This window comes from Rattus rattus, chromosome 3 (genome assembly GCF_011064425.1).
Source record: "Rattus rattus isolate New Zealand chromosome 3, Rrattus_CSIRO_v1, whole genome shotgun sequence".
Classification (NCBI taxonomy): domain Eukaryota; kingdom Metazoa; phylum Chordata; class Mammalia; order Rodentia; family Muridae; genus Rattus; species Rattus rattus.
The window spans coordinates 60,178,764-60,322,942 of NC_046156.1; the positions used below are offsets into that span (position 1 = coordinate 60,178,764).

The 144,179-nt window shown below is 45.6% G+C and overlaps 1 protein-coding gene and 3 pseudogenes across 1 annotated transcript; 2 read left to right on the top strand and 2 right to left on the bottom strand.

Moving 5' to 3' along the window:
- Window positions 1-14,186: 14,186 nt before the first annotated feature.
- LOC116895398 lies at window positions 14,187-14,318 on the top strand (annotated as a pseudogene).
- Window positions 14,319-67,112: 52,794 nt separating this feature from the next.
- On the bottom strand, window positions 67,113-68,022 carry LOC116896491 (annotated as a pseudogene).
- Window positions 68,023-79,031: 11,009 nt separating this feature from the next.
- Window positions 79,032-99,193, bottom strand: Gja5 (gap junction protein alpha 5). Its single transcript, XM_032896685.1, has 2 exons — window positions 99,034-99,193; window positions 79,032-81,463 (listed from the first exon to the last, which is right to left on the bottom strand). The coding sequence occupies exon 2, from the start codon at window positions 81,428-81,430 to the stop codon at window positions 80,360-80,362; it is 1,071 nt and encodes a 356-aa protein (XP_032752576.1). The 5' UTR covers window positions 81,431-81,463; window positions 99,034-99,193; the 3' UTR covers window positions 79,032-80,359.
- A 20,595-nt stretch (window positions 99,194-119,788) lies between these two features.
- On the top strand, window positions 119,789-120,377 carry LOC116895400 (annotated as a pseudogene).
- The last annotated feature ends 23,802 nt before the right edge of the window (window positions 120,378-144,179 follow it).

Sequence of the window (144,179 nt, forward strand, 5' to 3'; positions counted from 1 at the left end):
AATTACAGTGATAATAATTGAATGTTATTACCATATGCCCAGCGTTCAGCGTGTTAATTAATTCTTATTGCAGCTCTGGTGACAGATCTGTCCTCCTGCCATTTCATAGAGAAAGAGCCTGAGCTTTGACAATAGATACATAGCTTGCCCAAGGACGCACAGATATGTGATAACAACTTAAGTAATCCAAATTTCAGCTCTGTGGAGTTCGTTCACACTACCAGCTGCATACATTTTACTAATGAACTTAGGAGGGGCTGATAGGTTATATCAAAGTTACCATGGTCAATACCTTTGTCTTTTCTGTTGCTGTGGGAAAAAGAAAAAAAAAAAAAACAAACAAACCAAACACCTGAGGTCAGATAATATATGAAGAATACAGATTTGTTTGACTCGTGGTTCTGGAGGGTGAGAAATTCAGGAGCGTGCACAGGCATCCTCTTGGCATCTGGTGAAGCCCTTCTTGCCACATTACAGCATGCCAGAAGGTATCACGGGTCAGAAGGTAAAGCGGCAATAGAGAGTTAGCAGAGAAAGATACAGAAATGTAGCTAGGGATGGCACTTTTAAAACAAAGCCACTCCTGCTGGAAATAAGCTGTTCCCGCAGAATCAGCTTAATCTACCTTTAGTGACCTCACATGGCCACACGGGGGTCAGAGTCCCAGCGCATACACTTTGGGAGGAGTTTGGATGGGAGCAATCTTTTCTTATATGTGAGATGAAACTTTATCTCTCATGACCTTACTTCAGTGAGCCTTCCTGCCTACTTCCACTTCCATCCCCCTAGACATATTCCTAACTGATTGTTGTTGCCGCTGAAAATCATTTGGGACTTTCTGATACAAGTCATCAAAAACTCAACAAGAAAAGAGAGAAGCGGTTAGCCTACATCATTGAAGCTTCAGGAGAAGTGCCCCGTGCTGAGCTGGGTACAAGCCTGGGTGAGTCTGGGTTCTGATTTCTTCGGTGACTTCTAGCTTCAGCTCTGCACTGCTCCTTTTACCCTCAAGCTGTCTAGTGACTGATGACCCCACCCCCTATGTGTCCCACAATGGCTCCTTGCTTTCTTGGCCGTCCATCTAGCTAGATAGGAGGAACATTCCCCTCCATACACCAGAAATCCTGGGCTTCAAAGTCACTTGCCAGATGAAGTCCAGATCCACTGCCAATCATCTCTAGAGGGGAAGGGGAAGTTGAATCCAGCCACATCACAAATAACAGGGTAAGGTCATTCGTTAGTGCAAACCAGAAGCACAAGAGAAAACAACAGATGCCTCAGTGTTTTTCTGCCTTCTTCCCTACCTTTTTCCCACCTCTGCATTAATCAACTTCCCACGTGCCTTGTCGGTGGCTCACGCTGAAGTTGCTGACCTTTGAACAGACTTAACAGTTTGAACAGCTTTCATAATTCCAACAGGGCACATCTATGTCTCTCTCTCTATATCTTTGCCATTTCCCTGTGTAAACACCCTCTTGACTCCCCATTACCCACAAAAGACCAAGTCACAGTGCTTCAAGTGCTTCATCTCTTGGGTATATCATGCCGTTTGAAATTACTAGAATACTGGGCTGGGAGATGGCTCAGAAAGTAAGAGAGCTTGCTCTGCAGTCATGAGGACCTGTGTTTGAATCCCCAGCACCCATGCAAATGGTCAAGCATGGCACTCATGGCTGTGCATGGCTCTGGCCCCAGCACTAGGAGCAGACACAGGTAGATCCCAATAGCTCACTGGCCATTCAGTCTATGTGCAGATGTACACACCAGCCTACTATTGTGTATGCAACACACACTCACATACATGGGGTGGGTAAGGGAAGCAAGAAATAGTTATATTTCTGTAGGTATGATTCTCTTATGGTTTTAAAAATCTAGAATTTGAACCATCTATGTAGAAGTAGAAGTTTCTGGATATATCAGGTGAAATGCTCATGTGGTGTTTCGCTGAGGAGGACCTGTGGGAGGACTCGTGATGTCTAGAGAGAGTATAAATAGGACTCAAGGGACAGTCACGGTGCTCTTGAATAGCTAGCTTTGCAAAGCTTTGTTGGTCTCCAGTCTTCATCTTACCTGATCTTCACTTCATTGAAAGAGGTGTGGCAGAGAACTCCTGGCAGCCTGACTGGTCCTGGTCACTCCTGCTAACTAGTGTTGATTTGGTGGAGGCCTGGCTGTTTCTGCTGGATCGTGCCACTGCTGCTGAGTTTTGTTTGGTATCCTGACATGACTGACGTGGACTGCTGGTATCCTGACAACAGAGATGGGAATCACCCCAAGGAGCTACTTCTAAGCAGGTCCACATCCCTTGTCCTATTTACCATCATTTCTCCCCTTCCTTTGGACAGTGGACTAGAAGGAAGGTTGAAGCATTTAAGAACTGTTATTAAAAGTAGGTTTTAAAAAATAAATCTAAGCCTACAGGGTGTAATTTATTAAAATTGGAGCTGAGGGTCTTGAAACCATTTCAGGCAACATAGTGAGATCCTGTATTTAGAAACCGAACAAAGCAAAAATGACTATAACCTTGCACTCAAATATACATGGACATGTTTAAAACCATCTTTGAGCAAAGGTGATGGCCGGGATAAAGTTCTTGCCTGTTACACTCGAGCCCTGGATCCAGTCTCTTACATCATGAAAATTAAAACACACAGCAAAAGCCATCTTCTATACTTTTATTATCCTCAAGGAAAAGAATAAAGTAATGGGTAATGAAGCAAACTCACATAAGAAAAATTCTCCTTATCAAAAACACTTTTCTAACAGACTGTGGACACACTTTTTTGTAGTTGTTGTGGATGGTGATGGTGTTTACGGTGACAGTGGGGTAGTTTTGTTGTTGTTTGAGACAGGGTCTTTCTATGTAGCTCTGGCTACCCTAGAACTTGCTAAGTAGACCAGGCTGGCCTCAAACTCAGAGATTTGTCTGCCTCTGCCTCCTGAGTGGAGTGGTAGAATTAAAGGCCTAGGCTGTTGTTAATAATATCAGTCATCGTGCTGCACCCGTGGGGAAAGAGCACACCAAACCAACACCAACAGGGTTCCACGTGGTGAGATTTTAATGGGGGAATGAGACAAATGGAAGGGGCAAGAGAAAGAAGAGGAAAGAGGGCCAGGGCAGAGGGAGTCTGCCTTTTATTTGGAATGTGATGTAAAGGTTCTCAGGTGGAGGTGCGAATTGAGCCAAAAAGGTCTTCTGGGAATGTATGGCCGTTGCCATGGCAACAGTGACCAACCATTGTCGCTGTAAAGGCAATTCGTGATACCTACGTAGGCCGCCACACTCAGGTAATGTGGTGTTTGCCTTAGATATAGAGAGCCTTTTGGGGCTACTTGCTCCTAGATACATGGCGGGAATTTGACATTACCAGGACAAAAGAAGCCCAGGGTGGGAATCGACTTTGGGCCAAAGCTCAGGAAATGGGCCTTGATTAGGAATATTTACATTTGAGTTAATGCAAAGCTCAGAGCCAGCTCAGGGGAAACACATGTGTCTGTGCTTTTGTCTTGGTCATCTTGACCAGCCCCGAGAAAGGTGTTTACAGGAGTTTGATTATCACCTTGTTTGTTCCTCAATTCAGAACTGATCTTATCTTTCTGCATGTAATTAAAGTGGGATTAAAAACAGATTGAAAAATAAAACATCTGCTTCAGCCTCAGAACTGGCTAGAGTCATGTTATAGTTTTTTGTCTGTCTTTTTTGTTCTCAGTCCCACTCCTGCCCTGGAGAACCTGTTGCCTGACTGAGCTGGCTTGGTCACTTAGACTTTTTATTCATTCAAGAGGAAAGAAAAGGAAGGCAATGAAAAATCGTTTCTTTGAGGCAGAGAAAAGTGACAGTTTGTTGCTCTCAGCTTATTTAGGTGCTATAACAAAATATGTAGAACTGATTATGTTAAAAATATTATAAACCTGTTTCTGGTAGTTGTAGATGTTGGGAAGCTCAACCTCAATCACTCACTGATGTCATACTGAGGGGCCTGTCCTTTTGATCCATGGCCAGCTCCTTTCTGTATCTGCACCTGGTAGGGGGATGAAAAAAAAAAGTCATGGGTTGTGGGGGTGGGGGGAGGAAGCCAATTCAGACTCATTCCCCCAAACCTTTCTAAGGGCACATTGTACCTGGGAGAAACTGTGTCCTACTTATCCCTTTACAGCCCCATTTTCTTAAAACTTAAGATTGTTGCTTTGTGGGTTAAAATTCAGCAGGAATTGTAGATAAGGGTGAATATTCATATCAGTTGTCAGAAAGAACGCTACTGTGTGCAGGAAGGAGCAAAGCACTGCCCCTCCCCACCATTGGAGATAATAGACATTCTAGTCTGTTCTGTGCAACAGAGTATCTGTAACTTTGTAATACATAGTGAGCAGAAATGTATTGTTGGTCCAAAAGCCTAGAAATCCAAGAAGCAGTAGCATCCAGCAAGACCTGTCCTACCACAACACTGTGTGTGCATGAGAGAGAAAGGGAGTGTGTGTGTGTGTGTGTGTGTGTGTGTGTGTGTGTGTTGGGGGGCCATGAGAGACCGAGATGAGGCCAAACTATTCATTCATAAGGAATTCACTCCCGTACTCCATCCTTTAGAAAGCTTTGCTTCCTTTTCAAGGTCCCACCACTTAACAGTGCTGAGTGGAAACTAAATATTTTTTTAAAATTTACTTAGTTGTATTTCTGTGTATTTGTGTATTTTGCCTGAATGTCTGTCCGTACCCCATACGCATGCCCGGTGCCCACATGTAATGGATTCCCTGAGACTACAGTTACAGATGGTTGTGAGCCACCACATGGCTGCTGGGAACCAAACCTGGATTCCCTATAGAATTGCCAGTGCTCTTAAACACTGAGCCATCTCTCCAGCCCTGAATTTTAGATACATAAACTTTGGGGGACACAGTCAAACCAAAGCAATGGACTAGGGAAAATACTTGGACCGCTTTCCCTTTATTTTCCTTAGCAGAGACACAGAAAGAAGCGTTCAGCAGTGCCAAGTTCATCACATCTTGAGGCTGGAACCTGGCTAATGCATGGGTTAATCTAGACCTGAAGACAGGGGCCCTGGAGTTCAACCTGGTGCCTTGGTAGGGACATAGAAAACCCAGGCATAGTCTGCCAGCCTAAGCTTGGAGACTGAGTCTGCAGAGGCTGGCCTGGCCTTGGTGGGCTCAAAGTTTGGAGCCTGTGGGGCCAGTAGAGGCAGCCTGGTGGGCTTGGAGGCTCAGGATGTGGGGACTGTGGGGACCAGACCAACCTTTACTGACATTGCATTGCTGACATTGTTGCTGTTCCCTAGTGGGATCTCTCTCCCAACTGTGCTGTCTGGGGCTGGGGAGGGAGGAAGGGTACAAACCTGTAACTCCTATCCCTCCCAGTGTTGCCTGGTCTGTGCTACACTCAGATGTGACCTCCCTTCTGCCTTCCTTGGTTCTCCCGGAGGTATTTTCCCATGCAGATAGTTTGAATTAGCATTTCTGTGAGGAAATTCGCCTTGGGAAGCTCTATTCTGTCTTCTTGCCGATGAAGACATTTAATACTATGCGGTGCTCTGAATAGGAATGGCCCCCATAGACTCATGGCATTGAATGCTGACTCATAGGGAGGTGTGGCCTTGTTGGAGGAGGTGTGTCACTGTAGAGGCAGGCTTTGAGGTCTCATACACTCAAGCCTAGTGGGACAGTCTTCTTTGGCTGCTTGTGGATCAAGATGTAGAACTTTTTGCTTGTTCTCCAGATCCATGTCTGCCTGCATGCTGTCCACCATGATGATAATGCACTAAACTTCTGAAATAATTAAATGTTTTCCTTTATAAGAGTTGCCATGGTCATGGTATCTCTTCACAGTAATACAAACCCTAATTAAGTACTACTTGAACATGAAATTATGTTGAAAGACCCTAGTTCTTATTGAAGTATAAGAGCTATTAAGAGACTTGCCCTGGGGGACTGGAGAGATGGCTCAGTGGTTAAGAGCTCCGACTGCTCTTCCAGAGGTCCTGAGTTCAATTCCCAGCAACCACATGGTGGCTCACAACCATCTGTAATGTGTACGAAGACAGCTACAGTGTACTCACATACATAAAATAAATAAAAATCTTTAAAAAGAGAGAGAGAGAGAGAGAGAGAGAGAGAGAGAGAGAGAGAGAGAGAGAGAGAGAGACTTGGCCTGGTAGAACGTAGGTAGGTTATGAAGACCCTAAGGGATTTCTCCAGCTTTACACCCACTGCCTCAGGTCAAGGCTAGGCCAAGTTCCATTCTCCACCCACAGTTGTTGGAAGAGCAGGGGCATTCTTGAAAATCTGCAGAATGTACTGATAGTCACCTGACCCTCTGGTCCCAGATAGAGCTCGAAGGCTTGCCATGTAAGTTTGAACTGTAACCTTGCTGACGTAACCCGTACCTCTGAAAGTATAAAAACTGCTTGTCACAGCCTTCTAGTCACTCGCCACCAAGGGCTGACCCTGATGTGCCAGAAAATAAACCTTTTGCATTTGTATCAAACTCTGTTCTCGTGCCTCACTTAGGGGGTCTCCCAGTAGTTTAGACTCACTTCAAGCCTTACACTGTAAACATAAAGAGATGTGTGTGTATTAATAAAAAATGAAATATAACTTAAATACTCTGTAAAGTTTAACTGAAGTTGAAAATGGAAACATTAAAATGAAAGTACCAGAGATATATGTAGTGGTAGAGCACTTGTCTGCCATGTGCTGGGTACTGGGTTCAACCTCCAGGATTGCCATAAACAAAAGAATCAGGACGGTGTTCATCTTTAAAGTATACTTGCTTCATTAGTGTACTAAACTTGGAGTGATACAGAGGAGGTCAGTATGGCTCTCGTGCAAGGATAGCGTGGGACTTCATGCATCATGCTGTGCTTTTCAATTAAGAAGAAGGTAATGGAGATGTGTGTCACTTGGTATCACAAGAGGGACTGCTAAGGAAGGAAAGGGAGGGGCAGGGAGCCTGAGGAAGGAAGTGGGGAGCAAGAACAGCAAACCCAGGTATGTATGAATGCAATGATGATGTCTATCACTTCGCATGCTACTTAAAAAAAGATGCCTAGGCTTTGGGGTTAATCTTGGTGTAGAGTACTTGCCTAGCCAGCCCAAGGCGCTGGGTTTGGTCCTTGGCTTAAAAAAAAAAAAAAAAAAAAAAAGGACAAAATTCAAAACAGAAACCTAAGAAAATAAAAAAAAAACAAAACAAAAAAAAACAAAACAAACAAACCAGGAAATAATTCATGACCATAAATATCAAAATTAATGACCAGAGAAATACATCACTATTGAGAGAACAAAATACAACACCAGCCATAAACCGCTCAACTAAACAAATAGAATTTGCCTGACAAGTATTTTAAATAATTATTTTAAATAATATAAGGAAGCTCAATGAACCTCAAGAAATTACAGAGCTCACGGAGATCTAGAAAACAATGGCCCAAACAAGATGTTTTTTTTTTTAAGATTTTATTTATTTTATTTATATGAGTACACTATAGGTATTTTCATACACACCAGAAGAAGGCATCAGATTCATTACAGATGGTTGTGAGCCACCATGTGGTTGCTGGGATTTGAACTCGGGACCTCTGGAAGAGCAGTCAGTGCTCTTAACCACTGAGCCATCTCTCCAGCCCCCAAACAAGATGTCTTAACAGATTGAAATTATTTTAAAAAAAAAAAAAAGAACTCAAATTCTAGAGCTAAAAGTCAATAAGTGAAGAAAATACAACCAAAAACATCAATGAAAGTGAGCATGTGAAAGAAAAAGGTTGTGAGTTAGAAGACAAATTGCTTAAAAGCATAGTCAGGGAAGATAAAAGGGAAAATGAACAAAAGTTCATGAGATTTGTGGGACCAACAGTATCCGAAGAGAAAATGTTTATATAATAGGAGTTTCAGAAGAAGAGATCTTGTTACATGAGAAAAGTCCCTAACAGCAGAGACATCACAGAAACTGATCCCACACAAGCAGAGTTTTTAGGGGGCACAGACAAAACCCCAATGACTTGCAGAAACTATATCTTCTCTGAAGATTCAATTCCTTGTTGAAGTTATTTCTTCCATATATGGTGTCCACTGTAGCCCTGTGGAGCTTGAGGCCCCCAAAGAGAGCCACAGTCTAATGGATTGACAGCTGCCACAAGTCTGCTTTCCACCAGTAGTGGTAAGCTCGGACTGCAACATAGAACTCAGGATTGAGCAGGACCTTGGAAAGTGTGCAAGTTCCTCAGATCCAGTAGACTGGTTGATGTTTAGGTCCACTGACGTTTGAGAACCTTTGCTTTGCGCCCAGCTTGCACTTAGCAAGGTGCCATGATTATTTCTGAAAAGAAAAGCCAGGGAGAATGTTTTCTGTCTCTTTATTATCAATTTACCTGTTAACTTATTGGGATTTTAAGGGTTTTTATAAAATGATTTTTAAAAATTATTAGCTACCTGTGTGTATATGTTAATTTATATGCATATGAGAACAGGTGCCCCAGAAGCTAAAAGATGATAGATTCCCTAGAGTTGGAGTTACTTGTGGTTGTAAGCTACCCTTTATGGGTGCTAGGAAACAAATTCAGGCCCCCCTTTCTATACTTGGACTGCCTGGTTAAGCCTAGTGGGAGAGGATGTGCCTACTCCTGCTGGGACTAGATGTCCGAGGGTGGGGTGGTACCCAAGGGAGGCTCCCCCTTCTCTGCAAAGAAGGGAAGGGGCAATGGAGGAAGGATTTATAAGAGTAAGACTGGAAGAGGGGGGAACTGGCTACGATAGGGATGTAAGACAAGGGGTTGGGGATTTAGCTCAGTGGTAGAGCGCTTGCCTAGCAAGCACAAGGCCCTGGGTTCGGTTCCCAGCTCCGGGGGGGGGGGAGGGAAGGAATGTAAGACAAATAAAGAAAATAAATTATTGAAAAAAAATAAATGAAATAGAGGGTTCTGGAGAGATGGCTCAGTGGTTAAGAGTGCTGGCTGCGCTTCCAGAGGACCAAGGTTCAAGTCCTAGCAACTACACGGTGGCTCACAACCATTTATAAATGGATCTGATACCCTCATCTGGTATGTAGGTGTACATGCAGCAGAACACTCATACATGTATAAATAAAATAGACTTAAAAATGCAAGAGTTTTTATTTTAAAAAACAGACAAATAAATGCCAAGGGAGTTTATCACCACAAGGTTTCTTTCCTACAGGAATGATAAAGGGCTGTTCTCTAAGAAGAAAGATAAAGAAAGGGATTGGTAACATACAACCATCAGAAAAAGCTGGGCAGTGGTGATGCAAACCTTTAATCCCAGCACTCATGAGGCAGAGGCAGTCAAATCTCTATGAGCTCAAGACCAACATGGACTATAAATTGAGTTCCAGGACAGCCAGGGCAACACAAAGAAAACCTGTCTCAAAAGACAAAAAAACAAAAAACAAAAAACAAACAAACAAAACAAAACAAAAACAAAACAAAAAAAACAAAAAAAGACGAGAAAGTAGGAAATTCTCTGCAAGTTAAGTAAACTGCATACATTGTTAGTATGAGGTTTAAAAATAAAACTATCAAGATACTAGCCACAATAATTTGTTAATGATATAAAAAAAAAAACCTGAAAATCTGCACACCAAAATCAAAATCAGAATGGATATTATGAGGTTAAACTGCCGGTTATCTTTTATGATTGATCTTATCATCTTAAAATAGCCTATTTTATGTAAATGCTATGATAACCATAAAGTCAAAGGCTTTAGTGAATACATAAGAGGTAGATAGCAAGGAATCAAAGCATCAAGTCATCATGGAGAACTGCAACAGAGGGAAGGTAAAAGGATTTACAAATAACCTGAAAACAATTAACAAAGACAAAAGAAGTCCTCAGCTGGCAGTAATTATCTTGAATGTAATGGATTAACTATCCAATCAGAAGAGATAGAGTGACTGAATGGATAAGAATGCAACACTCGGGATTGGGGATTTAGCTCAGTGGTACAGCACTTGCCTAGCAAGCGCAAGGCCCTGGGTTCAGTCCCCAGCTCCGAAAAAAAGAAAGAAAAAAAAAAAAAAAAAAAAAAAAAAAAGAATGCAACACTCAACAGTATGCTGCCTGCCAGAAACTCACGGACTGAAAATGAAAGGATAGAAGATACCCAAGCAAAGGGAAACCAAGAAAGAGCAGGAACAACTGTACCTACTCAGGAAAAAAAAGTCTCTGAGTCAAAAACTGGAAGGGAAGGAGGAAGTGGGGGTGGGCACATTATATAATGATATTAGAATGGATTCATTAAGAATAAAGCGCCCCCAGCTCAAAAAAAAAAAGAATTAAAAAAAAAAAAAGAATAAAGCATTATAAAAATACATGCACATCACAATGAAAGACCTAAACAAATAAGCAAATGTTGGGAGCCTGGTTGATTCAAGGCTTTCTTAGAGGTCCTGATGAAAGGACAAAAGAGAAGAACAGTTATGTGTCCTTGCCTATGGGCAGACTTGGCAAGGTCTGGACTGGGTCTGGGCTGGGTCTGGGGCCAGGGCCTGGAAGAAGTTAAGGTTTGGTTAATGGAAAGTTGAATAATCCCTTTCCTCTTAGACTGGCATTACAAGTCTCAAAGCCAATGCGCTCAGTCTGTGGTGAACTTAAGATATCATGTGTTCCCTTAATGCAACATTGCTTTATTAATTTCCTGCTGACAAATTTATTAACTTTATTAACTTCTATTTCCCCACTGCAAATCTAGCTGCACTTCTTAATAAGTTTGCTTGGTGTTAGCTATCAGTCTCTGCAAGACCTCCTGGTTCTAGCTTTCTTATTTTATTTATTTTCTTATCCTCAGTCCTTGCCTTTAGGATCTTATCACTGAACAACAACTTGCTGGTCCAGGTCAAGAAAGTACTAAGATATCTAGAAATCGAGAGGGAGAGGGAGAGGGAGAGGGAGAGGGAGAGGGAGAGGGAGAAGGAGAGGGACAGGGGGAGTTAGAGAGAGAGAGAGAGAGAGAGAGAGAGAGAGAGAGAGGCAGAGAGAGAGACAAAGAGAGACAGAGAGAGAGAGGCAGAGACAGACAAAGACAGAGAGACAGAAGCAGGCAGAGACAGAGACAGAGACAGACAGAGTACAGTAATAGTACCAGTCTTCAATACCCTTTTTCAGTAATGGATAAATAACCCAAGCATATAGTCAATAAGGAAACATTGGTCTGAACTACATTTGAGCTAATTAGAACAGTCTGTCCTACAACACAAGATGGTATTTTCTTCTTAAGTGTATGTGGAACATTCTCTCATCTGAGTCAAAGGTTAGGCCATAAAACAAGTCTTAAAATATTAAAGAGGGTTGAGATTATATAGAATATCTTTCTGACCACAGTGATGTGAAGCTAGAAATCAGTAACAGAAGCAATTTCAGAAGATCACAGATATGTGGACATGTGGACATGTGGACATGTGGTCATTAAACCACATACTCCTAACCACCAGCACATCAAAGAGGAAGTAAAACGTGAGGCTGGAAACCACTGTGGAAAAAGCCAGGAGCACAGTATAAACCACAACTACAGAACGAAATGCTCTTTCACAGTGACCAAGGCTGACCTCGAAACTGACAATGAAACAAGCTAACGTGAAACCAGAAAAAGAGAAACAAAGTCCAAAGTTAGCAGGGAGAAGAAAATAATGTAAGAAATAAAAATAGACACTAAAAATGACCAATAAAATAAAGATAAAATTATCGACTATGTTATCTAAGAAGATGCAGGGAAGGCCAGAGACTCAGAATTAGAAGTGAAAGAAGAGACATTCAAGTCATAGTTCAGAAATAAACTGCTAATATGCCTGTAGACAATTACATGCTAATGAATAGGATAATTTAGAAAAGAAGATAAATTCCGTACATTCTTAACAAGACTGAAACGTAAAACAATGGAATATATGAGCATGAGGAGACTGAATTAGTAATAAGTGGAAGGTATTTAGTCTGTAATATAACAAGAAGAAGATGGCCCTTTCAGAAGAATGGGAATGCTGATCCAAAGTTAAAAGGAGTATCTCCCCTCCCACATGTAAGGATGCAGCAAGAAAGTGCATCGTTTGAGTTAGAACTAGACACCATGAACTGATGCTTGGCTTCATCCTGATAGCTTTGAGAAATATAAGCAATAAGATTGTATTGTTCAGAAATGACTGCAGCATCCCTAATAGACTGATACAGAGGGAAAACTTTCAAATTCATTTGACAAAGCAAGCATTAGCCTGACAGTAAAGTCAATCAAAGCCACTGGAAGGAAAGTATCCCTGATGGACATAAATACGAATCTACTAGTAACCTGGATTCAACAGCCTCTAAAAGGCTCATCCATCAATCAAGTGGGCACTGTCTCTGAAACAAAAGGATTGTTCCATATACATGAGTCTATACGTCTATATGTGACTCATAGAAGGAAGTCATCTCAGTATATTCAAAGGAGGTTTTCAATAAACCCAACAGACTTTCATGATAGAATTCTCAAAGTTATCTTTAGAAGCAATATATCTCAATTCAATAAAAAAGCAGTCATAGCAAGCCCCTAGCTAACACCATTCTCAGTGGTGAGAAGTTAAGAGCTTTTCTACTGAGATCAGAGACGAAGCCTGGATGTCCACTGTTGCCATTTTGATTAAGTTCACTATTGGAATCCAGAGCAATAAGGGAAGAGAAGAGAATAAAAGGAATCTAACTTGGAGAGGAAGAAGTTGAATTGTCTGTTTACAGACAAGTGAGAAAGCCCAGAGAAAACTCTAAGACTCCAAAAACTATCTGGGCTAATAGCTGAATCCAGTAGAGTTGAAGTATTTACAAAACCAATATTCCCAAAGCAGTGTGCTTCTGTACCCAAATGATAAACTAGAAAGTGAATCAAGGAAATAGTGGCATCTACAGCAGTGAAAGAGGAATAAATTTAAAGAAGGGTATGAAATATTTACAGAGCGGACTGAGACACTGATGAAAGAAACAAAACAGAGATGAATAGGAAGGTGTTCTGTGTTCATGCATTGGGAAAGTTGGAATGTCCACAACGCTCAAAGAAACCTACAAATCCAATATCATCCCTGATGAAATTTCAATGGAAGTCTTCACAGAAATAAAAAAAGAATCCTAAAATTTACATGGAGCAACAGAAGGCCCCAGATATCAAAGAGATTTAAGGAAGAATAAAGCTAGAGACACTATGTTACTGGATTGGATATTGTAATATAGCAACAACAGAAACACCACACGGTCATGGTATAAAACAGCCATGACCACTAAATCATAACAGAGAACTTAGAAATAAATTTACCCAGAGTTGACAGGTTTTCAATAAAGATCCTGAGACCAGAAAGTGGGGCAAAGTAGCGTCTTCAATGAGCAGCAATGGGAAAACTGGTCACCCACATGCAGGAGACAGGAATTCTGACTGTCAGCAGATTGTCTAAAAGCCCTGTACAGGGACAGGGACACTTACCCCTAAGGCATATGTGTGAACATAGGGACACTCACACCTATGTGAGCGGATGATGAGACCAGAGTGAGGTGCCTCAGATCTTAGGTCACTCTCCGTCTTATTGTCTAGAGATAGGGTCTCTCAGTGAGCTGGAAGCCGTCTCTTTTGCCTTGACTGCTGGCTGTCCAGTCAGCTCTGCAGATTGTTCCGTCTCCAGCCTACAATGCTGGCGTTCTAGACATGAGCAGCCATATTCAGCTTTTTCTCTGGGTGCCAGGGATTTGAACTCAGTTCCTCAATCTTTCAGAGGCAGTGCTCTTACGTAAGAGGCATCTCTAGCTTGGATAGACATTTCTCAAAAGAAAACATCAGTAGTTAGTAAGAATAAAAATGTTCTAGGAAGCGCAAGGCCCTGGGTTCGGGTCCCCAAAAAAAAAAAAAAGAACCAAAAAAAAAAAAAAAAAAAAAAAAAAAAGAATAAAAAATGTTCAGTATTTTTAATTATCAGGGAAGCACAAGTCAAAACTGCAATGAGAGGTCATTTCCTATGTGTGAGAATGGCTGTTACCAAAAGGATGAATGGTACTAAATGCTGACCAGGAGGGAGAGAAGAGAATTCTTGCACACTGTTAGTTAGAATGAAAAGGACTCTGTACAGAAAGCAGTATAGAGGAGCTTCAGAAATCTGAAATGGAACCTTGGTAGCCACTAAAATCCTATTCACGCACCTTGGTCCACTCCTTGGACAACCATGCCTGACAAACCTGAGATGGCTGAGGTCAAGAAATATAGTAAGTCTAAATGAAAGAAGCGAGAAAGGCAAGAGAAAAATCTGTCTTCAAAAGAAATGACTGACCAGGAAAAGCAAGCAGGTGTGTCGTGAGTACCAGCACGCACTATACGGCCCACAAGCATGGCCTTCTTATTTCTTTCTTAGCTCTTTAACTTTATCAGATGCAAAGAGGTTGGGTAAGGTTTAAATGACCCTGCTGCCCTTTCACATCAAAGAATCAGAACTGCTGTTCAGGGAGGCCGGGCCTGCCACTCTGGCTGGCAGGAAAGGAAAAGAACCTGCAGGTTAATGAGGGGGAAACTGGGTGGGAGATGGTGAAATCCAGAGTAAATTTCAAAATGATTCAAGGCGTCCTGCAGGCTGTAAAATGCAGATTAGTCAGAATGGCATTGTTTTGCCCAGATGATTTTAATTATTGGAATGTACATTTTAAATATCCAAATGAAAAGCTTCAAGACTTGCAAATGCAACTATCATGTGATTTAGTCACCCCACTGTTGGGTCAGCATCCAAAGGAAGGCAGGGCAGTAAGTCAAAGACATCCACAATCCCATCGCCATGGTAGCATAGTTCATAATGATCAAGGTATGAAATGTAAGCCCATGGCTGTATTGGATATTTGAATGAAGAAAACGTGTAAATGCACAATAGAGTACTATTCAGACTTTAAAACCGAGGATACATTGTCACTAGTGACAACATGGGTGGAACTGGAGGTACTACGTTAAGTGAAACAAGCCAGACACAGAGACACGTACTTCGCAATTTCACTTTTATGTTGCGCCTTCAAAACAAGGAAAAAACAAAACAAAACAAAAACCCCAAATCATTGGACTCATGGAAAGTAAAACTGTGGTTGTGGAAACTGGGGGACGGTGAAGGAATCAGAAAGATTGATGACCAAGGACTCAGACTTCAGTTGCACAGGAGGACTAAGATCAAGAAGTCTGCAGGCAGAGTCGTTCCTATAGTTCCTAGGGTGAATACGATATATTTGAAAACTGATAGTAGACTTTTCATGTCCTTGTCATAGAAGTAAGTGTGGCTCTAGAGTGTTAAGGAGCCACTGATTCCTCGCAGCGTGTCTGATCTGTGCTTGTCTCTTACTGAGTAAGTTTTCCTTATCACTTCACAAAGATAGTGTGGTGATGCGCCTGTTAATAACTTGACCTAACAGTTTGCTATGATACACATATCAGAGCATCATGTAATACACCATATATATATGGCACATATATGAAGTACTTAATACTTCAATTACAAATATATACACATGCACATATATAACATTTTATTTGTAATTGAAGTATTGAGTACTTAGAGTTAGTGATCTCCAATATTTAAAACATACAGTATAAAAGCCAACACCAAAATATATATTAGAATTAAAAGACTTTAGTTTGGCTCTTTCCAACCTCCCTCCCACCTGTTTGTTCAGGATCCCTTCTGCTGTCTCCAGCTAGGGTAGATTCATTTATCTGTGTTGGACTTTTTCAGATAGAGCTTGGATCTGGCTTCTCTCGTAAAGTAATGGTCACATCAAACAAGCCATGACCAGGGCAAAGGAATTTTAAAGCACACTCATTTTTAACTTGTCACCCCACCTCTCCTCCAGCTTGCTTTGGTCATGAGCTTGAAGCCTGAAATTTGAAAGTAGGAAGGCAAGGGTCTTAGTGTTCCTTGTTTTTACCTCTCCTTTGCGTCCTCCCAACCCCAGAGGACGTAGCTTCAGAAGTGAACACTTGGAGTTGATTAGAGCCCTGCGGTAGATCATGATTGCACGTGATGTTCTGGGCTGATCTCTCTTCAGGGACTCCGGCTGACTCTGAGACCTTCCGGTCGCCTGCACTGTGCAGAGCAGTGCAGCATTCCTGTTAGCTGTGGAATGCACCTCAGCAGTCATCCCCTAACAATCCCAGGACTCACTTCCGTCTTGCTGCCTGTCATTGTCCTCAGGTGGTAAGTCTGCCATCCCTAAACTATTAGCTGTGGATGTCATAGCTAACTGTGCATTCTAAGCATGGAAGCGCTGTAACTATTGTGAGGAAACATTGCTCAGAGCTGGAGACGGTGCCTTTTCCACTTTTACGTCACCAAAGTCTTGCATACAGAATATTTGGAACATTTGCTGTGTTTAATATAGGTTGCTCAATATTGCCATGGTTTATGAAGGCTTGTGAAGTGAATATCCCTTCACTTGATCTATCTACTGAATATGCAGTAAATGAGTTTCATGTGTTCACTTGAGAACACCAGGATAGACAAGACATCACCCTTCCCTAGAAGATCTCATAATCACCAGAGGAGGCAGGTGCATTGTAAAATTGCATAAACCCTCAGGAAAGGGTGTTCTAAAGTTTGTACATAGAAGGAAAGGTTGATTCAAACCAAGAAGCTATGGGAGTCTTCACAAAGTTGTAGCTAACTAAATAGTTTTATTAATTCACATACTATAAAATCAACCCTTTTATGTGAATAATTCAATGATATTTTTCTATATTAGCCAAAACGTTGCTGTCTCCATTTCCCAATTCAATAACAAAGTCATTATCCCCCCCCCCCAAAAAAAAACCTCATCCATAGCCACTCCCTGTCCATTTTTCTCCCTTGAGCCCTTGGCATTATAGTAACTTACCGTCCGTGTCTGTGTATGGATCTGCCAATTCACATTTTAAATAAATGAAACCATACTATGTGACCCTTCGAATCTGGCTTCCTTCCTCTGACATCGAGTTTGTAAGAAATACCTATATATCATGAATTACCGCTGTGGTATGAATGAAAACTTCATTTGAATAGGTAAAATTTGAATCAGTCGTAAGGATATCATCTTAGCTTTCTATGACTGTTATAAAACACCAGGACCAAAAACTACTCAGGGAGGAAGGGGTTTATTTCAGCTTAGAGTTCCATGTCACTGCCCATTACGGAAGGAAGTCAGGGCAGGAACTCAAGTCAGGGAGGAACCTGGAGGCAGGAAGTAAAACAGAAGGCGTGCATGGGCAATGCTGTCTGGCTTGCTCCTCGTGGCTGGTTGGGTGTGCTTCCTCATAGTTCCCAAGACTACTGTCCCTGAGGGTAGGAGCACCTACAGTGAACTGGGCCCTCCTACATGAACCATAACCAGAAGAAGATGTCATGGGCTAGCCCACAAATCAATCTGATGGTGACATCGCAGCTGAGGGTTGCTCACTCTTCTGAAATGACTATTATATGCACTGTATTCATTTATCAGTCGATAGACACTTAGTTTGTTTCCGCACCTTGGCCACTGTGCTTAATGCTGCTATGAACAGTCAGCTACAAACTTTTGTGGGAATATATTTACATTTTCCTGAGTAATTCCATTTACATAGTGGAATTACTAGGTCTTGTACTGTATCATTTTTTTTGAAGAATTCATAGTTTGATAGGAACTAGACTAATAAAGAATATTCTAGGTCATTATTTCATCCTGACTCTCAGATATTATCCAAGTAGCTGCTCATTTCAGGAGCCCTTCTTACCTTTCGTATTGTTCTAGGACCTTGTGACTTTTAAATCCTTGAGGTTCCTTCCCCTTTGGTAGGAGTTACAGCTACATCCTAAATGAGATGCTCTCCATCAGCCTTTGCCCATTTGAGGCAAGCTACAGTGACTGTCAGAGTCCACCATTGTTCCTCATCTACACACAGCCACTGCTCTATGGACAAGCCCAGAGCAGCTTTGGCATAGTGGAATAGTGGCTTAGGAACAGCTATCTTATCATAGGTCTGTTCTTGACTTCTCTTAAGTCACTTGGAGATTAATTCACTCCCTCCTCCAGCTACTGATCTTAATTAATTAATAGTTGCTCAGATAATTACAAATATTGTATTTTGACTTGATGGTTTTTGAACCAAGAATATGCTGTTTGGCACAGAAGAAGGGTTTTCTCTATAAGGAGGAAGGCTACGGAGCAGGCAGAGTTGACAATACAAACATCACACAAGCCAAACCCCAACAGAAAGAATCATCCATCCGTACAGCGCACTTTCCCACGGACTAATTTATCTAGAGAAATTATGTAAGGGCTGCTGTCCTGAGATGAGGCGGGATACTTTATGTTGCCTTCTGTCCTGAAGAGGATGGTTCACCTCTATTCACAGGCAGTCCTCATTTAAATACACAAGTCAAATGCCATCTCCATGTAAATGACAGTGTCAAGCTTCAACCTCTTTTTTTTTTTTTTTTTTTTTTTTTTTTTTTTTTTTTTTTTTGTTTTTTTTTGGAGCTGGGGACCCGAACCCAGGGCCTTGGCGCTTCCTAGGTAAGCGCTCTACCACTGAGCTAAATCCCCAGCCCCAAGCTTCAACCTCTTAATTAGCACAGATGACAACATCTGGTTGTAGAGTTTCAGCTCCTGCACCATGTCTGACCCAGCTTCATGAAGAAGAGGACTCACCTAGGACAACTTTAAGCTTTCTCTGAGTTTATATTCTGAGCCTGTACAATGTGGGTCATACCCAGAATTTGTGCTTTTGTGTCTATCTGTATGTATAATAAGGTTGTCACACTTAACATTTTCTGGATGGGATTCAAAGATAAGACAGTACGAATTGCAGGCCTTGTGTAATTATTGCATTTACTTTCTCCCATAACACAGCAAGGCAAATGCATTCGTCAAGACTTTTTTAGATATAAGGAACAAAAGAAGATTACGCAATGTTTTAGACAACAAAAATCAAACGATGGCTCATGTTACCAAAAAAGTCATGAAGATATGACCCTCGGGTGCTGCTGTGCCCAGGAATTAGATAGAATTATCATGTGCGTTTATGCGTGTGATGTGTGTGTCTGTATGATGTGTGTGTGTGTGATGTGTGTCTGTGATGTGTGTGTGATGTGTGTGTGTGATGTGTGTGTATGATGTGTGTGTGTGTGTGTGTGTGTGATGTGTGTGTGTGTGTGTGTATGATGTGTGTGTGATGTGTGTGTATGATGTGTGTGTGATACGTGTGTGTATGATGTGTGTGTTTATGTGTGTGTGATGTGTGTTTATGTGTGTGACTTGTGTGTGTATGTGTCTGTGATGTGTATGTGTGTGTGATGTGTGGGGGTGTGTGTGATGTGTGTGTATGTGTGTGTGGTGTGTGTGTGTGAGAGAGAGAGATGTGTATGTGTATGTGTGTGTATGTGTGTGTGTGTGATGTGTGTGTGTGTGTGTGATGTATGTATGTGTGTGATGTGTGTGTGTGATGTGTGTGTGTGTGTGTGTGTGATGTGTGTGTGTATGTGTGTGTGTGTGATATGTTTGTGTATTCTGTGTGTGTGATGTGTGTGTATATGATGTGTGTGTGATGATGTGTGTGTATGTGTGTGTGTGTGTGTGTGTATGTGTGTATGTGCATGTGTGTGTGATGTGTGTGATGTGTGTGTATGATGTATGTGTGTGATGTGTGTGATGTGTGTGTGTATGATGTATGTGTGTGATGTGTGTGATGTGTGTGTGTATGATGTGTGTGTATGATGTGTGTCTGTGATGTGTGTGTGTGTGATGTGTATGTGCGTGTATGTGCATGTGTGTGTGTGATGTATGTGTGTGATGTGTGTATGTGTGATGTGTGTGTATGATGTGTATGTGCGTGTATGTGCATATGTGTGTGTAATGTGTGTGTGATGTGTGTGTGTAATGTGTGTTTATGATGTGTGTGTGATGTGTGTGTGTGTGATGTGTGTGTGATGTATGTGTGTGATGTGTGTGTGTGTGATATGTGTCTGATGTGTGCGTGATATGTGTGTGTGTATGTGCATGTGTGTGTGATGTGTGTATGATGTGTATGTGTGTGATGTGTGTGTGTGCGTGTGTGTGCGTGTGTGATGTGTGTCTGTGATGTGTGTGTGACGTGTGTGTATGATGTGTATGTGATGTATGTGCTATGTGTGTGTATGATGTGTGTGTGATGTGTGTCTGTGATGTGTGTGTGTATGATGTGTGTGTGTGATGTGTGTCTGTGATGTGTGTGTGATGTGTGTGTATGATGTATGTGTGCCTGTGTGCATGTGTGTGTGTGTGTGTGTGTGTGTGTGTGTGTGTGTGTGTGTGTGTACATGTGTGTGTATGTGTGGTGTCTATCCGTGGTCAGACATCAACTTTGACTGTCTTCCTGGTTGGTGCTCCACCTTGTTTTTGACGCAGGACCTCTCGCTGAAGCCAGAGCATATCAGTTCAGCTAGCCTGGGTGCTCACTGAGTTCCAGGGATCTACCTGCATCAGCCTCCTCCCACCTGCTCCAGTACTTGGACTACAGAAGCACATTGCCCTGCCTGCTTTTACACAGGTGCCACAGATCTGAACTCAGATCCCCATGCTGTGTGTCAGGCACACACACCAACAGAGCCATCCCCCCAGCCCCTAGATCACATTGTCTTGATGTAATTCCAGGCTCTCCATCCCTCAGACCACATCTTTCCATGTCTTCTTTATTCTCTGGTAAGCTTTCTCCTCAATCACAAATGGCTGCCAGCAACTCTCACATTCTATCCCGTTGGCAGCCCAGTCAAAAGAAGAAATTCTTTAGTTGTTCTAGTAAGAGTTTGGGGATTAATTCTCTTGAACTTCCTTGGGTCTTAATCCCATTTGCTCAGAGGAAGAAGAAAAACTGAATGCCCAAACCTGAGCCCCGTCCTCACCTCCAGGAATGGACTCAGCAAACCAAACTTTAGGGACTAAGGAAACTTGATGTCTTCCTACGTAAAAGAGAAAATACAATAGATATGTTGAACTCTGATTTAGAGATAAGGAAATTCTAGCTTAGAAAGTTAGCTTGTATTTTTCAAGTCCTTGTGAGAGAAGACTAGGCCTCACACATATCGGATCTCTTATTTTAGGGGTGTCACAGTCTTGGGCAGTCACAGCCTTAACTCTTGGCCAGCCAGAAAGGATCATTTCGTTTTACTGCACTGTAAAATAGCACTACACAGACACTAGCATCTTGACCAGCTGCAGCTCAGTGACAGTCACAATGCCACCACCATCCAGATCTAGAAAATGTCCACCGTCCCAAACTGAAATCCATAGCTGTTAAGTAACAATCCTCTATGCCTGCCTCTTCCTCCAGCAGGCTCTGGGAAGACTACGGGCTGTCTCGCCAAGTTTGACTCTTCTAGAGCCTTCATAAAAATGGGACAACAATATTCGTTCTTCCATGTCTGTCTTAAATGTCCTAAAAGTTTGTCATAGCAGGCACCAGAATGTTCCTTGCTTTAAAAGCCAAGTGATATTTTATCATATGAATTATCACAACGTGCTGGTTTGAATAAAAATGGCCCCCATAGGCCCACAGGGAGTGGCACTATTAGGAGGTGTGGCCTTGTTGGAGTGGGTGTGGCCTTGTTGGAGGAAGGACTTGTGTCACCATGAGGGCAGGTATCGAGGTTTCAGATGCTCAAGCCAGGCCCCGGGTTACTCTCTTCTTCATGCTGCCTGCTGATCTGGATGTAGTTCCAATCCAATCTACAACTCTCAGCTACCTCTCCAGTACCACGGCTGCCTGCATACCACCATGCTTCCCACCATGATAATGGACTAACTCTCTGAACTCTACGTCAGCTGCAATGAAATGTTCTCTTTGTAAGAGTTGCCATGGTCTGAGTGTCTCTTCACAGCAATGGAAACCTTAAAACAAGCAAGGTGTTGTGTCCATTCATCCATCGACTGTCATTTGGGTTACTTTCACCTCTTAATATTGTGAGCAATGTTGCCATGCACATGGATGAGCAAATACCTGCTCAGTCTTGGTGTTCAGTGCGTTGGGTTTGTGTCCATGCACAGGGTTAGTGAATGGATGGTTATTCTGTTTCACTTTCTGAAGAGCCCCTGGGGTAGTTCCCATGGTGACCACCCTGTTTTACATTCCAGCCTTGATGTGTGTGACTCCATTTATTTGACATCAGTATCTATACTTGTTTGTTTTATGGTGCCCATCCTTGTGGGCGCACTGTGACATCTCATTAGAGTCTTTCTCAGTTTCTTAATGGTTAGTGGTATTGAACCACTTTTCTCTTTTCTCATGTGCTTTTGGTGTTGGTTGTGTTTCTTCTTTGGAGAAAGATGTGTATGAGTCCTTTCACCAAAATCTTAAAATTCAATTATCTGCTGTTCATATTGTTGTGTTGTGGGTGCTCTTTATATATGTTTGATATCAATCAATTCTTTATCAAATACATGATTTTCAAAGACCGTTGCTATCATGGTCATTGCCATTTCACTACAGTGAATAGTGCCCTTTAATTTAAAGAATGTTTTTAACCTGTATAAAATCCAACACATCTACATGTTCTTTTGTTGTATGTCTCTTTGGTGTTACATCTAGAAGCTGCTTTTGAAATGCAAAGGGCACATTTGGGCAAATAGCGTCTTGTTAGTCACAGACTGCGTATGTATTGGTCATTCCCTATCTTTATCTACTCGAGGTTTTAATATAGAAAAAGAGAGAGGGAGAAGGTACCTGAAGGAGTTTGGAGGAGGAGCTACAAAGAGTGAAAGAACTTTTACTAATATTTGAACCGTGTCCATCTCATAAGAAAGTGGAGGAACAGATGATGTCCACATGTCACTGATGTCACAATTTCTGTTACCGTTGAATAGGTGGATCGGTCTCATGGGAACATGGTGATATCAGCAGTCATGGGAAGGCCGTGTGGTGCATTTTAGAAAATGAGGAGAGTAGGCAGTACTATATGCAAATGTGGTATAAACACTAGATAAAGTAGCATTATTAATATGCTTGTTGAGAATAAGAGGGAAGTGGCAGATATAGAAATGTACGCAGCTCTTCTTTGCTGAGGAGAATAATCGGCACAGAAAGCCATTTCAGCAAAGCGTGAAGCTCTCACTTCATGATCCAGAGAGATGAGGCCATTGTTCCCAGTGTGGACCATTTTGGTCTGCAGTGCACAAAGCTCCCCATAGAGGGGACTGTGTCTATTGCTGGTGCCCAACATTATTTGCCCTGCGAAAGCAGCACACGAATTCCTCTGTGCACCCGAGGGAGGAAGCCTTTTCCTCTAGGTGTTAATGATGAAGGCATTTTTTTTTCTTGGCAGCCTTCTCTGAGGACTTGAGGAATTACCTCTCTGACCTCCACTAGAGGGCACTTGCTCCTGATCTGCCTTGAGTTCTGGGAAAATCAAAGCCAACCAGAAGTGTGTTTCTTCTGGCAGCTGGGAGAGGAGGTGAGGAGTAGGAGACACCCTGTTCCCCGGGTCTCTTTACTCTCCCGAATCCCCTTCTTCGCTCTGCTATTCCCCGACGAAGCCGATCTTTCAGAAGATGAAAGCGGTACCCGCCTTCATGAGCAGGAGCTGTGGTGCACGGCGCAGCTTGAAGCTTGTGGTGGTTCGCACACTCACCCCGGAGGGCTTATGAGAAGGGCCCCTTAGAATACACAGGAGGAAAAAAAAGCAGAAAGCCAAGATGTGAAGGTTTATGAGGAGAAGGGTCCATTAAAAGAAGGAAATTAGAAACCAAACAAGTGGAATATTTAAAACACAAGAGCACGCTGAGCCCAGCAATCAAGTCTCCATGACTCTGGCTGGAGAAGTCTCTTAGTAACTTATGTTCTTGCTCTGCAAACTTGTTGTGGGTGCCTTGCAAATGTCCCTCTCTTGTTTCATTCCCTGTCTCCAGGAGGAAGGTCAGGTTGCTTAGAGGATGGCCTAGATAGAGAAGCAGGCTCCAGTGTCTGCTGTTAGCCTGAGGTAACAGGGAAGCAACCTTGAAAGCAGTGGACAGATTTCCCCTTGGGACATATGGAGAGGTCTGAGGTCCTTCAGGCACCTTAGGACCGTGCCACCGGCAGAGATCAGCAGATGAGTGGATCTTGAAAAGGAGGTGACCCCGAGATTGTGTTGGGTTCCTTTGAGAAAATGATGCTGCAGAAATCCTTCTTCACTGGGGCGTTGTCCCTCGGTGTTCGGAGGATGCCCTGTTGTGCACCACTTCCCTAACCAGGTTCATTCCTCACTGCACCCCAGTGTGCAGCTCTCTTCCCTAGCTCCACCCTCTCCCTTCTAGTCTGTGATTTCTGCTACCAGAAATGTCTTGAAACACTGATTCTACCAGAAGTAAAAAAAGCAAGTCGTTTCAGTCCTGTGTGTGTGCTTCTGTGTGGCCGTATCTGATGCTTGGGTTATTTAATTAGTGGTTTTAAGTGGCACACAATGTAATGGGTTTTACTATGGCATTTCCATACACGCCATTATACTCTGTTCTAGTCCATCTCTCCTCACTGTCTTCTCCATCGTCCTTGCCCCTTATTACTGGTTTCATTCCTTCCCCAAATAGTCCTCTTTCCTGTCCTTCCTGTCACATGTATTCCATGAGCATTCTACCTTCTGTATGCTTCCTTAACATCTCAGCACACACACACGCGCGCACACACACACACACACACACACACGCATATGCATGCACACACATGCGTGTGCATCACATTTTTTTATGGTTGAGTTCTGTTGTGTATATGTACATTTTTCTATCCATCCATACATTGATGGACAGTGAGGCTGGTCCTGTCCTATTTTTCAGTTCTTGTAAACCGCACGGTGAAGAAGACCATGCATGTGTGTTTGTGGTACGCCGAGAGTACTTTAGCTACCCAATGAGGAGTGGTATATGGCCAGGTTTTTACAGTAGTTTTAAGTTTTAGCTTTCCAATGAACGTCCACACTCACTCCTGTGGTTAGCAGCAGCATCAGTTTGCAGTCCCATCAGTACCGTTCTGGGCTTCTTCCCCTACATCCTTATTCACCATTTGTTGTTGTTTGCTTGCTTGGTGATCACCATTATGACTGGCGTGGAATTCTGAGATGTGCCACGGACCACTCGGAGGACACCGCAGGAGAAGCAGGGCTCTGGTACTCAGGAAGGCACAGGTTCGGCGCAATGACAGACACAGCACACTCAGGGTGGTTTGAATCTGCTGCAATTTTACCGAAATCTGCTTTGTGGTTATATACAATACTTGAACAGAAGCTAATTTTTTGGCCCCTTGTCAGGGTACACTCAAACAATAACCACAAAAAAGTTTAACAGTTTACATGAAGTTCAGAACAGAAAGTAAGACAGGTGAGAATCAGACAGACAGACAGACAGGTGCCAGACAGTGGTCATAAACCTCATTTACCTCAATTTCTAAATATCATCTCTCGGGTAACAATAGGACAGCCGGCTGTAAGGAATCTTTAGTCTTTTACTCTCTTTTAGCCAAAATTCATGTAATTGTCTTTTTAAAGATAGGAAAGTTCCTTTTGATAATAGGCAAGTACAGGGACGTGATCTGGCGAAGCGTTCTATAAAATTTAAAGAATAATATGATACTCTTTCCATCAATGTTAACCCAGCTATTACCTTCTTCATCATATGTCCCTGTGTAGGGCAATGGCTCTGTAGTAGTCCTGTATCTACTCATGCTGTCTTTACCTAAAGGAGGGGCCCACCACCTTCCTCTAGTTAAATAATGTTTTCTTCCATGTAATTACTTGATAGGAATTCCTAAATGTTTGGGTTTTTTATAATTGACGGGACTTCCCCCTCTAATAGTTAGCGCCTTAATTCTTTCACTATCTAGGAGGTCTGGATTTTCCACAGTTAATTCTTCCTGCTGTAAGTTATTGATCACAACAGAGTTTCATTCTATTTCTACTTAATTTTTGTTAGTGCTTTCAAAAGAGGCATGGTCCATAAAGACCAAATCAGGTCGTGATGTTCCTGTGAGTAGAAAAAGAAACAAAAGAGTCGGTATGTAACTCCCGATCATACTGATTCGAATCAGCTAGGCAGAGAGTCCAGCAGGAAGTGGCCGAGTGTCTCCAGGAGACCAAGTTCTGAGGAACACATATCTCTGGCCTGCTGACCACAATTGTTTCATGTCAGACAGGCTCCACTGGAACTGGCACAGCAGAGATGGAATTTCCCAAACAGTTTAACTTGCATTTTCCTGACTGATATGGTTGTTGTACACTTTCTCAAATACTGGCCATTAGTAGTTCTTCTTTTGAGAGTGGTCCACTCAGTTCATTATCCCATATGTGGACTGGATGTTTTCTTACAGCTTTTGTAGTCCTTTGTATATTCTACCCATTAGTCCTCTGTTTGTGTGTGACTGGCAACATTTTCTCCCTTTATGTAGGCTGTTTCTCTGCTTCCTTAACTGTGCAGAAAAGCTTTCACAATTGATGTGGTCCTGTCTGTCAGTCAGGGTTACACCTTGAGCTCTTAGAGTCCTTATTTTACAAAGTCCTTGCCTGTACCTGTATCTTTCAGTTCTCTAACCTGTGTTTGTCCCTAGAGCTTTCAAAGTTTCCAGTCTTGCATTGAGTCATCTGATACATTTTAAACTGATTTTCATACGGGGGTGAGAGATATGGATCTAGCATCTACATGTACATATTTTCTCTTCCCAATGCTGTTTGTTAAAAAAGCTGCCTTTTTTTTTCTGATGTTCTTGACATAGTTATCACACTATGGCCGTGTGGTTTTGGTTGTAGGTCTTGTGGTTTTTTCTACTGCTCTACATGTCTGATTTCTTTATCACTACCTTTTAGTTTTGCTACTCTGGCTCTGCAATGAAATTTGAGATCACTAGGTGATCCAAGCTCTGGGTGGCAGAGCCAGACCTCGGAGTCTGAGGCAAGCCTGGCCTACAGAGTGAGTTCCAGGACACCCAGGACTATAAAAAAAAAACCCTGTCTTGAAAACAAAACAATAATAAAAAAAAAAAAACCAACTAAAAAATTTAAGGTCAAGTGTTGTGATGCCTCTCCCACTGCTCCTGCCTCTCAGGAAGCTGTGGCGATTCAAGGTCTGTGATTCATATAAACTTTAGGATTGTCTTTTCTATTTCTGTGAAGAATATCATTGGGAAGCTGGTGGGAATTACGTTGAACCTGTAGATCACTTTTGGTAATACAGTATTTTTACAATATTGGTTCTGCCATTCTCTGAGTGTAGGAGGTCTCTCCAACTTATAGTTTCTTTCTCAGTTGCTTTTTCTGGATTCTTAAGGGTTTCATCTCCTTGGTTAGGGTTCTTCATGGTATTTTTCTGATGCTCTTGTGAGTGGTATTTTTTTTTTCTGATTTCTTTCTTGGCAAGTTTATTATTGCAGAATTTTTGTATATTGATTTGGTATCTTATATCAGATACGACTTACTTACTACTTTGTTGGAATGTGTATCAGGTCTAAAAGCTTTCTGGTAGAGTCTTTGGGGTCTTTTAAAGTATAGATCATGTTGCCTGTAAATATCACGTGATTCTCTTAAGTCCTTAACTCTGTCTATCTAGTGTATGACATTTATTTATTTATTTATTTATTTATTTATTTATTTATTTTTGGTTCTTTTTTTCGGTGCTGGGGACCGAACCCAGGGCCTTGCGCTTCCTAGGTAAGCGCTCTACCACTGAGCTAAGTCCCCAGCCCCGTGTATGACATTTATAGGTTTGTACTTTTTTCCAAGACAGGCTACCTACCACCCTGGCTGTTCTGAAATGTGCTCTGTAGACCAAGCTGGCCTCAAACTCAGAGACCTGCCTGTCTCTGTCACCCCAGTGCTGGGACTAAAGATCGTGCCACCATACACAGCCTGATTTACACATTTTAAACCAACCTCACATTCCTGGGATAAAACCAACTTGATCATGATGTTTGAGCCCCTTAATATATTCTTGAATACAGTTTGTCTTTGCTGAGAATTTTTACATAAGGAAAATGATCTAGTTTCTTTCTTTGCCATGGCCTCACCCAGTTTTGGTACCAGGGCAGTGCTGGCTTCATAGACTGCATTTGGTTGTTTGTTATCCCTTTACACTGCTGGGCAGTGTGAGAAATATTCACGTTAGGCCAGACTTAAGGTTTTGTAGAATTCAGCAGTAAATCTGTCCAGTCTTAGGGTTTTTCTTTTTTTTGGACAAAAGGGGTTGGGATCTTTCAATTACTGCCTCAGTCTTATTGACTGTTTAGTGTCTGCTTAAGTTATTTCTATCTTCTCAGTTTAAAATTGGTGGATCTTGAAAATTCGGTGTGTGGTGGTACCAGAAGGCAGAGACAAGCAGATCTGTGAGTTCAAGGCCAGCCTTATCTACCAGATGAGTTCCAGGGCTACAAAAAGAACCCCACCCCCAATAAAAGAAAATAAAATAGATAAAATAAAATAAAATAAAATAAAATATGGATTGTATGAACTTGGTAATTTTATTCTTTTTTTCAGCTTTTTGATATATATCTGTCAAAACTATTCCTTAGCAATCCTCTTGGTTTCATTGGAATCTGTCGTAACAGCCCCCTTTCATCTCCAATTCTGTTAATTTGGGTTTTCTCTCTCTTTCTTTTTGCTAATCTGGCTAAGGGTTTGTCAGTCGTGTTTCTCTTTCAAAGAATTAACTTTCAGTTTGATAGTCTCTACATGTTGTTTCTTGGGACTCCTTCAAGTATTTCTGTACTAGCCTTTACTTCTTAGCACCCACCTTTCCTTTCAGCTCTGCCTTGTTTTCCTAGGACCTGAGCTCTCTGTTGAGAGCTTTCTGATTGTTTCATGTGAGCCATCTCAGCTGTAAACTTCTGTCTTAGAGCTACCCAAGCTTCATCCCCAAGCTTCTCACAAGTTGTGCTTTTATTAGCATTGAATTCTGGGGCCCTTTCAGCTCAATCTGGTTTCTTTAGTGACCTACTCTTTGCTCAAGAGTTCTTGGATTTTGTGTACCTCCCATGGCTTCTTAGTTTTGATATGCTTTCTAGTTATACTGTACTATCTGCAAAGATCCAAGGGCTTATTTTTGTTTCTTTTCTATTAAGGCTTGCTTTGTGGTCTCTTCAGAGGTGGTGTCATGAGTGGCTGATGAGAACGTGTGTTCCTTAACTGTTGGATGAAATAACCTACATATGTCTGTTGAGGCCGTGATCTGTGATTCAGTTGAAGTTTCTTCACTATTTTTAGTATGGATGAGGATTGGATATTGATACCATTCACTGTTATTGTTATTGCTCAGAATCTATCTGACCTTCACACCCATGGTTATGAAATTATGTGCCCAGTAGTTTGTACATGCATTTAAAGTCTTATATCTCCTGATTAATTGTTTCATTTATTAATATGCTGTGGTCTTCTTTTTAAAGATTTATTTATTTATTCTGTGTATGTGAATACACTGTAGCTATCTTCAGACACAGCAGAAGAGAGCATCAGATCCCATTACATGGTTGTGAGCCACCATGTGGTTGCTGGGAATTGAACTCAGGTCCTCTGGGGGAGAAGGCAGTGTTCTTAACTGCTGAGCCATCTCTCCAGCCTGCTGTGGTCTTCTTTATCATGTCTGATTAATTTTTATCTAAAATCTGGCTTATCAGATATCACAGTGGCAGAGCCAGCTTGTTTTTTACATTTGTGCACTTGATAGATTGACTTCCATCCTTTAATTCTAAGCCTACGAGACATGTTTCTCAGAGATAGAAGGCAGTTGAGTTGTACTGTTCTGTTTTTGTTTTGTTTTGTTTTGTTTGTTTGTTTTTCAATGCAGTTACTCTGTTGTTGTTTTTAACGAAGTCAGTTACCCTGTATCTATAGCTATTGAGATGAAATAACTTACAGGTAAAGTTATTATTGAGAGGTGTTACTACTTCATATAGTTTCAATGGTTGCTATTTTGGCATAGATTACATACGTTCCTCCCTATGTCTCATATTAGTCCTGAGTTTTCTGGTTTACCACATTGGATATGATGGGTTACTTCCTACCTTCATTTTGCCTTTGCTTGTCTAATCTCTCCTTAAATTTATCCCTGTGCTCTCATTATTAAGAATTCTTTCCTCCTCTGGGCATCCCTCTCAGTGTCTTCTGTAGCTTTGCGTTGGTGGTTGTAAATGGCCTTAGCTTGCTTGTCTTCAGATTTCTTTATTTCTTGGTCCACATTAAAGCATAGCTTTTCTGGGTATTGTAGGGAGCAGATGAAGTCCTGAGTACTGTCGATATGAGCACAGCCATGTCAAGGACCCTTGGGCCTCAGACTCATGGGAATGACCAAGCCTTCCTCAGGTCAGGCTCGGGGAAATAGGAAAGTCTTCCACTGTCAGCACATGAACATCGACAGTGTGTGTAGCAGAACTGACTGTAGCTTCCCCAACCTGGTGTTTACAGCCTAAGACAGCTGCTCCTAGACAGACCCTCTACAGAGATCAGCTTCCTTGTCCCTGTGTAGATAATAAACCCACCTTCTCTTTCAGCTGTGTACAATTAACCCACTTCCTACCTCCTCCCTCACAGGTATATAATAAACTCACTCAGTTTCTGGGCAACGGCTTGTGTCTCCATTGGAGTGCACAGTCCACTCATGCCAGTTGTTCTGTACTTGTGCATGCAAAATACCTAATCAGCTTTTTTTTCTCATTAAAATATGTAATAAAATAAATAAAAAAGTAAATGGCTCACTTCATCATTGAGTTGGAGTTTGTTGCAATTTTTTTACAAGCAAATTCCTCCTCACACTGATTTCCTGTTGCATTAGTTACCTTCTTTGTTTCTATGATAGACAAAACATCAAAAGACAAAAACAAACAAACAAACCAAAAAAGGGCTAATTTTGGCTTACAGTTTGTGGTTCTGTCCAACAGTGGGAGCCATGGCTGCTGGTCTGTTTTCCTCACAGGCAGGAAGCTGAGAGAGGAATGCCTGAGCCCTGCTTTCCTCCTCCTCCTCCTCCTCCTCCTCCTCCTCCTCCTCCTCCTCCTCCTCCTCCTCCTCCTCCTCCTCCTCCTCCCCCTATTCAAAACCTGAGTGCCACACACATCTAGGCTGAGTTTTCCAATGCTAGTTGTCTTAGTTAGGGTTTTACTGCTGTAGACAGACACCATGACCAAGGCAACTCTTTTAAGGATAACATTTAATTGGAGCTGTCTTACAGATTCAGAGTTTCAGTCCATTATCATTAAGGTGGGAACATAGCAGGCATGGTTCAGGAGGAGCTGAGAGTTCCACATCTTCATCTGAAGGCTGCTAGGAGAAGACAGCTAGGATGAGGGTCTTAAAGCCCATTGACAGTGACACACCTGCTCCAACAGGGCCACACCTAATAGTGTCACTCCCTAGCCCAAGCATATACAAACATCACACTAGCTAATCCATTTGAAAAACTCTGTCATAGATGTGATCATGACTCATTCCTTCATTCGTTCTCTGTCTTCCTTACATGCTGAGAGTGGCTCCATTTAGCATTCTTCTCTCTTCCAGCAGTGCATTACGAGCACATCCTTCCCTTCCTCCATTGGAAAAAGAGAGATTACGTGTGGTCACTGCCACCTGTTCCTTTTAACACAGACGAACCCTCAGCCCTTCTGAAATCCAGCTCTTCGCTCTACCTTTGACCCACCCCTCCCCCTGCTTCAACACGGGCTTCAGCAGCTTCTACAACCTTCATCTCTGTTGTTCCAGAAAAGGTTCGTCAGCTTGCACACGTGTAGGTGGGTCCCCTCTAAACTGCGAATCACTTCTTGACGCTAGTTGCTCTTCCGCTGGTACATCTGGTTTCCTTTACTCACTGTGACAAAGCTGTGGAGTTGTTCTCTACTCCCTTTCTCCCATCAACCCCTGCAGGGCACCAAAATTGAAACTGCCTGATGGAGGGCAGGGGTGACTCTTTTGGGGTGCCCTAGCACATGTCTGCCTTGTAGCTATTAGCCACTGCTCTCCTGTGGTCTCCTCTCACTGCTCTCTACCCTCTCCACCCAACCACACTGCCTCTGCTGTCCATCAGACTTCTCAGCACACCCTTTCCTCAGACCTTAGCCTTAGCCATTTCCTCAGAATGGATACACTTCCCCTAGACATGTGCTTGCTTGGCTCCCACAACTCCCCCTTGCCCCATTTTTTTCTCTCTCAAGACAGGGTTTACCTGTGAATTCTGGGCTATCCTGGAGCTCACTCTGTAGACCAGCCTGGCCTCAAACTCAATGACCCACACGACTCTACCTCCCGAGTGCTGGGATTAAAGGTATGCACTACAATACCATCTCCCCAGAACTGTCACTTCTCAGTATTTCCTTTTCAAGCAAGACTTATCCCAAACTGTGTACTTAAAATGAGCCCCACCCAACTTTGTTGTCACTCCTTTGGCATTAGTTCACTGTGGCTGTGTGACAAGTTGCCCCCTAACTTACTTTGTTCCTTCAAAGTAATTGTGGCTTTAGCAGGATAGCCCTGGCTTGGGATTTCCTATCAGGTTACAGCCGAGTCAGCTGACTAGTGCTTGAGGTTCTGCTCACAAGACAGATTATTCACATGGCTGTTGGCAAGAGCCCTCCATTCCTCCCTCTGTGAGGCTCTCCCAGGAAAGCTGAGGATGCTTGGTGACATGGCATAGCTATGTTCCCTTTGAACATAGCTGTTCCCTTCTGAAACAGGCAGAAGCTGCAGGTCACATTGGTCACATGGGCAGCCTGAGTGGTGTGGCAGGGAAAAGAGATTAGCTCTTCCTGTGAACATGGTAACCCACACCTAGCATCCTGGATGATTTCTACGTTTAAGATCTGTACTTGCAGGATCCCGCACTAAACCACTCAAGGGCAGTGACCTTGATCTGCCTTCCCGAGTGTTCTATCTTTAGTATCTAGCAAGGTGTCTGGCTTATAGCAAGAACTCAAATATTTAGTTAATGAATAATTGACTAGAGCTATGCAAAGCTCTGTCTGCATGCCCTGATTATTATTCTGAAGCTCTCCCCTCTTAAATTATAAGGAGACGCAGCTCCAGCAGCCAGCAGCCCTCTACAGTTCTCTGAGCAGTTGGCAGCCTGGCTTTGTTCTGACCCAATCTATTTAGTCTGCTTTGCTGGAGAGAGTAACTTCCTGATAGATCTGATCTAAAAACAGGCTCATCCTCATTCAGAACACAAACACGCACACGCACACACACACACACACACACACACACACATGCACAAAGATACATAGACACTGATGAACAGACATATACACACAGATACACATGGACACACACACAGAGACAGGTAAATGCACATACAAAGATACAGAGACATGGACACACAGACATATATACACAGAGACACATAAACATACATACACACATACACAGATACATAGACACTGACATACTGAGACACACACAGACACATAAACACACATATATACACACAAAGATACATAGATACTGACATAAGACATATACATACAGAGATACACATGGACACACACAGACATATACACACAGAGATACACATGGACATACATACACACCCACAAAGATACATAGATAATGACACAAGACATATACATACAGAGATACACATGGACACACAGACATGTAAACACACACACAATACATAAACACTGACACACAGAGACACACAGAGACACACAAAGACACACACACACACAGATTGAGATTTTTTTAAACAACTTTATGCCCAGTATATGAAAAAGTAGTGAGCTCACTCAGTGTCCTCCAACCCAGCCAGTCCTTCAGGAAGCAGGGAACAGAAGAGCTCAGATAGAATCAGAAGAGGGGGCTCTGGAATGCGAACCAGACCAAGGGATAGCATCTGCCCCATGACTTAAGGGAGGAATATGAAACATCCGTATGGCCTTTCTACTGTCACCAGAACTCGCGAATTGCTGAGCAGAGAGGCAGCAACTGTCTCCTCTGGATCTCAGGGACAGACAGCCTGGTGCCTGAGATGAGGAGAGTTCTAACTGAGCTGTGACACAAGAGTTGGCAGCAGCTGTGAAGGGGCAGATTGACCAGGAGAGAAGAGGATCCTGGCCACTTCTCTTCCACAGTGGAACCCTAAGTGCATTCTTGGGACAACCTGACTTCCTTAGTTCACCACAGTGTCTCTCTCCCTCAGGCTATAGCAGGCTTTGCTCTCCCTCTAAAACCACTCCTCCCAGGACCACTGTTTGTTTCCTTCCCTTCCTTCCTTCCTTCCTTCCTTCCTTCCTTCCTTCCTTCCTTCCTTCCTTCCTTCCTTTCTTTCTTTTTCTTTCTTTCATTCTCATTCTCTCTCTCTCTCTCTCTCTCTCTCTCTCTCTCTAGGCCTCAGCCCTCTCTTACACACACACACACACACACACACACACACACACACACACACACACACACACACACACAATGCCTCTGCCATTTTGTTTCTTACTGGTAGCTGTAGTTTCCTTTAGCAAATATTAAATGACCCATCTGGATGCCTGTCTTTCTCTTTCATTGGTCATTCATTAACTTATTTAAGAAGCAATTTACAATGCAGAGAGGCATCATTAGAGAAGGATTTTATGGTCCAGTAGGAAGCTGGAAGTCATACGATGTAGAAGATGAGTCAGGCTAAGTGTGGAGGGAGAAAGAAGAGAATGGCTGCAAAGAGCAACAACATTTTCTGCATGGCCAACAGGAAGCAAGTCCTGAATGGGGGTGCACCCGAGAGTAGGAGACTAGAACCAAATGAGTGAGGTGAGTTTGCAGGAAAGTGGCTCGATTTTGTTGAAATTGGAAGAACACCTAAGATGAGGCCTTTGCGATATTTGTTTTCTGGCTGTCAACACCCATTCCTTACCCTGTGCAGCTCACACCCCAGGCTCAGATCACCAGAAACCATCATTGGGCATCAGAGCAGGGACCACTAGGTTAGAGGCCACCTATGGGATGATCTTGGAAGATCTCTCTGGCTTTCTCCAATAGCTAGTGCCTAAAACCATTCTTCAATGGAAGGTCATCATCAGTAATGGCCTCAGGTACTTTCTGCCATTATTATTATTATTATTGTTGTTGTTGTTGTTGTTGTTGTTATTATTATCTTACTTAGCCTCCATGATAATAGGCTCCATTGTGACTTCCTCATATGTGTGTATATACTGCTCACATGCACCCCACTGCCCTCTCTGATCTCCCTGTCCCCTCCCACAGGTTCTATTTCCTCCTTTCTGCTTTTATCTCTCCATCATTCATGCATGTGCTTGAGTGATGGGCACACGGGCACACACACACTGAACATTCACAGACTCACATGAACACACTCGTGTACACACACATACATGCTACCTGAGGGTTTCATTGTTGTAAAGAGATATCATGACCAAGGCAACTCTTATAAAAGAAAACACTTGGGGCTGGTTCAGTTTCAGAGGTTCCGTTCATTATCATCACAGCATGGCAGTGTGCAGGCAGGCGGTGTGCAGGTAGCATGGTGCTGGAGAAGCTAAGAGATCTACATCTAGATCTGTAGGCAGCAGGAAGGGACTCCCTTCTGCAGACAGCCATGAGGAGACCCCTTTTCCATACTGGGCGGAGCTTGAGAATAGAAACCTCAAAGCCACCCCCACAGCGACACACTTCCTCCAACAAGGCCGCACCTATTCTAACAAGACCATAACTCTTAATGTTCCTATTGGCGAAGGATATTTAAACTACCACACACAGAGACACACAATTTAAACCTAGATCGCCCCACCCCCACCCCAGTGACTTCTGCTTCTAAATGGCTATAAAACCCGGGACCAATCGACTTCCTCTCATATCGTTCCTTTGTAAAATGAGGATATTAAAATCCTAACTCCCCTAGCTTTCCATGAATCTGACTCCATAGAGGATTGTTAAATCGTGGCTGCAGAAACAGCTCGGCAGTCAAGGGTACTTGCTATTCCTGCTGAGAACCTGGGTTCAGTTCCAAGAACCCACCCAATGCTTCCCAAGCACCCACAACTCCAGTTCTGACTTCCTTGGGCACCAGACACGAGATGCTCATACATGCAGGCAGGCTAAACACTTATCCACATAAAATAATGAGTCTCATTTTCCCTTAAGAATTGTTGCTAACTAAGCCAGGCATGTTCACTCTTAATCTTAGCATGCGTAAGGCAGATGCAAGTATGTCTCTGTGAGTTTTAGGCCGCCTCGTGTATATAGTGAGTTCTAGGACAGCCAGAGCTGTGTAGTAAGACAGAAGGAGGGTGAATAATTGCTAAATTGTTTGAATGAGTTTGATTTTTTCCCCATTTAGTTAGTAAATCTTAGCCGAAGTCACAATGTTTTGACAGTTATAAATGTAAGCATGTGTCTACGTTCTGATTGCTGAGCTCGGGGCTTATCAAATAGGAGTCTCTGTAAGATTTCAGGAGTGGAGGAAGGGAGGAGAGAAAGCCATGATCTGAGAGGACACTGCCCATGAGAACAAGCCTGCTGGGGAGGGGGATCTGGAGCTGGGTGGGAGGGGTGGGAAGGGTGGATGGGGTGAAAACCACAAAGCCAGCAGAGATCCAGAAACCAGCAAACGGGGAGCTGAGCTAGGATTCAAGGGCTTCAAGTCAGTTCTCTCATTTTACAAATGGACAGGAAGTTCTGGACAGGAAGGTGACTAGTCCAAGGCAGAAGCAGAAATCTGAAGAACTGAGTTGGGTCATTTAAGGAGCATCTGCTGAGAATATACCATGTGCGGGACACTCAGCTAAGCAGAGTAGACAGCACAAGTCACGATCTTTAAGAATACACAGAGATGGACAGGAAAAGGGTACATTTCTGTAGAGAATGTTCATTGCCTACCATGGTGGTTAAGAGCAACCTAATGACATAGGCTAGACCAGTTGTTCTCAACCTATGGGCCAAGATCCCTTTGTGGATTGAATGACCCTTTCACAAAGGTCTTGTATCAGATATTTACATTATGATTCATAACAACACCAAATAATGTTATAAAGAAGCAATGAAAAGAATGTTATGGTTGGGGTCACCACAGCATGAGGAACTGTTTTAAAGGATCGTAGCACTAGGAAGGCTGAGAACCAGTGGGCTAGGCTGAGATCGCTTACCTTTCCCTTCCATTTCTCCATCTACAAAATGGGAAAATAATTGTACCTGCTTAGAGAGTTAGAAGGTGTGTGTGTGTGTGTGTGTGTGTTTCTGTATGTTTGTGTGTTTGTGTGTGTGATGTGTATTTGTATGTATATGTGTGTGTTTGTGTGTATATTCTGTATGTGTGCTTCTGTGTGTTTGTGTGTGTGTGATGTGTGTTTGTGGCTGTGTGTTTTTGGGTGTATGTTTATGTATATGTGTGGTGTGTTTGTGGATATATGCAGTGTGTGTATCTGTGTGTGTGTGTGTGTGTGTGTGTGTGTGTGTGTGTGTGTGTGTTTATTCTAACTGTGCTGTCCTGGATACAGGCATCCACATTACAGGAACAGGATAATCTCAAGAGCAAGTGTGACCCTTGCTACATGAGCAACCTTTCTGCATCTTTGCCCATTTCCCTCTGTTTCTCCAAGTTTCTACCGATCCGCAAGTTTTCTTGTGCTCGAAGAGGTGGGGTGATTGCCACCCTAAGCCCGAGGAGTTCTGACCCTTTTATCCTTGACCTTAGCCTCCCCTCCTTCCTCTCCTCCCAGTCCCTCCCTCTCCCCTCCCCTCCCCACCATCTTCCTGTCCTCCTTTCTCCTCAAAAATGGCTCAAAAAATGGAGGCCTCCCATGACTATCAACCCGCCCTGGCATATCAAGTTGCAGTAGGACTAGGGCATCTCCTTCTACTGTGGTTAGGCAAGGCAGCCCAGTTAAGGGACAGGGATCCAAAGGCAGGCAACAGAGGCTGCTGACCTGATGCCCCTTCACGGAGGATGGTCTGGCTGGAGGTGCTTTGCCTGGAACATGATGTGATCGCTGTTTGAGTGATGGATATCACAGACCCCCAGTTTCTCCTGTTACGGGGCAGCCTCAGGGCCCCTCCTTCTGTCTTATGTTTCTCTGGACCATCTAATGATGTTAGGAAGATCAGAAACTCAAACAGCTTTGGGGGAAACACCGAGAATACTACCGTGTAGAAGTCCATGGAGCATTGGCCTAGGAAGCAGAGGTTCTATGGTCCACCCCCTCTGCTTACCTCTACCCATGACTGCCGCAAGCCTGCCCCACGACCCAGGCATGTCCCATTGTCATGGTTTCTAATTAGCTATAAAGTGAGTCTGCAAAATTTTCAGCGCCCTGGGCACCTTTGTTCTCTTGGTAGGGCTTCTACATTTTGAAAGATTGGGTGTTGCAAAAAGTCCCTGCAGTTTGCAGTTTAGTCAGTTACTTTTCCCATCCTTCCTCTCCACTGTTTTTGGCTGGCTTGTTGATGCTGTTATTGTTACTGCTGCTGTTTGTCATCGTTGTGGTTGTTGTTGTTGGTGGTGTGCTTTATATAACTCAGGCTGGCCTAGAACCTATGATCCTACTTCAGCCTCTTGAGTGCTGGGATTAAGGGGATATATCATCATACCTAGATTTTCCAATTTTTTTAATGAAACAAAACAAAAACGCACATAACTCATTCCATAGCTACCCTCTCCCTTTTGCTGTATAATGAGAGTACCTAATGGCATAGGCCTGTCGTACCAGCTACTCAGAAAGCTCAGGTAGGGGGAAATCACAAGTTCAAGGTCAGCCTGAGATACAAAGTTCAAAGCCAGCCTGAACCACATAGTGAGCCGCTGTCTCAATCAACAGAGTAAAAAGAAGGCTGGAGTTATAGCACTTGCTTAGTGATTACCAGAACAGCAAGAAAGAAAAGCACCTACATCCTGCCCTCCAGCAACTTTTCTCTATTGTGTCTAATACACACACCTCTGGCTCTCACGATGCGCATTCACTTTACCCAGCTGTCGATCTGTCCTTTGACCCCTGTCTTTCCATTTCTTCCCTCTCCCCTGCCCTTGCCAGCTACTGCCCATCTCAGTATTTCTGTTTGACTTTTGGAACAACAAAAATCTGTATGCACAAGTAATGTTATAAAGCATTTATCATTTTCTTTACATTTAGCTCTGTGTCCAGCTTCACACATGTTGCTGCACATGGCAGTATCTCCTCACATAGTGCTAAGTAATAGTGCATGTTACATACAATACATACCAATCACACATACACACACACACACACACACACACACACACAGAGAGAGAGACAGACAGAGAGAGAGAGAGAGAAAGAGAGAGAGAGAGAGAGAGAGAGAGAGAGAGAGAGAGAGAGAGAGAGAGAGAGACCATGATGGTTTTGGTTTTGTTTCTTTTTTGTCATCAGGGGAAAAAGAACTTAGTTGAGAGATTGACTCCACAGGATTACCCTCAGGCAAGTCTGTGGGGCATTTTCCTGACTGATAATGGATGTGGGACAGCTCAGTCTCTGTAGGCTGTGCCTGGGCTAGACATGGGCTTCTGGGTAATATAAGAAGACAAGCTGAGCAAGCCATGGGAAGCAAGCCAGTAAGCAGCATTCCTCAATTGTCTCTACTGCAGTTCATGACTCCAGGTTCCTGCCCTGCTTGAGTCCCTGCCCTGACTTCCCTCAGTGGCAGACTGATCTGGACCTGAAAGCCAAACAAACTCTTCCCTCCTCTGAACTGCTTTGTCATGGTTTTTAATCACAGCAGCAGGGAAGCAAAGTAACATATCATCCATCAGTGAACTCTTAAGTTGCATCTTGGTTACTGCCAACAATGCTTTGACACGAGTATACAGAACTCTCCACTGGGTGCTTCATTTCATTTGCCTATGGGCTGTTGTTGTAAAATTATAAAAACTGTTGTCTTTTACCCCCACTAGGTCCAGCACCACAGTGCCCCAAGATATCTGATAGATATCTTAATTTCAATCAGCAAAGCCTCTCACCTACTTTGCTCCATTCCCTTTCACACTGTCGATGGCCTCTCTCTGAGCCTAGCATCAATCTCTCTACCCATCCAGTTCCCAAGGCAGGCTGACACTATGCCAGCCGACACATACTTTCTTAAACTTAATTCGCCATAAGAAAGAACACACAACACAATAACCTCTGATCCAATTGATACGATATAATTGCTCACCTGAACACACAAAGCCCTGTACACATCCATCCCTTAAGAACATTCATAACAACCTGTAAAGGTACAGAGTGGACTCTTAACATCCACCTCCGTGTTCTCTCAGGGGCTTCCTCTCCTGTGTCCTCCATTCCAATCTCCTCCTCCTCCCTCAAACTTTTCTCCTGTCCATCCTTTCTTCTCATCCAATGACAGACCTCTTTCTATCTTGTACCTGCCTTCACCTGTATGACATCCTACAACTGGCTACATCTGTCTCCCCTCCAGCCAGAGGCAGTCTTTTGACACCTTCACCCCTGTCCTACCAGGGACAAATATTCCTGCCCTTCCCCCTTATTTAATCAAGAGATTTTATACCACAATGTTGACAGAATCTTAAGTGATAACAAACTTGAAGAAGGCTTTCTTAGGAAGCCTTTGTTCTGTTATTCCTGGTGACCACATGGTTTCTCCAGATGTTTCCTACATATTGAGAATAGTTACGACTTTCTCATTACCCCTTTATGGTAAACCTGAACAGCCAAGGTATTTGAGCTGAGACAGTTGCATGGGTAAAGACCCTTCTATGCAAGCATTCTAAGCCTATGATCACATTATGTACACGAGTTGAAGTGGCCGGAGGCAGGTATCCAATTTTGAGCAGCATCAGGGTTGATTTAAGTTCTTTGTGCAGCACCATCAACTTCCCTTCCCTTTGATGCTATCATTCTAAATGAGGGCTACTTCCACCTAGGTTTGAAAGATCCCACGCAGAGAGACCCTTACTCAAGTCTTGGGAAATCGCGGACCCCAGACACAGAGAGACCATTTTGGATGTAATAAGCAAAGGCGAGGTTTATTACAGAGACCTATTACAGAGATCTCCGGGCCGACATGTATCCCACGCAGGAGACAGAGGTGTCGGCCCCGAGAGGCTGGGAGAAAGAGCATTTAAAGGCAGAGGCTGTGAGCCCAGGGGATGGGGGGGATGTCAAAGGGGGATGCACCACAAGTTACAGGATTGTTTTATGGCTCCAGGAGATAAGGGGACGCCAGAAGGTTTTATGGCCCCCTGGTTCCTGGAACAGAGCTATTAAATCAGGAGAAGGGTAGGGTCTTCAGGTCCTCATTATTTTTAAAAGTTTGTCAAAATTGATGAAGCATTTGTATTTGAAACACCTCTGGTTAGGCTTGGGCTGTCCGGTTTCCTGGAATGCTCTCTGTAGGACACAATGGCTAGAAAGCACAAGTGCTTTCAGGGGCTTATCAGGGTCTGGAGGACATCTGGTTAAAATATGACTCTGAGTAAGCTGGGGGGATGTCTTTGGATGGTTTATGGGTCAGTCCTCCATAGCCTGAGCTGGTTTTTGTATTCCTTTTCTTTATCTTTATGGCCTGCTATTCCTGGCGGCAGGGCTTAGCCCTGAGTTTGTGGCTTTTTGGAGTTTATTCTTTTAATTTTGTATCTCCAAACCTAGAATTCGTATAATTCTCCTTTCATTCCCTCTTCTTCTACTAAATAATTCTAATCTTAGAATTTTGATATCAAGTCTTGTATTTGGTCTCACCAGTTGTCCTAACTGACTGGTACTGTTGTCTCAGAACCATCAAAAAACCGCACAGCACCCACTCGATTTTTAACAAAAGTAATTAACCTGTTTGTCACGCAGGGGCCAAAAACTAAAACCAAGAAAATTATTAATAATGGCCCAGCTGTAGCAGAGAGTAGGGTAGTCATCTAGGGAGACCGAGTGAACTAAGACTCAAACCAACCTTGTTAAGTGTCTCTATCTTTTTGTGTCCTATTAAGTCTTTAGCATCAGGATTTTAATCTGGACACTATCTGAACCTATACACCAAGGTCATGACTGTCTTTCAGAACTTCTAAACTTATACAGGTTGTGATCCCAGAGGCACAGTCTCAAGAAGTGTTAGGAGTACTAACATATGTAATGTTACATCATTTGTAATAGAAATCAAGCCTATTCCCACCCCTATCTCGATGGAACCCAGGACAAACATGACTGAATTTCCCTCTAGGTCCCAGTTGTCAGCCCTAACAGCTAGTACATGGTTGGTGATCGCTGAAAATTGACGGCTGTCAGGGTGGTCAGCAGCACCAGGTATGGTCCTTTCCAGCGAGGCTCGAGTGTCTGAGCTCAATGTAGCTGCAGTCTCCTGGAACTGATGACTGATGAGATGTCTCAGGGGTCTCCGGAGCATAGGCTGCTGTCAGCTGTGAGCAGATTTCTTTCTGTATCACCTGTAGGTCTTTTAGCCTGGCACACAAATCATTATTACTATGGCACTATGACATGTTGGTTATTCCGTCTTTCCTCAGTGGTAAAGAAGACCTGTAACAGTTACTAACAAGCATCTCAAATGGGATGGTGAGAAAACAAGAGAATCTTGAGAATAGAGGTCCACTGAAGAGGGCAAATAGCATTTAGTCACACAGCTAAACCAGGAGGCTTTCTTGGGACAAAAAAACCTTGTGTCTGTGAAACAGAAAAGTGAGCAGAGGGGGCAGCCTATCTGTTACCGGCTGTCTCTCTGGACTTAGATTTTTCCCTCACGGAGTATCAGCTCCGTGGCTTTATCGCTCAAGAGACCCATCCTCTAAATGTCACTAGGCTTCTAATAAGAACTAATAACAAAAGGATGGAGAGACAGTTAGAATCTGGGTGTTAGATAATGAGCAGCTGACAAAAGAATTGTAACCAGTTCACCTGGGGTTTCTTGTCTCTTATATCTAATAAAGAGATTGTTAATATTATAGTATCAACCTTTAATAAAAAAACTATAGCTCTCTCCATGTCTCTGAATATCAGGACTGCAGTAGTAGTCCTTTCCCAAACTGTCTCAGTGGGCTAAGGGCCCATGGAAAAAAACATTAATCCTGACCTTGGCACAGCCAAAGCCTGAATTCTAAATTCTGACTGGCAAAACAAAGTTCTTCACAGTTTGTTGTAGATTCTTTGAAACTATTTTATGGGCTTCTCTGCCCCCCAACCTGGGACATTTCGACCACAGGGGCAGGAACTGGCTGCTGTGGGGATAGGATCAAAGGCATTCTCTATGTTAATGATGACCAGTGAGAAAAGTAATTTAATGCTGGAGACTGACTCCTCTCTTGGAATAGGGCCAGCAGATAAGGCAGGCTCTCTAAAGAACTTCTCTTAATGAGCACCCTCTTTCTATGAGCAAGAGTTGAAGGTCTGGCCACTAAAAGCAGAAATTCCTTTCTTGTTCTTGTTTTTCTTAGAGTCCTCTCCCACCTCACTTTTAGCCTTTTTAGATCATTCTTCATGTAGCATTTTTAACACAGCCTGTCTCTTTTTTTTTATAGCCTGTTGACAGCATTTCTGATCTTTTAGGCAGCTACGCACTAAGTGCCATACCGGCTGAAACTCCACCTTTAAGATTCCTTGCTCTCAAGCAAAATTTAAATCTTTTCTCAGCTTATCTCAGCTGTCCACCATAAGATTCCCAGAGATCGCAAACCAAGGTGTAGCAATTCACTAAGAAATCTCTCTGTAGTGTTTCTTTTTATCCTAAGCCTTTTTCTTTTAAACAGCTCCTGAAGAGCCAGAAAAATTGGGTGAGACTTGAGAAGTCCCCATGCTCACTGCAGCAGCTCCACAGCTAGTTTCACTCCCCCCTACTGTGTGCTGGGAGCACAAGCACAGATAAAACACTGTGTTTTAAAAATTAACGTTGGCTATCAACCAACACACCTCCACTAGAGCGGGGTCCATAAAATTAAGTTTTTTTACTCACTATACTTGTTTTATAGCCAAAGGCCTAATCTGGGGAACTATTTTATTTACGAGCGGTTTCTTCCTCAAGGTTTTTGTTAATGTCTGTTTACACAACTGTTAACAGCAGCTAGGTTGATCAAGGGAGTAAAGGGAGGGGCCTCTCTCCTTGGGGAGGAGGCTCAGAGAGAAAGACAAAACTCCTGGCAGAAAACAATTTCTCTCAAGCAAATTATTTTTAACTTTTAACTTAAGCACCAGGAGGACCAAGTAAAACTCTTTGACGAACAAAGCAAACAGTTTCATGATTTCAAATACAGTCGTCAGTCCAAGATTTTAAACACAGTCGTCAGTCCAAGATCAAGAGTCAGGGAAAGGGGGGTTGTCACCGTCTGTCCCATTTCGTCTACAAAGTCTGACAAACACTCAACACAGAAGACTAACACAACAAGAGGGACAAGAATACTTAATACTGGTCGCCTTCTGCGACTTTTCTACAGGAAACCGAAAGCCAGGTAACTCGGCAGAGTTCTCCGCGGCTTTACTTAATACTGGTCGCCTTTTGCGACTTTTCTACAGGAAACCGAAAGCCAGGTAACTCGGCAGAGTTCTCCTCGGCTTTACTTCTAGGAGTCTAATCTCCTCTCCGTGAACCGAAAGGAGGCACCCAGTACCTTCTGGGCCCCCTTCACCCTCGAGGCGTCCCCCGAGAGTGACAGCCTGCAGTGCCGGACACGTCTGTCCCCTGCGGTCACGGTGCCCTCACGGGCCTTCGTAACAGCTGCCTGGAAAACCGATCCAAGTCCCTCAGACCAGAAACTACCGAAATAAGAGTCGGACCAAGTCGTCCCTATCCAAAAGTGACTCTGCTGGAAACAAAAACCGGTTCGATTCGTTCCGAATCGAAAACAATCCAGCTAGACCAGAGTGAGACTCCACCGGTACCGAGACACACACATATACACACACGGCGGAACCAAAACTGAGACAGACACAGACTGACAAATGCGGCGCCGCACACACAGAAACACTCAGACAAACATCTAACTCACCTCCAAGGGGTCTTCGGAGTCTGGGGTGGTCGCGAAGATCCCGGGACATCCCGGACGAGCCCCCATTTATGAAAGATCCCACGCAGAGAGACCCTTACTCAAGTCTTGGGAAATCGCGGACCCCAGACACAGAGAGACCATTTTGGATATAATAAGCAAAGGCGAGGTTTATTACAGAGACCTATTACAGAGATCTCCGGGCCGACATGTATCCCACGCAGGAGACAGAGGTGTCGGCCCCGAGAGGCTGGGAGAAAGAGCATTTAAAGGCAGAGGCTGTGAGCCCAGGGGATGGGGGGGATGTCAAAGGGGGATGCACCACAAGTTACAGGATTGTTTTATGGCTCCAGGAGATAAGGGGACGCCAGAAGGTTTTATGGCCCCCTGGTTCCTGGAACAGAGCTATTAAATCAGGAGAAGGGTAGGGTCTTCAGGTCCTCATTATTTTAAAAGTTTGTCAAAATTGATGAAGCATTTGTATTTGAAACACCTCTGGTTAGGCTTGGGCTGTCGGTTTCCTGAATGCTCTCTGTAGGACACAATGGCTAGAAAGCACAAGTGTTTTCAGGGCTTATCAGGGTCTGGAGGACATCTGGTTAAAGTATGACTCTGAGTAAGCTGGGGGGATGTCTTTGGATGGTTTATGGGTCAGTCCTCCATAGCCTGAGCTGGTTCCTGCATTCCTTTTCTTTATCTTTATGGCCTGCTATTCCTGGCGGCAGGGCTTAGCCCCGAGTTTGTGGCTTTTTGGAGTTTATTCTTTTAATTTTGTATCTCCAAACCTAGAATTCGTATAATTCTCCTTTCATTCCCTCTTCTTCTACTAAATAATTCTAATCTTAGAATTTTGATATCAAGTCTTGTATTTGGTCTCACCAGTTGTCCTAACTGACTGGTACTGTTGTCTCAGAACCATCAAAAAACCGCACAGCACCCACTCGATTTTTAACAAAAGTAATTAACCTGTTTGTCACGCAGGGGCCAAAAACTAAAACCAAGAAAATTATTAATAATGGCCCAGCTGTAGCAGAGAGTAGGGTAGTCATCTAGGGAGACCGAGTGAACTAAGACTCAAACCAACCTTGTTAAGTGTCTCTATCTTTTTATGTCCTATTAAGTCTTTAGCATCAGGATTTTAATCTGGACACTATCTGAACCTATACACCAAGGTCATGACTGTCTTTCAGAACTTCTAAACTTATACAGGTTGTGATCCGTGAGGCACAGTCCCAAGAAGTGTTAGGAGTACTAACATATGTAATGTTATATCATTTGTAATAGAAATCAAGCCTATTTTTACACCTATCCCGATGGAACCCAGGACAAACATGACTGAATTTCCTTCTAGGTCCCAGCTCTCAGCCCCAACAGCTAGTACACGGCTGATGAGGGCTGAGAATTGACAGCTGTCAGGGTGGTCAGCAGCACCAGGTACAGTCCTTTCCAGCGAGGCTCGAGTGTCTGGGCTCAGTGTAGCTGCAGTCTCCTGGAACTGATGACTGATGAGATGTCTCAGGGGTCTCCGGAGCATAGGCTGCTGTCAGCTGTGAGCAGATTTCTTTCTGTATCACCTGTAGGTCTTTTAGCCTGGCACACAAATCATTATTACTATGGCACTATGACATGTTGGTTATTCCGTCTTTCCTCAGTGGTAAAGAAGACCTGTAACAGTTACTAACAAGCATCTCAAATGGGATGGTGAGAAAACAAGAGAATCTTGAGAATAGAGGTCCACTGAAGAGGGCAAATAGCATTTAGTCACACAGCTAAACCAGGAGGCTTTCTTGGGACAAAAAAACCTTGTGTCTGTGAAACAGAAAAGTGAGCATAGGGGGCAGCCTATCTGTTACCGGCTGTCTCTCTGGACTTAGATTTTTCCCTCACGGAGTATCAGCTCCGTGGCTTTATCGCTCAAGAGACCCATCCTCTAAATGTCACTAGGCTTCTAATAAGAACTAATAACAAAAGGATGGAGAGACAGTTAGAATCTGGGTGTTAGATAATGAGCAGCTGACAAAAGAATTGTAACCAGTTCACCTGGGGTTTCTTGTCTCTTATATCTAATAAAGAGATTGTTAATATTATAGTATCAACCTTTAATAAAAAAACTATAGCTCTCTCCATGTCTCTGAATATCAGGACTGCAGTAGTAGTCCTTTCCCAAACTGTCTCAGTGGGCTAAGGGCCCATGGAAAAGAAAACATTAATCCTGACCTTGGCCACAGCCAAAGCCTGAATTCTAAATTCTGACTGGCAAAACAAAGTTCTTCACAGTTTGTTGTAGATTCTTTGAAACTATTTTATGGGCTTCTCTGCCCCCCAACCTGGGACATTTCGACCACAGGGGCAGGAACTGGCTGCTGTGGGGATAGGATCAAAGGCATTCTCTATGTTAATGATGACCAGTGAGAAAAGTAATTTAATGCTGGAGACTGACTCCTCTCTTGGAATAGGGCCAGCAGATAAGGCAGGCTCTCTAAAGAACTTCTCTTAATGAGCACCCTCTTTCTGTGAGCAAGAGTTGAAGGTCTGGCCACTAAAAGCAGAAATTCCTTTCTTGTTCTTGTTTTTCTTAGAGTCCTCTCCCACCTCACTTTTAGCCTTTTTAGATCATTCTTCATGTAGCATTTTTAACACAGCCTGTCCCTTTTTTTTTTTATAGCCTGTTGACAGCATTTCTGATCTTTTAGGCAGCTACGCACTAAGTGCCATACCAGCTGAAACTCCGCCTTTAAGATTCCTTGCTCTCAAGCAAAATTTAAATCTTTTCTCAGCTTATCTCAGCTGTCCACCATAAGATTCCCAGAGATCGCAAACCAAGGTGTAGCAATTCACTAAGAAATCTCTCTGTAGTGTTTCTTTTTATCCTAAGCCTTTTTCTTTTAAACAGCTCCTGAAGAGCCAGAAAAATTGGGTGAGACTTGAGAAGTCCCCATGCTCACTGCAGCAGCTCCACAGCTAGTTTCACTCCCCCCTACTGTGTGCTGGGAGCACAAGCACAGATAAAACACTGTGTTTTAAAAATTAACGTTGGCTATCAACCAACACACCTCCACTAGAGCGGGGTCCATAAAATTAAGTTTTTTTACTCACTATACTTGTTTTATAGCCAAAGGCCTAATCTGGGGAACTATTTTATTTACGAGCGGTTTCTTCCTCAAGGTTTTTGTTAATGTCTGTTTACACAACTGTTAACAGCAGCTAGGTTGATCAAGGGAGCAAAGGGAGGGGCCTCTCTCCTTGGGGAGGAGGCTCAAGAGAGAAAGACAAAACTCCCTGGCAGAAAACAATTTCTCTCAAGCAAATTATTTTTAACTTTTAACTTAAGCACCAGGAGGACCAAGTAAAACTCTTTGACGAACAAAGCAAACAGTTTCATGATTTCAAATACAGTCGTCAGTCCAAGATTTTAAACACAGTCGTCAGTCCAAGATCAAGAGTCAGGGAAAGGGGGGTTGTCACCGTCTGTCCCATTTCGTCTACAAAGTCTGACAAACACTCAACACAGAAGACTAACACAACAAGAGGGCCAAGAATACTAAATACTGGTCGCCTTCTGCGACTTTTCTACAGGAAACCGAAAGCCAGGTAACTCGGCAGAGTTCTCCGTGGCTTTACTTAATACTGGTCGCCTTTTGCGACTTTTCTACAGGAAACCGAAAGCCAGGTAACTCGGCAGAGTTCTCCTCGGCTTTACTTCTAGGAGTCTAATCTCCTCTCCGTGAACCGAAAGGAGGCACCCAGTACCTTCTGGGCCCCCTTCACCCTCGAGGCGTCCCCCGAGAGTGACAGCCTGCAGTGCCGGACACGTCTGTCCCCTGCGGTCACGGTGCCCTCACAGGCCTCCGTAACAGCTGCCTGGAAAACCGATCCAAGTCCCTCGGACCAGAAACTACCGAAATAAGAGTCGGACCAAGTCGTCCCTATCCAAAAGTGGCTCTGCTGGAAACAAAAACCGGTTCGATTCGTTCCGAATCGAAAACAATCCAGCTAGACAGAGTGAGACTCCACCGGTACCGAGACACACACATACACACACGGCGGAACCAAAACTGAGACAGACACAGACTGACAAATGCGGCGCCGCACACAGAAACACTCAGACAAACATCTAACTCACCTCCAAGGGGTCTTGGAGTCTGGGGTGGTCGCGAAGATCCTGGACATCCCGGACGAGCCCCCATTTATGAAAGATCCCACAGAGAGACCCTTACTCAAGTCTTGGGAAATCGCGGACCCCAGACACAGAGAGACCATTTTGGATATAATAAGCAAAGGCGAGGTTTATTACAGAGACCTATTACAGAGATCTCCGGGCCGACATGTATCCCACGCAGGAGACAGAGGGTGTCGGCCCCTGAGAGGCTGGGAAAAGAGCATTTAAAGGCAGAGGCTGTGAGCCCAGGGGATGGGGGGATGTCAAGGGGATGCACCACAAGTTACAGGATTGTTTTATGGCTCCAGGAGATAAGGGACGCCAGAAGGTTTTATGGCCCCTGGTTCCTGGAACAGAGCTATTAAATCAGGAGAAGGGTAGGGTCTTCAGGTCCTCATTATTTTTAAAAGTTTGTCAAAATTGATGAAGCATTTGTATTTGAAACACCTCTGGTTAGGCTTGGGCTGTCCGGTTTCCTGGAATGCTCTCTGTAGGACACAATGGCTAGAAAGCACAAGTGTTTTCAGGGGCTTATCAGGGTCTGGAGGACATCTGGTTAAAGTATGACTCTGAGTAAGCTGGGGGGATGTCTTTGGATGGTTTATGGGTCAGTCCTCCATAGCCTGAGCTGGTTCCTGCATTCCTTTTCTTTATCTTTATGGCCTGCTATTCCTGGCGGCAGGGCTTAGCCCCGAGTTTGTGGCTTTTTGGAGTTTATTCTTTTAATTTTGTATCTCCAAACCTAGAATTCGTATAATTCTTCTTTCAGGTTGGCTTGCTGTCTGTCTGTATTTGCTGAGTTTACGAGTCAAGTAGCACATGCCAACACTCCAGTAGCATGGGACCTGCCAATGCTAATCATGGAGGTGGGGCATATGGCTCCCTAAAACAACAGCGAAGACGTGACCATGGGAATGGGAGCTGCAGGGAGGAGATGGTGCAGTAGGGGTAGAAAGGAAACCAGAAATGGTGAGGGCTACAATTCCAAATGTACTTTAAACAGTATGAAATAGTCGAAGAACAAATTCAATAAAAGTCACACACACACACACACACACACACGCACACACACACACACACGTATGTTAGTGGGGTCCTGTCCACTCTGCCACAGGGCTCAGGCAGCTCAGGAAGGCAGGACATGGGGAAATTGACCTCGCTTACCCTGTGCCACAGCTGGGTGGGTGTCAGGCAGGCAGTGGGAAGCCACGGGACACTGCTCCAGGGGTGGGGAAGCACAGTCTCTGGCACAGGACACAGCCAGAGCTGACTCCAGGGTCCCCGGGCCTGCAAGGAAGCTGGTGCCATTGGGTTCTCAGGCTCTTGGGCATTGTGGTGCTGCTGGGATGCCTCGGAAGAGCTGAGAATGGAATGGGGGCCCACGGGGCTGGATCTAGCCCTAGTCTGAGGGGAAAGAGGGGGAGCTCTGACTGGTCCCTTGGGGAGAGTCTTTGGCTTGATGGTCGTGGCGGGATTGGTGGTGGAGGTGGCTGGGAGTACAGGGAGGCTTTCTTCGGGAAATTAAATGGTGGCTCTGTAGGTGAAGGCTTTCTCCATGCCTCCCCATGGCAGATCCCGATGAAAAGAGGCCGTCCATGGTTTTAAGGCATTTATTGTCATGGTGGAAAGTGGATGAGTAAAACCATACCCCGCTTCTCAGGGTGGGCCTGAGATTAAATACCTTTTGCAGGGAAGTGTGTCTGGGAAGGAAAGCTTATTGGCTAAGCCTCCAGGCCTTTAGGTATCTCATTAAAATGGAGAGCTGTCTTAAGCCTACGTGACCTGTGGTCCCATCCTCTACTTGTAAAGGGGCTTGGGGCATTGTCCTTATGTGACTGATGGCCACAAATCTATGAAGGGCTGCAGGCCACTGATGGGCCTAGTTTCCTGGAAGTCAGGGGAAATGCCTACCATCTCTTTCAGGGTCTCCAGGGTTCAAGCCTCCTCAACCAGGAACCAGGGTGCCTTTCACGGTCCCCTCCCCTGTCCCCGTGTGTGTGTGTGTGTGTGTGTGTGTGTGTGTGTGTGTGTGTGTGTGTATGGGTATGGCTATGGCTATGGCTATGGCTATGGATATAGATATAGATATAGATATAGATATAGATATAGATATAGATATAGATATAGATATAGATATAGATATAGATATAGATATAGATATAGATATAGATATAGATATAGATATAGATAGAAGGCTCAGTGGATAAAGCACTTGCCATGTAAGTATGGGTTCCAGAGTGTGGATCCTAGACCCCACAATGCTGGCTGGATGTGGTGGTTCAGCAGTAATTCCAGTGCTTAGAAGGTGGACACGGGATCCCTGGATCAAGCCATCTGGCTAGGCTAGCTGCTTCATTGACCTCTGGGTTCACCTGAGAGACCCTGACTTACTGAATAAAGTGGAGAATAATTAAGAAAGACTCCCGATGTCTACCTCAGGCCTCCGCCTGTGCACTTATACATGTGTGCCGACATGCAAACATCCAACCATGATGATCACCACATGTGTACAAAATTACTTCTCTACAATAGAAATACTGTCCCAATGTCACCAGCAAATGTTAATTGTACAAGAACTCTGGATTCTCAGCTACTGAGAGGCTTCCAGAGTAGAGGCTTCTTTTTCTTCCCATGTAGCCGTAATTTTCTCTTTTTGTCCTGCTTGGAGGTGGATTATTCCTATCTCAATAAAGATAAAAGTCAAAATCCCACTCCAGTCGTGACCGTGTGTTACTTTCTCACAATCATAAAGGTTCGTTATCTGTGGTGTGTGGTGGAGGATTAGTTCTTTCCCACAGTTTGGTGGCAGGGGTGGGGGAGAAAAGGAGAGGAGAACAGAAGAGGAGGGGAGGGGAAGGAAGGGAAGCGGGGAGGAGAGGAGAGGAGGGAAAAGGAGGGGAGAGGAGGGGAGAGGAGAGGAGGGAGGAGGAGGGGACAGGAGGGGAGAGAGGAGGGGAGGAGAGGAGGGGAGAGGATGGGAGTGGAGGGGAGGGAGAGGAGGGGAGAGGAGAGGAGAGGAGAGGAGGGGGGAGGAGGAGAGGAGGGGAGAGGAGGGGAGAGGAAGGGAGAGGAGGGGAGAGGAGGGGAGAGGAGGGGAGAGGGGAGGGAGAGGGAGGGGGGGAGAGGGAGAGGAGGGGGGAGGAGAGGAGAGGAGGGGAGAGGAGAGGAGGGGAGAGGAGGGGAGGGAAGAGGGAGAGGGGGAGAGGAGAGGAGGGGGAGGAGAGGAGGGGGAGAGGAGAGGAGGGGGAGGAGGGAGGAGAGGAGAGAGGAGAGGGGAGAAGGAAGGGGGAGGAGAGGGGAGGGGAGAGGAGAATGAGGTAAGAAGAGGAGAGGAGGGGAGGGGAGAGGAGAGGAGAGGAGAGAGGAGGGGGGAGGGAGGGAGAGGAGGGAGGGGAGAAAAGGGGAAGGAAACAGGAGAAGAAAGGAGACCATCCATTCTCAGCACCCACAACCATTGGTAACTGTAGTTCCAGGGGACCTGACATCTTCTTCTGACCCTTGGGTATTAGGCACATATTGGTTCATAGACACATGGGAGCAAACACTCATACACAGAAAATAAATATATAAATACAACTATTTGAGTCAATTCAGTGCTATGTTTTCTCTCTCTGCCATACTATGGCTCCATCTAGGAACGCAGTAGCAAATAGATTATGGTCCTCATTTTCAAGTTCTGAAGCCAAAGAAGTCACACAGGGAGATACACCCGACTGCATGACAGGTGCCATCGGGGCATCAGGCGACGCATAGCACAACCTCACAGAGATGTGACATTGACGTTAGATCTTTACATTTCAATCTAGTTGCTAAAGGTATTTCAAGTATACAGAGCCTTAGAGACAGATGTATACACTCGCAGTGGTGAAGGGGCCAGAATTCAGCACAAGACACGCCCACACCAAGTTCTCAGCACAAAAGAGATTTATTTCCCTAGAGGGTCAAAGGGCAGGGAATAAGAGACAACGGTGGGAGACAGAGGGTGAGGGAGAAGGGGAAGGGAACAAGGGAGAGGGGCAGGGGCATTTGCCCAGGTGGGGCAGGGGTGCAGGTATCAAAGGACTGGCTCTGGATAGAGGAGACAGACAGGGCCCATAGGCAAATGGCGGTTTATACAGGTACAAGGGGAAACCCCATGTTAGGATGGGGTGTTTAACACGGATGAGGTATGTGAATTAGGTGAGCCGAAGGGGGCTTTTGACGGCTGGACCTTGGTAGTCAGCCTCAGGGGGAGGAGTGGCCAGTTAAGGAAACAGACTTCTGCGGCTAGCTTTAGGAAAATAATCTAACAGATTTTAGTAAGTCAGAGGGAATGGGAGAGGGCAAGGACCACTGAAGCCATGTTTGCTGTGTTCGGCCCAACTAGTGCCCCATCAGGTAGGCTTGAGAAAGGTGGGCATTTGAAGATGAGACAGGCATGAGCATGGCTTGCTGTAAGCCATCACTCAAATCAAATGCATTTCCCTCAGGACTCAGTGAGATGTGGCTCTCGGGTGACTGGCACACATCTAGTGGTCATGAGATCTAGGTTTGGGTTTTTAAAGATTTGTTTTATTCTTGATTATGCGTATGTGGGTCCACACACAAGTGGCAGCAGAGACAGGAGGACATCTCGGGGTGGGGTTCTGGGGGGATCTAACTCCAGTCCTCAAGAACAGCAAGTGCTCTGAACTGCTGAGCCAGCTCCTTGGCCCTCCCCAGCCTGTACATTTGGATGTTGATAGATAACACATATGTTGTATTTACATGTCTTTTTCACTTTGTCACTTTGAAGATAATCTTGGAATTACTATAAATCACCACGTTTTACTTATGCTTGTTTAAAAATTGAACGTACAGGAATAGATGTGACCTGACAAACTGATTTGTCAAGCAGACAAACATTTTCATCTCATAGAATCAATTTATAACTTTGAAATGTTTATTAGTGCATTAATAAGTCCACAGTCCCCCTACTTTTTAAGCATTGGGTTTATTAAGAAGAGAAGAAAGCACGATTGCATTTGTTTAAAAAATGTATCCACGAATGAAGCGTACTGATGTTTTATTGATACGGCAAATTCTGATTTATATGTTTACGATGAGGACTCTGTAGGAAGTCAGCGAGGACTAGATTAATATTGGAGAGAGAGCATGCACTTGCAGACACCCATGTGAACAGTGAGACAGGGTGAGCTGCCACGAGAGGGGAGCCTGGGAAATCAAACTCCTGGGCATCAGCTTTAAAAAGAAATATGAAGGGAAGAGCTAAAGCAAGAAAGGTAAAACACTAATGAGATAAACATGGATTGGGGGAATTTCCGGGCCCCACTTCTAGATGAAGAGCTACAGACAGTTAAGGATTGCTGAGGGGGAATTAGAACTCCCCAGGGATGAGTCTTTAAATGGTCATCCGATCCAGGTAGTCAGCCTTAAAAACATGCATACAAGTGATACTAAGTGAACTCAGCAAGTCGCATTTATGCATTAATTCATTCTCTCTCTCCCTCTCTTACACACACACACACACACACACACACACACACACACACACACACACACACCAAAGAAATCCTGAATCTGAGAGGGTGGGGAAAGGACATTGGTTAAGAAAGCTATGATCAATATTTACAGATAAGGCACACGGACGAGAGTGTGTTCACGGTGCAGTGGTATACAAAATATGCACAGTGGAAATAGTGTGCCATTAATCTTTGTTTGGCGTTTGCAACATGTCGGGCACTCCGATAGTTATTTCTTCCTTTCTCGGCTTCTTTACTTCATTTCCATTTATTGAACAGAAGAAAAATTACAGCATCTTTCTGCCATGACTCTAACCTTCTCCCATTGTATTATACATGATTGCATGAAAGTATATTTTTTAAATATATCAACACCCAGCCAGGATGTGAATGTGGATGCTTTCCTCAAAATAACTGAAAGATTTTTTTTTTTGAATGAGTGGTACTAACTTTTTGTCTCAGCCCAAAGCACTTTCTCAGAATTTAGTTCTGGAAGGCACCACTTTATTCATTTTTAAATGCTCAGGTGACCGGAGAATCCTGGTGATCGCATTCCCTCATCTGCATCTCCTAGGATTAGTCCAGTTTTTGTCAGCCTGGGTTAAGCCACGTTCTTTCAACTCACTTGCCATGATTTTATTGAATGGCACGGTCAGGGTTGAAAGCTTTAAGCTGTGACCCAGAGGAGGTCAAACTGTGGACTCACTTGCTTTTGTTCCCTTTCGATCTGGAGGATCAAAGACCAGAGATTAAGTTGTTTAAAGGAGCAAAGGTTTGGAGATAAGGTTGTTTGAGACACTCAGCCCCGTCTGTAGATGGCACCACGACCTAAGGCAGCTGCGATGGGGTGGTCAGGTAGGGGAACTGCACATAGTTTAGCCTTGATGTGGAAGCAGTCCATGTGGTGGTTGGCAACAATAGTATTTCCAGATTTCTGTTGTCACAGGGTTTTATCATGATGCCCCCAGTTAGAGAAAATGAGCGTTTGTGGTTTAATATTTAACAAGACTCAAAGCTTGGCAGAAACCCCGGAATCCATGCGATATGGACCTGTGACTTCCTGGGCTTAGCTCTCTGTCTGCAACACACTACTGAAGAACTGCCACAATGTTATCTTTCTGAGTTTGTTTCATTCTTCCCCGAATCCAGATTCCGTAATCCACAGACACAGAAATGGAACAGGATGTGCCCGAGAGAGGCACGGTCTTGAGGTTCTGACTCAATTTTCTCTTGAGTCATTTTCTGTCTGTTTCAGCTCCATCAACACACCAGGGCCCCTGGGGACAGCCACTTGACTCCTGGAACCTGGGCCGAGGGTGTGGCTGCTGTGGCAGCTGCTGCCAGCGTGTGACTAGATGGGGCGCAGCCTCAGCTGTGGTGGAGGTGACAGGCAACTGCTGTGGCTCCGCCCACTTCCCTACTCACTGAGCTTTCCAGCCAAAGTCCCCACGGCCTCCTGGAGAAGAAGCTGAGGAAGGAGGTGTGGAAGAGATGGAGGAGGGCTTGTGGTAGTGTCACTGACTGCTGGCTCGGCTTGGTATTCACAAGTAGCACACAGTGGAAGGCATCCAGGAGGGAGAAGCAGAGGTGAATGGTTCTGGCTGAAACCTCCTGTTAACTCTTCACATCTCTTCTGTTCAGAATGATCTGCTCCTGAGTAGAGGTCCAGTGGAGTCTTGGAGCAGTAGCTTGTATAGCCTACCGGGATGATGGTACAGTCATGAGAACCCAGTGACCATCTGTGGGCTGCTACATTGCAAAGTCATCCCTGGATCAAAGGAGACTCGGGGCTGACAACGATGAGTGCCCCCAGGCCTGAAACAAGAGTCAAGAGGACATTTCCATTTCAATCTCTCCAGAGCCCTTCTCACAGACTGAGCAACTACGTGTGCATTTATTTTTAAAAATCCTTTCTGGATAACTTCACATGCAGTCCCATTGTTCCAGATGAGTATTGCTAGACCCCATATCCTTTACCTGTCAACAGTGGGACCTTGGGCAAATCACTTATCCTCGCCAGTGAAGTGTAAACCATCAACCCACCCACCTCAGAAGGCTGTTGGGGGAATTGACAGAGATTATTCGGTGACATGTTCAGCCCTGGGTGTGTTAGCTGCTATTATGATCGTTGCTTAAGAGTTTGTAACAAGTAATACGCTTGTGTGATTACTGCCAGGGATGTAGTCATTGTCTACATCTTTTAAAAAAATGACCATTTTTATCATTTATGTGTATCTGTATGGGTCTGTGAGTGCAACTGCTTTAGGGTTTCATTGCTATAAAGAGACACCATGACCACAACAGCTCTTATAAAGGACAGCATTTAATAGGGCCTGGCTTACAGGTTCTGTGGTTCAATCCATTATCATCAAGGCTGGAGCTTGGCAGCATCCTGGCAGGCATGGTGCAGGAGGAGCTGAGAGTTCTACATTTTCATCTGAAGGCTGCTAGAAGACTGGCTCTTACATGGTTAGGAGGAGGGTCTCATTGCCCACCCCCATGGTGACACACTCACCAAGGCCATACCTTCTAACAGTGCCATTCCCTGGGCCAAGCATCTTCAAACCACCACAGCGAGTATCTGTGGAATTCAGATAATGGTGTTTCTGCGTCTGGAGCCATGGGTGGCTGTGATCTGTCCACTGCGGGCGCTGGGAGCAGAGCTTAGGCGCTCTGTAAGAACAGGGCCCACTCTTCGCTGCTGAGCCGTCTCTCCAGCCTCCACTGTTGACATTATTCTAAGTGGGATGGACGGTAATGTTAATCAATGGGATCCCAAAGAAAACCATCCGTCGGAACTTACCACGGTCTGTCTCCTGAGCCACTTGCATGCAGACATGGTTCATACCAGACATCAGAACCCAACAACCGCGTCAAGGTGACAGACAATGCTGAAAACAGCACCAAGTGATGGAAAAACAAATCACTCACCGATGGCCATCATATCGCTTAAACTAATGTCCCAGTGTTCTTCAAGTGGAATGTAGACAAACAGCCTAACCAGGAAGGACAAAGGCAGCCACTGGAGTGAGCGGCGTGCTGTGTGCGTACTCCCAAGGTGACCCCTTGCTCTCTCCAGCCCCCTATGAGTAATAAGAAGGAACTTCTAATTCCACTCTGACAGACACCCAAGGGTGTTTCTGGTGCTGTTCCAGGCAAGCAATTTTCTTCTTTGAAGCTCAGACCCCACCCCCCAGGAGATCGGTACCTCCTACATGAATACAGAGACGCATGTTTTCTCTGCCCGTCTTAAGAGACATGCCACAAAAGGCAGAAAATACAGAGAATCAAGTCAACAGTCTCTACACTCGATTGGCAGCCATCTTGGCTCCAGTATCCCATAATCGTACTAGTAAATTTGAAGAGAGGAATAAGAGGCGGTTGGGAGTAGAGGAAACAGAGTTCCCATTTCTGCAGCTATTGCAGTTTCTAAAGATTTTGTAAGAATATCCTCACTTGAACCTCCCAGAGTCCCTGGAAGTAGGAAAGCCATAGTCATTCCATCTGCGATGAGGAAACTGGAGTTGGGGACGTAGCTTAGAATGAGAGCATTTGTGTATTGTGTGAGAGTCCTGAGCTCATCTCCAGCCCTACCATAACCAGCTCCTTGGAGGGTCTGCTGGGCTCCCAGCCTGGCTGTGCCGTAACCCGCACAGGTCGGTGTGGAATCTTTTGGTGGTGTCGTCTCTGGTATGGTTGGATTCATAGATTGTAAATGAATCCCAGTGCTTCTAACGCCATCTAATCTCATCTAATTAGACTCCGTGATCATCCCTCTCATCGATGTCCACTCCAGCCAAGGATCCTCATTTCCGAATGAAGATCTGACCCCTCCTCTGCCAATGCACACCGGCACCCATTCCAAACCCTGGAAACTCCAGGACCCTTCCTCCCATTTATACTGGTGGAAGGAACAAGGACTTTTTTGAGTATTTCTGCTGTGGGGTGGAGGGACCTCATGCTTGGGGCTGTGGCTTGGTCTGAACTCAGAGATGGACACAGAATGCCTTTTCCTCCAAGAATTGGGTTTTTAAGGTGCCTGCGTCCTGTAAGGTTCTGCAGTTAGTGGCACTCTGTGTTGAATGGGCTTCGGTGGGACAGCCTTACCCTCTGTCTTTGGTGGAATTTCTATTGCTGCAACGAAATACCATGACCAAAAGCAAGCTGGAGGAAAGGGTTTATTCAGCTTACACTTCCACATCACTGTTCATCACCAAGGGAAGTCAAGACAGGAACTCACACAGGGCAGGACTTGGGAGGCAGGAGCTAATACAGAAGCCATGGAAGAATGCTGCTTGCTGCCTTGTTTCCCACGGCTTGGTCAGTCTGTTTTCTTATAGAACCTAGAACCACCAGTCCAGGATGGCCCCACCCAGAATGGGCCGGGTCCTCTTGCACTGATCATTAATTGAGACAATGCCTTACAGCTGGATGCCATGGCGGCTTCTCCTCAGCTGAGGCTCCTTCCTTTACGGTGACTCTAGCATGTGGTCAAATTGACTCACAAACCCAGCCAGTATACTCTCCAGTTCCTCACTTCCTCCAAAGCAGGAGTTTTAAGTTTCGTCAGATGTAGGTTAAAGAACACACCTAACTTAGCTGCAGACTGTCCCCTCTTATACCTGGTTATCATTGCTAACTACATTCATAGTCGTTAGCCCAGAGGCTGGCTGTAGCAACGCTCAGTGATTGCAGATAGCTGCTTTTTGGACTTGTTTCCATGGTTACATACATTTTTCTCCAACGTCTTCACAGGCTAAGTAGTTTCAGCCTTCAATCCCAGGGCCAGAGCAACAGTAAAGGGTGTAAAGTGTCAGTTGTGGTGGATAGAGTCCTGGTGTTTTGAAGTTGACGCCAGGCCTTTCCTCAAACTGCCAGCCTGGCTCCAGTGTTAGACACAACACTGGCCTGGGAGGAGTGTGGGAGATTTTGGCTACTCAGGGTGGCATTTCTTATCTAGTGCTGACCTCACTTATAGAGCAAGAGGGGATTGTGTGGAACTGAAAGATCAGCGTACTCTGGCCTCAGGACGGTTGCTCATGGTTTTTGAACATTTGTGGAACCATTTCAGAAAAAAGTTCCATAAACTCAGCTAACAAGTGTAGGAAATTCACTAAGTCCTTATTTTGTTAATTCCGTGTTTGCTTTCTGTGAGCACACAGCATGCAGGGAGAAGCAGGCATTTATAAATAGCTTCTATAGTAGGCAGACAGGACAGTGCCAGAGGAGGTACACCACACTCAAGCGTGCTGCCTCAAGAGACAGCTTCACTGGGAGGGCCCGAAGAGCATTTTGGAATGGGTATGAAGTTAGAACTGGGTTTTTTTTTTTAAATAAATGTAGGTTTTCCACATGGGCCAGAGAAAGGAAAGGCCTCTGAAGAGGAGACAACCAGATACAGGTACGGCTTGGGTCAGCCAGAGGTGGAGTAGTAGAAGCATCTGGCATAGTGTCTTAGGTGCTGTGGCAAAAGTGACTTGAAGGAGGGTAACTTTTGGTTTACAATCTTGAGAAGATGCAGTTAGCCATGGCAGGGAGAATGAGGCAGCTGGTCACTGTGCCTCCTTTGTGAGAAAGCAGAACACAGATGCTGGGGCTCAGCTCAGTTTCTCCTGCTCATTCCCTCTCCGACCCATAGAATGGTGTCATGGACCTTCAGGGTGGGTCTTCCATCATAGACATACCCAAAGGCTTGGCTCCTAGATGATCTTAGATCTTGTCAAATTAACGATATTAACCACTGAGTGTAATGAAGGGCAAAGCTAGGGTGAAATCTATAGGGTAATGTTGGGAAAGCAAGTTTAGGTCTGTCTTTCCTTCATTCCTCCTTCCTTTCTCTTTTAGACAGGGTCCTGAGTACCCCTAGCTGGCCTTGAACTCCTCTTGCAGTCAAGGATGACCATGAACTTCTGTTCTTCCTGGCTCCCTTCTAGAGTGCTGAGCTTACAAGAGTGCACTACAGAGCTAGGGGTCAAATTGAGGGCTTCATGCAAGCTAGGAACCACATTCTACCAACCAGCTACATCCTCAGCATACATTGTCGGAGTTTTGACTTTGTTCCATGAAGATCCAGTGAAGGAGTTGGAGGAGAAGGTGCTACAGTCTACCAGGTTTGTGTTGGACCGACTCATTTTGGATGGTGGGAGACGGGTGCAAAGGTGTATTATGCGTTCTAGGCAGAATGTGCAGGCACCAAGACATTGATGGAAGATGGGAGGAAGGGAAGCCTTCAAGAGCCAGCGTGAGTGCCTGCTAAAGGTTTTTAGAGTTCAGACACACAGCTCTTTAAGCAGATTCTACGTTAGCACAGACTCGTTGGGCTGCTCTTGCAAGACAAAGAGTTGCAGGGTTCCCTGTGGCCTACTGGATCACACCCAAGCTTCCTGGACTGTCTTTCAAGGATCCATTATCTTGCTCCTTTATGGTTCTCCCTACTGCTGTCTACAGACACTCACACCGAAAACATTTAGGTCTTTTTTAGGCCAAGCCAAACTGCTCACGGTCTCTGGCTTTGCCTTGGTTCCTGGTCCTAAAGGCCCCTCAGCTGAGGCGATCTGATAAAACCTCAGCCACTTGGTCACTCAGCCACTCACCTGCAGGTAATCACAGGCTTGAATGTTCACCTGGCCTCCCCCTCGTAAGTTCAATGTCTCATCCTTTGAGGGGTATGTGGGCCTCACGCTGTTCTGAGTGATGACAAATTGTTATAGCTCATGCTGGCTCCCAGGGGAGAGCAAGATGAAGGAGAGCGGATGAGGTTCAGCCACTCACTCCTCTCTGCCTCTAATTCAGTCACTTCTGCTTAGCTACAGGGGCTCTAGATATGAGTTTATGGGAGAATACATCTGAACAATTTCCATGCTGCAAAAGAGGGCTTTGAATGCAGTCACCCACACCAACTTCCTTTTGAGGCAAAAATAAACAAAGGAGGTAGAAGGAGTTTTCCCATCTATTTGTTTCTAGACAGGCACCTACAGGGGCACAGGGGCACAAGGGCTTAAGCAAACTGAGAGGGAATAGGAACGTTACCCTAGGGCCTCGAAATCCCACGACTGTTCCCAGGTACAGCTGTTGCTCCGTGTTTTTTATTTTGAGAACTTTGGAATCCTTGAGTCAAATGGTGGTGGCCCTAGGAATCTGTATTAGGCAGGAGGTGGTATGGGATCTCAGAAAAGCCATGATGGGGATGGGCTGTGTGCGAGGGTGAGGATTTGGCTGGGATACTTCATTGACCTACGACAGGAAAGCAACCCCTCTGGCTACCATCTGTACCCAATCTCCTCTTGAAAAGGTCCATTGTTGGTGGGTCTGCAAGCTGGTACAACCACTCAGGAAATCAGTCTGGAGGTTCCTCAGAAAACTGGGTATTGTACTACCTGAGGACCTAGCTATACCACTCCTGGGCATATACCCAAAAGATTCTCCATCATACAACAAAGACACATGCTCTGCTATGTTCTTAGCAGCCTTATTTATAATAGCCAGAAGTTGGAAAGAACTCAGATGCCCTTCAACAGAGGAATGGATTAAAAAAATGTGGTACACCTACACAATGGAGTACTATTCAGCTATTAAAAACAGTGACTTCATGAAATTCATAGGCAAATGGAATGAACTAGAAAATATCATCCTGAATGAGGTAACCCAATCACAAAAAACTACACACGATATGCACTCACTGATAAGTGGATATTAGCCCAAAAGCTCAGATTACCCAAGATACAATTCACAGACCACGTGAAGCTCAAGAAGAAGGAAGACCAAAGTGTGGATTCTTCAGTCAGTCTTAGCAGGGGAAACAAAAATATTCACAGGAGGAAATAATGGAGACAAAGTGTGGAGCAGAGACTGAAGGAATAGCCATTCAGAGCCTGCCCTACCTAGGGATTCAGCCCTATACACACAGCCACCAAACCCAGACAATATTGTGGATGTCAAGAAGTGCATGCTGACAGGAGCCTGATATAGCTGTCTCCTGAGAGGCTCTGCCAGAGCCTGACAAATACAGAGGTGGATGCTTGCAACCAACCATTGAACTGAGAACAGGGTCCCCATTGGAGGAGTTAGAGAAAGGACTGAAGGAACTGAAAGGGCTTGCAACCCCCATAGGAAGAACAACAATATCAACCACACAGAGCTCCCAGGGACTACACCACCACCCCAAGAGTACACAGGGAGGGACCTACAGCTTCAGCCACATATGTAGCAGAGAATGGCCTTGTCAGTGGAGTTGGAAGAAGGATGAAGTTAAGATGGAAATTATGTTTATCACAGACTATTAAAATTTCAGTTATGGGGCTGGAGAGGTGGCTCAGCAGTTAGACAGTTAAGAGAGCCATTGCTGCTCTTCCAGAGGGCCTGGGTTCTGTTTCCAGAGCCTACACTGGGTGGCTTATAACTCCAGCAGTGTATCTGATACCCTCTTCTGGCATCTGTTAGTATCTGATGCATGTGTACATGCTTACACACACACACACACACACACACACACACACACACACACACACACACACACACACGAAACCAAAAATAAATCTAAGAAACCAGACTTCACATGCAAGGACACAGGCTAAAAGATGAACTTGAGTTAGTGCTTTCTCATTTGAGCCTTTGGGTATTCTGGGCGTCTTTGAGTAGTACGTTGGGATAAACATATGAATAAGGAAGAAAAAAGGGAAGGGAGTCTAAGAAAAATTGTGGGCCACTGACCATGAATCAGACATTTATTAAGTCTGCATGTGATGTTCTTCACAGAAGGATCGTGGATAGAGAAGGGGAAAATCTATATCCAAATGGACATCTACTCCAATAACCTGGATTGTGTCCCCCATGATGAAGAATCAAACACTATCAGCCTCCTGGGCACGTGTTAAGAGCTGTACCTTTTAGGCTATAGTCCTATATTAAAGATTCAAGGTTCGCTCCTGCTGCAAAGACCCTGAGTTCTCAGAGGGATGTGGCCTTGTCAACCTGATTATAGGGTTGTCCATGTCACCGAACCTGTCAATCTTAATCCCAGATGCACATAATTGAAATATCAGAGTGATCAGGAAAAAGACACAACTCACAGAGCAAGGCACTTTGTTCCCAGTTAGAGGAACTCCACACTGTGGATACTTAAGAGAGCATTCTCACGGAACAAGTGGATTTGTACTTTCTGGACCCATTACAAGTATTCATAAACCATTTCCCCACAAACCCTTCAGTTAATTCTTTCAAGCTTCCCCCCTGTCCAAACCACTAGCCATTGTCAATGGATTGGCTTAGATCCGCTTCGCAGGGTATTCTCTTTCTAGATAAGATGTATTTCACAAGTCCACTCCACACTCTGACAATGGGAGGATTTCCTTTCCCATAGTTCCTCATGGCTGCCCTTTAAGCAGTTCCTTGACAGCAGTTCACCAACTGCTGCTGTCTGCGTACTGCACTGGATCTAACTCTGGCCAGGGTTTTTAAGTTGAGATAGACGGTAGGAGCTGCTGCAATTGAAATGGCCTACCTGGTTTTATAGGATGTGAGTGGGTCTAGATACTACAGCAGTGTTTAGCCACCAGAGGCAAAATGGACACAGTTACCATGAAGGGCAGCAGGGCCAGAGATAAAACCAAGTTTGACCCCTTAAGAGTCATTGAATTTGTGGTGAAGACATGGATCAGTGTGGGCATCAGGCACAAACATGGTGCAGAGACATACATGCAGACACATGCTAATACATCACAGTTTTTAAAAAAGTTAGTGAATGGTTGAACTCATGGACGCCCCTCCTCTGTCAGAATAACCTATAAGAGCAGCTTGATAAATTCCTTCCTGACATCACCTCTATTATACTCTCCTCTCCCTGCCCCCTCCCTCCCTGGCTCCTTGCTTCCTTCCCAAGTCTACTCTTATGTCTTTTTTTGTTTTTCATTTCAAATGTTATTCCATTTCCTGGTTTCCCGGACATAAATCATCTATCCCCTTCTCCCCTTCTTCTATAAGGGTGTTCCCCTCCCCATCCATTCCCCGCTTCCCACCCCCTGCCCCTGACATTCCCCTACTCTGAGGGTCCAACCTTGGCAGGACGAAGGGCTTCTCCTTCCATTGCTGCCCAACAAGGCCATCCTCTGCTACATATGAGGTTGGAGCCATGGGTCAGTCCATGTACAGACTTTGGGTGGTGGTTTAGTCCCTGGGAGCTCTGGTTGGTTGGCATTGTCGTTCTTATGGGGTTGCAAGCCCCTTCAGCTCTTTCAATCCTGTCTCTAATCCCTCCAACGGGGGGTTCTGTTCTCAGTTCAGTGGTTTGCTGCTGGCATTTGCCTCTGTATTTGACATGCTCTGGCTGTGTCTCCGAGAAGACATCTATATCCAGTTCCTGTCAGCATGCACTTCTTAGCGTCATCAATCTCATCTAGTTTTGGTGGCTGTATATATATGGGCCACATATGGGGCAGGCTCTGAATAGCCATTCCTTCAGTCTCTGCTCTAAACTTTGTCTCACTATCCCCTCCTATGGAAATTTTTGTTCCCCTTTTAAGAAGGAGTGAAACATCGCATTTTGGTCATCCTTCTTCTTGAGCTTCATGTGGTTTGTGGATTGTATCTTGCTTAACTCAAAGTTTTGGGCTAATGTCCACTATCAGTGAGTGCATACCATGTGTATTTTTCTGTGATTGGGTAACCTCACTCAGGATGATATTTTCTAGTTCAATCCATTTGCTTAAGAATTTCATAAAGTCATTGTTTTTGATAGCTGAGTACATCCATTGTGTAGATGTACCACATTTTCTGTATCCATTCCTCTGTGGAAGGGCATCTGGGTTCTTTCCAGCTTCTGGCTATTATACATAAGGCTGCTATGAACATAGTGGAGCATGTGTCTTTGTTGTATGTTGGAGCATCTTTTGGGTATATGCCCAGTAGGGGTATAGCTGGGTCCTCAGGTAGTACAATGCCCAGTTTTCCGAGGAATCTTCAGACTGATTTCCAGAATGGTTGTACCAGTCTGCAATCCCACCAACAATGGAGGAGTGTTCCTCTTTCTCTATATCCTTGCCAGTATCAGTTGTCACCTGAATTTTTGATCTTAGCCATTCTGACTGGTGTGAAGTGGAATCTCAGGGTTGTTTTGATTTGCATTTCCTTGATGACTAAGGATGTTGAGCATTTCTTTAGGTGCTTCTCAGCCATTCTGTATTCCTCAGCTGAAAATTCTTTGTTTAGCTCTGTACCCCATTTTTTACTAGGGTTATTTGGCTCTCTGGAGTCTAACTTCTTGAGTTCTTTGTATATTTTGGATATTAGCCCTCTATCAGATGTAGGATTGGTAAAGATCTTTTCCCAATCTGTTGGTTGTCATTTTGTCCTAACCACAGTGTCCTTTGCCTTATAGAAGCTTTGCAGTTTTACAAGGTCCCATTTATCGATTCTTGATCTTAGAGCATAAACCATTGGTGTTTTGTTCAGAAAAATTTCCCCAGTGCTCATGTGATCGAGACTCTTCCCTACTTTTTCTTCTATTAGTGTTTGATGTGGAGGTCCTTGATCCACTTGGACTTAAGCTTTGTACAGGGTGATAAAAATGGATTGATTTGCACTCTTCTACATGCTGACCTCCAGTTGAACCAGCACCATTTCTTGAAAATGCTTTTTTCCATTGGATGGTTTTAGCTCCTTTGTCAAATATCAAGTGACCATAGGTGTGTGGGTTCATTTCTGGGTCTTCAATTCTATTCAACTGTTTGTCTCTGTACCATATAGTTTTTATGACTATTGCTCTGCAATACTGCTTGATGTCAGAGATGGTGATTTCCCCAGAAGTTCTTTTATTGTTGAGGATAGTTTTCGATATCCTAGGTTTTTTGTTATTCCAAATGAATTTGCAAATTGCTCTTTCTAACTCTATGAAGAATTGAGATGGAAATTTGATGGGGATTGCATTGAATCTGTAGATTACTTTTGGCAAAATGACCATTTTTACTATATTAATCCTGCCAATCCATGAGCATGAGAGGTCTTCCTTCTTCTGAGATCTTCTTCAATTTCTTTCTTCAGAGACTTGAAGTTCTTGCCATACAAATCTTTCACTTGCTTGGTTAAAGTCACACCAAGGTATTTTAAATTGTTTGGGACTATTGTGAATGGTGTTATTTCCCTAATTTCTTTCTCAGCCTGTTTATCCTCTGAGTATAGGAAGGCTACTGATTTTTTTGAGTTAATTTTATACCCAGTCACTTTGCTGAAGTTGTTTATCAGGCTTAGTAGTTCTCTGGTTAAACTTTGGGGTCACTTATGTATACTATCATATCATCTGCAAATAGTGATATTTTGACTTCTTCCTTTCCAATTTGTATCCCTTTGACCTCTTTTTGTTGTCTGTTCTGGCTAGGACTTTGAGTACTATATTGAATAATAGGGAGAGAGTAGGCAGCCTTGTCTAGTCCCTGATTTTAGTGGGATTGCTTCAAGTTTCTCTCCTTTTAGTTTAGTATTAGCTACTGGTTTGCTGTATATGGCTTTTGCTATGTTTAGGTATGGGCCTTGAATTCCTGTTCTTTCCAGGACTTTTCTCATGAAGGTGTGTTGAATTTTATCAAATGCTTTCTCAGCATCGAATGAAATGATCACCATCTGGTTGGCTGGCTCAAAGCAGGCATTGGTGATTTCTGCTACTGTATACTGCTCATGGTAGACTTTCTCAGCAGAGATGACAGGGGCATAAGTGGCCAGAGGGAAGTGAATGTGAGGGTAGGGCACCAGGTTGGTCTGGAATTCTGTCAGATCAACATTCAGGACCCCATCAAATCTGGGGGAAGCAGTGATGGAAGACACAATCCGGCTAATAAAGCAGTTAAGGTTAATGTAGGTTCAGCGCTCAATGTTGAGGTTTCTATGACAGATGTCATAGATGGCCTCATTGTTTATTATAAAGGTACAGAATGCTCCAGGGTGGTGTGGGTGGTGAGGATGGAATTGTAGCGCTCAACCACAGCAGTAGAAACCTGGGCGGTCTGGGTAAATGGAGAACTCCAGCTTGGATTTCTTTCAGTAATCAACAGAGAGCCATTCCATCAGCAGGGAGGTGAACCCCAAGCCAGTTCCTACACCAAAGCTGTGGAAAAACGAAGAAGCCCTGAAGACTTGTACACTGGTCAGCCAGCTTGTGAGTTCTGTCCAAGACAAGGTCAACAATCTCCTTGCCCATGGTGTAGTGGCCACAGGCATAGTTATTGGCAGCACCTTCCTTGCCTGTGATGAGCTGCTCTGGGTGGAAGAGCTGGCGGGAGGTGCCAGTGTGAACTTCATCAATACCTGTGGGTCCCAGGTCTACGAACACTGCCCAGGGTACATGCTTGCCAGCTCCTGTCTCACTGAAGAAGGCGTTGAAGGAGTCATCTCCTCCCCCAATGGTCTTGTCACTTGGCCTTTGGCCATCAGGCTGGGTGCCATGTTCCAGGCAGTAGAGCTCCCAGCAGGCATTGCCGATCTGGACACCAGCCTGGCCAACGTGGATGGAGATGCATTCATGCATATTTAGTCCTTCCTCCGTGAAAACTGAGGAAGTGGAGAGAGGGTGATGAAGATCTCCCACTGGCAGACTACTAAGGAGTCCGGGTGAGACGCTGTGTTGAACTGATTTTTATGCTGGTTTAGCCACTACATGTGCCCCTGGACTATTATGACTTCATTGTACAAGTGCTTTTGTGTTTCAATGTAGCACCCAAATGCATGTTCTGTTGACATTTTCTCAAGCTTTAGGCTCTAAGCATATAGACAGACACAGAGCTCTGGACTCATTGCGAAAGTTTGTGTCTGAGTATTATCTCAGTGTCTTTTCTTCCTTGACTCTTAGGTACCCTGTTTCTGTATTCCACTCCAGGAGAAGTTCCCCTGGAGCCTCCCACGTGGGCAATCCACGCTTCTGGCTATCATCCATTTCTACAGAACAGGCTCTCAGGAGGCAGATTATTATGTTTGTGGTTTTGATGCAGAACCTTATATAGAACCAAAGGTTCAAACTTGTGTCCCCAGTACACTTGTGGGTCAGAGCCCTTCTGTGCCTGTTTCTTTAGCATATTAAGATGTCCGTAGGGAAATGGAGACAACTTATAGCGGGCCACTGCTTATATTCATCATCAAATCCCCCCACCCGGACCTGCTAAGGTAGATGAAGCAGAAGGGGCCTCATCAAAGCTGGACCCATCGTAGGTCAGAACATCAGACGGGAAAGAGACATGAGAGTCTGCCTCTGTCTGCCCCAACCCCCCAACTAGCTCTAACGCTTTAGAAAACGCATTTTGTTTTCTAAACTTCTGAAAGGGGAATAACGGTCACAGCCGTTTGCACTGCTGTCATTTCGTCCCTGCAGCACGTAGGACAGGGCACCTGGCCTGAGCAGGAACAGGGTTTCTGACCTCGGCTTTGCTACCGACTCTCATGCACTGGGCCGCTTTGGGCAACTCGTGCTGGGTGGGAACTCCGGGAGCAAAGATCTCAACTGGGGAAAAATGTTAACTAAAAATTAAAATAAGATAAAAAACAAACAAACAAACTAGGAGGCGTCTTACAAAAGCTATCTGCAGATGATCGGGGAAACGACCTGAGTGAGCGGACTCCGTTAGGCCACCATGGAGCTATAGAAACAGGGTGATGTACATGCCTTCTCTAAAGGAGTTAGGCGCTGCTCCTCTGTCTTACAGACAAGGAGACAAGAACGCCAAGAAGTCTCATAAAGACCAAAGCTGGACTCCACCACCAGGCCTGTGAAGCCAGGACAACTAAGCCTAAGCACCCTGCTGCTCTGAAGCCTGGACCACTAAGCCTAAGCACCTCGCGGTGATGGTGAGTGGAAATGCTCAGAAGCTGGACGACCACGAGGCAGAGCCCAGAAGTGAGTGGAAACTAAAATCAGACGGCTGTTCGGCGTGAGTTCTAGAAGCTTTGTTATTTCTGGAAAATAAGAGTTCCATTGTTATTGCTAATAGTCCCTCCCAGTTCCGGAAGCCTATGTCCCCTGGGTGAGAGAGAGGGTGACAGTGAGAAACGTCAGGTGTGCTGACTTTCCACTTGGTGAGTCATGGGCATTTAATTAACTCAGCTGCCTGGTTGGGTGGGAGAGGAAAGCCGGCGCATGGATGGAGAGTGTTGGGAGCAAGAGGGACTTAGATTGGCAGGGTCTAAGTGGGTGCCAGGGAGAGGAAACAGAAAAAGTCGTGTTTGGAAAGCCAGAGGTGTTTCCCTTTGAAAGCTTAGCTGCCACACAGAGCCGGTCTATCTGCACCCTGACAGGTTCCAGACCGGCTGTCAGAGGGCACCTTTCGCTCTCTCTCACCAGCTGAAGTGCCCTGGCCGTCCTGAACTCAACACCTCCACACTCTTAGCCCTCCTGCCAGAGCCAGAGGGGAGAGAAAAACCACCATGACCTTGGCCACTTTCCATAGCCAGAAACCACTCCAGATAAAAACTGGTGCATCGCTCATTCTGTACAAGTCCTTACCACGATGCCAACACCTGAGTTCCATCCCTAAGATCCATGTGAAGGAGAGAACTGCAGAGAGCCAACCCCGTAAGTTGTCATCAGACTACACACACACACACACACACACACACACACACACACACACACACACACACACACAGTGGTACACACACACACCATCCTATAAACACATACACAGACACATGTACACACAGACATACAGACACACACAGACACACAGACATACAGACATATGCACACTCTGTGCATACACACACTGTGTCATAAGAACTTTCCTTCACAAACCTGTGAGCACACACACAGACACATACATACACAGACACACACACAGACACAGACACACACACACACACACACACACACTGTGGCACAAGGCCTTTCCTTCATTATCCTATCAGCACACAGCACACACACAGACATACTTACACACACACACACACACACACACACTGTGGCACAAGACCTTTCCCTCACTATCCTATCAGCACATACACACACACAACACACACATATACACATACTGTGGCACAAGGCCTTTCCTTTGCTATCCTATCAGCATACACAGACACAACACACAGAGACACAACACACACACACACACACACACACACACACACATACACACACATGCATGAACACAAAAAGTAAATACATGTCTTAAATACCTAAAGGCTGATATAAATATTAGGATAGAGCCCCAATAAATGGGTGTGAATGTGGGATTTTTAACCCAACTACATTTTTGAGACTATTTTGGGGTGAGTTGGGAAAGGGAGAATGACTTCTTTTATACCTTTCCCCTTTCCAACTGAAAATTAGAAAGGAAAAAGCAGCCACCGAGGGCTATCAGTATGGGAGGGGGAGTGAGAGCACAGGATAGCCCCAAAGTCATGATAACAGCCACAGGCTCAGATAGCCCCCAAGAAAGACTCCACATCACTGCCGGGAACAGCAGCTTTTCGGACGAGCCATTGCACAACCCAAGTAGGTGCTGGAGAGGGAGCATGCTCTGTGTTTCACGGAAGTTTCTACCCGGGCCACGTCAGTAGACACAAGCAGCCAGAGGCAGGAAGGACAGGCTGTTTTTAAAACTAGTCTGTTGGGACTCGGGAGATGGCTAACAGCTCGTACGGCTCTTACAGAGGACCCCGGGCCAGTTCACGGCACCACATCAGTGGCCCACAACCGCCTGTAACTCCAGCTCTCAGGGGACCCAGAGCCTCTGGCTTCAGAGACACCTGCACTCACATGTACATGCAGACGTACCGCATACATGTAACTAAAACTTGGGGGATGAAAACAAGTCTTTAAAAAGAACTAGCTCATGTACAAAGTGAGGCAGCAGAGAAACGTAGGACCCGAGGAGTGCAGAGAGCTTCAAGCTGGCAGAGGTTTCCGGGCATCCTTAGCAGCCCCCCCTTGTCCTAGGTGCTGACGTGGACTCCTGTCAAGCTGCGATCACACAAACTGACACCAGACACCATGAGAGCCCTACAGAGCCAAGCAAAGGCAGGACAGACACTTCAAACACCACAATTATTTTTACCTGCACATACATACTTGTCACTGAAGTGAAGTAATACTTTTCTGGCCTTGGCCTGAACATTCCACGATGTTCCATTGAGAGGAGCTGGATTCCAAACAGCGCTAGCATTTGGAACAGAGACGGAGGCAGAGGCTGGTGTGTTGATTTATCGTTAGGGTGTGCAGTTCTAGAGACAAGAGTGGGCCTCAGGGGAGAGAGGCAGGAGAGAGGCCGAAGCAATGGGAAGAGGCAGTTAAGCGAGTGTGTGCAAATCGGGTTAGCTGATCAGTCCAAAGGCCTGCACCCCCAAGAAACCCCGCAGGCCAGGGTAAGCACTGCCAGGAGAGTGGGCCAGGGGTAGTGTGGGGCTTCTGTAGTACGGGTCGTCAGAGGTTTGGGCCATGCTGCTTTGGTTCCTGCACGCTTAGGTTGCTTGTGTGTTAGTACAACCCCTGATCTGTGCCCTGTGACCGCATCATGGGGAAAGTTCCGGTGAGCGAGGATAGGATCTGTCCCATTTTCCTGTGTAAGGTTGGATCAGGTAGCTGGGACAGGAGGCAGGTATGGTGGAAGGACAGGAAGTGAGACTGAAAGGAGTCTGACACACTCATTACCCTCTTGAGGCCTAGTAAACAACTCAGCTTTCATCTCAAATCCCCGCGTCCTGGTGCTCTGAGGCACACAGCAAGCTCGCATCTAGTTTTGTTGAATGAACGAATGAATTCAGTTTTATTGAGTAAATAAATGATCACAGAGCCCTCAAACCTCTTCCTTGTCTCTGGCTTTCTTCTGCTACCATCCCCACCCCATACCCAACCAGCTCCTAGGCCTCCGCAATTGGAGCTCTGCCTTTTCCTGAACGGCCACTCTCCCAGCCTCTGGGTCTGAAAGACCGTCATATTTGGTTACCCCGAAGCATAGCCCTTACCCCCGAGAAAGTCAGTTTCTAGTCTTTCAAAAGCACATCATCCTCCTGGCCTCAGAATCCTTCAGTTCCTCTCAAAACTTCTCTCAGGTTCGGAAACAAACCATACCATTCTATTATATGTTCTGCTGGGGTGTGGGATGGTGTGTGGTATGTATGGTATGCTGTGTGCTGTGGTGTGTGTGCTGTGGTGTGTGGTGTGATATAGTGTGTGTGCTGTGGTGTGGGGTGTGTGTGCTGTGGTGTGTGATGTGATGTGTGTGGTTATAGCATGGTGTGTACGGTGTGTAGTGTGGTGTGTGTGGTTATAGCATGTTGTGTGGGGCATGGTGGGTGCAGTGTGGTGTGCATTTGGGTGCTGTGAGGAGGTAAACTTGTACTATTTCCTCCAACTCTAATGTCTCCCTTGACATAACAAAACTGTATTCCCTTTTCAAAGCCACCCAAGTACAACCCCCTCTTCTGAGCTCTTCCTGAACATGTCCTTCTCAGGTTCCCCTTGCTCTGAGAACCGACAGGTGCCCTTTCCCCTCTTGCCCCACCGAGCCCCTCTTCCTTGTAATGCAATAAATCCCGCAAGTCCTGAGTGGCTGGGGTCAGCCTGCCATCCTCCCAGGTGACGGCCCCAAGCCCCGACCCGTTGTAGAGTAGGGTGCTGTTCACACTTACCACACAGAGGTGTGCAAGAGCACGGGGTGGAAGTCAGCCTCCCACCCACTCCAGCACACAGTCATTTCCAGAGTCCGCAGCTGGCAGACCATCTGCTGCCACAGTTGCAGCCTGGACCCAGGATGGCGCCTCTTGCTAACCTGATTCCATTTAAGAGTACTGTCAAGGCTCAAGCAAAGGAAAATGTTCTCAAGTATAAGCTCAGTGGACATGGGGAGAGGCAGCTCCTGGCAGCCACCCAAGACGGCACCGAATTTAGTCCAAAGGTTGAATATAAATATATGAAAATTTTATTTTTAAAATAACGTGGTAACACTAAAATAGCTCACAAAGGAAAGAGAGTGAAAGCACACCCCCCCCAAAGACCCCGTCACAGCTGCCTTCGTTTGTGCTGCTCCAGAGCCCAGAGCCTTGCTGTCATAAGCCCACTTTTACACGTTGACGCATGCTGTACACATAATGTTCTGGCTCCCCTTTCCCCTAAGAATATATGAGAAACACGTAAGAGAAAGAACATAGACAGAGATGTGGGCTGTGGTGTGGGCTGGCTGTGTAGGTTTGGATCTTCCTTGTGAAGGTTCAGTGGGCTCATGGGATTATTGTGAGGATGAAATGGTCACAGGTAAAGCCTCAGCCCAGTGCCTAGTCTTAACTGCGAGTTGGTTTCATTGCTGTTACCAAATTCAAGTTGACCTTCACCCGGCCGACTGTAGCCTATACAGGCTTTGATGCTGGTTTTCAAGCGCGTACCTTCAAATCAGATTCTTATAAGCTTAAGGCTCTCCAGACCATGTCCCACCTCACTTAAATGACAATCCCAGAAAGGTATAACATATCTTCCTACCCAGCCCTGAGCCCTTTGTCGCTTGGTAGCACCTTGAGGGCCTTGGCTATGCAACAGAGCTCAATAAAATGAACATTCCCGAAAGTCTTCAGGCATGAGTCTTCTCTCTAGGAAACTCTTTTTATCAAGTGTCACGCCTACAAGGGCATTGGGTCGGGGTCATGGAAAATTCAGCCAGGTAAGGGTGTGAGCAGAGGAACTTGAACCAAACTCTGACCTCCAAGGGCTGTAGGTGCAGGAGTGATTTCAGAGTAACATTGGGCTTCAGGACAAATGGTCTCCCCATCTGCCACCACGGCTTGTTGAGGTGGCCAGAGCTCTCACTATTGATCCCCTGTTTAGTTTGAGAGTTCAGCAGCATATTACAGCATCTTGCTATAATTCTGCTAACAGCCCCACCTTGTACTGCACTGAGACTCTGAATTCAGGCCTGGTGAATGACCCAGCCCTCAGGAGAAGGCTTGGCTTTGCCCACATCCGTCTTCCCCCACTGAGTCTGAGACCAACCCCTAAACCCGGATCAGGGGCTGTGGTCCCCAGCTGCTGAGGTATGTTCCAGACATGCCCGCCTGCCTGGGGTCATTCGCAGCTTCCATAGCCTGGCTTCCCTGATGCACCCATATCCCCGCTGCCCGCTGTGCACGTGAGGTCTCATGTTTTGACTTCCCTGATGCCAAGGCTACTCTGGAATGCACAGTAGGTTCCTTCCCATCTCCTTTCTGCTCACAGGTCCTGGTATCGCCCTGGGCCTGTGGCTAGGTGTGCCCCGGAGCAACCCCATCGCCCCTCCTATGTGCACTCCAGGGAACAAGCCTAGCCCAGAAGACCAAGAATGGAGTAAACCCTGGTGGAAATGATCTTCTCAGCCTTAGGTGGGATAATTTTGTCCAACTCGATGATGGCATTTAGTTGCTTTCATTCAAATCCTTTCTAAACGTTCCTTCGTTTGCTTCAGTGAAAAGCGTCTGTCCTTTGAGGTTTTTCGAGGGAAAGGGATGTGTATTTTGTAGCAATGGAGGCCAGGCAGCTCTGGTGTGGGTACCGCTCGAACTGTTCATCTTTCAAAAACATTAGGCCTCACTGAAATAAAGCACAACTGTATTTTGGCGTTTCCTAGAAGGAACTTGGATTCCCTACTCGGCTCGTCAAACAGCTGGCTTTTCAGTTGCCAGATGTGAATTTTCACACTACTTCCTCAGAAAGGACTTCACACTCCTGTACACACCGGCCCTGCAGTCTTGGCCTACCACTGGTTTGCTTCCTGTATGGTATTTAACATGATCTGAAATTCTGGAATCTGTCTGTTCACTCGAGTTACAGGCCCTCCCCTTATTACAAGCTGGAAAAGGCTGGGCCAGGTCCACTGTGCTGGGCCATGTCCGCTTTGTAAAGCTGTATTTCCAGAGCCTGGTACAAGGCCTGGTCAAAGCAACTGTGAGCTCAGCACTCAGGCTGTGCAAAGCAGGAGGGTCAGGAATTTAAGACCATCTTCAGCTTCACAGAGTTTAAAGCTAGCCTGGCTTACATGCGACCCTGCTCCCAATGAACGGACAGCCATAAATTGTTAAATGTAAGTTTTTCCCCTTCTCAATTAAAATAGTGATAAAATTTTAGTTTCTACCAATGTCTGATGACTATCAAGTGACCCACAGGAAACCCCCAAGCCACTCCTGCTTATTGATTACTTACTATCAGGGGCCACTACGAGGGCTGACGGCAGGGCTTCTGGAACCTCCTAGGGTAAGGGACACTCATTTTGGAAGCTTCTCCCAGACTCACTATTGTCCTCATGTGCATACGATGGAAATAATTCTTCAAAGAATCTCCAAGTGCCTCCGGCCTCGTTTGTCTCTCCGCTGTCACATTTGCTGCTTAAAACCAAAACCATAACCAAACCAAAAACCCCCGAGATTCATCACACTATGACTCCTAGGAGTGAGGCTAACATCTAATCACTAAATACTGGCTGGCCAGGGGAATGAAACACCAGTGCTAGGAATTATTACTTTAAAGATTTTTTTAATTATTCATTTCTGTGTGCAGTGTGTGTGTGCGTGCGCGCACATGTGTAGATGCCTGAGAAGACCAGAAGAGGACGTCATATCCCCTGGAGCTGGAGTTACCGATGGTTGCAGCCACTCGATGTGGGTGCTGGGAACCAACCTTAGCAGCAATCACTCTTCACTACCGAGCCATTGAGCCATCATCCAGCCCAGGTAGAGACTCTGACGTTCAAGGGAAGAATTAAGGGAAGGGACCCAAGCGCCTGAACTCAGAGTCTGCTCGCTGTGCTATTAATCAGCTTTTGCTCCTGCTGGTGAACCACTGGAAGCTGAAGAGGAGCCAACCACAGGTTGAGATTTTACAGAAGTCACCTCTGCTTTGGTGTTCTGAGCACCATCTTAACCATTCTGTGCATAGCTGTGACTATACAGCCATGAGGTGTATTATAGATCCTTTTCTGTGGGAACTACTCAGGCCCGCTGGGCTGGAACCCTCCCTCACCCGTGGACAGGTTCCAGTGAATACTGAGTGCATGCATGGTAAGGACGTATCTGCAAGGTTTCTAATGGGATCCGTGAATGAGGATGAAGGTGGTGCTTATGTTTGTTTTCCCTGGCCTTTGTTTCTTTCTTTCAGAAATAGTAGCTTATCTGGTAGCAAAGGGCCAGGGTGGCCTTTGACCCTTGTTTGGAGCATGAATTATTTCACCATTTTCAAAGACATATGTTCTCATTCAGAGGCCAGTGAGAAACCACTTCAGGGTGAGAGAGACCTTCCCGTACCTCAGTTTCCATGACTACGAAATGGGGGGGGTGTTAAAACTATTTCACAAAGTCATCTTTGAGGTCCCCACTTTTCTCCTTTTCTTCTTTTTCTCTCCTCTGTGGGGTGTCTGTGCAGGTGCATATGCGCACGTGTGAGGACAATCTCAGATGTTGTTCTTCAGGAGCTGTTCACCCTCTTTGAGACTCGGTCGCTCATGGGCCTGGAGCTGGCCAAGCAGGCTAGGCTGTCTGACGGGTGAGCCCCAGGGGCCTGCTTATTTCCAATGCCCCAGCGCCTGGATTCCGAGCATATGCCACCATGCCCCATTTTTTTCTTTAAAGTGGAGGATCTGTGGCTAGAATTCAGATCCTCACACTTGCAAGGGAAACACTTTACAAACTATTTCCCCCCTGCCCCCTCCCATTCCTCCCACCCCTGCTCAGGCCTCTGAGCTCAGGTCTGGTCTCTTCATGTACATTCATTTGTTTGTCTCACCCTCTGGAGACGTGAGGTTCTTAGAATCAATAGAAGTTAATATTCTAATTGTATCAGTGTGTGAGCGTGTGGTGTACAAGAGTGGGTGTGCTGTGAAAGGGTAGGTGTATGTATTCATATTTGGTATATGTGTTTGAGTGAGTGTGTGGTATATGCACATGAATGTTTGGTATATGAGTGTGTATATATATATGTGTTTTGTGTACGTGTGATATATGTGTGTTAAATGTGTGTAGTGTATATATTGTATGTGTGTGGTGTGTGTTATATGTATGCAGTGTGTGTGTGATGTGTTAAATGTGAGTGACTATGCAGTGTGTATGTGTGTGTGTGTGGTGTGTGTGGTGTTATATGTGAGTGACTATGCAGTGTGTATGTGTGTGTGTGTGGTGTGTTATATGTGAGTGACTATGCAGTGTGTGTGTGTGTGTGGTGTGTGTGGTGTGTGTGGTGTGTTATATGTGAATGACTATGCAGTGTGTGTGTGTGTGTGTGACTATGTGGTTGGTATGTGTGGTATTTGGTCTGGGATAAACATACATATACACAGGACAAAGTAGAGCATAGGTATCCTGCCCTCTCACCCTCTGTCCCTAAACCCAGAGCTATGCTCAGCAATCCTTGCTTCCACCCCACCCCACAGTGCTAGGTTTACAAGCCAATAATGGCCACGCCTAGCTTTTCTATGTAGTTGCTGGGGATTTGAACTCAAATCCTCATGCTTGCATATCAGATGCTCTTATCCTTCGAGCCCTGTCCTGCACCCTACTTGTGTCCTTTATGTGAGTTCATTTGTTCCCCCCAGGTAGATCATGCCGTGAGTTCCAAAAGAGGAAGGTCTAGAATTATCCCTCAGTACCCTCAGTTCTGGACCACTGTGTATTGAAAATAATGACAATTGCTCCTCAATTGCAAACTCTTGTGCCTGAGAGGATCTGCCTTTCTTTTCCTACACAGCCTCTCACTTCACAGCCTAATGGAGTGAACATCACTGGATTGACTTACAGGTGAGTAACAGATTAAGATGTGAAGGAGCTCACTGCTGGCCAGGTAGAGACCAGCAGTTGGGATTTTAACTCTTGTGCATCTGACTCCAAGCTTTCCCTTCTCCATCAAGTCTGCCACCCTCTTAAAGCCACAGTCCAAAGGAAACACAAACCAGAGTTAACATGTAGAGACGGATTTTATTTAAAACCAGTCACACATATTACTTTCTCTTTCTCTTCTGAAAAACCTCACCATCGAAGACTGGTCTCAGATTTTCTAACTCAAAAGGCCCCATTTCAGAAGACAAACACACATCCCATAACTAGAAAAGCAGAGAATCATAGTGTCGGTGTCAGGAATGAATGAGATACACAGGGGCTGGAACAGCCAGTCAGCCTTTCCAAAGTATCTTCAGCCATCCAAATACCAGCAGAGGGACCCAGAGATGGGTCACATGGGCAGGGGTTGACCTCTGAACCTTCACCCTCCTGTACTGACTTCCCAGGTTTGACCTTTAGGCTGATTAGGAAGCAAGCTCAGCTGTCCTGTCAGGCAACAGAAAAGGAGGCAGAAAAACCCAAGGTTTTCTACATGTTTCCTTACAGTTCTTCAGGGCTCTTTTTCACCATTCTATCTGCATGCATACACGGCTACACACACACACACACACACACACACACACACACACAGATGGTTGAGCATGCACACACACACACATATACACATATAGATGGTTGAGCATGCACACACTCATACACACACATGCACACACACACACACACACACACACACACACACACACACACACGCGTGTGCGCGTACCCACACAGAGCATTGTGTTTGTAAGTCTTGGTGTCTGACGCTGAGCATCTTTCCATCTGCATAAGGAGAGACACCGACTGTGGATTCTCTCAGTAGATAGCCCAGGATAGACCCTGAGGAAGGCAGGAATTTTCTACAGTCCCTCCCTGATGTACCTAAGGGTCCCAAGGAAACACAGGAGCATCTGCACTAAATAAGGGCTGTGTCAAAACCAACTGGAGCTCCATCTCGGCTTCCAGGTCCCCTTGATGCCTCTAAGAGAGAGATCTTGGGCCTCCATTGCTATCTATCACCACACCTCTCAGCATTCCAAGCTGGGAGGCAGTGGAAGGCATATGCAGAAGGGAAAATAGTTTTCCAGTGTCCTCCCCCACCTCTCTTTTCATCTCCACAGAAGAATCCCCCCCAACACCCCCCAAAGAACCTGAGAAGCACAATGCTCTCTTTGTTTCATTAAATCCTGGGGAAATCCACTGAACTTGGTGGCTGGTAATCTGGCCAGGGTCCAAGAGAGGATGGTGACTTTGGACATTCCTGTTAACCAAGATTTGAGAGGAACACTGGGTGAGCTGTCCAGGACGGTTTCTATCACTAGGTTGAACTGTAAAGGACTGCAGGATGACAGCTGGTGGCAATTCCAGCAATGCTTCTGTGCACAGTGACTTCTAGAGGTCTTGGCACCCTTCTGAGCTGGGTGTCTAGCCTGGCAGTAAGGCTGCAGCATCATCAACATGCAGTGTTTTCCAAAGGCACATACCAAGGCACTTGTAAAGCTGATGCTGGCCGAGGACCAAGGACACCCCTTTAAGACTGGGAGGAGGGAGATGCAGCCAAGGGCAACCCACAGTTACCTCACCAGCACTCTGAGGTATGGCACATGGAAACGACAGATTCAAAGGAACAATACAATGCAGATTATTTGATGAATACTCTCAACCTTGGATTCTTCCTAAAAAAAAAAATAAAAAGGATGGGCCTAGTACCGAAGAAGACAAGATTTGGGGTGAGGGTTTATCTGGTTGCTAATGTCAAATCTTCATGTCTGTCCTCCCCAGACCAGATTTTGCCAAGGTTCCCATTCCTGCCCCCACCATATTCACTAAATCACTTGAAAGTCTTCACTGCGAATGCTGGTAGAGGATGAGGGGTTGGGGACTTGAGGAGTAGCCCAATCTTTGAGAATACTCTCAGAACTGAGATTTGGAGGATTAATGAGCAACACCATCCAGACCCGGGACAGAAGGTGCTGAGGAAGGTGTACGGTCAGAGAGACCGCTTCTTTCCTGCCTCACACTCCTTGGATCCCTTCTGGGACTGGTCCTCCCTAAGAGGGGGTCACACTGACAGGTCATCTGACCTTGCTTTGCTGCTGGCCTTACTAAGGCGGCGCTTGTCACTGTGGTAGCCCTGAGGAAAGCGGTGGCCTGCAGAGGCGCCACTGGGCTGCTCGGGCTTCTGGCCATACTGCATGTGGATGAAACCTTCCTCCGGGATCTGCTCCTGGTTTGGCACTTCCTCAGTGGCCAGAGGGTCTGGATTCTTCCGGGAGCCCATGTTATTACTGAAGTCACTGAAGAATTTCTCATCTGGGCTGTTCTTTAGGCACTGGTTGAAGTCAGGAGGAGGAGTGAGGCTCTGGACCAGGCTGGTGGAGGGGCCAAGAAGCTGGTGCTTGTCACCCTGCCGTGACTTGGCCAGGCGCTGTCGGATCTTCTTCCAGCCCAGGTGGTAGAGTTCAGCCAGGCTGAGAAACAGAGACAGTCCAGCCACAGCCATCATAAAGACAATGAAGACGTTCTTCTCTGTGGGCCTCGAGACATAACAGTTGACTGGGTGGGGACAGGGACTCCTGCGGCAGACATGCAGGGTGTCCAGGAAGATCCCATAGAGGAGGTACTGGCCCACCATGAAGGCCACCTCCATAGCGGTGCGGATGAGAATGGTGCAGACATAGGTGTTGAGTAGGGTGCCCTGGAGGACAATCTTCCCGTTCGCCTCCTTCCAGCAGGACAGCTCGGCTTTCTCGGCCAAGTACTCATAGGTGCCGGTGCCACCCGCCTCTTTAGCTTTCTCAGCATCCCGCAGCTTCTGCTTTTCCTGCATGCGCACAGTGTGCATGGCGTGGCCCATGTACACCAGAGATGGCGTGGACACAAAGATGATCTGCAGTACCCAGTAACGAATGTGGGAGATGGGGAAGGCTTGGTCGTAGCAGACATTTTGGCAACCAGGCTGAATGGTATCACACCGGAAATCAGCCTGCTCATCTCCCCAGGAGGACTCAGCCGCGGTGCCGAGGACCAGCATGCGGAAAATGAACAGGACGGTGAGCCAGACCTTGCCGATGACCGTAGAGTGCTTGTGGACCTCCTCCAGGAACTCCCCCAGGAAGCTCCAGTCACCCATCTTGCCAAGTGTTGGAGACTGGTGCTGAGCCTTCTGCAAATAGAACAGAAACAGAAAGATGTCCGCGTGGGATGTTTCAAGAGGTTTAGAAGGTCCCATCATGCTCTGGGCCACTGATCCACACCAATGTGTTCTTTAAGAAAGTGTAACTTTTGCTGGGTATGGTTGTGCACACCTGTAATCCCAGCACTTGGGAAGGGGAAGCAGAGGATCAGGAGTTCAAGGTTCCTGTGGGCTCACAGGAAGTTAGTTGGAGGCTAGCAGGGCTACACATGAGACTGTCTCAAAAACAAAATGATTTGTGGATGCTTTAAAACAAATCTTACAAATCTAAAAAGAACCCTCTAATTTCTAGAGGCTGTTTGTGTCTTTTGTGATGTGACCTGGGCCTCTGGAGTTAGAATCAATCTGTCTCACTTCTGTATACACGAAGTGACAAAGGAGGTGACTGTAAGCTCAAGCCAGACAAAGTCCAGGCCTGGGTGGGGATGGGAGTCATGGAGTTCCATCCCTAGCTGAGGAGCTACTGGCAACTGATGGTCTCTGGGTAAGAAAGAGACAGTTTTCTTCAGAGATTTACCCCAAGAGCTATCCATGCTGCAGTGTATGGCCTTGCCCTTGCTCATCGTGGCAGTGCTAAATGCGTTTAGTCAAAGAGATAGATAGATAGATAGATAGATAGATAATAGATGGATGGATAGATAGATGATAGATAGATGGATAGATAGATAGATAGATAATGGATGGATGGATAGGTAGATAGATAATGGATGGATGGATAGATAATAGATGAATGGATGGGCAGATAGATGATAGATAGATAGATAGATAGATAGATAGAGGATGGATGGATGGATAGTTAATAGATGGATGGGCAGATAGAGATAGATAGATAATGGATGGATGGATAGATAGATAATGGATGGATAGATAAATAGATAGATAGATAATGGATGGATGGATAGATAGATAGATAGATAGATAGATAATGGATGGATAGATAAACAGATAGATAATGGATGGATGGATAGATAGATAATGGATGGATAGATAGATAATGGATGGATAGATAGATAGATAATGGATGGATAGATAGATAGATAATGGATGGATGGATAGATAATAGATGGATGGGCAGATAGATGATAGATAGATAGATAATGGATGGATGGATAGATAATAGATGGATGGGCAGATAGATGATAAATAGATAGATAGATAGACAGACAGACAGACAGACAGACAGGGCACAGATGAAGCTGGGAATAGTGGGAGAAATTAAAGCAAAGAGATTGGGTGGGTTTAGTAATTTACTTTTTAAAAACATAAACTGCCTGAGGACAGGGGCTAGAGAGATGGCTCGTTAAGAACACTTGCTGCTCTTGGGGTGGGGGCTCAGGTTTGGTTTCTTATACCCTCGTGGAAGCTCACAACTCCAGCTACTCCAGTTCTGGGGAATTTAACACCTTCCTCTGTCCTCTTAGGGTACTACATGCTTGTTGTGCACATGAACTGACATAAACACACACACACACACACACATTCATGCATATGTGCACGCACACACAAAGCAAATAAAAATGAGGACAGTGCAATTTTCTTAAAGCCAAGGGTCATGAAAAGTGCCCTCCCATTCTTAGGACCTAGAGAGGAGGTTCTAAGCCAGGTCAAAGCATGGCGCCCCTGTGAAGGACCTAGAAATCATGTAAGGTGTGTGTTACAATGTAGAATCGGTGTGTGACTATCCTATCATGCCTGCCCCTTTAAGACATCAGTCTCTTGAAGAGGCCAGACTTGACCCCACTGCACTCCCAACCCCTGGATGGAGAGTTAAGAAGACATGATAGAGCCTAACAACAGTCTTCTGATCAATGGCCTTACCCAGCACCTGGCCCCTCCACACTCTCTGTCATGTGCATTATGCTGAATTAAGTCAAGTAATAGGAAAAGCCCCACCGCCCGTTACCGATATAAAAACCAGTTATTTCCTTAGTTTAGGGATTTCTCTGAGGACTTTCCCTTCTGGCTCTCCCTCACTCTATTATAATGGCTACTTTTCTTTTTAAAAAATGACTTATTTTTGTTTTACGTTTGTGAGTGGTTTGCCCACGGGTATGTATGTGCACCATATGTGATCGTGATACCCAGGGAGGCAAGAAGAGGGCACAGGATAACCTGGAACTGGAGTCATGAGATTTCATGTGGTTTCTGTGAACCAAACCTGAGTCCTCTGTGAGAACAGCAAGTGTGCTTAGCTACCGAATCATCCCTCCAAGCCCTCTCTTCTTTCTTTAAGCTAATCCTTTTAGCGAAACTCTAAGTTCACTTGTATCCTTTGAGGCCTTGTTATGTTGTTGTCAATATAATTGTCTTGTTCTTTTCTTTTCCTCCCTCCCTCCCTCCCTCCCTCCCTCCCTCCCTCCCTCCCTCCTTTCCTTTTTCCATTCTTTGTGTTTGGGTGTTTTGCCTGCATGTCTGTGCACCATGTGTATGCAATGCCTGCAGAGGCCAGAAGAGGGCTTCGTATCCACTGGGACTGGTGTTACAGACAGTGGTAAATCACTGTAGAGGTGCTGGGGATTGGCTCTGGGTCCCCTGAAAGAGCAGCCAGTGCTCATAACTGCTGAGCCACCTCTCCAGCCCTGTACTGTTCCTTTCTGATGCTCCCTTACCTCAACGCCCAATCAGTTTCAAGAACCTTTCTCCTAATAAAGCTAACTCCTGAAAAGTAAGTGTACGTCAGCCCTTTCCCCAAAGTAATCACCTCTACTCCATTCTTATATCTTATGGGGTGACCTCTTAGGAGTCTGGATTTGCGGGAAGCACTTCAGATGGTTCTGGTGCCAGCAGGTTAGGCACCATACCTGGAGCTGGGAAACTAGGCTTAGACACTGCCATGTGCCCCTGAACACTTGATTCACTGTTTCCTTTCTTTCAAAAGGAGCTTGGAGGAGCTGAGCCAGAGGATCTAGAGGATCGAATGAGGTAAAGAATGTGATGTTCTTAAATTCGCATCATAAATGTTCCATATGCTTTGAATGACTGCTGGACAGTGTCTTAGTTAGGGTCTTATTGCTGTGAACAGACACCATGACCAGTGTAAGTTTTATGAAGGACAACATTTAATTGGGGCTGGCTTACAGGTTGAGAGGTTCAGTCCATTATCATCAAGGTAGAAGCATGGCAGCATCCAGGCAGGCATGGTGCAGGAGGAGCTGAGTTCTACATCTTCACCAGAAGGAAGCCAGGAACAGTCTGAGCACCCTCAGGCAGCTAGGAGGAGGGTCTCCAAGCCCACCCCACAGTGACGCACTTCCTCCCACAAGGCTACACCTTCTCACAGTGCCACTCCCTCGGCCAAGCATATGCAAACCATCATAGACAGAAAATAATTCCTTTTCTCTAACTCCAAAAGACAAGATGAAGTGGAGGAGGACAGAAGGGCTGAGGACAAGGATCGAAAGTTTTGTTTCTCCAGAGGCACTTCCTACTGATCAGAACCATCTGGAAAGCTGTGCAGAAAGACAGCAAACATGCACATCTTGGTCAGTCTAAAGGTGCCACAGTTTCTTATTAGGTTCCTGCCTTCAACTTCCACAAGTGTCAGGCAACATGAAAATGCTCTTCTTCATGTCGGTGCCATGGTACAGCCATTGCAACTGTGGCTCCATTTGCTAAGAGTTCTGCTTATGAAAGATCATAGGAATTTCATTTGTCCATTTATACCAAGTCCTTCCAGACTCCCAGTGGCTCTGTGGTGGCTTCAATGAGATAGCTCCTGTAGGTTCATATGTTTGAATGCTTGGTCCCCAGTTAGTGGAACCATTTGGGAAGGATTAGGAGGTGTGGCCTTACTGGAGGAGGTGTGTCACTGGGAGTAAGCTTTGTAGTTTCAAAAGCCCTCACCAGGCCTAGTCTCATCTTTTCTCTCCTCTCCTCCCCCTCCTCCTCTACCCCTCCCCCTCTCCCTCCCCCTCTCCCTCCTGTCTGTGGATCAGAATGGAAAGCTCTCAGCTAGGATGTAAAACGTAAAGCTCTAGGACCATGCCTGTCTTCCTCTCACCATGATGATCATGAACTAACCCTCTAAAACGGTAAACAAGCTTCCCATTAAATGCTTTTGTTTATAAGAGTTGCCTTGGTCATGGTGTCTCTGCACAGCAACGGAACAGTGACTAAGAGACTGTCCTTCCCCCATGTCTCACACACCCCTGCACCCAGAGCTGAATCCCACTACGCTTTCTCTAATCTCCATGCTCCCTCTTCAGCCTCCTTGGTGACGCTCAGGATGCTCATTTCCCACAGGCACTTGTGACCTTCTCCCCAGCAGGGAGAATTTGAGAACAGATAACATCTTTTCTTCTGTCTTCCGGAGATCAGCCCAAAGTAGGTGCTTAATAGATCTTAGCTGAGCAAAAGAGGACTAAGAGGCACTGGAGTTTCCAGTCAGCTTGTTCCTTGCCTGAATCCTTGAGCATGCTGAACCCGGACAGATGGGGCCGGACGAGCGGCTCAGTGGTTAACAGCGTTTGCTGCTCCTACAGAGGACCCGGTTCAGTGTCTGGGACTCACATGGTAGCTTACACCATCTCTTAGTCTCAAGGGATCCAAGACCCTCTCCCGACCCCTGTGGGCACCAGGCAAGTATACAGTACACATATACAGGCAAGTTAAACACTCACACACAAATAAAATAAATAATAGATCTAAAAAATCAAGCCACAGATTTTTCTCTGTCTCTAACAAAGGCATGGGGCAGCCACATGTGGAGGGAGTGCTCTGGAAAAGAATTTTTCAGGCCTCTCACAGCCTTTCTTGTCTCCTCCACTTCCTGCCTGTGGACAGAGTGATGTGGGCCTGAGGCTGCCCAGAGAATCTCAGAAATGCTGCCCAGTGGCCTGAGGCCTCTGAACCAACTCTGCTCTAACTCCAGGGTTCTTCTGTGGACAACAAATGCCCTACATAAGAAAACTCTAACTACTCCTCACCCACTAATATGAGAGAGGGAGGGAGGGAGAGAGAGAGAGAGAGAGAGAGAGAGAGAGAGAGAGAGAGAGAGAGAGAGAGAGAGACTGAGACCATAGAGGTTTCACAATTTCACATTCTTTTTGTTTTAATGTGTGTGTGTGTGTGTGTGTGTGTGTGTGTGTGTGTGTGTGTGTGCGCACGTGTGTGCCATGTGTATGTGGGTACCTGTGAAACCCAGAGGCATCTAGATCCCCTGGGGCTGGAGTTACAGTTTTAAATCACTTGATGTGGGTGCTGGGAATTGAACTCCAGTCTTTATGGAAGAACAAGGTCTTAACTACAGCGTCATCTCTCCAGCCCCTATAGGACATTCTTTGTGCTCTGTTCCATGGTCCTGGCTTCCCTGACCACAGACACCTTGATGGTAACCAGCCATGGCTTCTCCCACTCATGACCTCAACTCTGGGAATGAAAAGAGACTTTTTTCTTCTCCTTTACATATCATACACCCGTGTTTTGAGGCTTTTCTTCTGGGTTGTAATTAGACATCTGCCCCTCAGGTGGTGAAGGACCCACTCCTTCAGCCTCGAAGTAGAGCATTTTTCTCAAAAGGAAAATGGCAGACTAGATAAGGGTTTGAATAATCTGTCATCTCTTCTGAACATGGTGTGGTGCGAGCATCTGCGGTGGCAGCCATAGCTGTGTACCAATCGGGCACAGTGAGTGAAAGAAAGGGGAGAAATGGAAGTGGAGTTGGACAGAAGTCGAGAAGACGAGAAAATGCCAGTGAAGACTGGAGAGACGGTCCCCAGTTAGACTGTGTACCGCTCCTACAGAGGACTGGAGTTTGGTTCCCAACACTCGTAACCGCCTGCAACTCCAGCTCCAGGGGACCCAACGCTCTCTCCAGGCGCTGTGGGCAGGCATCTGCATTCACTTGCACAAATAATTAAAAATAAAACAATCCTTAAGAAATGAAAATGAAAAGGGATAGTTGTGAGTGGAGAAGGAACCATATCATTATGAGTTAGGAGAACACAGGTGTAGCTGTTATTCAGCCTTCAAGTTCCTGAGGCTCCGTGCTGGGCTTGAACAAACGCTCAGGCTGTGTTCTGCTGCCCTTGCCTCTGAAGTGGATGAAGAGACCGGACTCAGATGATGGAGTGCTACGGACGACATTGAAACAGTGCTGAGCACAGAGCCCAGCTTATGAAAAACAAAGCCACGACTAACTAAAGTCTAGTTAGGACAAAGGAAAAAGGAAAACGTGTGTTACAACAGAGCAAATAGAAATGGAAGGGAGGACCGGAAGGGGAGGAGCAGGAGAAGGAAGGAACGGAAGGGGAGAGGCACGAGAAGACAGACATTCAAAGGAAATAAAAATAAATGACACATTCTTCCAGGGTTTGGGACAAGTATCCCACACTTAATCCCTGAGGAATTTTCTCTTGATCTTTTCTCTCTGCCACTCATTCCATGCAAGTCCCCAAGGAAATATAAAAATAATTCCAGACAACTACTGTTACGTTTTGGTCTGGTCCATCAAGGGGTTTGTCTGCTGGGTCCCTTGCTGGGGTCAAGGGGTAGCACCTGGAAGAAGCCATGCCCAGGTTGAAAAATAAAATATTTGGAAAACCAGAAACATGATATTAGGAAGGATGTCTCATCAGGAGAGAATAATAGACATTATCTAGGAAGGGGTAGGGGTGAGGCAGACCCTGGGGCAGAGGAAATAAGATGAAGAACCTTTCACTTATGACTTCCTCTGACCTCCAGTCTGTGTCAGAACAACTTTAAATGGCTTCCGTGCCCCAGCTGCTCAGGTTTTAATGTGTAATGTCCACAGCCAGAGCCAACTTTGTAGCTACACTGAGTCCCTCAGGGACCCAGACAACCTCGGCCAAAGAAATTTGTAGATTAGCTACTTAAGTGAGTTGGCTGTGCGTAGGGCACATGAAATGCCTTCTAGATATAATCTGTTTCTTGACCGGAAGTGTGTTGGGGGAGGGGGGTTGAAGGAAGTTCGCCAGTGCCATGAGTAAAACCAATGGGCACAATGCTAACTTTCCTCACTGCGTCAGCTGTGGGCCTCGTCAGCCTCCTAACACTTTGAAGTTCAAACTCAAATCTACCCTCTGAGATCCTTCACAGCACTTTCTGATTCACTCTTTCCCCCAGTTTGCCTCACATGCTCACTATTTAAGATGCCCAATTCTTCTGGCACGCACACACACACACACACACACACACACACACACACACTCATACTTCTCCACATCTTTGCCTCAGCACCTCTTGTTTCTGCCACCTAGAGTATCCGTCACTTCATCCATTCATGCAATTTTTGGGGGGGGGTACTTGCAAGTGTCCCCTCATCTAGGCACTGGGAATTCAACATGAAGGAGCGGCAAGCAAAGGTTCTTTGCTTTTACTTAGTGGAATTGCCTTTATTTCCCTTAAAGAGAGAAGGGAAATGCATACGTTGTCCCTAGATGCTGTCTGCACACCCCCTCACTTCTTATTTCTCTTCCATCCCTCCCTCCCTCCCTCACTCCCTGGCTGCCACAAGGTGAGCAACTTTCCTCCATTATGTCCTTATAACACAATGTCCCTATCTTGTCACAGATCCAATAGCAACAAAGCCAAGCATGGACTGAAATCTCTGAAGCCATGAGCCGAAATAAGATTTTTTTTTAAACTTGAGTTGTTTAACTTGGGTGTCTTGTCATAGCAACACAAAATTACTAATACTTGATAGAAGGCAAGGGCCAAGGATTTTATAGAGAGCTAGAATGCATCATTTTAGGCCTTGGCTTCATGAATTGCATAGCTCAAACTAAAACTTAGGTGTCTGCTCTGGTCCAATCAAGTGTCCGGAGGACCAGACACTACATTATTGTGCCCTACACAGCTAATTGTTTAATTAAAAGAAAATTCAAAAAGACAACTAGATAAGTCATAAACTCATAATCAGGGCCCCTTCCTTTTTCCCACAGATGAAGGATGAAATGGAGTAGTCTTCTAAATTGAGCTCATCTCTTTGATATCTCCTAGTCTCTAAATCACCACCCAGCATGTGGGGTACATTCTCATACTCAAATGCTGCCTTAGATTTGTTCTCCAAATTGTTCTTGTCAACCACCTCACCCACAGCCCCTTTCTCTATATCCACCACTGCTCTGAGTATGAGGAACAATATTTGGACAGCTCCAGGCCCCACACGATTTCTTTCCTTGTAGATTTAATAGCTTTTCCTCCTTGAATGCTCAATAAATTCCTGAAAAATAAAAGGCCCATCTCCTTATTCTCATTGCATTAGATTCTCTAATTATAAATGCAACAAATGCTTTCTTAGCTCAAGAAGCAATCTTACCTGGCAGTGTAATACTTAGCATTCGCTGTCAACTTGACTGGATTTAGAATCACCTAGGAGATGTGCCAGTAGGTATATCTTTGAAGGGGTTTCCAGTGAAACTAGAGAGATTTAGCTGAGGAAGGGCTGGAGAGATGGATCAGGTGGTGAGGTGGTGTGCAGGCCTGAGGACCTGAGTTTGGACCCCCCAGCACCCACATGAAACCCAGGGCTGACGAATGGCTCAGAAATTAAGAGCATGTACCTGCTCTTGCAGTAGACCCAAATTCGGTTCCCAGCACCCACACCAGGTGGCTCACAACTGCCAGCAACTCCAGATCTAGGGAATCAGACACAATCTTCTGGATTTTAAGAAACTCACTTGAATGCATGTGTGCACACATGCACACACCCACTCCCCTACCCCACCTCACACAATTTAAAAATAGTAATAAAAATAAATCTTTTAAAAAGGCCAGGGGCAGCAGTGTGCACCTATAATCCTAGCACTAGGTCAGTGGAGACAGAAGCACCTACGTGACTTCTTGGACAGCCAGTCTAGACTGATCCAGTCCCTAAGTTCAGTGAGAAACATGACTCAAATAATAAGGTAGAACCAGATTGAGGAAGGCACATAATATTAGCTTCTGAACTACACAGACACAGACACACACACAGACACACACACATACACACACACAGACACATACACACAGATACAGACACACACATGCACAGTCACACACACAGACACACACACAGATACACACACACACATACACAGTCACACACACACAGATACATACACAGATACACACACACACACACAGACGCATACACACAGCCACACAGACACACACATACAGTCACACACACAGAGACAGACAGACAGACACACACAAGACAGACTACAGACACACACACAGTCACACATACACAGACACACACACAGTCTCATACACAGACAGATGACAGACGCACAGACAGACACACAGACACACACACACAGTCACACACACATGGGGAAGAGGAAGGGGCAACAGGGAGGATGATGGTGATGATAGATAGATGATAGATAACAGTATAAATATATTACTAATCAAGGAAGGAGGATGTGTCTTCAGTATGCATGGAAAGGAAGGAGAGAGACAGGAACTGAACACCAGTGTCCATCTCTCTCTACTTCTTTCCCTTCTACCCTTCCCTTCCCAAGATGCTCTTAGTCAGGGTTTAATCACAGCAACAGAGCAGCTAACCGAAACATTCTCACTCCCACCACCTCACCACCACACCTTCCATAACTTTGTCTCTTCCTGAGCCAGGAGCCAAACCAAGCCTCTTATAAATTACTTTTGTGAGGTATTTTGTCACAGCAGAAAATACAAATGACGACAGCACAGAGCAGTTCTAAGGAGTCTCCAATCTCCTTTCAGAAGCCCAGTTATAACAACTAAAACCTTTCCTCCGCTCAGATGTGCCTCTCTGCTGTCTCCTGCCAGCGCGGTGAGCAAGGGCCACACTTTCTCCATTCAAGACTGAATTTCCCTCAGGATTGCAGATAATTTGGTTTTTGCTGTGGAACGGATGAATCCTCACGGCCACTCTATTCAGGGATCACTGTTGGAGATGAGTTGATCCAAGAAATAAAGGCAAACTAAAGAAGCAGACCCAGGGCTTCAGTTTCTGGTTAGTCTAGAGCATTGGCTCTCAACCTTCCTACCATTCGACACTTTAATGGTCGCTGTGCTTCTCCCAGCCATAAAATCATTTCACTGCGACTTCATAACTGTAGTTTTGTTATGACTCAGAATGTAAATATCTGATATGCAACCCCCAAAGGGGTCGCGACCCATGGGTTGAGAACCACTGATAGAGCGCGGTGCCTGTAAATCTCCTTCCAGCTTCCCCCAACATGGAGCCCATCACTTCTCAGGTCTCTGCACTTGGAGCTGGACGAGTCCCCATGAATGCTGGGCCACTGAGTGATTCCAGACGCAAATCTGCTGTTTAGTGATAACATCTAGGGTCAGCTTTTATGCAATCAAGCAAATATTTATTGTGCTCCCTTTACATAACCTATGCTATATATAGTGCTGGGGAAAGTATGTTGGAAAGCATAACTCATTTCATCTTCATAAACATTTCCTGAGTGTCTCATACACTGGCCTAGTGCTAGAACTCAGAGGCCCAAGGGTCAATACATCTCTATGTTCGTGAGACCCTGTCCTGTGGATGAATACAAATAAAGCCAGAGACGGGCCAGAAATGAAGTGCGATGAGGCATATGAATGAGTAAGCCAGCACTGCCCTTGGGGGAGCAGGTGGGTGGATCAGAGAGCTTCCTGGAGGAGACAACCCAAGTAGGTATGCTGTCCATCAGGGCACAGAGTGTGTGAAGGAGATCCAGGGAGACGAAGGCACTTCAGACAGAGAGCTGTAGGACAGAACTCAGTGGATGAGAACTGACACGAGGGTCTGCCCGGAGGCCGGGGTCAGATCAAGGGAGACTTTACAGGCTATGTCTCGGAGTCTGAAGCAATTCTCAGTCCACAGTGTTCACTATGCTCAGCACATGCCTTGCTTCTGAGGGTAGACCCTGAGAAGGCAGCCCTCCAAGGATGCTTGGGATATTAAGGATTTCTCAATTTTTGATCTCCATTTCTCCTTTAGTGTAAACCATGTAGGAGGCAGGTGTCCCCCAGCACGCTTCTGAGCACAGCATCTCATCTCTCCTGTTCAAGAGTGCATACTGTGAATGATCAAAGCATCTTCCAAAGGGATAGCTGAACATTGTCTATGTTCTTGAGTAACGATTGTATTCTTTGGGGGTCACATGTAGCCAACTTTCTGACAACACTTTCTTGGTGTTCAAATCAGCAGCTGAGCCTCGGGGTGCGCTAGAAAGTCTTTGGGGGTCTCACAAACATGCTGAGAGATATTTGCTCCACCAGCCATGCATTCTCTCATCGTAGCTTCCTAGATGAATTCCTCTCCTGCGGTGTGCCATGCACCTGGTGGGACACCACACACACACACACACACTCACTCCAAAAACCAACAGAAAACTAGTGCGCACATTGAAGGATAGTATTCACGTGACTCAAAACACCAAGTACCAAATGAATTGAGGCTGATCCTTCTCGGCTGCTGAAGAAGTTAGCGCCACTTAGGAATCATTGTGCATGCCAGGAAGACCAGCCTCCTGGAAAGTTGGCACAGGAACTCCTATTCTATGACAGACGCCAAGGACATGGAAGCCACTGAATCTTCCTTCTGCCCACCAGAGAGACCTCTGCTTGGCTACTCAGGACGGAATATGTCTACAGTAGACAATGTCACTAGGGACTACTCCTTCAAGTCTCCTCCCATCAGATTACTGAGAGGCTTTAAGTTTGTCAAAATTAGATTATAAAACCACTCCACAGAGGCTAATTCTGGACAGTGACACATGTCCTGGAGAGTATCTTACAGATCTCTGTTTCTCCATAAAGGCTGTTATTCATAGTAATAGTAACAGTCCCCTGGGGCCCGCTGCAATTCTGCTCGTCATACAGTGGAATGCAGTTGACTTGCTTCCCAATTAAGAGAATTCTGCTGTAAAGGGACCCAACGGGCCTCCTCAAAGAATGCCTCAGGCATAGCATTGTGCCAGTTCGGTTTAGTGTAGAAAGCGTTTACGGAGTGACTGTGCTATGCCAGACAGTACAGGTGGCTGTAAAGTGCCAGGAGGGACATCGTCCCAGGGCTCTTGTAGACTTATTCACTCACGTGCAGTTTTCTAATTTCTCCTTGCCTAGTAGTAGTTTTCCCCTGAAGACACATAGGAAGAATTACATGCAAAACTAGTGTAAGTACTCAGCTGGCTCAATCATCTTTCCTATCCTTGACGTTGCCAACTACATCTTCTAGTTTATCTAGTGTTACACATGCGCGTGCGTGCACACAGACACACAATATTGATGACAATGATGATGATGAGAATGATGGTGGTGATGATGATGGTGATGATAATGACATGATACATATCGAGAGATACTCCTATGCACTGAATGCCCCATAAACATTACAGTCTGTTTTCCTTGGAATCTCACTTCAAGCAAAGGAACTAGAAGCCATCCTCACCTGCTTTTAGAGCTCAGAATGAGGTTGGAGTTGAGGTCAAACGTGATCCTGGAACACCTGAAGCAAAGCCCCATGTTAACAACTGGCTTGTTTTCATCTAGTTGCCCGTCCTGTCCTTGCTTTCTTTAGCAAAACCTCACAGGAGAGGTCGGCTGCTTTTGTCTGAGGTGACTGAATGCTCGTGGGACAATTGTTATGTTGGGAGTTGATTTAAGTAGAGTAATTCTTACATTTCAGATGTAAAGCCTCAAGGGTATGTATGACCAGACACCTGACAGGAGCTGCCACTACTGAGCATGCTCTGTGAGCCACTTCCTCAGCATTAGCCGTCGGAGGAGGAAAGACACAGATGGATAACATACAGTATGCGACACAGCCCTCCTCCCTCTCAAGTGCAGATAATCGACTCTTTAAAATAAATCTAATTACTTTATTCCGGTAAGGGCAGATTGGATGATTCAGAGACACCTGCTGGCACATTGTTGTTCTGAAGCCAAGAGGGTGGAGGGAACAGATGCAGTGAAGGAGGAATTATGTTAGGAAAAACAATCATTTTCTCCTTGAAATATTAAAAGAAGTAGTAGAAGTGGCTAGCGTACAGGAATAGCAACGCACAACAAAACATCAGGAGGTCCTTATTAATTACCCCACAGGGGCTGATTACTTCCTATGTGATTAGTAATGAAACTCTATGGTAATACTTGGATTTCTTTATCGTTCCTATGGTCTTGTAATAGACTCATAGAACCTTACAGCTCAGAGACTCAGAGACGGCTCCGTCTCAACCCTTATCCGGAGGAGACGGCTGTAGAACAAGGACCATAAGGACGCACATCGCCATTGAGAACACGATGTATTTCCATGTGCACGGCTCTTTACAAACCATAATTTAAAACCCATCCATTAGCTCTCTTAGGGAAGTCATATTATTCCATTTCATGGGAAAGAAAATGGAGGTTCAAGGGTTTGGTCTAAGTCTCATGATTAGAAAATGCAGCAAACAGGCATGAATCTTATCAATCTGATTCCAAAGCCCACGTTCCCCTTACCTCTCTATACAAGAGAATCAGAAAAGCTCCCACAACCAGCAGAGTATGATGAGCCTGTGTCCAGAATGCCAGTCTCAACCCGTGAACGGGGCTTTGCTCACTTTATCCAGTCCCACAAGAAGTTAGGGACTTCTTCTGTTACCTTGTGTCTAGTTGGCAGACCAGCTCTTACTTAAGCTATTCCTGGCTTCGTCACTGCCTCAGGGGCCTCAGCCTACAGTGGTCAGGACCCCCAGACTCAGGAGCATCAGCCACCATTCGGCCGGGATTCACATATAGAAAGTCATTTCCTTTTTCAGCCAGTAAGTGCTCTTGGCTGTGACAATGTCTACTGATGGCCTTCTAGCTAGCCAAACAGCAGGTTCTGGAATCTTGTGGCTGTCATAACAAGAACAACAGGGACAGTCATAGCTAGGTGACAGACTCATGGTTTGTGAGAGTTAGGAGGGCCAGGACTCTGATTTCATTGCTCTCTCGTCAACTGATCTCAGTTTCCAGCTCTAAAGCAAGTAGGAATGTTTGATTACAGGCACTAATGGATTTGTGAATCTGTGGAAGCATCTAGTGCACTACTTGGAACATCGGAGGCCCCAGTAAAACCCCTCAACCATGACCCAATTGCCCAATTACCCAATTACAATGAACTCGAAGATACAAGAAACCGGCTAGTGACACTGCAAGTCTCTCCTGGCACTAGGAACCAGAAGGCAACCATCGGGGGGGGGGGGGATGAGGAAAACATGGGGAGTTGGAAGGACACTCATATGTCTGGAAGAAAGATGAATGTTTCAGTTGGCATCGAGACCCTCTGAGCAAGACTGAGGAAGAGAGGGGCATGAGGCCTGCTCAGATCGGGTTCCTCTTGTTCCCAAGGCAGACCCAGCCTGCCTCACATATATTTTAGCACCAGAGCCTGTGCTGTGGGGTAGAGGAACTAAAGCCCTTTGAACGTGTTCATAGCTAAAGGTTTTGAATCCAAGCAGACTGTCTTATCTCCTGTAAGCTGGGGACCAGAGACATCTTGGGTGGCCACCTCTGCCTTCTCCTGAAGTTCTGAACCAAGAACTTTTCAGGTTGGCACAGGATTTTGGAAGTCATTTACAGACACCAGTGCTACCAGCTCGTGAAGGAGGCTTTTTCTGGCTTCTACTATTTTTCCATGGCTTTACACAGGTGCATTTCTTTCCCTGAACCACAGTGCATAGACAAAAGCAGTTGGGTAGAATGGTTGCCAACGCCTGACAGCCCCAAGCCAGTGCATCAGGAGAGCCTGGAACTTGCCCAGTTATGAGAGGTTGGAAGATGAGTGGCAAAGTCAAGAGACAAGTCAGACTTTCTAACCCTCAGCTTAGGGGTCAGCAAGAATAGTTGTAGGTGGGAAACATCTATCTGTAAATCATGAAAGCAAGCAGTATGTTCTCAGAATGGGATGCCACGGCTGGCCTTCATTGAGAAAGGGCTTTTGTAGCAAATGAGGTATAAATCAAAGAGTCTGGGACTGAGGCCTGCGTCTGCTGGATTTGGCCTTACTGCTTTGTCATTGGTTGAACAACTATTGTGATAGCCATCTAAGACACCAGGCTGGGCTGTAGCTCAGCAGCTGGGTACCTGGACCCCAGTGTTCAATGGGCAGCAGGAAATGGGCTTTCTGTGATGCTAACTAAGCCTTACAGAAGACTTTCTCTTCCTGTAGCTGTGGATCAGAGACATTAAGTAATTTGCCTCAAGTCACATAGTTAATTTCCAAACCCATACCCAGCTTCTTCCTTTTGCCCTATGCATATGAGACACTGACTTGTCACTCTGTGTGATTTCAATCCCTCTGATTTTGAATCCTCAAAACTCCACTTATTTATCCAAGTGAATGGATTGCTGGATTTTTCTTGCCAGTCACTTGCAAACATGTCGGGAACAACTGATTCAGAAAGTGGTATTGAGCTGTCATTCACAAGTCTACCTCTTCCCACAATAGGAAGGAAGTCTGCCTTTCTTACAGAAACCTCCAGGCCTTTCAGGAATATGAGCATCTCCCCTCTCTGGCTAGCTCAGTCAACCCCTGAGCCCGGAGCCAGGCCTACAGAAAGCCGATGAGATCTCCTGTGGAACAGTCCTTCCCTGGGAGGCAGAGAGCCTGACCTCAGTGACATCAGATCTCCTGGCTCAGGGGGTTGCAAGTCTCCCACTTCAGTCCTAAGCGAAACACAGGCAGCTCACCTGTCCCACTTTAACTGGCAATCCCCGGAGATGTGTTCAGCCAGTACCCCAGAGGCCAGGTGGCACTGTGACAGCCTCAGTGACTGCTGGAGTCTGTGACTGTCCGCTGTCTGTAACCCCGACCAGCCAGTGCGGGTGAGGAGGGGCAGGCAGACGGGCGGTGTCTGCCGATGCTCAGGATTGCAGAGATGCTTACACGGAAGCGTCAGGGAAGACGGGAAAGATAACATAGCAAAGAATAAGGGCAGAGCAGGGCCTTATCCCCAGCAAGGCATGTTCCCATTCTAGGTCTTGGTCTCTTTGTCAAGGGAAGAGTTTGACTGGCCACGTTGAGACTTCCAGTTTTAATGACCTAAGACTTTAGGCCAGGACTAGGAGAGGGCATAGGAGTGAGGCAGCTAAGAATTTCAGGAGCCCAGCCAGACACTGTTTCAAGACAGTGGCAAGGCAGAACAACTTGACTTGGTGAGTACCATGGAGCTGTGAACATCACACATGTAGGAAAGACAGGGCCCAGAAATGACCCCTCTTGGGGCTTTCCGCTCTGCACTATGGATTCCTTACTGGCAGCTGCTGAGTGAGGAAAGGGCCTGGAGGGGTAGCCAGGGGTTGCAAGCTCCAAACAGCTCTGCTGCCCCAGGGGTGGGGGTGGGGTGACCTGACAGGAAGGTAGGGATGCTGTCCCTAGAGAGCAGTGAATCAGGCTCTGGGCTGGGCTATGCCTCCGGGGCAAAGGGTAGAGAAGAAGTTGGAGCCCACTTAACCTGCTACTGTGAAAGTTAGTCTGGTTTGCCTGCTAGCTTCAGGGTGAGGCCAGTTAAGAAGCTTCCTGCCCACCAGGTCTTGTCTCCACTCTGGCGAACATCTCTTGGTTTCAAGTCTCTCTATGTCCACTGCCCTTTCTTCTCTAAGGCCAGCCTGGCCATGCCATCTCTAAACCTTGGCCAGGAAGCACCCACTGTGATGAACACTAGGAGGGGGTACAGAAACCAGGGGATCAAAGAAACAGTGTGTCAAGTGCTGCTTTTTAAGTGTTTCTGAGCCGCTTGGAAGCCTACCCAATCACAGTTTTGCATGGTGTTGCAGCAAATTGGACCACAGAAGGTCCTTCTACTTCCAACATTTTGTGGGAGAACAATGAGAACCAGAAGGAGGAAGTGTCACGCCCAAGGTCACAAAGCTACCCACGGGACCAGCCCCAGGTTTCCCACCCCCAGGGCTGGGTTACATTGCCACATGATCAGAAGAGAGGTAAGGAGCTCGCAGCAGCCTCAGCCGTCAGGTAGGATGGAGCCCTTCAGGCCTCCTCCCTCTGGCTACCTCTCTTGGTCTCATTAGCCTCTTTACCTGACCTCAGGGGTAGCTGGGATTCTTGTGAATGGCCACTGCACAGTGGGGACATGAGACGCAGCAGGAAGCTAAGCAGAGAGTATTTTTAAACTGTCCAACACGCCTTATGAAGGAAAAAAAAAACCACTCAAGATGCTCTCCTAGATGCTGTGGAAAGCATTTCGAACGAGATTTCATGCCTAGAGGAAACATCATAAAACACTGTTGGGGTTTTTGTTTTTAAAGGGTCAATTCCCACTTAACAGAAGTCCCTGGAAATGGACTAGTGACCCACTTCCTAAGATGTCCCCGGGGCACTTCGTTTGCACAGGGGCAGATTGTCACCCGATCCTGCTCACATTTCCTCGGCTCCTATAGATCATGACTAAACCTTCCTACTTCATTTAGCCAAGCTTCACTAAGGCAGGAATAGAGAGGGGTAGGGAGTCCACTCATAGGTCCAGAGGGAGATTTGCTTCTTTTCTCAGCCTCTGGAGAGGCAAGTCTGTCTCTGGGCTGCTTCCCACTGATGTGTAGGTTTAGCCTTTAAAGTTCAAGTCCACCCTTACCTGCTTCCTTTCCTCCGCCCTGGAGTTGGTTCTTCAGGCTCTGGCTGCTGTTCAACTGTCCAGTGTTATTTGCTCTTGAGCCTGCTGGTTGCTCCCGCCCACCCTCTTTTTAACCGGTATCCCATCGCCCTCCCTCCTCCCACTTCTTCCTCCTCTTTCTCTCTCCACCCCTTTCCCCCTCTGGGTCCCTCCCTCCCCTCTCTTTTGTGTTTAGAATTTTGTACTCATTATAAAAGTCCCTCTCCTCCTTCTTCTCACCAGTCGAGAAAGACACCCCACCCCCCACCCTGCTGCCCTCCGCTGTCCCTGTCCAAGTGGCTGTTCTTGTCGTGGCGACCCACAATCGTCTGGCAGTCCACGCACTTGCTAGCTGTCTCAGCCGACTCAGGCACAGCCTTCCTGGGTCTTTTTCTGCCCATCTCCCTGCTGCTGAGGCTACAGAATTCTGCTTTCCTGAAGCACCCTGAGGAAAATCTTTTTCCAGTCCTTTTTCTGTCACCAGAAAAGGAGTCTATCCACACAACAAACCCTCCAGGGAACCCAGGAAAAGGTAATTCTCCCAAGCCACAGCCATTAGGCACCCAGAATGGGCACAAGGTTTAACCTGAATGGTCAAACCCCCTTAGCCTGGGGTTCCAAATGGTAGAGCTGCGTTCCCCACCAACCAGAGTGTTCTCACGCCCTCTTCCTTTCCCTCTCCTCTAACCAGAAAGCCACATCTTATGTGTGTCTGGGCACTGGGCTAGGGGTTTCACACACGTGGCCCATTTTATTCCACTTCACCATTTCAGTTTCTGATTTCACATTCTGCAATGCCTCTGAGGAGAACAGAGGGTCAAAGAATTGAGACACAGGATCATGGTGACTCAGTTGCACGGTAGGTTAGGTTTTAGTCAATGCCAGCGTTCACCTTCTTAGGCAATTTGAAGAAGTCTGTAGATGTCCCTGGTGTAGCTGAACCAGGGAAAGATCTTAGAGCATTATTTGTCACAGATGAGCAAATTCAGAAATCACGGTCTGAGACCACCTCCTCTTCCACCTTGTACCAATTCCTCTGCCTGAGCATTAGCCTTGGGCCCAGAGGGGTTGGGACAAGTGTCAGAGGTGGGAGTTGCTAAAGTCAGACAAACCAATGACTAAGAGCCACAGATATGACAGCTGAAGAGGAGAATCTCAGAAACCATTTGCAATGGCCAGGGAAACTGAGGGACAGTCTAGACTCCTTAATGGTGTCATATACCACAGTGGGTGGCAGGTGCCAGGCCAGGCACACAGATCTGCCTCTTATTCCACATAGTCATCTACTCGGTGCCTTCCCCAGCCAGTGCTAGTCGCAAACCAGCTGAGGGCTGGCAGGAGAAGACAGAAGGTGAGGCTTCTTTTACTGGATTAGGGGAAGGGAAACGATTCTGATAAAAACAAATGCAGGAATCTTGATTCCATAGTCACAGGTTCCCTTGCCAGAATGTCCTATTTGGGTTTGAATCCTGGCTTCAACAACACCGGGCAAGCCATCCTGCATGAAGCGCTGGTTCTTCAGCTGTAAGCTGGGGGTTATAATGTCTGCTCCTCAGGGTTGTCACAAGGACTGATGGAGATACATGAAGACTTAGATTAGTGGCTAGTACCGAGAGGTGCCGTGGGTATGACTTCAGAACACAGCATGGAGTGTACTGCACAGAGCCTGCTCCCTCTCCGTCTGTGCCTACTATGGCTGGGATAGAGTTCAGCCCTGAAGCCAGCACAGAGCCCTGGGTCCCAGGGGTCCCTGTCCCCATGCTGTGACTTTGTCCCGACTTTACAGCCACTCCACAAAACAAGGCACTTGGAGACACATTAACACCTCTAGCCAGAGATAGCCGGATAAGATCCCATAAAGTCTCATCTGGGAGTGATCTGAAAGTGGGGAAGTTTTAATGGAATATGAATTCATAGATCGTGGGGCTGCCAGAGGAGAAACTGAATGCCCGTGATGTAATGCCTAGATCATCAGGGAGACAGAGAGAGGACCATTTTCCTTTAAGAACTTGAAGGGAAGACGTGTTTAGATGTAGGCACACCTGCGAGGCTGGACAGTTGAGGGCATAACAGGAAAATACCACCATCCTACCTGAAGAGGAAAGAACTAACCAGTAGGGAAATTGGGTGGGGTCACTAGAGACACTCCAAGAAGCTGCGTCCAGGAAGCTGTGCGCAAGACTCAGCACAGCATCCAGACAGAAAATACTTGGGAAGACTGGCTTATTTCTTTCGAGAATCTCTCTGGGTGAAGGCAAGAATTTAACAAAAGTAAGGAAAACATCATTCATGCTGTAGGTCTGGAGTGATTCTCTAAAGGGACCCAGTATGACTGTCACCACAAACCAGAGAAGGACATCAGCAGCAGACGCCTAATGCCCTAGAAAGACCTCAGGACAAGAGCTGGGAACAAAATAGAAATTCTGCTGTGCTCTCCCCTTCTTCTTCACGCTCAGTGTAAAAAGAGTCCTGGAGAGAGGTGTTGAGGGTGGGCTCCACACATTAAAAAGGGTGTTGCAAAGAAAGTCCACTCAGCGGCATGCTGGGCACACTTCACTGTTTTTCCACTTAGAAATAAAAACACAGAAAAATTATCTAAGGGGTGTCGTTGTTGTTCTAAGATTTACTTTCTTTCAAATTATTTGTATATGTGCTTATGTGTGAGTGGGTATGTGCACATGAGTGCAGTGCCCACAGAGGCCAGAAGAGGGTGCCAGATGCAGGCAATTGTGAACTGACAGTCATGAGTGCTGGGAACCCAAGCAGGGTCCCCTGTGAGGCAAGCAATTGTTCTGAATCCTTAGACATCTCTCTAACCCATAGAAAAACAATTTCACGAAACCTTCTGCACTACATAAAGATTGTGACCTTGACCAAGACTCGTTGGCCACCTACAATGGACTCAGTCAATGCTGAAAAACAAAGGCCACAAGGAGCTGGTGTCCTGATTGCAAAATAGAGTTCTTAATGGTAAAACAATTAATATAAACTCGGCATTGCCCATACAATAAATTGCTAAATCATGGGAGGGGAAATCATTTGAGCGGTTGCTTCGCTGTGTCATATCAGAGTGGAAAGCTGCACACTTCACGGTACTGCATGATAAACAGTACGCTACCATCCCCATTTTAACATAAAGAAGGTTCACACTGGGAGAAGTTGAATAACTTTCCCAGGGTTATTTAGGACACGGAGAAATATTCTGCCTGATGCACAGGCTCATCACTTTGTCCCCCAGCTGTGAAGAAAATATGAACTCCTCTAGCATAGTAAGAAAGGAGCCCAGGGCACTCCAAGTCAGAGCACCAGAAGAACGGACTCCACCCCCAGCAAGAGACTGCGCTTCCTGTAACCACAAAGGCATCTCACAGTCTGAGATTTCCACCTTCTCCAAAGTCTTCTAACGCTGGCATTGCAAAACTTGCTTCCTTCCCCCCCTTGTCTCTAGAAGCAAGGAGAGAAATGAGGTGACAGATTTTCCATGTCCTCTTCACTCAGTGACTCTCTGGCTCTTTAGGTTTCCCTCCCAAGACACCTTAGTGCAGATGTTTTCACAGCTACCTCCTTTGCAGGCTACATGTGCAAGTAATTTCTGTCAGCAGCTAATTGCAAGAGCAATGAGTCCCCAGCGCCTAATTGGAGGGTGTAAATGGGCGATTGGAGCTGTGGTTAGTGGGCTGAGGTCACACTTTTCTGCTGGTTGGGATGCAAACACGGTAGGCTTAAGCCATTCCCTTTAGGACTTTTACTTTCCAGATAGTGGCAAAGAAACAAACACCCACTTTGTTCCAAGAAGCAGAAAGCAAACGAAACTCACTTTCTTGTTCCTGATGGCTCTGTTCTCTTCTCTTGTCACTTTTCAAGTTTTTAATCCCTGAAGGCAAGGTTAAAATCTTATCCAGATCTAATCTTGGGCTTAGGGGTCCTCTGGGATCCCAGACCTCAGAACTCTTTTGTAGTGGCAGGCTGAGTCAAAGAAGAGGAGGAAGAGGAAGAGGAACGGCCACCATCACCCTTACGGTCATCATCACTGCCAGCCTAATGCCACACAAGCCTGATTCTTTCCTTCTAAAGTCAGAGGATGGTGGAAAGTACTAGGCCCCCAAGAGTCTAAGACTGGAGATTTCATTCAACAAAATTATGGGATCTTTGCCTGGGGCATCTTGGAACGGCATTTGTTCTCCATCTAGGAAATCCTTGAAACTAAATTATTGAGTCTCTTAAATGTTAGTCCTGTTTCAGACAGGTCTAGAGATTCCAGCTCAATACCTACCTAGATTCCTTCCTTCTTTCCTTCCTTCCTTCCTTCCTTTCTTCCTTCCTTCCTTCCTTCCTTCCTTCCTTCCTTCTTTCCTTCCTTCCTTCCTTCCTTCTTTCCTTCCTTCCTTCCTTCCTTCCTTCCTACCATTCTCCCTCCCTCTCTCCCTCCCTCCTTCCCTTCCCTTTAACAAGGGATGCAACCTTGCCTAATATCTGCCTCATGAGGACTAAGAGGACTTGCTTCTCCTTTGAGTACAAGGTCTGGTACTTGGTAGTTATACTGGTCAGCTTTTGTGAACTTGACACAAGCCAGGGTTATCCGTAAAGAGGGAATCAATTGAGAAATTGCCCACATTAGATTGGTCTGTGGGGAAGTCTGTGGACTCATTTTCCTGATTAATGATTGACACGGGAGGGCCCAAGCCCACTGTGGTACCACCCCGGGGTTGGTGGTCCTGACTTAGGCTAAGTAAGGGAGCCATTGGGAATAAGCCAGGAAGCAGCACTTCTCCATGGCCCCTGTGTTAGCTTCTGCCTTGACTTCTCTCAATGATGAACTATGACTCAAGGGATGAAATAAACCCTTTCCTCCCCAGGTTGATTTTGGTCATTTCTTTCTAACCACAGCAATACAAAGCAAACTGGTATAGTGGTCTATTGACAAAAATCTTAAAGTACAAGACTGAAGAACTTATTGACAAATATACTGCGTACTCGGACAACCTCTGAGAAGTCACTGCAAAAGAGAGGCAGACCCTTAAGTGTAAAGAGAGGTGCAGTGTCCTTTTTCCATCTTGAAAACTTAGCCACAGGTGTTCAAACCCTAACTCAAGGATAGAAGTTTTATGTGTTCATATCTGTCATTAGGCTGAACTTGTGTTCCCAGGGTCAAGTTCTTACAGGGAATGAGAAGCATTTAGAAAATTTAGATTCTCATTGGTTTTCAAAGGTTAATCCTACATTCAGTCAGCTAAATGTTAGAGGTAAAATGGGCAGGATGTGGGGGAAATAACTTACAACTCAGAATCCTGTCTTTGTCAGATGCGGTGAGAGACATTAGTGGGATCTACTGAAGTGCTGGTTCCAGGGGATCTGGCGAACTGCTTGCTGCTGCACCAGCATAGAATTCAAGTTCAAATCCCCAACACCCATGTTAAAGTCTGGTCATGACGGCATACCTGTAACCCTAATGTTGGGAAGGCAGGGACAGGAGGATCCTAGAGATAGAAGCTGGCTACTCTTGCTGAACTGTAAGATACAGGAACAACCTGACATTGATCTCTGGTCTCAACACACATGTACACACATATGAGCACACAAATTTCCACACATACACACACATACAAAGAGACTACTGGCTGCAAAGCAGATGTTTACTTCAGTAGTAGAGCAACTGCCTAGAATGTGGGTTTAAACTTCAGCAACATAAAAATAATCATAGTATTGGCTTGGTCTCAGATTTTGGTTGTACCACTTAGCATCTATGGGACCCTCTTTTTCACTTTAAAATGATGATAATGTTAATAACCATCCAACCTATGGGCTGGCTATCCAATGAGAACTATTTAAAATGTAGCGAGAACTACATGACTATTCTCTTTTGTACATGTACATATAATATAATATAATATATACACACATACAACATATAAATGAGTCAATAACAAAAACTAAAGTCTGTTTATACTACACTTTTTTGAAAATCAAGAAAAAGTCAATAAGATTCAACCTATTTCCAGAGAAAGACTAGGGGGATGTTTTCTAGCAGAAAGGGTCTGGGCTATTCATCTGAGAATACCACCTGTGCCCCTGTGCCCCTGTGCACCTGTGTACCTGCACCCCTGTGCACCTGTGCACCTGTGAGCCTGTGCACCTGTGCACCTGTGTGCCTGTACATCTGTGACAGAAAGAAGATTCAACATGGTTTCCCCATGGGCCATATGTGGTGGCTCATGTAATCCCAGCCCTTAGAGAAGTAGACAGAAGTGTCAGGAGATTAAGGTCATCCTTAGTCAAGCCTTAGCTGTGAAAGACTGTCTGAAAGAAAAATTCCCAACCTGAGACCCAACCTATCCCAGCTCTGGAGAATGAGTCAGGGCAGGGGGAGGGGGGTGTCTTGTACCTCAACTTCACAGCCGGTGCAGCTGAATGTACATTCCAGCAGGAAGACTTGACTGTCAGGGGACACACCAAAGCCTGCTGGCTCAGGACAGTCTCCCTGCTCAGATCTGAGACAGAATCCTACCCTCAGCCTTTGCTAATTATATGGTTTCAGGCGAGTCATCAGGCCTCAATGTTTACATCTGTAAAATGGTCATGACATTACATAGTCTTTCACACATTTGTTCTTTGTACATTATGCAGTGTAATTGTTATTATAGGCTCTTGGATAGGGTGAGATTTCAAGAGACAGGCAGAATCACAAAGGTCCTTTCCATTCACAGAGTCTTGACTGTTCAACCAACTTTCAGGTGCCTTTAAAGTTCTTAAGAAAGGGGCTTGTCTGAGGGCATTGTGCTCTGGAGCTGGCCAGCTCAGCCCTGCCCTGGCTCCAGCACCCCAATTTGTAAAGAAGGAATTGCGAGGCTATCTAAAAGGAAGTCAAATTGTTTTCGGAAAACAATAGCCAAGTAACTACAAGTCATTAGCTTCCTCCCAGGGGCCTAAAATCAAGCTTGTCTGGATAGCTGAAAGGGCTGTTAGCACTGTTTACTTAAAGACCTCTGGACAGAACCCATAAATTAATTCCTGTGCCTGGCTTTCTGGAAGAGGGAGGGGGCGTGAGTCATGGAAGTGGGATCATGCCCAAGATTCAAGTGATTCCTGTTTCTTTAGCGAGTCTCTGAGGCTGGACCTGCCTTTTCTGGGCTTCTCGATGGAAGCTTTTCATTCAGAAGAGTGTGGGGTGTGAACCCTGCAGACAGCTGTGCTGAGTGGCTCCTCTCAAAGCAGAAAAAGAGGCAAAAATGCTGCTTTCCTGTCCTCCTCCTGAAGGCATCTAGGAAGCCAAATGCTTCTCAGACAAATGCACAAATGCTCTAGAAATTCCTCTCTGAGTGACCTCTCAGTGCTACATAGATAGAAGTCATGGAACCACAGATGCTGGGACACCAGCATAAGGCAGGGGGCAGGGGAAGAAGACTGGAGCGGACCAGAAAGCAGAAACCCTGACAAACTGAGCAATTTGTCTAGGAACATCCGCCAGCTCTCTCAAAGAATCTAGGAAATCTGGGGACTTCCCTGAGGACTGAGCAGAGCAAGTAACCGGTAATAGGTCCTCCTACGTCTGTTAGAGGACTTAGCTGCAAGTCTCTAGCCTAACCTACTAACACCAGAGAAAGGGGTTATTTCCTGATCTCTCTATGTCTTGAACATCTTGATTCTATGCAAGAGAAAACTATAGTTCCTCAAAGAACCAAAGAGCGGTCATGGCCAGATCTGTCTAGCAGTCGTGGTTTGATCTAGATCTGTCTGCTCTCTCTGAGGAAAATCATGAGAACCTGAGCTTTGGAGATGGCTCAACTGACAAAGTGTTCGCTGTGCAAGTATGAGGGCCTGAGTTCAAATCCCTACAATCCATACAGAAAGCCAGGCATGGTGGCACATTATCATGATTCCAGTGCTGGAGGCAGACAAGTACAGCCTAGCCTAATCAGAGAGCTCCAGGCATCAAGGAGGGACTGTCTTAACAAGATGAATGGCACATAAGAAATGACATCTGGCCTGTATATGCACATGCACAGAAAGTCACAAGAATCTGCAGCATGTAAGATTGGCTATGTAAGGCGAATGCCAGCAGCAAACCACTGAACTGAGAATGGGACCCCGTTGAAGGAATCAGAGAAAGGGCTGAAAGAGCTTGAAGGGGCTTGAGACCCCATATGAACAACAATGCAACCACCCAGGGCTTCCAGGGACTAAGCCACTATCCAAAGACTATACAGGGGCTGACTCTGGGCTCCAACTGGGTAGGTAGCAATGAATAACCTAGTAAGGGCACCAGTGGAAGGGGAAGCCCTTGGTCCTGCCAAGACTGAACCCCCAGTGAACGTGATTGTTGGGAGAGGTCGGTAATGGGGGGAGGATGGGAAGGAGAACACCCATGTAGGAGAGGGGTTAGGGGGCTGTTGGCCTGGAAACCGGGAAAGGGAATAACAATTGCAATGTAAATAAGAAATACCCAGTTTAATAAAGATGGAGAAAAATCTAAACAAAACCAAAAAAAAAAAAAGGATTTGCTATGTAGGCCAGAGGTGCTTCATGTTACATACATGGACTCCTAAAATATCTTTGGTGGGCATCATGGAGTATAGAATTCTATCTAAATCACAAGCATTCCTTACTCAGAAAAGACCAAAGCTCACTGCTCCAAGTCTAACTAATCCAAGTTATTTCCCACAAACCTCCAGTTAGTCAAAGGGTTGCACAACCTACATGATAAATCTAGCAGAGGCCAGAATGTTCTGCCTCTCCTTGATCTAGATGCCTCTTAGCAAACAGGCTGAAGTCTGCCCCCTAATACAAGGCAAGTCTTTCAGTTCATGTGTCAGACATGGAGAGACCATCTCAGCTCACATGTTGATCCCTCGTGTGTAACTTTCCCAGACTCATACAACTCAAGGATACTAGCACCCAGCTCTCATCACACCTAGATGTCTAGACCATTCTGAGACTGTCTCAAATCTAGGGGGCTGCAGGATCACAGGCCTGGGCCTGACCGAGACACATCAGTATGTTTGGTCACTGGGTAAATTTCTGCCATGCTCTACATAGCTCCCTGGACTGACTTAATTGGAGTGGCAGAGGAATAAAGAAAGGACAGACATATAGACACGGAGAAGCTGAGTCGGGCAGTCCAGGATCTCTCATGGGGAGCCCCAGAAGCTTAATGTATTTATTGTATATGGTTAAACAGGAATCAGGATTATCACATACAGATGAACAAGGGGTGGGGCTTATGGTATGGAACTGAACAAGGACGCGGGCTTAGCTCATCTCAGTAGACACCAGCTCTGTAGGAGAGCAGTCTTCAAGCCATAAACATCTCCAGGGAGAAAGCCTTGGTGGGCATTTCCTGTACGTGGACCAGAGGTCTGCCATCCCTCTGAGCCTCACTTGCAGGTGGCTTTGCCACTCCCATGGGTCTGAGGCACCAGGTTGTTTGACATGGCCGCGCTCCTGTCAACAGCACACACCCACTCAGGACTACGCTCGATCTCGCAACCCCATAAAACAAATCTCTTTTCTTTAAATGTTCTCCCAAGAACACAGCTGGAAAGGAAAGCCGGGCATAGGGGCAGTGGTAAGGAAGAGACAAAACCAACAGTGTAAGCCACCAGGCCCCAACCTCTAAGATCCCAGCAGCCCTGAAAATACTGTGACCACGTGATGGAATAACAGATGCAGTACAACGTAGTATGAAACACACACACACACACACACACACACACACACACACACACACACACTTTAAGTAGCTAATGAATAAAGTGTACCTAGGTAGGTCTCCAAGCCCAAAATGGCCATATCCTAAAAGCTCCAGTGTACACTGGTGTCGTGAAATGGACAACACTTTTGTTTTTCCTGCAGAAACAATGTCAGGAAAGATAATTAGCTTCCCAGGCTAGCCCACACAAACTCACGTAAGGGATAACATTAATTAACAGCAGGACCCAGCGTACTGGAGTTCTAGCAGCTAGTGCCTGCGCATTGGCTCAGAAAGAGCTGCCATGCTAGGGGACAGCTGTAGGGCACATCTCTCTTGGATTTCAGATGAAAGATCTTCCGGCCCACACCTGCAGGGAGGATGGCTGCTTCCCGCCTTCCTCTCTCTCTAGAAAAGGGAAACATTTATTAGCCACCAGAACTTCTTAATGCCAGGACTGACCCTCTCGGCCATGTCTCTTTCATAACTTAGCCTCCAAGCTTGGTGACAGCAGAGTCACTGCCATTGTTTTTAACTCTTAGAGCTTTTCCTACCGTAGAAGTAGCAGCGGGAGGCGGTGAGAATGGTTCAGTGGGCAAAGTGCTCGGTGTGTAAACGTGGGTCCCTGATTCTGGATCCCCAGCTCCTACACGAAGGAAGGACAGAAGGAAGGATGGAAGGGAGGAAGGAAGGAAGGACAGAAGAAAGGATGGAAGGAGGAAGGAAGGAAGGACGGAAGGAAGGATGGAAGGGAGGAAGGGAGGAAGGACAGAAGAAAGGATGGAAGGGAGGAAGGAAGGAAGGACAGAAGGAAGGATGGAAGGGAGGAAGGAAGGACAGAAGGAAGGATGGAAGGGAGGAAGGAAGGAAGGACAGAAGGAAGGATGGAAGGGAGGAAGGAAGGAAGGACAGAAGGAAGGATGGAAGGGAGGAAGGAAGGAAGGAAGGAGAGCAAGGCAAGCAAGGAGCTGTGACCCCAGTGCTAGGCGCTGTGTTCGGGAGGATCCTAGGGTTCCCTGGGCAGTCAACCTAGCCCAAATGGTGAGCTCCAGGTTCAGTGAGAGATCCTGTCTCAAACACTAAGGTGGAGAATGGTAGAGGACGATTTCATCATCCACCACAGCATCCACAGTGGGGCCTGCACATGCACACTCGCACATAGGAAACAGTTAGCCCAAACAGAAAAACCCAAGTAATGGAAATCAACCACCATCATCACTGTTAAAAATAGTGCTAGATAGCCTTCCACCATGTTTATTCTTATAAACTTGTTGCGTATTTGGAAATGTACTGTGAGGACTTGTTTTGTACTTTGCTTTTGTTTTTGGTCAGCAGGTATCAGGGACATTTTCTATGTCGGTAGTGACGTTCACCATGGGCGCCTCCACAAGAGACAGCATCCAAGGACAGTGTAACTCATGTCTCCTTCTCTATCTATGGGGTGTTACCCCTGCACTAGAATTCTCGAGAGCCCACACCCAAACAAGAATACAGGGGATATATCACATCCATCCTTTGATAAGACCTTGGGTGACATAGTTTTATCTCTGTGGATTTAACAAAATTCATTCCATGGCCTTTTTTTAAAAAATATTTCAGGTTCTAGCTTGTAAAATAAACAAGTAGTGTCTTGTTACTTTCTACTACAGAACAATTTCTCTCTCTGCCCCAAGTAAGTTACTCCACAGGATCCGAGCCCCCCTTTCAAAAGCCTTGCCAACAGCTTGTGGGAAAAAGCAGTTTCTGAACAAAACCATTCAAAACAAAACAAAACTATTAGCTTCCCCCATTCAACAAACCCCTTCCCCATCACGCATACAAGACGCAAGAGGAAGTAGGCTGGGTGAGAGGTGAAACTCTGGAGAGATAAGCACGGCCTTGGAGACCCTGGGAAAGAACGGCCTGAGTCTGGGGGATGGGTGCCTATGGTAAGCAGAGGTGGAAACCTGAATCCTGAAGGGCTAACAGGAAAGCTCTGAACTGCCACGGAGCCTGCAGCTCAGAACAGCTACCAGCAGGCCACATGCCTCCAGTTCCAGCCAGGCTTCAGTAAGCTCCCACATGACCCTGGGGTTAAAGCACCAGCTCTTCACATGAACCATGGCTCTTAGCATGGCCAGACCATGGTTAAGGGGACAATGTGAGGCCAGGAGGAAATGCATGAACTCAGGACTCAGGGTCTAATTGACACAGTCAAGTGACCTTGACAGTCACTCGTAGGCCTTTAGTTTCCATCCTGGCGAAGGGGGGAGTTTGAGTTAAATTACTGCTTATAGCCATACTAGCAGTATTTGTGATTTTAAGCTGTTAGGTATATCGATGCCAAGCCAAATGTTGGGGGGGGAAATCCAGGCTCATCTCAGGTTCCCAATCGCATTTGTTCTTGCTCTGGGGAACACAGTGAATGTTTTCAGGCTACTTTTATTCCAGATGGTGGCACAGATTAAGTCCACGAGGATACACAGAGAAGAACACAAATGAGCCAGCATCTGGGCCATGCTTCAGTCAGCTCGTTCTCGGCTGTCTGTGAAGAAAACTGGGGTGGAGTCGACCGAACACCCTGGCCTTCACCCTGTGGTGTATACAGATGTGCTCAGGCTCATGGCAATGCATGGTCCACTTAGCTCCCATTAACTTGCCCAATCTGGTCTTGAACATGTTTCATAGCCCAGGCAGTGCCTCCAACTTGTGATCCTCCTGCCTCAGCCTCCTACGTAGCCAGAATTACAGGCCTGTGGCATTGGGTCCACCTAGTTTGTTGGTCTGTTCCTTATATATTGATTTTTTCCAGTCAGCCCTTCATTTTTAATGCCCACTGAACTTGGTGTTGCTCTGTGACACAGATACACTGCTGTCTCCAACACAGCATCAGAACCCAATGACCCAAACCTACAGTTGTCTTCAGCATTCTGCTTAGACTTCTCCAAGAGCCAACTAACTGATACCACCAGTGAGCCTCCCATAAGACTAGTTAGACAACTACTTCGAAGAAGAAAACGTGTCTTGGTTTAGAACACCACGTCTACAAGAGCACTGTCATATCTTTTGTCTAGATTGTGGGGACAGCCCATGATGCCCAGGGAGTGTAAAGACATCAGTGAGGAGCTGTGAGCCCAAGGGAACATAGGCTGGAACCACGTGTCTCTGCATCTGTTCACCTGGTCTATACCCAAGGGGCTGTGGGAACCCTCAAAACCTCCAGGTTCAGCATATCAACTGTGGATTCCAATCGGCCTAACCATGGCGAATGAAGCATCACGATTGATGAACTCAATCAGATAAAGACCATGACCATTGAGGGCAAACCGATAATGATCATAATAACAATGGCTGAGTGCAGGGCTATAGCCTAAGTTCTCAACTCACGCTAGTCCATTAACACTTTCAAAACCCTGTGAGGTAGATACTTGTAGCCCTGTGTAACATAGGAGGAAACTGGAAGTGGAAACCTTGTCCAAGGGCACGCAGCTGGTGAGTGGTATAGCTGGGATTTGAACCCAGGCAGTCTGCTTTCAGTATGTGTACACTTAACTTCAAACTAAATAGTATGGCTGTGTGATAATCACTGTAGCAACTGAGGAAGAAACAGGTGAGGAGGTGCTAGGACAGGCAAGAAAAGGACATTTGCGGTGTGCCTTGATGAACAAGTAGGAGTCGTTTAGGCAGAAAAAGGGGGAAGAGCAGCTAAGCTCTGTGGGACAGCGTGAGCAAAAGCCTGAAGGCCAGAGAGTATTTCTGTCCAGATGGACCAGCAGGTCCGTGGGAGCTTGATTCACAGAGAAAGGAGAATTGAGGGAAGGTTGTTAAGAACTGTGTGAGCTACAAACCTCCTTGCAGGCAACAGGGAGCCAAAGAAGAGGTTGAGACAGGAGCTTCCTCCAGTCTCCAAGGATCCCCAGAATGAGTTCTTGGTTTGCCTAACCTGGATCGCACCCAATACAACATCACTTGTATGGTCAGCTTGCTTTGAACCCCTCCAGCACAACTGTTAGAGCTCAGAACTGGGTAACCTCATGTCACCCTACTCAGACGGTGACAGATGCACAGAGATAGAGCAGGATAGCCCTCTACAGTGTCTTCCGAGATGAAAATGTTGGAACCCTGAATCTAGAAAAGGCCAAATGGAGACCAACCATGAATTTGGGTTTTTTTTCTTTTCATTTTGAAAAATATTAACTTTTTCCACATAATATTCCACATACATGTGTTTCAGCTAAGAGTCAGTATGAGTGTACCATCACAGGACTGTAGCACTTGCTATGACTCAGATGTAATCAACCCAAACAAAAGAGGCGTATACTCAGATCAGTGCCCAATCCATCCCATTGCTACGAGGGCTCCACGCCATAGCGCAAGTCCTAGAGGAGGACGGGGAAGCTGGGCTCTGAGAAGGGGTCATCCTGTCCTGGAACTTCTTGTCCTGACACAGATCAGCTTTACCTGAGGTAGGATTTCTGTTACTGTCTAAAGGACATCAAAAGAAAGCCATTCCATGAGCAGTATTTGGCTTTAAGCCAAAGGAATAACCCACTGTCCCTCAAAAGAGTCACAACAAATACCTATTACCCCTTCCATCCCGGAAATTTCTATTTAAAAGCTCACAAGGTGCCAGGAAGTCATCAGAGGTGAGAAGGAGATATATGATATTCAAAGCCCCATACACGAATTTCATTTAAAGCCTAGAAAATGCTAAAAGTAGGAATTATGCAGGAGGCTGTGGGGCAGACAGGTGCGTTTCCCGCAGTCAGGAAATGCCGGAGCCACGGGGCAGGCATGACTTTACCCGAGGTATGGAGCAGGGGAAAACTTGCCTTGATGATCCGTTTGTGGCAGACTTGCTTTGGCTCCCGAATCTTGGAGTGTTCTTTCAGAGGTTTTAAAATCTCTGGGACAGAGACCTTGATAAAGGGGTCTTGATATGTTGAAATTCGGAAGTGGCATGGGTCCCAGTAAGTTCCCTTTAGTCTGATCTCAACAACGTTGAGTTTCCATTGCAATGCTGGGGTGGTCCGGCATTATGAACTGATTGCAGTATTCCAGGGGCAGAGAAGGAAGGTGCTCTCCCACCTTGAGCTGACACTTGCTGTCCTGGGACATTGTCACTGGGTCTATAGGAAGCACAGCATGGGCAACTATTGCAGGGCCAAAGATATTGGCAATATCTATCTTAGCGTTTGGACTCTGAGCCATTCTCTACGAGTGAGTCCCAAGGGAGGCTAGTGTGTCCCTGCTGGCCCTGAGCACACACAACCCCACTTTGCCAGAGGTACTCAGTCTTACTACTGCACCCCATGAGGGCTGCTGTCACCAGCTGCAGGCCTTACTAAGGGTACAGGCACAAGTTTGTTTTTCTCACAATCTCTCAAGAGAAGTTCTAGTTGTTTCCATTGGTTGGTTGGTTGGCTTATTTGCTTTTGTTTGTTTGTTTGTTTGTTAACTTGACACAAACTAGAGTTCTTTGGGAAGAGGGAAATGTCAATTAAGGATTTGTCTTTATAAAGCTGGCCTGTATGCACGAAGGGAGGAGGGAGCAGGAAGAAGGTGGGAAAGTCTGTGATAGGTGGGGCACAGGTTTTAAAATATAGCCAAAACCCCAGATTCAGGAAGGGCCAGGACAAAGGGCTGCCTTGGGTCAGGGAGCAGAAAGCGATGGACTGTTTCTTCAGAGCCAAATAAGTCAGCTAGATGGACTCCTGTCTTCTTGGCACTCTGCTCAAGATCCAAGTTCCAGGGGGGGAGAACATTCCCTTGGCCCAGCCCTGGGAAGGAGTGACAATAAAAATCACTGATATTTACGGCTTGTGTACTCTCCACCAGGCACTGTTTAAGTGCCATGTGCGTGGGTTTTTCTTCCCCAAGCAACCCTACAAGGCTGACACTGAGAGAATTCAGGAACCGAAACAGAGTGAAACACCTGCCCAGACTCACCCACGCTGTCTAGACACAGAGCTGGCATTCAAGGCAAAGCTATGTGCTGCTGCAGGTGACGTCCGGTCTAACATCCAAAGGGAAGGAATTCAGGACACCTTGGTGTGGATGAAGGGATGCTAAGGAGATGGAGTCCGTGGATGATCTCTGTGGCTTGGTCTTCTGAAGGGAACGTCTCAGCCAAGCTTCTACACTCAAGCTTCCAGCACTACACTATGGCCATTACAGGGAGTAGGAGAGAGGGGCAGGGTCAGGGGAAGAGCAGAAGACTGGATGAAGCCAGATGAAAGAGAAAAGGGGCCTGTAAATCATGACTTAAAGCCAAGCATAGTCTCACACTCCTGTCCTCCCAGCTCTAGAGAGACTGAAAGAGAAGGATTCCAAGTTCAAGAGCAGCCGAGGCTGGAGTTCCAGATCATACGAGACCTTTTCTGCTTGTTCGTTCATTTTTCCTAAAAAAGCATTACCTGAAGAACAACAGAAAGTGCAAATGCTAAAAAGAATTTGATGGACTGCAATTAAGTGGACTGAAGTAGAGAGGCCAACCTCTCCCCAGTGGCACCGGATGGGAAGGAAGCTCTAGGCTCTGCTAGGACCCATCATGGTTCATGGAAAGTTTGTAATCAGATTGGGAACTAAATTCTACCTCAGACCATTAATCAGAATGGTGTCATTTTCTGAAAATAACTTGACATTTCTGAGTCTTGGTGTCTGTAGCTGTCTTTGGCTATTTTATGGTTTTTTTTCCCACCCTTTACCCCTTTTCTTCCACTTTCTAAACCCCCAAACACTAGATAGGAAAAAGGATACCAGGGGTTGGAAAGGAGGAGATGTTAGCATTAGACTACTTCCTGCTGATTTGGGGCAATGAGTTCGTTTGAGCAAGTCTGAATCTCACCACCTGGATATCTAATTTCTTCTTCTTTGTGCACAACTACTTAACAAACAGACACCAACAGCATCAACCAATAACATCAACAACCAACAACCTGCCCGGCCTCTCGGGGCCCTAGCATTTATGTGCCCTCAGAAGTGTCCCCAGAGTTCTAAATGTCACCCAATCACAGAAACTCTCTGCTGCTGGCAAAATCACACCCCCTGCTAGAGCACGAGGCAAATCAGTCAGCTCCTGTGGACAGTCTGAAGCAGCCCTGTATCCCACACCTGGTCTTAAAACAAAGCACGTTCTTATAAGAGTTCTGTGTTTCTTAAAGCTACAAAATTTCCAAAGTTCTCACTACTGGTGTCCTTGTCTATAGTTTTAGCAATGCCTATGTTGGAGGACTGTCAAGCAGATAAAATAGATGACAAGAAGTGTTAAGCCCTGTACAGGCTCACAAGCAAGTACTCATTACATGCTAGACACTTGTCTGTTAACTCTACAAACCCAGCATGGTCTCAGGGCGAGCAAACAGAGCCCTTCTCAATGTTGGGTGCGGGGAGTGATCAGCAGAGCACACAGGACAGCAGAAATCGTGCTATGCCTAAGAAAGAGGTCAGGAAAAGGCACTGCCAACAGATGAAGCCTTTCAATAGACAATGAGCAGGTGAGGAACGGAAAAGCATCCTGGTGCCTGACAGTCTGGGGAATGGAATGCCAGAAATGAGTCTCTGGAAAAACATTCTTCCTAAAATATAATTGTAAGAATTCCTTTTTGTATAGCTCTCAGAACATTTCTTTGAAGTCTCTGAGGAAGGCATGAGCGGGGCTCTGGACAGGCAGTTGGGAGCCTGGATTCTGGCTTCTGGTCTGTGGTGATATCCTCAAGGCTCTGTGGCCTGTCTGAAAATTTCAAGGACCCAACTTCTTTGTCTAGAAGAAGTAGAAATAACAATATCCACCTCTCACTATTGGACGAAGAAGTAAATGAGACATTCATAAAGCACCCAGCGCTTAGTGTGCATTGAACAAACGAAGATTTCTCTGCCCTCTACCACTGATATGAAATATCAACAGAGCAACGAGGGAGTCAAGCAAGGGCAGATGGAATGGGTGGATGGTTTTGAATTCCTCGACTCCCAGAATGCCTCATATGCTCCCGGAGTCTGGAATGACCCCCTCCATTCTACCCTGATCAAATCCTTATCTAGCAAGAATCTTTTACCCTGCAAGACAGAGTTTAAATATCACGACCTCGAGGAATTGCTTCTGGGCTTTGCTCGGCGCGGGACTCGCTCTTCATTTTTGAGCTGATTTCCCTCTTGCTTCGGGTTGTAATTAGCTCACCTTGGCTTGCTTTTAATCCATCTAGGCTATTACGGTACAGTTTTTTCTAGAGCTTTACTTTTATGGAGAATGGGAACTCATATCTCCATCTGGGCAACAAGTACTTCCATCCTTGGGGTCACTCAACGTTTCCCAAGACAGAAGGAGGATTCTCTAGTTGGGGAAGCACGAAACCAAACTGATCATAAAGGAACAATTTATCAGTTAGGCACAGGACCTAGAGTGCCAGGTGCTTTATAAAGCACACAGAAAGTGTTTTAATTTCTTTAAACGTATGTAGAAAAGACCCCTTTAAATCAACCAAAATGTTTTAAATATAGTTCTAATAACAGTCATCAATTCACAGCACGTTGTGGAAGAGGTAAACCGTGAAAGCCACAGCAGCCGTGCCCCTCAGGCAGGTGAGGGTCAGTCTGGTTCCTGCTCTTTTGCCCCAGGAACTGCCTGTCTATAAGAAGCAAGCATTTAACCTGCTCTACCTTACTTGGCATTAGGCAAGAACACAGCCATATCCAGCGTTGCAAGGTGGCTGAGATGAAACACCCAGTGTTGCTGCATGCCCTAAGCCAGGCCTTTGAACTTAGTCCCATCGGTAAGTGAGGTAATATAATACACTGACCTCCTTCTGCCTGGCTCCCCGGCCTAGCCTCCTCACTTCTTCCTAACTTGGGCAGGAAATGGAGATGCCATTTACTGAGCCCATGAAATCACTGTGTTGATCCTTTAATGATCCTTGTTGGTTGAGTATGACTTTATTTGACAGAAAAAGACATTGACGAACAGGCAGTTTAAAGAACACCGGCAGAGCAACTAATGAGCGGGCTTTGAACCCACTTGTGGTGTCTGAGGGGAGCTTCTTTTCCACATCACAGAGCACAGTGAAGCTCAGTAAATGTGTGTCAGAATGAACCAAACTGGTAAGAAAGCGTTGCCAGCCAGCACAACACTCAGGACAACTTCCCAAAGATTTTGACCTGGCAATTACAAGCTTCAGATGAGTGATTTGGCATTTGTTATTCCTGTAGCAAGCTCTTTATAAAGCTTTAAATCCATTTTCTTTCCTTGAAGAATTGCCATCAGTTGGAATATATTTTTACACCATCTTTCGCCATCTTTGTAGAAAGTTAGGGCAGCAGAGAGTCCTTTATCTACCCAAGTACTTAGAATAAAAATAAAACGTCTGAGTTTCATGGAGGGAGACAGAATGAAATATGAATAACCATGTCCCGTTTTGAAGTTCATTTCTATCCCAGAAGGCTGAGTCTCAAGATTGGCCCTTTCTGCTGTCTCTGGTCTCGATAAGATGAGGAAAGGAAAATGCTCTTGGGGGTGAACCTGATGAAAGGATGCCCTTCTGCTCTTATTCAGGAAGGTCTCTGCTTCCTCGAGTGGTCATGTTTAGAACCATCAACTATTTGCCAGAAGAAATGTCTTGGAAAGAAAAGACTCTCTCACTCTCCTTCTCAGACAGAGTTCTAAGAAGAGCAAGAAGAATGAAATGTTCTTTAGGGCAAGAATGGCCCTTTCCCATATTGAATTTACAAGTATTTCTATACTACCCTCAAGTAATGTTAAACCTGAGTCCTCCACATACCCACAGTTCCTTGACAGCAACTAACCAAACATTAGATAAGCAAGCTCACATTTCAAGACTGGACTGACACCCCTAATATTCTAGGGTACAGTTTCATATGGGCAGCTGAGGGTGACTGTCTTGGCTCTGACTGCCATCCGGCTTGCACTCTCATTGGTCAGCTATGTTCAACACGTGGAATTTTTTTTCTTCTTTCATTCTTATTACAGTAGAAGTTCCCTGCAGGCAGGGACCATGTCTTAAGGTCACAGATTTGAGCACTCATGTGTGGCTCTGAAGAGCATAGGGTCAAAGGATAAGACAGACCTGGAGTTTATAATTCTAAGAACTATTTCCTAATAGTGTGAATTTTACTAAAATCTTTCACCTTTAAAGTAGAGGCAATAATATTTTTCCCCTCAAATTGTGAAAATTAAGTGAGCTCACATTTAAAGCATTTAGCTTGACCCCTGGCACATTGTCAGTACTAGCTGTGGCAGTAGGAATAAGAAATGTTCCCTGTAGGCTCAGGTATTTGGACACTTGGACCCTAGTTGGCGGTGCTGTTTGGGAAGGCAGGAAGTAAGTCACCAGAGGTGGGCTTCAAGAGTTCCAGCTTGCTCTCTCTGCTTCCTTTATGGGGCTGAGGTGTGATCTCTCAGCTGCCTGTTCCTGATGCCATGCCACTAGCCACCATGATGGGCTCTAATCCCTCTGGAGCCATAAGTTAAAATGAACTCTTTCATTTGTAAGTTGCTTCAGTTCAGGGTATTGTTCCGGGTATTTGATCACAAGTGAGAGCATAGAACACTGTAAATTGTCCTATGCTACTGTGGTTGTACTAAGTGCTAAATGACCATTTTGGTAATTTTTTTCCCTATTGTGAGTGAACTCAAGCGAGAGTAACACACGGAGCCAATCTTAATAAGAATTCCGAGAAGAGGGCACTTCTTTTCTGTTTGCTCTTTCCTTGGAGGGAATTGGTTTCCAATCTGAGCAAACGGAGACTTCTCTGGAGGTGAGGGCTCCATTTCCCTTTCTTTCCTTGACGAGGACTTGTGCTTGTGACTGCTCACCCCTTTGACCACAGTGCACAAAGTGCTGGTTCTAGCTAAGGCTTGAGGACACATTACTTCCCAGCATACATATGGCCTCAGTGAAGTGCTTTTAGGAGTTGGCTATCTTGTGAACAGCATGGCCAAACCGTGTCTGTGACGTTACCTGCTGTCATCACTCCCCTGGCCTCATCAGTACTCACTGTGCAATTCTACTTGAAACTGAAGTCAAATACATCTTTAAGAACCCAACTGTGGGCGTCGTGAACATGGGGAAGCAAAAGAAAACAAGGAAATATGCGACTATGAAGCGAATGCTTAGCTCTCAGAGATGAGCAACTTAAAGAAAAGGATAGGTTGAAGCCTAAAAAGAAAGAAAAGAAAGATCCTAGTGCGCTGAAGAAAAGAGAAATCCCCAGGGTCTTTCCTGCTTGTTCTTCCAGTGTAATACACAGTCGGGTCCACCTTACCACATCCTTGTGGATACCAACTTCATCAACTTTTCCATTAAAGCCAAACTGGACTTAGTGCAGTCAATGATGGACTGTCTGTACGCCAAGTGTATCCCTTGTATAACTGATTGTGTAATGGCTGAAACTGAGAAATTAAGACAGAAGTATCGTGTAGCACTAAGAATCGCCAAGGATCCCCGATTTGACTGATTGCCACAAAGGAACCTATGCCGATGACTGCCTGGTACAAATGGTAACTCAGCACAAGTGTTACATTGTGGCCACAGTTGACCCTGACCTCAAACAAAGAATCCGGAAGATCCCTGGTGTCCCAATCATGTACATTTCTAACCACAGATACAACATGGAGCGGATGCCAGATGATTATGGAGCCCCTCGCTTCTGATTCTCACTCCGCAGAATCTGCCCGCCATTCTTGGACCAGCTTTCTCTCGTCAATTAACTAAACACTTTCTGATTTTTAAAGAAAAAAAAAGAACCCAACTGTGCCCTTTGAGAAGGTGGGTCTCCTGTTCTGCACAATCAGTATTCTCTTTTCTGTGATGAAGCTGAAAGCTGAGTGGGAATAGATATGAGAAGGCTGCTCCTGCAGTGACGCCCTAACCCTCTGACGTCACTGAAAGCCACGTGCTCTCATCTCCTGCATCCTGGGCCAGCACCCAGTAGTCTACCTTCGTCTCTCCAGAGTGCAGGTGGCTGAATGATTTTTAGTCTCACCTACTTTTTTAAAGTCTTGTTTGCAATTTTAAATAAAATGGCATGCTATCTGCATATATTCTCATTTTGGAAAAGGATCTGTCCCTGCTTTTAGCTGCATAGAATCTGATTTGTGGATAAAATTTTCCAATGAGAAAAAGAGTTATGAGAAAAATGCAAGCAATGGACATGAAAGAGGATATAAGATGTTTTGGTGGTAAATGAGTGCATTAAAATATACTTGATATTAAAAGTGTAAAACATAATGTGGAACGTCACAGCTTCTGTACTGAATACCAAGTCTCCCTACATATAAAGTTATTAAGTTTGCACAGATTTGGGGGTGTGGTTAATTTTAGTGTGTGATGTGTTTATTTATTTGTAAGAGTTTTTAATAATAAGGTTTATTTTATATATATGTTTTTTTTAATTCTTAGATCCAGACATGGTCTGTACATTTGAAATACCAGCAGCACTTGGGGATCTGAGACAAGCTCACGAACTAAGAGGAAAAGAAAAAAGGAAGAGAGGAAAGTGGAGGAAGAGGAGGAAGAGGAGGAGAAATTCTCTGTGGGATATTGCTTCAATGGTGTGAGAAAGGGAGTGGGAGCCTCATCTGAATCTATAAGGGGTGAAGGAGCAGGTAGTTCCACAAAGCCCTTGTCTGCCCCAGAACAATGGGAACTGAGTTATGTTGAGTTGTGACTCTGTTCTCAAGAACACCATTCAGAGAAGGCAAAGCGCCACAGTGGAGGAAATGTGCCCAGGTCCCTCGCCTGCCCCAGGGCGGATGCCCTATGAGCCCAGAACCTGCTCCAACCTCCACTGCTGTTCTTCAACCTTCACCCTTTCACATAACCCAGCTCCGGGAGCCACTGCCCAGATGGCCTAGGCTGCCACAGGCAGGAGTGCGCTCTGTGAGGCTCTGTGGTCTGCGGTTACCACAGTCAGCTGCAAGTCCAAACATGGGAGACAGACGCAGTGCATTGAATACTTGTTTAAAATGAAAGAAAATTAGCCCATGAAAGTAGGTGATTAGGCTGCTTAATTGTCCCCAGAAAACCAGTTGCTTCAGCTCTGGATACATTTGAGAGACTCTCCTAGCTGTGATCTCTTTTGGAGGATAACCAACCGAAAAGCTCTAGAATAAAATCATGGCAAAGTAGTGTAAACATTGTATACATGGGTTCAAGGGTCACTGCACCAAGAGACTGGTGGCAATCTCAGGCATTTTGCATTTTTTTCCTTTAAAAATAATATCTTTATACAGATATGTAAGTCTGTATACTTAATGCACCGTGTGTGTGTGTGTGTGTGTGTGTGTGCGCGTATGCACATGTGATGCTAAAATCAAACCCAGAACCTTGTGCATTCAAAATTCTACCTAAGCCACATTCTCAGACCTCTTAATATACACTTGTTTGTTTGTTTGTTTGTTTGTTTGTTTGTTTGTACAATTCACTCTATACCCGAGGCTGGCCTTGAACTCACACTCTTCCTATCTCAGTCTCTCAAGAGCTAGCATGCGAGCATGGACCACCATCTCCAGACTTAATATATGCTTCTTTATGCCATGAAGAGAGGTTTTTCCTGATTACGTAAGTAATAGATATTCAATATAAAATGATAAAAAGCCACATACATCTAAGTAAGTATATAAGAATACATATGTTTATACGCATATAAATTTAATCATACATGCACTCCAAAGTTGGCTATGGAGCTCAGTGGTAGAGCGCTTGCCTAGCATGAAGCAGGTTCTGGGTGTTCGACCTTTAGTACCACAAACCAAAAACCACAAAAAGAAAGAAGAAAGTGAAAGATCGCCTTAAAGGACACTCCCCTGAAATAGCCACCATTTATAGTCACAATTATTGTCTACATAGTCTATATATCACGCGTGTGGTGACAATGTTTAAATTTCAAAATCCTAAGAACTTAATATACAAACAACCTGCTCTGAATCCCTACAGGAGAAATGACAGGTGGGCCGGCTGAGGCAGGTGGTGTGCGAGGGGTCACAAAGCCACCTGCGGCTGGCCTCAGAGTCAAATGTTCTCTCAAACCTAACCTCACTCTGCCCACCTCTCTGTTTCCTGTTCCACATAACTAAGCCAGAGCTAATTCCCCTTTTCTGAATCACACCTGCCCAGAGGAGACAGGAAGTCATTAAATCCAGCCATTTTCAGAAACGGAGTCAAAGGTAGAAATGAGGGATGCCGGGCACCAAGACTTTAGACTGCATTATGTCTAGGAAGATGAGGATAGGAGGAACACTTGCCCAACTACAGGCTTCAATATGTTCTGCTAGTACACACGAGTACGCCTGTCTATGCATTCTGTAGGTGTGCTTTGTGTCACTTGAGAAGCCAGCACTGAAGCATCCTTAGTCCTTCCATACAGAGAAGACTCAGACACCCAGGCATTAAGTTCCTTCCCCAGATGTAAGCTGTGAGAAACAGCCAGGTTACAGAATGGGCGCTTCTCTGAACTCATTGTCTGGACTGCACACTACAACCTCTTATGGAAGGAAGCTGGAAAGCTGTGCTACCGTTGCTGAAATCTCAGAAGCAGAGTTATCCAGGCCCTTGTCATTGTCCCCCAGGTTCTGGTGAGGCCACCCATGGGAAGTAGCCTGACCCAAACCGCTTCCTGTTTACATTGCCTCATTTCAAGACTACTAGACAAAACTTTCTTGAACCCTGACTTTTTTTTTGAGGCAGTGTATGTAGCCCCGCTGACCTGGAACTTGCTCTGTAGACCAGGCTGTCCTCAAACTCACAAAGATCTACCTACCCCTGCCTCCAGAGTTCTGAGATTAGCGGTATATGCCATTACCTTTAGATGTTTAATACTTTCTTAGGGAAAAATGTCAAATGCTCACATGACATAACAATCCCTGTGAACCCAGCTGTCAATGAGTGCTAGTCCATGTGGCTTTTAAATATATTCAATTTTCTACCCTTCTAAAATACAGGATTCTTATACTCTATAATATAGCATATGTGTTAAATATCACCATACATTTTCCTACTCTACATATGCATGCTCAAACACAAGACACTAAAGAAAGCACAACTGCTGGATGTTTGAGATATAACCAACATGTAATGCTAGAAACACAGTCAGAAGGTCTGGGTTCCGGTCAGTCCATCGCTCACTGGCTCCGTGACCTTACACAAGTGCCATCCCATAAGTCACCTCCCATCGCTGAGCCCCACTTTTCTCATCTGTGTCACAGAAGTAGTGAGTCTTAATTCTACCTTCCTCTCAGAGTCATCATGTCAATCAAGTAAGACTGGGGTGTAAAGGCAAACATATGGTGGCATGGGTGTAGAAAGCCAAAATCCAAGGTCAGGTCAGTCAAAGGGTCACACCAAGAGTAAGTGGAGAATCCACAGACAGCAGAGGTAATCGGGCAGGCTTATCTGCCCCCGTTGTCTGTCCCTGGGAACGTACCACAGCTATAGTCTTTTATGTCACTTGAGGGCCCAAGGATTTCTAAAGTCATTGGGGGACTAAGGCCTGGAGCCTGGGCCTTATGTTCTCCTCTTAACTCCACTCCCCTTTGCAGCCTATTTGGGTTACTTCTTTGGTTGGAATTTCCTCAAAACTTTGGGTGGGTAATTCCTTCTGCCAGCCCTGGCCCTTTAACTGGCTTTCCCCAGAGCCTGTAGCTAGTCTAGGGGATTCTGACACAGCATTTCTGTGTTCTCTCGTGTATACCAAGTGTCTTCCCACAGCTGTATGTCATTAGACAAGACCTCCTTCCATTCCCACTCCAAAGACACAGCATAGGCAAGACCTACCACCCACAGTGGGTGGATCCAAGATGGCGCTAGAGTTGGTAAGACCAACACACATCTGGGGCAGCCACAGTTAACAAGATACCACCTAGCCCAGGCTACTTTCCTTTCCCCAGCCTCCCAGGAAGGTCAGGAATCCCTTGGTCTCTCACAGTCTATAAGAGTCTCAGCCTGCCCAACACTGCCTTGAGGTTGCTAGGTTCTAAGAGGTCCTTGTCACAGAGGAGACAGGGTGTGACAAATGCAGCCCCTCTGAGTAATCACAAGCCAGGAATAAATAAACACAGACACCCCACCTGCTATGCCACGCGCATGGAGGCCAGAGTAACTCGTACACAATTTAGAAACTGCCCAGGCTAGGGAATATTTTTATATTGCGGTATTTCTGCCTTTGAGTCACTCTGGGGCCTTCGCTCATCAGCTTGCCTGATGTCTGAGAATGGCCACTTTCCAAAGAGACTCATGTATCAGGGTCATAAAGGCCACATACTCTGCACATTTCCCCAGAAACGGAGCTGGTGCCACGAAGCCCCAGGGGACTGCTCAGTCATATGGGTTCAGGGCTCTGGGTAGACCATTCTTTGCCATATTGGGGCATGGGATTTCTCTCCAGCTCCATAGGGGGATTGCATATACCCTGAAATATGAAGACCACAGGCTGGCTATTTGATCCGTGCTCCAGAATTACAGGTATCATTCTTATCTGCATGGACTCATTTGATGCATATTTATATCTCAATTCCTAGGAAATTATCAGCCTCAGTATAGACATGACATACGAGGGGTGAAGGGGCAGCTTTTTAAGACATATAGGATTAAAAGCTGTTTGTAGCATGTACTGTAGTTTTAAAATGTGCGATCTTTTTTTAAGTACCAAAGATGCTACTTGGAAGCACATTTATGGGACAACTATAATACTAAAGAAGTTTGACCACGGTTAGGGAAATGCAATCTATTCTTCAAAAAGACTATGGAGAAGGCTGGAGGGTAGCTCAGTGGTTAAGGGCATGTACTGTTCTTCCAGAGGTCCTGGGTTCTGTTCCCAGAATCCATGTCAGGGAGCTCACAGCCACCTGTGACTCCAAGTCCAGGAGATCTGTTACCTTCTCAGACACCACTCACATGTGGCACCAACTCCCACAGACATGTACACATGAATAAAACTAAGTCTGCAGAGAAACTATAGTCTAAGCGGACAGACTGACCTGTGACATTTGGATGCAGAGAAAAGTGTATTAAAGGAACTAGCATAAAGTTTTATTAACAGCAGAGTAGAGTGGCCACCATTAGATGAAGTACCACAGGGGCCTCTGGCTTCAGAGAAGAGCTAATGATGCAGAATGCACCCAGTGGAGAGCAGGAAGGAAACTAGACACAGGGGATCCTTAGAAATACGGTGACTTTGTTCAAATGTTCTCAAATTGTTGTCTTTTTTGCTACTATAACAACATATCTGAGGCCGAATAATTTATAAAAGAAAAAGAAATTGATTTAGCTCATGATCTTGAAAGCTGACATTCCAAGCAGTGTGGTACAGTCTGGCTAAGGCCCTTTGGGCTACATCACTTTCCAGTAGATGATTCATGGAAGGGCCATGTAACAGATGTGTTCACAAGATAGGAAAACAGAGAGCAATTCAAGGGTAGGACTTGGGGACAGCTAAATGACTCAACAGGTAAAAACACTGCCAAACCTACCTCATGCTGACCTCTGACCTCCACACAATGGCCATGGCAGACATGCACACTTCCCAAAACAGAGAGAGAGAATTTAAGAACAAAGATTGGGCTTGCTCCCATATAGCAATTCATTCTCTTGAAAGCTAGCTCAGGGCCCCACAGAGGTCCTTTAATTCCTTCTGAGATTTTTTTCTCAAAAGACCCACTTATTTTTAGTTTATGTGTACAGATATTTTGCCTGCATGCATGTCTAGGCACTACATGCTCACAGAGGCCAGAAGAAAATGCTGGATGCCCTCAGACTAGAGTTACAGATGGTTGTGAACTAGGAATGGGGGGGGTACTAGGAATTCAACCTGGGTCCTCTGCAAGAGCACCCAATGTTCTTAACCACTGAGCTATCTCTTTAACCATCCCTTTCCCAATTGAGATCTTGACTCTAAGTTATCTAAGGACCTCCCACAGTGGAGAACAAGTTCCCAGCACACAAACCATGGTGAGGGGAAATGAGAGACAAAGCAAGGGACACGGGAGAGCTGCGTCAGGAATCCATGTGCAGTTACAGTACCAAGGGGAAGTATGTGGTGTTTTGTTGCTTTGCCATCTCTAACAGCTCTCCCCCGAATTAAGTAAGCACTGCGTGCTTGTCTGAACACATAATCTAAAATGTCTCCTGGCTCTCCCCTTCCCCTCACAACCTCTCTCACGTAGAGTTCTAGAATTGCTGCCCTGCTAGGGAGTTTTCTCCAGTGTGCGAGGGAGCCATCTGGCTGCCATGTGGGTACTTGGAATTGAACCTGGGACCTCTGCAAAAGCAGCCAGTGCTCTTAACCCCTGACAAGTACAACTCTTAGTGGGGTAGGCACACAACTAAACTAGCAAGTCCTCATCAGACGAGTAGTGAGTGATTTCTGAAACCAAAACCTTTGGGCTTTTGTGGCCCCTAGGTGACCTAATGACAGTTAGGAAAAGGTGTCTGTCCCTTCTTCCAGGTACTTTATGCCCATGTGTCAGAAGATTATCACAATGTTTGGCTTCTGTTTTAAGGACACTCTGCTGCTGTCTACCTGAAACTCTTCACAAGAATACAGTCGTGGAATGCCCGAAATACATCTACAACCCACGTAGCTGGGGTGAGCTGTGCGTTATGCAACCCATACAATCCACATAATGACTCAAGGTTCCTGGGCTTTCTTTAAAGTGAGGCCGCTACCCTGTGTGGCAATGCAGCCCTCAGGAAACCAAAGCAGGAAAGTCACAAGTTCAAAGCAGCCAAGGGCACATAGTGAAACCCTGTCTCTAAAACAATTTAAGAAGAATTGCTAGTCTGGGATCCAGGACATGGAGATAGGAGCCCTACCAACTGGTCCCATAAAAAGAAAAGGGGAAAAAAAAACCCGTGGGCAACAAGATAGCTCTGTAGGCTGGGCCACTTGCTGTCAATTCCATCCCCAGGAATTCACATGGTGGCAGGATTGAATCAGCTCCTGCAAGATGTCTCTGACCTCCGCCCACATGATATAGGAGGCAAGTGCGCGCACGCACAAACACACACCTAATTAATTAGTTAATTAATTAAATGTAAAAATAACCAAAGAAAAAAGACAACCAGACCAGAAGCTGCTCTTCCTCCCTGACCTCACCAGGTGCTGAAGACAGACTGAGGCTGGGGTGTTAAGACTTCTACTTCCTCACAGTCTTACCTCATAGCATCCCTCTCTGTTGCCTTTAGAACATAATCTGGTCACCTTTGTTTTTTGCTATGGTGTCACCTTCTCTGCGAGGCACCCTTTGCCAGCTTGCTTAAAACCACAAAGGTCGACTGCTCCTGGGAACTTCCTCTTTCACATAACTTTGGGCACACTCCATGGATATTTAGCCCATTATGCTTAGCATCTGTCTCTCCCCACTAGATTGCAGGGTCATGTGGCTAAAAATTAAGTAGTGTCGGTTTACTGCTAGCTCTCCAGCCCTAAGAACAGCGGCCGGTAAATGCTAGGCACTCAGATATTAGCGAAATGAATTACTCATCTTCCTCTTGGCCACTGCCTTCCCAGTTCTCTCAGCTCTGTTGCTTTTGGAAGCTCGTTTTCTTCTGAATCACACTTTGATTTGCCCAAGACCTTGAACCACCCTCTTCCTCCATCAACACCACTTCCCCTGGAGTAAGATGTGAGAGCTGATTATGCTGGCCCTGAGGCAGGCAGAACCTTAACTTCAACCCCACTATCAGTACCTTTGGGTCAGCTGGTTGATAAGATGTCCATAAGGACTGGCGAGCGCATATCACAATTCTTCACTCTACAGGGAAGACGGCTGAAGTTCAGCAGCACTAAGGGACCGTGCCAAGGTCGCACAAGCAGAAAGCTCAGGAGTCAGGCTTCAGACGCTGCACCATCTAAGCTAAGCCTAGTCGGCTGCCAAATAGTGTAGCTGTTCTTAACAGGTATTGCCACTAAATAGTCTATGCGATTGCTTCACAGCAGAAATTCACAGCCAACATTCACCGTGAGTGTGTGAGTGTGTGTGTGTGTGTGTGTTCATACAGTTCACAGCCAACATTCACCGTGAGTGTGTGAGTGTGTGTGTGTGTGTGTGTGTTCATATGGTTCACAGCCAACATTCACCGTGAGTGTGTGTGAGTGTGTGTGTGTGTGTGTGTGTGTGTGTGTGTGTGTTCCTACAATTCCGGTGATAAGTCATTCTTTCTGAGGCAGATGGCTTCCCACCTGGGGAGTTTCAAACAAGGAAACCAAGACAGGAGCTGTCGCTGTTCAACTTGAACTTGAGGAAAAGATTGTGCAGGGAAAAAAACTGCAGCTGTTCACATGCTCCTTTGAGTACGGTGATTTTTCTCTATTCAGTGAAGTGACCATGTGAGTTGTGCTTTCATAACGCTCAGCCACTTGGTCAGAAAAGCAGGGTAAGTGAGGTCAGATCAGCGAGTACTAGCTCTAGAGAAATGGCCGTGTATAGGACAATGTGGACAGGACATGGCCAGGGACAGTATCAGGGGCAGGAGCCAAACCCATTGATCCATTTAGATCACCATAGAGTGCTTGGTGTGGCTTGGCTTGAATGAGAACATCTTCATACAGGAAGATGTATTGGTAAGAACCAAGTCCTACCAAACTAAAGTCTAGAACAGAGGTTCTAATCTTCCTAATGCTGTGACCTTTTAATACATTTCCTCATGTTATGGTAACTCCCAGCCATAAAGTTATTTTGTTGCTACTTCATAACTGTCATTTTGCTACTGTTATGAATTGTAATGCAAACATCTGTTATGCAGGATATCTGATAAGCAACCTTAAAACAAATTACAACCCACAGGTTCAGAAACACTGCTCTAGAATCAGTCTTGCCACAACTCTAGGATCCATGGCATCTGGCTCCAACACTGAAGAGGTATCAACATGGTGCTAGCATTTATTTCATCCTTGCTGGAAGAGTATTGTGCATGGTTGGTTGTACGATAGTGAACTCCACTGCACACAGGTGCAAACATCTCATGATGAGGTCACAACCCCTCTGTCTTAGCCAGGGTTTCTATTGCTGTGATAAATCACCTTGACTAAAAACAACTTGGAGAGGAAAGTGTTCATTTCAACTTACAGTTCCACCTTACAGCCAATTGTAGAAGGAAGGCAGGGCAGGAACTCAAGTAGAACAGAAACCTGGAGGCAGGAACAGGAGCAAAAGCAAACAACAGAGGGATGCTGCTGACTGACTTGCTCCCCATGGCTTGCTCAACCTACTTATAGCATCCAGGACCAACAGCTCAGGGGGCTCCACCCACAGTGAGCTGAGCCTTCCTCATCAATCATCAATCAAGAAAACACATCATAGGTTTGCCAACAGGCTAATCTGTTGGGGGCATTTTCTCTGTTGAAGTTCCCACTCCCTAATGACTCTAGCTTGCATCAAGTTGATATAAAACTTGCCCGTATCCCCTCCTTAGTGAAGTGATGATGATAACCCCTTAGTCAGAGTCTGAAGAAGGCATCTCTGGTTTTGTTTGTTTGTTTGTTTGTTTGTTTGTTTCAGAGCTGAGGACCGAACCCAGGGCCTTGTGCTTGCTAGGCAAGCTCTCTACCACTGAGCTAAACCCCAACCCTGGCATCTCTGTTTTGATGAAATCTGATTCCTTTCTTCCTCCCTCACCCTCATTCTATTGACATTTCCTGGATTTCACACAACCTTGATCTAGGCATCATCAGAAAGAAAGGTCACTTTGTTATGTCATGATATCCTTGCTACTTTAATAAAATCTCAAAACTTCCACTTACAGTCTGTTCCAAATTATCGCCAGAGAACAGAGACGTGCCATGATTAATGCAGCTTTGAACCCTTCTGGTACACACAGCAAGCCGTTCACCAGAGACCCCAATCATCTTGATTTTTCCCTCAGTTACCTGCTGCCTATCTGCCCCATGCCTTGCATTAACCTCCCCCAAAACATGGCAGGGTAGAAGGCTGTATGCATGTTCTCTGACAGGGAAAAAGGGTGACAGGTTAGCAGAGCTGAAAACTGGGTCTCCTCACTGGAACACAATCTATAAGACATCCATCTCCCTTGCACTGAAGCCACTTTAACCATTTCATGCCCCATTTTGTGCAGCCCATGTGATCCATGCCCTGAGTTCTGGAGATTCAAAGGCCAGGAAAACTCACATTTCAGCTGCAAAAATACAGAGAAAACAGCCAGTGACAGTTTGAAATGATGACGCTGAGTACCAAAGAAGATGTTTCATCCCCCAGGGGAGTGAAACTAGAGAGGCAGAAAAGGAGAAACTGAGACAAAGGGCTTTTAAACTGGCTTTTTGTAATGGTGCAACTATGACGTCCATGCTGAATTTTATGTGTGACGGCTGCCGGATTGATCTGGACCTCACTGGCCTCCTGCCTCACTTTTCATTGCTGTTTTAACCTTTATTATCTAACTTCTCTAAGCTCATCTAATTCCCAGCACTCAGAAACAGCCTCTCTCTCTCTCTCTCTGTGGGTCGAATCTCCTAGTCCCTCACACCTGCTTTCAGTGGCTCCTAGCTGCTCAGATTGGGCAAAGTCAGGAATGCAGATGTGGAGAAATTAACTGAGTTTCTCAGCATGGGAGTGTCTCCAATGACATAGAAAGCCAGGCAGGCAAGCATCAAGACAGCGTGGTTACCAACACATGCTTGGGAATTTGACAAAAATGGCTTTGAGCCATTGAGTAGTTGTGATGTCCATGCATGGCTACTGTCCACCCTGACCCAGTGCTATAAAATGAAGTAGACATGACCCCTGGGAAACAGCCATGCTACTTTTAGTCACATTTTTCTCTTGGAGAAAGCCAGTTGGTATGGGAGATTGTTTCCATGTTGAAGGCTGGGGCACCCTTGCCTCTCTGCATGTTGAAGTGAGACTCTTTAGACAGTGGGTTGAATAACAGGTTTACATGAAGGGTTGAGGCTGGATGCTTGTCTTCAGTTCTGTCCATGGAGAATGCTGAAACGAGAGCAGTGTTTTGGGTCTGTCTCTACCCACATATGCAATAAGTTTCTTACCATTTCTCTCCTCACCTTCCTCATCTATGAGGTAGAACCAATAGAATCTGTTATTTGCCAAGTAATTCTTGCTTTGGAAGTTTATTCATAGAATTTTATTGAGTGCTTATGCAGTCAGGAACAGTATGCTTGGCGAGGTAACAAAATGAACTATGACCCGGAATACCTGAATTCATAATTGACCACTGTTAGGTACACTGTCTAGGCAGTCATTTATCCCTCTCCTCATGCCTCATTGTTTTCATCCATAGTGTAAGACAGCAATAGCATTCACTATCCTGGCATTGGTATTAGAAATATGTTTCACTGTGCATACTTCTGATATCGCCTAAAATGCAGCATTACATAAATACCAGCTCTTCTAGGTACCAAAATGACTAGAATTTATACTTTGGGGGATAAGACATAAGTCAGTGAATTATTTAATAGGGTGTTGGAAGGTGTGACTATTACTGACGGGAAGAGAGTCCTGTGTTAGAGTGGAATTCATGACAGACTGGTCAGTGTGTCTGTCATTGAGACAGTAACGTCAAAGCCAACTGGAAGGAGGCAAGGGAGTGAATCAGGTTATATCTGACAGAGAGGCCAGGCAGTGCTCGGACCCTGACTGGACATGAGCCTGGCACACCTGAGGAGTAGAAGTGAAGAAAGTAACTGTGGAGCCTTGTGACCAAAGGCAAGAAAGAAGGAGACGTCCACACATGCCATGGGCCGTTGTGAGGACTCCGGATTTTATGCTATAAGAAGCAGAGAGCCATTGCTGGTTTCTGGGTAGAAGGAAGGCACATGACTTAACACCTTCTCAAACTGGGTGGTGGTGGTGGTGCTCACCTTTAATCCCAGCACTGGGGATGCAGAGACAGGTAGATCAAGAGTTCAAGGTCAGCCTGGTATACAGAGCAAGCTCCAGGACATCCAGGACTGCACAAAGAAACCCTGTCTTGAAAACAAACAGAGAAGACCAAGTTCTCTGTAATAATAGACTGAGGATGGCAGGAGTAGAAGCAGAAAGCATAGCTAGGAAGCTTTTAATTCAGGGAAGGCCAGGTGGCAGCCATCAGAAAGACACGAAATACTGAGATATTGAGGAGTAGTCAGCTGCTGGTGAGTTCTAAAGGCTGCACCAACAGAACTCACCAAAGGATTGGATGGAGAATGGAAAGGGAGTGGGAAGAGAGATGAGGGCACACAGGTACACTGGCCATTAGTTAAGATGGGAACATCTGAGGCCTTACTGGGTTTGCTGTGAAGAATAAGAGTCTAGGACTGTTACTGGATGTGAATGTGTCAGGTATTAAATAGATGTCAGTGTAGGCTCAGGAGAGAGGTTAGAATGTCCGGAGAGTGAGGAAGAATAGGGATAAGAAAAAAAAGAGGATCAATGGTGGCCCCCTAGCTCAACACTGGTACTGAGATCGGGAAGCAGAGGAGGGGCTCCCAATGAATCTGAAGAGCAAACCCAGGCGTGGCATCCTGGAAGACAGAGTCACACGCAGGTCATCTTCAGTAGGATGCCCGCAGAGAACTAACCAGGGACTTGGCACTGTGACAACCTTGTGAATTAACTAAGAGCTCAGTCATGTAGCTCTTGATACTGCTTCATCGGTGGGCTTCACTGATCACGTGATCATCTACACCCCTGTCCATGTGACCCTAGATGATAAGAAGCCTGGGTTCGAACCTCTGGAGCTGGACCCAGGAAGCACTACACAGGGGTAGGGAAACTGGTGTCCCTGGGAAATATAGGGGATGGAACCCAAAGGACCAGAAGAGGAGTCTGAGTAAGTCTGCCTTATAAATGGGAGATACCATGTCAGGTCAATAGCAAATTGGGCATACACAACAGTGTCTCTGGGTGATCTCAGCTGCCGTGGGGCTGTGAGCCCAAGAAGGCAGAGTTCTCACAGGCTGAGGCAGTTATAAGGAGACAGAGGCAGGCAGGCAAGGTGGAGAGTCTTTCTTCTCAATTCTCTCTCTTTAAAAACAAAAATACAAAACTAGACTTTCCCGCCCGCCCCCACCGCCATATGCCTCAGTAGGCACGACCTGTGTGTCATTGGCTGACACATCTGCCTGTAAATATTAGCTAACTGAAAGCTACACCATCTTTCCCAACAGCCAGTACTGAAGTCATAAAAGACAGCTAGCCTCAGGGACATATGTCATTAGTCTGCTGGCATGTGGGAGCTGGAAGTTTTTCTCTGCCCCTGAACCTGCTTCTCGCCCCATCCCCCACTTTGTTCCCCCATCTTGGCAACCGTTCTTCTAGGCTTCTCCCTAAGGCTTGCCCTCCTCTTTGTTAAAGCGGTGCCTTCCTGGGAGGATGGTTACAGGCATCGGTGACACCGCATACATATATAACATATTACGGTGTGGAGCCTGGCAGACAAGAGTGTCAGGACAAGGTTGCCGGTGCTGCCAATTAATCTCCTGTTGGAGCAGAGAGAGTGCTTTAAATGTGCTCCTGGGTAAAGGAAGGCCACAGAGGACCTTTAATGAGTTGTGAGGTCACGGTGGGAGTACACAGGAAGTCCTGAGACAACAGGGCTGGTGCGGTTGGGTAGAGAGATTTCCAAAACAAACTACCAACATGGCCTGGCCCCAGGGCTGCCCCTAAGTGAAGTGATGCCACAGGCAGGCACCAAGCAATGGCTTCTTCTCTTCCCTTGATGGCAAGTCCCTAGTCAACTTAATTGGGTTTGGAATCATCCAGGAGACATGCCCCTAGGCTTGCCCATGAGGGAGTTTCCAGGAAGAGTAAAGAGAGGAGGGAAGATCTACTCTGAGAGTGGAGAAAATGAGAGACCAGGAGCACTTTCCGCAGTGGTGGTAGTGGTGGTGTGGAAGTGGAACGAAGGGGCCTTGGGAGCAGGGGAAAGGAGCCCGCTGGTTTTCTGGGCTCAGCAGGGAGCAGTTCAGTGCCACACTAATGGCGTTTGGCACTGTCACAGACCTTCTTGGTTTACTACTCCTTTACTAGACACACAGGAAAGAAAGTGTCTTGTTGCATAATGGCCAAGGGTGACCATTGGGTGGACAATGGATGGACTTTTGAGGCTTATAATTCTGTGAAAGTGTCTTGATCCCTCTCGGCCCCCATTTTGCCATGTATGAAACCAGAGCAAGAATTCCCACAGCCAGGAGAAGCGCCAGGGTGAGCGTGGCCTATGATAACATTTGAAAGTGCTAAGCTATAATATGACCCTTCTGGTCTGCAAGAACCAATAACTCCCAAATGAGTGGCTTAAATGCACAGATATTTACCGCCGGGGGTGTATCTAAGTTGGTAGACTGTTTGCCTAGCATGTACAAGGCGCTGGGCTGGAGCCTCAGGACAACACTAAACCAAGCATTGGAGCATAACCTCTCTTTCTAATCCTAGAACTGAGGAGGTGGAGGCAGGAGAATCAGAGGTTATAGACCATCCTCACTGAGGATCTAAGGCCAGCCTGGGCTACAAGAGAACTTGCCTCATCAAACAAAACAAAATCATTCCTCGGGTCTGTGCATGAGTGTAGGACTCCCTCGGCCATCATTGTCTTATTGAGTGTCCCTTGAGGAAGCAAGCTGTCCTAACTGAGGAAGACGTGCGCCAAAAGGAACAGAGATGACCTCGCCATTGCGGTAAAACCTTCTCTGTGACATCATGCCTGCGAAGATCTGCTTCTCCCGGTAAGTCACAGAGCCCAGCCCCTTGGTAGGGATGTCCACCCAACCTCCGAGAAGCACCACACAGGAAAACGTGCAGAACCAGCAGCAAGTGGGCCATCTACCACATGCGACCTCCCCTTAACAAATGGGCTCACAGACACCTCAGAGGTGTTGGTGGCCTGAGAGGGGGATGTTGATGCAATATCCAAGGACACAAAGGAAACGCTGCTCTGTCAAACCTCACCCCAAAGCCCATTCCAACGCTCTAACTCCCAGGGAAGAAAATGAGTGAGAAATTCATTGACTTTTTTTTAGGGACTCATAATAACTCCCCCATCTCTTATTTTTCTTCCTCTCATCTCTCACCAGCCAATCTCGGGGCTTCCTTAAGCCACAGAGCATGACACCACCTCAGGGCTTTCGAACTACTGTCCTGTCTGTTTTGTGCCTCCACACGCCTTCAGGACCTACTATGTTGTCTTCTGATATCTGTGCAAGTGATGCCTTGTCAGAGAGGCCTGACCAACCGAAACAAACAAACAAGTCACTGCCCAACCCTTTCCATGCCCCACTGCCCCAGTCACTGTCCTCCACAGCATATTTTATGATTATTTTCACCTACCCTCTGTTACTATTATATGTGTTAGCATAACGGGTATTTTATGTTTGTTTATATTTTGTTATTTATTATCTACATCCCCATCTGAAATATAATCTCCTGAGAGCAGGGACTTGCTCACCCTAAAACCAAGCACCCACAATGCGAGTGATGGGGGGAGGGGGGTCCTTAAATATTTGTTGGATAATTGAGCGAGTATGCACCGTGAACTCCCATACTATATCTATCACAGGGTGTTCATGAACAGATTAATGAATGGCAGTACTTAAAATGAGAAAATTAAAGTAATTCACCCAAGGTCAGGTAGCTCGAGGCTGCTGTGTGGGTGAGGTAGCAGGACCAGTCCTCACTGCTGCAGATGAGACGAAAGCTGATTGTGAGACTTCTCTGGATCAGTGAAACAAGGTAGAGAAGATGCCCTGCGGCCAGGCAGAAAACAGAAGATCCTGTACCTGGGAGTTCGAGGCAGGGGTGGCAGTGGAAAGGACAGGAGAGCTGGTCTGCTCCCTTGGGTACGAAGAGAGCCAATCCTCACAATCGAGCAATCCCAGTTGACTTTTAACACCTTTCCTCACCTCTTCCGGGTCCCTGATGAGATGACTCTGCCAGTGCCCCATATACAGCAAGCGCTGCAAGTGCCTAGGGTGCCCCGTGTCCAGCCTCACTAGACAGGCTCAAGCCCCACCTCAGAAGTCACTACAGGACTCTCCCCCTGAGCTAGGCACAGATGACCCAGTGTCAACACGAGATCCTTTGCTACTCATGCCAAGTGTTTGGTTGTTTTCTTTTGTAGACACAGTCTCACTAAATATCCCAGACTAGAGTCAAACCCACCATCCTCCTGCCTCAGCCTCCCTAGTTTAAATGGTGAGCATTTGAGATCCAGGATCGTTCAGCTGTGATGGCAAAAGCTTGTAGTTCCAGCGCCTAGGAGGCTACTGCAGAAGGATCCTAAGTTTAAGGCCAGCCCAGACTGCATAGCAAGACCATGTCTCCTATTCCCACCACCTACAAGAGACCTGGAGAAACCAAGCCCAGGCTAGGAGCACCTACTTACCAGACAGTGATTTTGAGCCCACCATGTTTATTAGCTTAAGTGGAGCAGAGGGCTTCTGAGCTGAGGGACCCTGGCTTCCAAGGTCAGGGAAGGAATGCTAGGTCAAGGCACGGGGGTTGATGCTATAAATAAATAAAATCTGACATGACCCAAAGGTCAGCTGCCACTCGAGATCCAGATAAGATTTGGCTTGAAACTCCAGCCCACATCCTGTGGGAAGTTCAGGGCCCTCCCCCAGCTGCCAGGGCAGTTGAAGTGTTGTGGTCTCCCTGGTTCTGGAATTACCTCAGTGTATCAGCGTCTCACCTTCCCACCCGTGGGGTTCCCCTTCTAGCAAGCTTTTGAGTAACAATCTCTTTCCTTGGTGTGCCCTGGTTTCGTGTGTTTGGGGGAGTATGCATTCCATAAGGCCTTTCCTGAATTTTGAGGGAAAGGAAAGAGGGACGTGCCTTGCACCAGTGGAAGTGTGTTAATTTAATATCAAAACCCTGTGTTTACGGAGCCCCTCTTTGTACTCTAGACACCTCCGGTTTTTCCTCTATTTTGCCTCAGCCACTCCTTTACTTCTCCTTTCCTCTCTTCCTTCTTTTTTTTTTTTTTTGGTTCTTTTTTTCGGAGCTGGGGATCGAACCCAGGGCCTTGCGCTTCCTAGGCAAGCGCTCTACCACTGAGCTAAATCCCCAACCCCCCTCTCTTCCTTCTTTTAGGCCCAATCTCCATTCTCTTTTTGTTGTTTGTTTGCTAATTTGTTGTTTTTTGTTCTGTTTAAGGCAGGATCTTATTCTGTAGCTGGAGTAGCCTGAAACTCACTCTGTAGCCCAGGCTGGCTTCAAATTTATAGCAATCCTCCTGACATGGTTTTCTGGGAGCTCTCAATTTCTTATGCAGACAAGTCTGATCAGCACTGATGTTCCCTCACTAGCTGCCAGTGTAGAGTTGCCCCTTCTGACGCCGCCAGTGGCCTTTTCTCAAATAACGACAGCTTTCTTCAACAGAAATTATCCACCTATTAACGTTTGTTCATTGTGCTTTGTTGAGAAATGTTTAGATTGCCCGTGTAAATGTCCACAGGAAGTTTGGGGTTCTTAATGCAGAAGAAGAATAGTGGGAGAAAGAAGACCAAAAAAGAGGGCATGCTGGTGACTCCCAGATGTAAGATGTTAGAAGAAGGAAGGGAGACTGAGGCTCAAGAAATCTAACCGAGTCCCGCTGTACCGACTGGTACTTACTGAGGTGTGAGTATTTAGAGAAGACACGTGCTAAGTGACCTGGTTTGCAGCCTACACAAAGCTAGGTTTTATACCAACTTGACACAAGCTAATATCATTCTGAAAGAGGGAACCTCAATTGAGAGACCCTACCAAGTGGGTCTGTGGGCAAGCCTGTGTGTGACACATTGTCTTGATCTATGATTGATGTGGGAGGGCCCCACCCACTATGGGAGGTGCCACCTCTGGATTGGTGGTGCTGTGTGCTGTTAAAGAAAGCAGGCCAGGTGAGCCACGAGGAGCAAGGCAGTAGGCAGTGTTCCTCCAGAGCCTCTGCTCAGCTTCTGCCTGTGAGTCCCAGCCCTGCTTGTGTTCCCGCTCTGTCTTCTGTCGTCCGTGATGGACTATGATGTGTAAGTCTGGCCAAACAAACCCTTTCCATCTCAAGTTGCTTTTGGACACAGTGTTTTGTCACAGCAACAGGAGCCCCAACTGAGACACAGCCTGAGGTAACAGGAGATTCCTGGACTCAGCCTGGATGCTGCAGCCACTTGCAGAACGAGCTTTCTGAATAACTTCCTGCTCTGGGTCTTGGTTTCTTGATTTGTGCAGCAAAACCATTGGTCTTTTCTCATAAAGCCCACCTTCAGATCTTAAGTTGTTTTCAGTTTTGCATTATTTTTACTACTACCATTGGAACCATTTTAAAATAAAAAGAAAAGAAAAGAAAGAAAAGAAAGAGTTTAAAGACAGGGAGTGTAGCCCCATTGGTAGAGTGGTTGCCTGGTGTGCCAAGAGCCCTGGACTCCAACCCCAGCACATTTTTTTAAAAAGACATGATAATGCCTAGTTGCATGTAGTCCCAGCACTCAGGTGCAGAGGCAGGAGGATCAGAAGTGCAGTGCCATTCTCAGCTACCTGGTGAGTTCGAGGCCATCCTAGGATATTGGGAGAACTTGCTTTTAAAAAAAAATAGGAGGAGGAAGGGGGGCGAGGAATGAAGAGAGGAAATCAATATGGACATGACAAATGTAGGGCTGAAAGGGTTAAATGAGTTGACTGGCACTTTAAGTAAAACGTCCTGTAGTGATTCCAATAACTATGTTTTAAAAGAAAGATAGGATCCCTAGCGGGAGCACACACTAAATTCTATGAGCTCCCGCTCTCTGTGTCTGGAGGAAGCCTGCCTGACAGGGGGCTCTGCACCCCCCCCCTTTGCTATTCTAGTCTCTTTCCTTGACTTTAGGTGCAGAGCCCATAAAAGAAAGGCCAAGCCACCCGCCGAGCTCTTAGTCTCCATGACCCTAACATCTAAAGTGTGAGGGCTCCTCATAAAAGGTTCCACTACCTCCAAAGCTATTCTAAAAATGAGGCAAACGTATAGGAAGCCTCTGAAGTAAGGTCAGAATGTGCCCCTCTGCAGAAGACGCACTAGCATGGGGCTCATTCTGAGTTGCTCTCCCTGAGGAGCTGCAGACCCAGAAGAGAAGTTGTTCTTTCATAAGGGAAGTTGACATCCATAATGGAGATTTGTCAAGACTTGGCAGAGCAGGATGCCCAGATCATGATCTTTACCAGTGACGATACCAACTCACACCACACTAGTCACACAGGCTCTTGCTCTGCCTTGGGACTTCCCCTTAACTGGCCTTTTCTACACTCTTCTTTCTTTTCTCATAGTTTTATTTCTGTGATAAAATATCCTAACAAGCAATTTAGGAAAGAAGCCTTTGTTTTAGCTCACAGTTGTGGGTTCGAGTGCGTCACTGTGGGGAAGTCACGTGGTAGCAGCTTAGACAGCTGGCCATATCATATCCACAGTCAAAGAGCAGAGAGAAATGAACACACACACACACACACACACACACACACACACACACACACGTTGGTGTTTGACTCCTTCTGTATATTCATACAATCATATGGCCTGTGCCTAGGGAATGGTGGTGCCCTTAGTGGGTTGGGTCTTCTCACATCAATTAACAATCAAGAAAAATCCCTTGAAGGTTTTCCTATAGGTCAATAAAATCCAGACAATTCCTATTTCCTGCTTATGTGATTCTAGGTGTGCCAAGCTGGCAAACTAACCACCACCCCTAGAAACTAAGTGGTTTTTAAGCCTGAGGCAAAGCCCCTCTTTGAGATTTACTTATTTCTATGGGTATCTCCCACGTGTAAAAAAAAGTGTGCAAGCTTACATTTCCTTTCCTCTTGTTAGTTTGTTCTTTGTTACAGAAATGCCTCTCATCAAAGAACTTTGAAAGGTATAGAGAGTTCTTTTTCTTCCCCTATACCTTATACACACTCTGAATCTTGCTAAGCCCGTATACATTCTGTGGGCATCTATGAGACACTTTGAAACTGTACGCGAACCAGCTGGCCAGGGGGGCCAGAAACATACATCACCTCAGACCACATGCCTGAGCCATCATCCAAGCAGACTTCACATATACAACACAGGTTCAAAGATAACACCACAGAGGTCAACATGGTAACAAGGTGCACTAAATGGCAACCAGGCTCCTCTGAACACGGGAACTGGCACACTGCACAGGTTTTTGGATACCCGTGAAGCCAGGCCTGGCAGTGAACATCTTAGAAAGGGGATACCCAACCCCACTTATAAAGAGTCTGCTAGGCACTGCTGTGACTGCAGTAGGAGCCATCTACTAGCTGTGTGGGAACTTAGCATCAGGACAAAGTGACAAAAGAGAAGAAAAACAACAAGGGGTGGATCTTACAGTTACGTCATTGTTGCTGTTGTTGTTTTGGTTTTGGGGATTTTGTTTGTTTGTTTAGATTTATTTATTTTTAAAATGTGAGTACACTGTCGCTGTCCTCAGACACACCAGAAGAGGGCATCAGAACACATTACACATGGTTGCGAGCCACCACGTGATTCCTAGGAATTGAACTCAGGACCTCTGGAAGAGCAATCAGTGCTCTTAACTGCTGAGCCATCTATCGGTCCCTAATTATTTTTTTTTTTTTTAGCGACAATTTTTTATCCTTGCCCCCTTCCAAAACCAAAACCAAAACAAAACAAAAGTAAAAACGACTTTAAGCTTACATCTGAGAATATTACTAAAGAGGGGCCCATTTTATTAATAAAGATAAGTTTTTAAAACTGGGCAGGGGAGGATGTTTCTCTGAACCAATCAGTTTCTGCTCCCACATGGAGTTTCCATTATTTGTAGCTGAAAGCACCCCTCCCCGAACGTGGGGATCTGCATTCTTGTCCAGTTCCCTGATGATTCTAATGCAAGTGCTGGAAACCATATTTTGAGAAACTCCGCTCTAGAACACTGACGAGTGCCCCAGCTTTATCAGGAAAACCATGTTTATGTGAGATGGGTCGCCTTGATCGATTTCCAGTACGGAGTTCCTGGGATGCACAGTCCGGGATTAGACATCTTTATGGGCATGTTTATTCCCCTTCACCCTTCAGTGCTCACTTCAGTCTCCATTTGCTCCACCTCACTTGGGTGGCTGTGCAGACCAGAATCCAGGGAGCTCAATGCCTCCCTTTGCAAGAACAGCAGGAGTAGCTACTACCTTTTGAGAATATTTTGATCAATGGATATTGAGTGATTGGGTGAACTCCAAAGGTCCTGAGAACTAAAAACCTCTTGTACTTTGTAGTTTTTCCATGCAGTACCCAGGAAGTAATGAAATCCTCCCACATCCCTCACGGAAAAAATACAAGCTTTTCAGCTATTTACTTCCTGGGATGTTAAGCAACCATAAACAACTTTTTTTTTTTTTAAATCTAGCTGTAGGCACAACATTGAGCTTCGTTCCAGGGGATCCGAAGCCATCTTCCGGCCTCAGGACCAGGAGCACATGCAGTGCACAGACATGCATGTAGACAAAAGACCCGAGCATGTAAAGAAAATAAATAGTGAGAATCCCATGGAATTCTTTCTAACATATGCCGGCATTTCTACCATGGGAAAGATTAAGTACTGGCCTCGCTGGGCCAACATTTTAAAATGTGAAACTCTGGAAGAAATAGCATATTATAGTTCTCATGTGTGAATGTGTTTAACCCAGGCTTCATGGAAAGGGGCTAGGCTCCTCTAAGAGAAAAAAAAGAAAAGAAGAGAGAGAGAAAAAAAGAGGTGATTAGCAGAGAAGAGAATGTTTGGGGCAGACAGAAATGTAGTTCAGATGGAAGCTGGCCTCTCTCTGATCTCACTGAGGTCTGGCTGAATCGACACAATGATAGTAATTGCGGGAGTTTTTATTGCTCATTATATGAGACTTATTTCTTCTTGATAAAACTTCCTTGCTTGAAGCTATTATCCTTTTGTAATTAAAACAATATATTGCATCCTCCACTTGGGATTCCTTTGAAGCCGTGTGGGTAATATACAACGGTACTCGGGAAGCTTTCAGTTTTGTTTCTCTTGAGTCAAAGCAGAAGCTTCTGGAAAAGATCTATCAGGCCAAGTCCTGAAAGTTAGCGCAAATAACTCACATGCAGATCCAGGGACGTCCAAAGTTCACCCTGCCCCGTGAAGAAACAGCAAATAAAATCTCTAAAGCTGTCATCAAGCCCAATGGCAGGTCACCTAGGCATTGACTGGGGGAAGGAGAGGCTGTGACTGGACCAGAGAAGGGGATCTTGCTCTTTCTACGCCAACTAACTTCCTCTCACTGATTTCCTTGACAGTATGCCTTATGTAAATATTCTAAGGAACTTACTAGTTGGTCTTTCCAGGGAACACAAAGACCCAGAGTCTCCAAGTATAACTAGTTAATGCCCACCTCAGAGTAGGTATGAGCATCAAAAGGGGCCATGTATAGCAGTGGTCCAGAGCCAGGCCCAAGGGAGGAGATTCACGAATTCGGTTCCCTTCCTAACATCTCTCAGTCAGCCATAACTCCACAGCTATCATGACCCTGCTGGTTAATTTTTTGTCAACCTGATAGAACCACTTTACTTCAAAGTAGGAACCTCAGCTGAGAAAATGCCTTCATCAGATGGTCTGTAGGTAAGTCTGTGGGAGATTTTCTTGAATAATGATTGATATGGGAAGGCCCAGATCACTGTGGACGGTGCCACCCCTGAGTAATCAGTCTTGAGTTTTATAAAATAAAAGTAAACTTGCAGCTTCTCTCCTTTTAAGTTTAAATTCCACTAAAATCAGAGACAAGACAAGGTTGTACTCCATACCTATTCAATACAGTCTTGAAGTCTTAGCTAGAGCAGTAATGCAACTAAAGGAGGCCAATGGGCTACAGATCGGAAAAGAAGTCAAGTTATCTTTATTTGCAGATGATATGATAATATCATAAGTGACCCTGAAAATTCTACCAGGGAACCCCTACAGCTGCTAAACACTTTCAGCAATGTAGCTGGATAAAAAAATTAACTCACAAAACCCAGCAGCCCTCCTCTATACAAACGGCAAAAGGACTGAAAAAGAAATCAGGGAAACAAGACCTTTCTCATAGCCTCAAATAATATAAACTCCCTTGGGGGACAGCTAACCAAGCAAGAGAAAGATTTGTATGATAAAACATCATGTCTTTGAGGAAAAAACATGAAAAGATCTCCCATGCTCATAGGTTAGTAGAATTAACATAGTAAAAATGGCCGCCCAACCTAAAGCAATCTACAGAGTCACTGCAATCCCTGTCAAAATTCCAACACATGTCTTGAAGGAAAAAATTCTCAGCTTCCTATGAAAAAACAAAAAATCCAAGATAGCTAAAATAATCCTGAACAACGAAAGAACAGCTGCGAAGCATTCCCGATTTCAAACTGTAGTGCAAAGCTATCATAATAAAAACAGCAAGGCACTGGCATAAAAACAGACACATTGATCAACAGAATCGAATTGGAGACCCAGACATAATCCACACACCTACGGACACCTGAGTTTTGATAAAGAAGCCAGAAATACACTGGAAAAA

Coding starts and splice junctions, on each gene's coding strand:
- Gja5 (XM_032896685.1), bottom strand. CDS start 81,430: ATGGGTGACTGGAGCTTCCTGGGGGAGTTCCTGGAGGAGGTCCACAAG.